The 135251-nt window shown below is 28.3% G+C and overlaps 3 protein-coding genes across 4 annotated transcripts; 1 reads left to right on the forward strand and 2 right to left on the reverse strand.

Moving 5' to 3' along the window:
- Window positions 1-4037: 4037 nt before the first annotated feature.
- LOC107439982 (glucosidase 2 subunit beta) lies at window positions 4038-30110 on the reverse strand. Its single transcript, XM_043043529.3, has 16 exons — window positions 29882-30110; window positions 28292-28408; window positions 27086-27181; window positions 25739-25796; window positions 23551-23668; window positions 19823-19886; window positions 17004-17069; window positions 16023-16134; window positions 15542-15620; window positions 11747-11836; window positions 10531-10572; window positions 10298-10361; window positions 8880-8949; window positions 8578-8742; window positions 5721-5820; window positions 4038-4340 (listed from the first exon to the last, which is right to left on the reverse strand). The coding sequence occupies exons 1-16, from the start codon at window positions 29979-29981 to the stop codon at window positions 4188-4190; spliced, it is 1494 nt and encodes a 497-aa protein (XP_042899463.1). The 5' UTR covers window positions 29982-30110; the 3' UTR covers window positions 4038-4187.
- Window positions 30111-45880: 15770 nt separating this feature from the next.
- Window positions 45881-63991, reverse strand: LOC107439984 (uncharacterized). Its single transcript, XM_043043528.3, has 4 exons — window positions 62863-63991; window positions 51998-52223; window positions 50806-50966; window positions 45881-47544 (listed from the first exon to the last, which is right to left on the reverse strand). Exons 1-3 carry the CDS (start codon window positions 63120-63122, stop codon window positions 50832-50834), a joined length of 621 nt encoding a protein of 206 aa, XP_042899462.2. The 5' UTR covers window positions 63123-63991; the 3' UTR covers window positions 45881-47544; window positions 50806-50831.
- Window positions 63915-109159, forward strand: LOC107438508 (uncharacterized). Of its 2 annotated transcripts, none has more exons than XM_071186098.2 (2): window positions 63915-64029; window positions 106610-109159. In XM_071186098.2, exon 2 carries the CDS (start codon window positions 107418-107420, stop codon window positions 108648-108650), a length of 1233 nt encoding a protein of 410 aa, XP_071042199.2. In that variant the 5' UTR covers window positions 63915-64029; window positions 106610-107417; the 3' UTR covers window positions 108651-109159. The 2 variants fall into 2 exon arrangements, with proteins under 2 accessions (XP_071042199.2, XP_015906303.3); XM_016050817.4 differs by lacking the exon at window positions 63915-64029 and adding an exon at window positions 102521-102698.
- The last annotated feature ends 26092 nt before the right edge of the window (window positions 109160-135251 follow it).

Genomic DNA, 135251 nt, shown 5'->3' on the forward strand with positions numbered 1-135251 from the left:
TTAAGTATATCATAATCCATAACTTTTGAGCAGTATATATTTATTCATTTCAGATTTCTGTTACTTCTTCGCCAACTAGCATAACCCTAATCTTGAATTCGATTGTTAGAAAAAACTACCTTAAATTGAGGAGTAATATAAGTTACTCTGTTTTAGTTTATGTTGTGGCTATAATGAATCAATGAATGTAGCTATAATGAATTTCATTTAGAAATTTCAGCTACAGCATCTTAAAATATAAAAAATTACACTTTAAAGTGGGAAAAAATCAAAATTTATAAACAAACAATTATACAGTAGAATCCTCTTTATTTGATAAGCAGGCTACAAAAAAATGTCAAGTAGATAATACAGTGAAACCTCCATTAAAGAACACCTCTAAGTAGCGACCTCCTCTATTTGCGCCATTTTCGTGGGCCACTGAATTTTTTTCATTGACTTTGTGTCAAAGAAAACCTTTAGGAGAGACCATTAAAACCTCTGCACCAAATGTGAAAAAAGTAAAAAAAGGCAACACAAAAAAATAATAAAAACAAAAAATATTAACAGAACAATTAAATAAATTAAAATGCATTCAAAATATTTATATGAGGTTTTTATTTAAGCTCTTTTTGACGATCTTTGAAAAAGATCTATAGCCTCAATTTGCAGTCAAAGTGCACTAAGGAGGAGGCTCTCAATGATTTACTTTTAAAATTTAATGTTTAAACTAGAAAAAAAAAACTTTAGAAAAAACTAAGCATCTCAAGCAAACTTCTTCTAATCTTTTAAAGCTAACAAAATTTTATGACATAAAATTAAATGAAAACTTAAACAAAAAACATAATTGTTTATTTATTCAAAATAGTACTTGCGTTCATAATTGATAAACTTGTTTTTACATATTAATATATCAGTAGTGATCATTTCTATTGGCACTAAATTTTATTCATTGATTCAATTTTCATGATGCCAACACAAATGGCATTTCCACACCAAGAAAATGACACTGAATAAAATTATAATCTTTTGCGAAAAATCATGTATTTCGATAACATTTTGAAGTCAATGGAGGTAACCTCTAATAACAACCAACGTCATTAACAACCATTTTACTGCAATACAGAGAGTAATCGCTTTTGAGAGGTTTCACTGTATATAAATAATCTTTCTTAATCTATAATAAATCAGTCATGGATAATCTTTTGAATGAAAAATTGAAGAATAAATATTTGTGTAGAAATTTCAATAAGTGCAAATTTATTTCTAAAATATGAAATTAAAAAGTTTAAACCAATTGAATTTTTCAAATATAAAAGACTGATTGAATAAATTATATTTATTCAAATGTGGCAACAGTACTTTCACTAAACTCTAGGGGCTTATTTTGCAAGATTTTTCAATATAGTAATTGAACAAGGAAACGGCAACAATATATCATCTATTTTGGATAAATATCATGTATAATTATCTATTATGAATAAAATTTAAAAATAGTAAATAAAGCCTATGGCTATCACACACTTTAAACAATAAACATTTTCATGAAAACGCATAGGCACTAAAATGGGCCAACATATGTAAAATATTTAATTGTGATATTTCAACTTCAGCTACAGAACTCTCATGGCTACCTATGCATATGAGAGAAGAGCTTCTTCCCTCTTTAGCTTATAAAAAAGGAACTAGTTATAAAGAATCTGCATATTAGACAGAGTGTTATGAAATCGCCATACTTAATACATACATTTTTAAAAGTCCTAGCCAGGAAAAAAAACACATTCACATTAGGGGTCAAAAATTAACATGCAAACAAGGAATAAAAACGCTATCGCATACATAACACAACTTTTAAATTTACATTTTCTTCCAATCAAACATATCATGTCTCAACAGTGTTTGGTTAGATTTCGACAGTATTTTTGTTCCCTGTTTATATACAAATTTGAGAATCCTACTAAGAATAGTATTTTAATAAACAAGGATTCTAAAAATACATATTAAGAGTGGCAATTATCAAACATCAAGTACATTAATTTGTACATAGATAGTATGATATTTATTAATATTATACAATTTTCATTTGGGTAGCAAATATAATTTAGAAAAACATTAACAATAAATAACATTAATATGGGGATGTAGCTAATATTTGTGTATAAAAAGACTATAAAAATGGTTAAAGAGCAAATTTTCCTCATATAATTTATAAAATTCCTTTTTAATTCTTTATAATAACAAAAAATTAAGAAATGAACAATGCATAAATAAATTATATAAATAAATTTTATATATATATATATATATATATATATATATATATATATATATATATATATATATATATATATATATATATATATATATATATATATATATAAAAGCTTTAACTAATCTCATATAAATCTTCTTTATTATTCAAAATTAAACACTTTTTCACACTTTATAATTCACCTTCTGCTTCATATTCTATTTTTGCATTCAAGTAAGCATAAATATATATTTCAGATTTTTTCCCTTTACTAACTGTGAGAATCATATTATTCCTTCAACCTATTTAATAGATCAATTGTAATTACTAAGGTTTCCCTTAGTAATTACAATTCCTTCTCAATGAGACGTAACATACCATCTGTAAGATTTTCTGTTTAGTTTAGAGTAGTTGGTTTAATTAATTTAAATTTTGCCCAGACAGAAATTTATAATCATATACAAGAATAAAATAAAAATTAATTTTTAACAACCTTTAATTTTAAATATAATCACATTTTTACAAAATAAATAAATAAATAAAAGCAAACATTAAGAACAACTTTAATAAAACCAGAAATAAAACAGTAAAACTCACAAAATGTTGAAAGAATATGCAAACATTTTGGTTATTGTCAGATCTAAGAAACAGAAAATTTAAAAACTAAAAATGAAAAATAAGTACTTTTTTAACGCATTAAAAACATTTCATGAAACAAAAACTTTTTATTCTTATGGACCACACTAGCCATAAAAATGTAAAATATATTTATAAATGAACAAATATGGTTCCTCATATACTCCACTATAAAATATTTAGATGAGTTTCCACAATATAAATATCAACTATAAATTTCAAACTGTCACAGATAATTAAACACAGGCATGATTAGAGTAAATTGCCTCAACTTGTGCCATAGAGACTGACTCAATATTTAAATTATGAATAATGTAAACAGAGGCACATAGAAGCTTAGCATTTTTGTATTAATAGTGTATTAGGAAGTACACAGAAAGGCTAAAAAACCTACAAAATTTTTACTTAAGGATTTTCAAAATAACTTTAAATAGTAGAAGAATGGTCATAATTTAATTTAACTGGAGCATAAGAATTTAATTAAAAGAATTAATAAATGAACTTTCATAAACCTTCTTCATTATTATGCAATGCAAATGGTATAAAAATATTCATGAAATTGATAAAGTTTTAGAAGATATAGAAAAGTAAGAAGATAAAGTAAACTTATGTTTCAGTGTTATAGAAATATATTTATCACAAAAATAATTAAAAATAAGTAAAATATTTTTCTTATAAAAAAGAAAGAGATTGAAACAAAAATAAAGTTTAAGCCATAAAAATTTAAAATGAGTTTGCAAAAAATGCAAGAAAACAATCATAATATATTTAAAATTTTAACAAATTGTTGAATCATTTCAGGACATTACAATTTTAATTTCACCAATAAATTGCTCATTTTTAAATATAATTAGATATTACAACGTTTTATTTATAATAAACTAATAATATATGGGCAAAATAAGGGTATTTTGCTACTGGCCATCTGTAGCATTTTTAACAGTGGCTACTTCCTTAAACAGTTTAATGATTAAAAAAAAACTTGATATTAATAACGTAAGGAATTTCTTTTGAAACATTTTTCCAAATAAGGTAAACATTACGAGTTTCATTTCCAAAATGAAGAAAAGTTTTAAGAAATAAGTGTGAAATAAAGTAATTCTCAGAATTTTATAAAATATTTATAATAATTCTACGTTTATTTTTAAAAAAAATAATAAAATGCATTGAGTGCATGAGGTGCATTTCGACAAAAAAAGTAGTGAATGGGTGGCAACTGGCAGACAATTTTTTAAACACCATTTGACACATTTAGTCGCCTTGTGGTTAGTGGCTACCCTTAATTTTGCCCTATACCTATCACTCTCTATATACAGAAACTCTATAGAAAAGATATATCATTCTTAAGAATATTTTTTATTTCTGGGGAAAGTTCTTTACAAGAGGCAGGAGTCATAAATTCAAAGGTATATGTGCAGGGAGAATTTTCGATAACAGAAGTTATTTTATTCTCAATGCCACACTTCAGAACGACCTAGAAAATAAAGAACTACAACAACAAAGATACAGCAACAACACATTCATTATAGTTGAAAATGACAACACCAAATTTGCAGAAGTTTATATTATAAAAGTTCATACAAATACTCCTAATTTTACACAATATATCTGTACATATATTGCACTTTTGGGCAGAAACTAGTTTAGACTGCAGCAGAAACCTAATGTTACATTACACTGAGTGAATTTAAATAAAAATTAAGCTTTCTTCTTAGAGAATTTTTCTCCTTTGCTTACAATGAGCACAAATTTGTTTAGGCTGCAGAAAGCTAACATTTTTGGGTCAATTTTAAAAAAAAAGTTAATTTAGGCTGGAGAAAGCCAATGTTATATTAAGTGAGTAGAAACAAAATTTAAGGTTTTTTCTTTAGGAAATTTCTCTTTATTTATTTATTTTTGTTTATATTTTTCAGAAAATAGTTCAGACTGCAAAACGCTTATGTTATATTACATTAAGTGAGTTGAAACAAAATTGAAATGTTCCTTCTTTGGGCACTTTTTTTCTGTCTGTATTGAGTGGAAATTAGCTTGGGCTGCAAAAAGCCACTATTACATCACATTGAGTGAGCTGAAATAAAAATTGAGGTTTCTTCTTTTGCCAGTTAGTTTCTATTTATTTAATAGAAATTAGCTTATAGATAGCAGAAAGCCAATGTAATGTTATAATAAGCGAGTAGAAGCAAAATTTAAAGCTTCTTCCGTTGGGCACTTTTTCTCCCTTTTGTATTGAGCAGAATTAGACTGCAAAAAGCCAATGTTATATTATATTAAGTAAGTTGAATTGAAAATGAAACTTTCTCCTTTTAGCAATTTCTTTTATTTATTCATTTGTTTGTATTAAATCCTTCCTTCTCACTCCCGTGAAAATGATGGGTTGAGGTTTTGTTCCCTAGTTCATGCTCCCGTGAAATTTCCAGGCTGGAGTGTTCAATAGTAACGTGCCAATAAGAATAAAACTAATTAATTTCTTCTGCTCGGAAAACATTTTATTTCTCATTTTACACACCAGATGGCAGTACCAGTATATTTTTAAGGTAATTGTAGATAGTTAATTTACTTTAAACTAGATGTCAGCACTAATTAAATTGTGTATTTGGCCAAATAGGCACTTTTATGACCGTTTTCCTGAAAATTAACCGATCATTAAGGGGTTAAGAAAAAATTACTTTAGTCTAGTCTACAAAAAAATAATTTTATAATACATTAAATCAGTGGAATTAAAAATTCAGGTTTCTCCTCTCAGTGTTTTTTTTTTTGTTTTGTTTGTACAGCTCGGTTAGAAGATAGAAAATTTTTACTAAAATTTTAATAAAATGAATGTTTAAAATATTTTGATAGAACATTAATAGTTTACCTCTGCTGAACGATTGGGGCCGTTCCAGCAAGATGCACCTCGAGAATATTTCATTTGTTGGTAGACATCTTCATCTGGACCACTCCATTTATCCCACAACCTAAAAAAAAGCAGATTATGAGACATCAGACAATTTTAAAAAATGAACTTTTCAGTTACATAAAACTACAGAAAAATGTTTTCCACATTATTAAACTATAATAAAAGCAGCTATTAAAAAGAATATTAAATTAAAAATAAATTAAATTCAAAAATATTTTCTTCATAACCATACACAGTAATTTCTCTCAAGTTATAATTATATCGGGTTGAGTAAAAAGTTTTCCGCCCAGGGGAGATACCTCCGTGCCAGCAGCAGCCATTCCCGTGGTAGTTAACCTTTTCTGAAATGGGCTTTTGCATTTTAAAGCTGAAAGTGGGAACTACACAACTGTGTAATTTGTTTGTCAAAACTTTATCATCTTGTGCACCAGAAAAGTGTTTGAAATGGAGCTATCACGTAAGCAGATCAGAACGATTATGTACTATGAGTTCCGAAATAAACTCAGTGTAACTGAATGCCACAAGAAAATGTGTGAAAGTTTAGGTTTCAATACTGTTTCTTATGATACAGTAAAAGTTTGGTTTAAAAAGTCTAATAGTGGAAATTTCAACATTGAAGATGAACCACGTTCTGGCCGCCCTATTGAGATTGATTGTGACCAATTAAAGCAAATTATTGATCAAGACAGAAATGTTTCAACACGAACCATTGCGTTAGAGCTTGACGTTTGCCAAAAAACAATAGTAAATGCCCTCAAACGCATAAATTTAACATTTAAGTTTAACCGCTGGGTGCCTCACGAATTGACTGCTGAAGACAAGAGCAAAAGAAAAGCGGCCTGTTTGGTTCTGCTCAAAGATCAAAGGAAAGAGAACATTCTGGACAGAATTGTGACCTGTGATGAAAAATGGGTATACTACAACAATACTAGACGTAAAGGAGGGTGGTCAGCACCCGGGGATTCAGCAGGTTCGTTTGCAAGACGAACGCTAACTAACAAGAAGGTCCTTCTCTGTATCTGGTGGGATTGTCGTGGAATTATCTACAAGGAGTACCTGAAAAGCGGGCAGGCTATCAACAGTACAATATACAGCAATATGCTAATCAAAGTTAGCGATGCCATTCGCGAAAAATGAAAAAACGAGTTCAGAAAGAAGGTGGTTCTCTTTCATCAAGATAACGTCCGGCCACATGTCAGTGCAATGACCGGCTGGACCCTCTACACACTGGAGTGGGATTTGATGCAACATCCACCATACAGTCCAGACATGTCACCTTCAGATTACTATCTGTTTTCACATTTGCAGCTGCATCTTGATGGCACAATCTTCCGTTCAAATGACGAGGTCATAAATGAGGTTGATCGCTTTCTGGACTCGCGCACCTCCCAGTTCTTCGCAGAAGGGATTGAAAAGTTGCCAAAACGTTGGCAGACTATTGTTGATTTGAATGGAGATTACTATCCTCATTAACTTTGCTGATTTTCGATCTATTTATCATTTTACAGGATTGTTTTTTTTTTGGCGGAAAACTTTTTACTCAACCTGATATTATTCTTATGTTAGTTGTTTCAAAATGTCATAATTTATTGAACTCCCCATTATTACCATTTCTTACTAAAAGCCAATCAAAAAATTTAATGTTCCTATAAAAATTTTAATTTGGTTAATTATTTTTTTTAAGCCAAAATTTCATGTTTTTAATTAAAATGCTTCACTAATTTAGAAAGTGGCTATATTTTTGGGAAAAAAATAATAATTAAACTAATTAAAATAAACTGTACTAACATTCCAAAGAATTTTGAAGCAACCAAGTGAGTAGAATAGATAATATAATCAAATCATTTTTGTACAATTTGTGTATGGTCTACAAATTTTCACACATTTAGAATGGTTAATTCTTGTCATAGAAATCAGGCAAAAAAAGTGAAACACCCAATAAAAAAGTCATAACCCAATTTTAAAAATACTGTGATTGGAGATGCAGTCATTTGAAATAAATCATACTAGTTAAAAATTAAATGAAAAAAAAATCCCCTCTGGTATCCTTGGTATCATTGAATCCATATTTATTTAAAGAAAATAAGCCCAGGAACTGTGCGATTGCAAGGAACAGAATAATTATGCAGTCATTCCACTAATATAATGTGATTACACAAATGGGACACTGGTACCCCTTTTATATAATTTTCTGATGCTCTAATTACAAATAAAAATAGATTTTAGTATTTTTTAACTATAAAAAACAGTTTAATAATTATCAAAAAAATGAGATTATCCGAATAATATTTTTATTAAAATATGAAATCTAAAAAGCAATTTGAATTTTTTTTCCATTCATATTTACAAACAATTAATTTTGTAAATTAAAACAATTTCATTGATGAATTACTATTTCTCTTAAATTTGAAAAGATGTTATTTAGAAGTGAGCTGTGTTTGAAAGAATTTGCCTTCAATACAGAAAAAGACAGCAGTATTTCATGCTGTATATCATAGCAATAAATTATTAAAATGCTAAATACAATATTTTCACTTATTTTGACCAAAATTAACACAAAATAATAAAAAAAGTATGAAAAACATATTTATTAAAAATTCTGCATTAAAGGGTTAAGAAATATTCAAGATTCCAAATTTAAATATAAAAAACCTCTCTCGAACCTAATTTTTTAGAAAAAATATAATTAATTCTTGAAATGTAAAGATTTGGAAATATGAGCTTAAAAGTTTTGTTGTTGGATCTTTCTAAAAAGCTTTTTCAATTATGAAAATTCATAATATGATTTATTAATATAAAAATTTTTTATTTTTACCCAATTAATGTTTCGTCTTTGCTGACTTTCACTATTTGAGTTGTCTTGTCAAATGGACAGAATTTGTAAATGTAACGCTTTTCAGAGAACTCGTAGCATCGATTTTCTAAAAATAGGAACTCATCACTTTCACCAAAATCAGATTGCAGTTTTCTTTTAAGGTGCCTAAAATAAAAAATTTTGGTTTTTTTCAAAGCATACTTATTTAAATAACTATAATTCCCTGTTTTATTGATTTTTTTTCAAAGTAAAACAGAAAAATAAAATATCTGAATATGTTTTAAATTGATTACTAAGATTACCAAATTTCTGCTTGAATATCTCTGAATAACTTGTCTGCATCAGCATAGTGTTTTCTAGCATCAGCAGCATCTGAAAATGAACTGAATGTTAAAACTTTTCGTTGAAAATTAATAAAATATAAGAAAATTGAAATATGAAATATTTTAGTTCATACCTGTTTTATCCACACAAAAAAAAGGGTTTAATGAGCATATCAGACATTGAAATTTGTTGATGTGTGCAATTTTATAACACATTATATATATATATATATATATATATATATATATATATATATATATATATATATATATATATATATATATATTCCAAAAAAATTAACTTTATTGATAAAATGTATGGAATTTAAATTTTTATGCTTTCATACCTGCCTGCAGAAATATGATTAGAGTGATTAATTCCATTTGGTTATTAAGTGCAGGGATTATTAGGTTATGAAATACTACACAAAAATGTACCTTAATTTTTTGAGGGAAATTAGATTCCTAACCCAAAAATATAATTAATATTGTTTTTAAATTTTACGTATTTTACCATATCTCAAGAATTTTTTAAGGGAATCCAAAAGTTTTTGTATTCAATTATAATATTTGTTCATCAAAAGATAATTCCATTCAAAATTAAAAATAATTTTTCATAATTATTCATCGTTTTTTAATATTTTTTTTAATAAGGGATTAAAAAAATTTGGATACACAAATTTTTACATCATATTAAAGAATATAATTTTATAAGTCAAAATAATAAATTTGGAAGATTTAAGTCAAATAATTTTTAAGTTTTCAAATTTTTAAAAACTTATATATTTAAAATTTGATGTAATAGAAAAGCAATGGTTATATATTTTCTGCAATGTAAGCATTCGATACCAACCATGCGATATTCTCATAAATTAGCCTATTTGAGAGTTTAAAACATTAATTGAATTTAATAGCACAAGAGTCTGATGCTGCCATGTTGCAACAAACTCAAAGTTGAAGCAAGAAATTAAAAATAACATGAACTGAAGTTAACAAACTCAAACAGCTCTAAAACTATGTTAAAAAAAATTTTAAAAAAATGGAAGCAAATAAAATCAACAAAAAGAGATACTAGAGTATCTTTAGGCTGTAAAACATGTATTAACCTAAAAAAGGTATGCTCTATAATACAAATTTAATAATAATCATAATTTTATAAAGTGACAAAAAAATCTAAGAAAATATGTAAAGTTTTAAAGTATTATGTAAACAGTTTTAAATTTTAATGCAATAATATTGAAGAAATTTAAACTAAATTAGAAAATCTTTATACAACATACATGCATATTAAATGAATTATAAGGATTTTATAAACACTAAATATACATTTTATTTATTCCTCATACATTTTATATAATCCCTATACATTATATATACATAATATACTGAAAACTAACCTCTTAAAATGTTTTCTTTGTCTTTTGTTTCGATTTCAGGAGGGGTTTCATCAATTATGCTAGACTTGAAAATCAAACTGGTTAGAGTGAATCATAAATAAAAAGAATTTTGAAAGAGAACTTATATTTAATTTTTTAAAAAATTCATATTATATTGAAACTATAATTAATATAAATATTTCATTATAATTATCCTTAAGAAAAGGGGTGGGGGAAAAAAGAAACCAATATACCTGATCAATTTCAGTAGAAGTATCTTGAATTGGAGCTTCAAGCTAAAGAATAATAAAAAATTAATGCATTTAAGTATATTCATCTCATATGTAACAATATTATTTAATATTTTTCTGAAGATAATATTACAAATTCAAAACAAGTAGCTTTATATCTAAAAACTTAATGCGTCTAAAAATGTACAGTTAAAACAAAGTAACAGTAAAAATATCAAACTTTTGTTTTGCTTAAAAAACTATTAATTAATTAACATAAAGCTTAAAACATACATTTTTAGATCAGATTTACATCATTGAAAAAATAATGATTTTTAAATGAAATTGTTCACTTTACATGATTGCCGTTAACTTAAAAATATTTAAAATTGAAATTTAGTATGAAAATGATTTAAAATTTAAGTGTATTTATAAATTACTGAATATAGTTTTAATAAAAAATGATTGATTAAAATATAATAACAAAAACAATAAATTTTGTAACAAAATTTTTATAAAAAGCAAGAGCAGCTCCGAATTATTGAAAAACAGTTAATAACTAATGTTTGAAAAAGTGTAGTTCTGAATAACTAAAAAATAGGTTATAATAACAAATGTCTATGTTTAATTCATTCTAATAACCATAACTATACAATTATTAACAAATGTTTGAAAAAATTCAATTCTGAATTATTGAAAAATAGATTAGAACAACAAACAAATGTTTAAAAAATTAAGTGCAATTCGGGATAACTGAAAAGATGTTATATTAATAAATGTTGGGTTATAATAATTACCATAACTATACAATTTTCACACAATACTTGAAAAAATACGAGCAGTTCTGATTTTTTTTCTTTTTTTACAAACAATTGCATAACAAATGCTTGATTCAATTATAATGGCAAAACTGACAGTATTTTTCTATGAATGTCAAACAATAGATTATAAATTAAAATGACAATAAGTCGTGATTAATTACAACAAATTTGTAAGCAGGATTTCTCCATATATTTTTGGTCTCTTTTATTTGTTCTGAAAAAAAATGGAATACATGAATCATGATTTGTAAAGACAAATTGTGATTCGTAGTTCAATGAGAATAAAAGTAAAATAAATAAAAAAGTCACATTTCTATAATTTAAATTTGTAGCATTATCCATATTGTTTTACACTTGCCTATTTAGAGACATTTATCAAAATTAAAGTTAGCAAATATTTAAAAAAAAAATCAACAAACTTCTTCCATTGTAAATGCAGGCTTCATAATTTTCCAGCCACTTGATAAGAAGTCTTCCAGGGTTACTTCATCTTTTTTATGCATGTAAAACTACAAAAACATGAATTTAATTATTTACAAACAATTAAACAAATGACAGACATTGAATTACCAATAGAAGTAGATTTTAGAACAACTTTTTAAAAATGTAAGTTATTATTTTGTTACGAAAAACTTCCAGTAAAGCAGACGATGTTGTTGCTGCAAGTGAAAACAAGTGACTTTTTGTTTTTTACTTAGAGGATCTCCAAACCAGTTCGCATAAGCAGGGTTCCTGCTTAATTTAAATGATAAAAACTCTGACTTTTCCAGGTTTTCTGAGAATAACCACAATTTCAGACCTCATTTTCACTACATACTAGAATATTTCTTCAGAACAAAAATTACTTTTTGATAGAAAATATGTTGCAGATTAAATTTTGTATAAAAATTTATTTATAAGGCAAAGGTGGAACTTATAGATTTTATAATCACAAGTACATAAATGATAGACGAAAGCAATATCTTAAATTAGAACCAGGAAACTGTTCAAAATCAAGGGAATTTAGTTTAATATAGTTTATAAAAATATTTCATAATATAGTTATAGTTTATAAAATAGAGTTATATAGCTATCATATATTTTACTTATAATAAGACCAAAATAGATTTATACAGGAAACTCGATTTTTTTAACAATTACTACCACCCTAGTAAACAGTATTACTGAATTTCAATTAAGATTATAAAAGAAACAATTTCAAACAAGGAATTGTATTCAAGTTGTAGATAAATCAATATTCCAATTACAATAAACTAAGAAAATTCAACCATGCTTTAATGGTATTCTTACAAAAATAATAGCAATAGATGTAAGCCTTATTTACATTGAACCTTATTGGCTATTTATTACTACTCATGTTACTATTTACTATATACTTGTTATTGTTACTATTACTTGCTATTTATTTTTACTTTCTATTGTTATTAATTGTTACAAGATCTTTGCAAGTTTTAGTGAAAAAATGCATTCTTCCCAAACTTTTTCTTAAAATTAAATTTGACTGGTTCAGGTTTCCCAGATCTCACTGAACCAGTAGGTACTCTTCATAAGTACAGACTAAGAAGACATTTTTATTCCGCTTGCTAACAGTAACAACATTAAAAATGCTTGGAACTCACAGCTGTCGTTATAAAAAGTTTTTTCACTGATACAATTTTAGGAGGCATGACTAGTTTAAAAGGCCAGGAAATTTTATATGTTTTTTTAATCACCTTTTTCTGTTTTTCCGTCAAAGTATGTCTTGCTATGTAATCTTAATTAGACCACTCAACTTACGTTTTATTTTACAAATTAATACAGGGCAACAGGCCAGATTTGATTTCAATACAAAAGTGCAAATTTAAATAGGTTGGAATGCATCCATTTATATATTGTTAACTCTGTAAATAATAACAATATTCTAAAACCAGAATGAAATAGTGAAAACTTATGATGTATTCCTTTACTTTCATTTACAAAATAATGTGTGAACAGGCTTAACCCTTTCACGACGGGAAGGACAAACCTGCGCTTATTGCTGCGGTCGGCAGTCTCTCTCACGAGTGTCTGTCCAGGGCCGGAGGTTTTTTGCTGTTAAGCCTAAATCCATGAAATTACTGAAATATCAACGCATTGTTTAACCCTCTGACTGCTCAATTTTTGGACCGAAATCGCTTTAAAAATAGCTTTACACTACGATCCTTCAAATACAGCATTTTGTGGACAACTAACGACATCTGTTGGTCAAAACGTAAATTAAACGTCTAATACTGCTAAACGGGGAATAAACGGGATGCGCTCATCAATAAAGGAAGAAAAACACATGCCCGCAAAAATCGCGGGATGATCAGATTTTGCTACAAGTGAGTTGCCCGTGGAAATCGCGGGATGAGCAGTCAGAGGGTTAATAATGTTCGGTAGAGTATTTAATGGCATATGCTTTATATTTCTATTGATACTTTATTTACTTAAGTTATTTTCTGTTTAAATATATATTTAGCACATTTTATTATTATTCATTATGTACTTACCATTTAATAACTTTTAACATTATATATCTGAAAACTAAATATATGACTCAAAATTCATTTTTCGTATGAAAAATTTGAAAACACTAACATTGCAGTAAAAACTGGACCGCAGATCAAAATACCCAAGGCTGTAGCGGAAAAAAACAACAACCTCTTCTGCTTACAGTAAACAAATACCACGTGCGAATTTAAAGAGCCGTCATAAAACATTCCTTTCTCTTCCATTCCTTCCCCTTAAAAACCACGTGTATGTGAGTCATACTACTCTCATTTTGAGTAGAAGGTCAAATCTACATGTATCTGAAACCATATGGACATACAATGTCATCTTCTGGCAGAAATTTTAGTTTTTATAATGTTCCAGGACACTGGCACAAATGAGTGACGGCCGGGGGTTAACGAGAAAACACTCTGGCACGCTGGCATGATGGCCAGGAAGTGAGTGCATTTCTTGCTGGCATGTATAGGTGACAGTTGAAGCGAAAGGGTTAATATTCTAAGAAGTTATATTTGAGATTGTAACCAAATTTATACATAATTTTATTATTCAAAAGATTTTTTCATATTTTATAAATTCTAAAAGGTTGTGAGCCTTTAATAACTGATATAAGGAAATTAATATCACAACACAGATAAAAAGCAAAGGCTGCCATAATTAAGTGTTATCTTCAGTTTTTTATGTTTTCAACTGATGTTAAGTGTGCAAAGTGAATAGTAAATGGCACAAGTCTTATTGTAAACAGTGCCAGTAGAAATAAGGATATGTAATGGAGTGATTTTTAATCTTAAGCACAATAAATAAATCAAAACTAGTATAAACAGAAGTATTTTTACAAATTTTAACCACTATTGCACTTAGCTTTATGTGGTGAACAAGATATACTATTTGAGAATAAAATTGATATTTGCAAACAATGATTTCAGTTACAATTGAAAATTTCAATAAACAAAACTCCAACAAGTTCAATACCAAACAACATGGATTGGACTGTCTTTTTCAAGTTTTCATTTAATTTTCTGAGCATTGGACTCAGAATGTTTGACAATATAATTTAGTATAAAAAAATTATTACCCCTCACTATAAGAATTAATTAGAAAGAGGTATATAGAGAAGTACATTTCAAACAAACTTGTTGAAATACTGGATTCTTGCGGGGAGGAGGATTAATGCACAAACTTTATAAGAAAAGAAATTAGCAGAAAAAATTGTTTCAATGTAAATTCAAAGTTACTATTTTAAATACAATCTTTAAATAATACTATAAACTAAAAAAAGAGAAATTTTCAAGAAAACTTAGATAATTTAATTCTGATGTTTAAATACAAAGTTGATGTGACAAAAATGTCTGTATTTCATCAAAAACTAATTTAAATGTACTTAAACATTTAACGAACACATTTTGTATGAACATTTAAAAAAAAATTTAATTTTAGTTTTCATTAGAACTAATACTAGAAAATTTGTAACTTTTTTTGTATAGGTAAAATTGCTTTAAGATTTATATTTGAATAAAGAAACATAATTAACAATAAACTACACATAAAATACCTATCCTCAAACAATGCAGAGATTTAGGGTAAAAAAAGTTTTACTTTTCACATGCAGCAACTTAATATCAATAATGTATAACAATCATTTATTGATCAAATTAATAAACATTTAAAATTTAAACAGATATTTGATTAGATTTAAACTTGTTTACCTGAGCTTCATTATCAGAAACCACTCCATCCCCATCATAATCAAATCGTTTAAAGGATTTGATTTCATCCAAAGTTAATCTGAAATTGTTTGGGGGGGAAATGAAACAAAAGAAATTTCAGCACAAAAGTAAAACAATTTTATATAAAAAACTTTTATATATTAAAACGAATATAAGTTAGATTACACATAGTTCTTTTTGTATAACAGATATTTGGTATTTACAGGAGTGAGTTATAAGATAAGAATTGCTATCATACAACTAGCTATGCAATTTGGTAAATAAAAAAAATGGTTTGTGCTTTTCACAGAGCTTTAAAAGCAACGTGTGATTTGAACTTTAACACTATAATACATTTTAAAAAGTTAAAAATAAATCCATGTTACCATTTTTGGCAGAAAAGTTGAAGACTGATATTTGCCTATGAATTTTTATGAAAATTTAGTTGAATAAAAGTTACATTTGTAAACGAAGCACATACTTGCCATCCCCATTAACATCCAGATCAGAAAAAGCTCTTTGACCCTCATTTTCTTCCTGCTGTTGATGCTGTAAAAGTAATCGCTTTTCAGCTGCAATTCTCTTTTCTTGAGCTAAAATTAAAGAAAATCATGATCCAGTCATATAATTTAAATAGACTTTATTGATTTTAGAACAGAATAAATAATAACTGGAATTTATTTAGACCATTGTTACTGGATAACACACCTAGCACTTTTACTCATTCTGAAGATGAATTATCCAATTGGTATTAAAAAAATTTTTAAATACAATTTTAGAGAAAAATATAAATATACTATGATTGAATCATACCTTAGTTTTAACAACTTGTATTTGTATAAATGATTGGATCATTTATTTGTAGTGGTGATTAAAATTATTTTAATTAAATGTAAAAAGTGAATAATTTATAAATTTTATTAACACTATCAATATAAAAATAAAACACTACGAGTGTCCATGGTAATGGGCAGCTCTGCCAGAAAATGATAGAATCAAATTGGATGAAAATTGAGAAAAGTGAGGGAATATATAAATAAATAATAAAAAAATATTATTTATAACTTACTTTGTCCAAGTACAAGCATTGAAAAAAAATTTTGAAACAGAAAAAAAATCTTTCTTTAAACAAAAAAAAAAAGATTTTTTTAAATTCTTTATTTAAAAAAAAGAAGAAAAAAAGTTAATTTTATAGCAAAACAACAGTAAATGATATAAATTATGGATTTTTTCTACATTAATTTAAAATTATAAATTATTTTGTTTAAAAATATAAGTTTTTATTTTTTAATCAAAAATCATTTCAAAAACAAATTCAAAAAATTTGTGTCTAGTTATCTGAAATAATTAAAGTTATTGAATCCAGTTATTTAACCAAAGCTCTGAACATTTCTTTTATGATCATCAAGTAATTCAATTAGTGATTAAATAAAGAATATATGAAATTAGATATATTCCTTACCTCTTCTGAATTCTCTTTCTCTACTTAGAATAAAGCCCTCCCTTGTCTCTGCATTTTCTTTTTCATCTATAAAATAGTTAAAATAAGAAAATATCATTGGATCAAATAAACTCTGATTTAAAATTTATTTCATTCTCTGATTTAAAGTTCAGTTTCTCTAAATAGAAATTGTCATTAGTTATAGAAAACTTTAAAGCAAAAATATTGCAGTTTTGGTGCACATAGTTTGTTGTAATAATCTTTTGTTTTTTCAGCCAATAAAATGATAGTTTTATAATACAGATAATATAGAGCCTTACAGAATTAACATTTCGCTTTACCTAGAATTGTAATTTAAAATGAAGATTTTTGGTAAGGATTTCTTATACAAAATATGACAATTTTTTCAGGCTACAAAATATTTTACTGTAATTGCTTGAAGTTATACAAAATATGAAAGCAAATTTTAATACACTGCTAATAATAAAGTTCAATGCAATATTTTTCTACGTGCAGAGACGCAACAAGAAATTTTCCACAGGGGGTAAACCCCTAAATTATATGTGCACAATATACTATATATTACTTTGTGTCCCTATTATAACACCAGAAGCATTTGTGAAACCGTTCTGAAATTTGGACAGCAAGTTTAAATAGTAACTTTAAGCCCTGATCCTAAAAATCATTCAAACATTTCAATTAGGTTGAGATGCTGATGAAAAAAGAATTTTTCTCATTGGTTTAGCTTTAGTTGTTATAAATTGAACTACAGGCGATTCTATTTTTCCAAACACATTAAAAGATAATATCATTATGCTAATTAGCATAGAGCTCTATTTAACCAAAAAAGAAGTTTATTTAACTTTCTTTAACACTTAATTATATTCTATTCATTATGTTGGATAAACTCAATGTGGATGGCGTATGAGGCAATTCATCATTGAATTAGTATTTCTATTAATTGAAGACATATATTTATTTTGTTTATGAAGTACTTTAAATGTGTATTTCCTTAAAATTAAATAACAGTTATTTTACAACGGTAATTAAAATAAAAAGAAATAAATTATGCACTAAAAAGCAAAGTGAAAAAGAGGATAAATACTTATTTATTTCAAAGAACAGCAAAAAATAGCCAAACTATAACTGACGACAATGATACCTTTTACATTCTGATAACAGATACTACTGGTATTATGGTAATTTAATAGGAATAAAATATACTAATAAGTTACTTAATCAGGGTGCGTACCCAGATTTTTCAACAAAAAATAAGCACCTTTTAAGTACTTTTTAAGCACTCAAGAAATATTTTAATCACTTTCCAAAAACAAATCATAATTCGGATCTGAGTGCGGTAATAAAAATTATTCTTTTCTATCTTTAAAAGTTCTTAATTTATAAGCATAAAATCAATAAAATTCAAAAACATTTTCAAAAACTATACATAATCATGATAAAAAAAACTAGTTTCCGATCAATACTGCAGAGAAAATTGTGAAAATCATGCACTTTTTGTAATTTAGAATGACAATCAACACGGCAAAGAAAAAAATCTCTTTTTAAAAGATAGAAAATTAAGCACTTTTTACAAACTCCAAATAAAAAAAGCACTTTTAAGGGCTTTTAAAAACATAAATAAAAAATAAGCACCTTTAAGCACTTTTTAAAAACGCTACGCACCCTGTTAATATAGGTAGTATGGCAATAGGTTTTTACAGTTTCCAGATGGGAAAGTTGAGTTGAAGGAAAAGATGAATCCAGAAGGGAAAGATGAGTTAAACCTCTAAAAACGTGTTTTGTTTTACTGTATAATGTAAGTCATTCAAATAACCAGTAAGTCATTCAAATAAAAATAATTTTAAAAATTTTTAATTCTTTATCTTTAAGCTTTATTAAATGTGACAGTACACACCTTTCAATTTCGTACATGATTTGGTTGTGATGATTAAGAACAACTTACCGATACTGATTATTTACTTTTTTTTTATCCTCAAGTATTCAACTTGTGTGTGTATATATATATGTCACCGGATATCATTAAAATTTTTGCAATGGCAATCAACTTTTCGGTAGCTTATATTACATTTAAAAAAAATTTAAAGAAAATTTTGATTGTTAAATTGGTTTACCTTAGAAAAATTTGAAAGTAGAATTTTATATATTAATTGCAATAAATGTTAGAATTATTTAACTCTAATCTCAATAACTGATTACTGTTACTGACAATTCTAAGAGTGGTTATTTTCCAGGTATAATATAGGAATTTTGTAAGAAATTGCAACTTTCTAAATTCTTCGACATTTCAATGTTTCCACCTGTGGGAACAATGCTTTCTTTACTTAAAAAAATTAAACAAATATAATTGATTAAGTGTGCATATTTCCTAATTTGTAGTTGCTGGGATGAGAATACGTCCATTTCCCCCTCATTTAAAAAAAGAACTCAAATTTGGGAAATAATTTTATGAGGCCTTCTTACTGATATAAGAATATAATTTTGTGATATTTTTAGGTATAAATTATGTATGAGAGAAAACACGTACACATATTTTAATACTTATAAAATTACTTTTTAAAGTTTTTTAACTGTACAGAAGAGGCCATATAGAAAAAAAGCTTTTATGGTAATTATGAAAAAAGTTAAAGTCTAGCAAAGATTTTGGAATTCTTTAAGAAGACATTTTACATTCCTCATTGAAGGAGCTTACTAGAAGAAGATAGATGTAGCAAAATAAAGTAATATTCTTTATTCATAGCAAACCAAGATTTTTTTTTTTCTTTTAAAAAAAGGGACTAATTCTGTCACTCTACAATTAAATATTGTGTTGCATACAATACCTTGCTTTTCATTTTTAACTTTTAAAGCTTCTTGTTCTTGCTTGAACAATTCTTCTAACAGAGCCTGATATTTAAATGAAAGGAAAAAGAAGAATTTGGTTAATAAGTATTAAAAGCAGTTATATTTAATTGGCAGAAAAGAATTTGAAAACAAAAAGTAAATATTTAAAAAGGAAAATATAGATAAAGCTAAAGCTTGAGTCTAGAGTACTGCATTCACAATTTATTGATATTATTCTACATTTTTTTTTCAACTAAGGAAATAGTTAAAAAAAAAAACTTACATTATTATTTTTTTAAAGGTTAATTATTTTTAGTAGATAATTTGGTATTTAAAAAAAATTTAATGCAATGACAAACTTTAACATTTACATTTAAAATTTTTGTGGAGAAACTATTACTTATTAACAGAAACTTATTTCAAAGTAATGTAAAATTAAAAAACAAATATTTTGAAAATAAGAATTATTAAATTCAACAAGAAAACATAATATTTTTACAGAACAAACAAATTTTTTTCAAAAAAGGATTAATATCACAATAAGGCAATTGTTTAGTAATTAGTATTATTACTATTAAGATAAAAAGTTTGGCATTCTCTCATTAATATAATTATTTTATTAATTTTTAAATTCTTCATATTCAGTTTCATATTTCATTAATTTCAATTCAAAAACTGATAGCTTCTTTTGAGAACAAAATATTTAGTTAAATAGATGAAAATTTAAATATATGTTTTCTTTAATATAAAAAATTGGAATGATATGGTGACACACTCTGCTATACTTCTTCCAAAGACATTTTTGCATCACACTGTTCTTCAGTATTATTTCCAGATAGTTGTTTAACAATAACTCATTAACTCACAGTGCATGTAAACATCTGACAGGGTGTGCAGCCAAATTTTTCAACAAAAAATAAGCAACTTTTAAGCACTTTAAAAAAATATCCTAATTAGGATATGTGCAATAATAAAAACTTTTTCTGCCGATTGATGAAAGTTCTTCATATATATCTTAACAAAATGCAAAATAATTTTAAAATTTTTACATGATCATGATAAAATAACAAGTTTCTGACAAAGAACTCTTTTCTTGATTATATTAACCACCATAAAAGAAATTTATGCACAATTTATTTATTATAAATATATTAAATATTGAGTGGCTAGATCTAATTTTTAAATTAATAATTAATTTACTAAATTATGTAAAAAAAATTAATTCAAAATCATAATTAATTTAACTATTATTTAAAAAAGTTACTGTGTACATTTTTTATATTTAAATAAAAGCTATTAAAAAAAGAATATTCAACAAAACAATAACAAAATTAATATTACTTATCATACCGAATTTATAAAGATATGTAAAGAATTAAGAAAACTTTAATAAATTCATATTACAAACATCAATCGGTAAATGGCCCTAATAATTTTTTATTAAAATTTGTTACTTGGTTCAGTATTTTTTTAATGAAATGATCAAAAAAAATTATATTATTTTGAAACGTAAATACAATGAGTATTGAAGCCTAACATTTTTGCCAGAAGTAAATTATTATATGGTCCTTATATTCATAATTAACAAATCTGAGATAATTAAATTTTTTATTTCATTTTTTTCAAATCAAATCATTAAGAAATGAATTAAAATTTCTTGGAAAGACAAATCTGAATAACATAAGAGTTTTTGCTGCATTTAAAAAAGTAAAAGTCCCTAACTTTAAACTTTTTTTAAATCTTGCCTCTAAATATTATTGAGTTTTTTCATGAAACTACTTAAGAGTACTGAAAGTTTTAAAAGTAATAATACAATCATAAAAAGTAATATGCAAAAAAAAAAATGAAGTACAAATATAGTTTACATTTTTTATGCCATTGATGGACGGCCCCTCAAGTAAAAATCTCAATTAATTCTTATCTTTATTAAATTAAATGAATAAAAGGAATATGGAAATTTTGAGGAGATGAAGCATTGTGATTCTTTTACTGCTCTGAAACACAGATGAAATCAAATAATTAGTCAAGGATCCCCAAATCAAGTTCAAGTACTAATCTATAATTAGGAGAGCACAAAAAGACCATAAGCTTGCCGGTGACGAAGATAACGCTTCACCACTGCCGAAATTAAAGAAGAAAAATAAAATTTTCTTTTGCTATTAGGGAAAAAAATTGGAAATATTAATTTGGTTTGCATGATCAGCAAGCATTTAAGAGATTTTTTTGGCACTATTTCAGAGGGTGAAAAATGAAGCCAGAAATTGAGAATTTCTTGCAAAATACAGGAAAGTTGCACATAAGAGAGCAAGAATCCTTCCCACCAGCTCAGCCCACCATGTGAACCTACAAGTATTTCATCGAACATTTAAAGTGATTGGCACTTGCGTATGTTACATACCTACGATACGCCGAAATGGATTGCAGTCGAATGAATTGTGAAAAGGTTTAATAGAACAATATGAAAACCACGCTTTTTGCATAATTTCAGGCAAAAATCGGCATGCTAAACAAAAATATCTTATTTTGGAAAAGGGAAAATTAAGCACTTTTTAAAAACACTCAATGAAAAAAGTACCGTTAAGGGCTTTTAAAAAATAAAATAAAAAATAAGCACCTTCAAGCACTTGTCAAAAATTATACACACCCATTCTAATCATTTATAAGTAGTTAGTGTTTTTCAACATTAAATACTCTCCTGAACAATTTGAAAATGTGGCTTATTATTATATTGCTCCCAGCTTTTCTGTCGAAACTTATGAAAATAGATTTATAACAATTTGAATTTTTGAAATATATTAAATATAACAAATTGTCCCTGAATAGTTAGATAAAATTAAAATGAACAGCAATGCAATAAAATTGGGATTAAGTCTTTATCACTAAGCAAGGTTACTACTTAATTTCAAAAAACAAAATTCCCTGACTTTTCCAGGTATTTTGGGAAAATTTCAATGTAAATCCAGACCATATTTTATCTGTACCATATCTTCATTTGAATCTCAAATATGATATTTTGCGAGCAAAATATAATGAATGAGGAAAGAAACATGGAAAGTTTCACCAAAATGTTAAATTTTTTAAACAAATAGTTGTAATAGATTTTAGAATTATTTAAATCAAATCTCAATAACTGATTACCGTTACTTAAAATTCTTAGACTAGTTATTTTCCAGGTATGATGTAAGAATTTCCCAGGTTTTTCTAAAAAAATTTAACTTTTCCTGACAATTTTCAGCTTTTCAGAGTCAAAATAAAATTCCTTCACTATTGCAGATTTCCCCTGGCCCATGGGAGCCCAGCTTTGACGATTTGGACTATGTCTTTATTCTATATCTTCCTTTTCTTACTGAAATGAATTAAATATAACTTGCCCATACATAGTTATATAAAATTAAAATGAGCCACACTGCAATAATGATTATGTTTTGATTACTGCACATTTGTAGGTTTTCTCCAGGAAGTTATTTAAAAATATTTATTACAATAGTCATTTTGAAACACAATAAATAATTATTAATGCATAAAAACTAAATCTGGTTTTAAAAAAAAATTAAACTAAGTAGTACAGCTACTGAATAATATCAATACAAACAAGAAAAAATTAATCCAACTGTATACCTACATTAGTAGGTTTTAGGTTCAGAAGATAAATTAACAAATCGATTTTGGAATGTACATTTATAAAATAAAAATACTAATAATAAATTGAATAATTCATCATATTTACCTGATACTCTTCTTTTTTCTCCTTCCCTAATTTTATGTACTGATTTCTCAGAGTTTGGCCTTTTTCAAACTCATCATATACTACTTTTGCAGCTGCATATGCTTTTTCACCAAGCTCTCTATAATAAAACAGGAATACAAAACAATTTAAGCATACTGAAAAAAGTTAAAAATCAATTACATACAATTAACATCTTATTTCAAAACTTTGAAACAAAATTAAAATCAAAAAATTTGTTTTACATTATACCAAACCTGTTTAAAAGTATTATATTTGTGATTGATTACAAGGATTTATGATAAAGCATAGCTCTTAAATTCAAAGTTTACAGGCGAACTCTTTTATAACAAGCTCTGGTTTAACAAGAGCAGTTTTAATAAATTATTATAGTTTTTGAGTTAAATAGCCTATATGAAATTGTGTCACTATATACATAACTTGGATTTAGCAAAGAATTTTCCCTAAAGTTTTTGAAAATTATTTTATTGTAGCTGTAAGATGCAAAATATTTAACTATTAATAGAATTTGCTTCCTTTCTAAGAGGTTTGAAAAATGTCCATTAGTTCAATTTGTTTAAAAATTAAATGTATATAAACAACTTCATATTTCTTAACATGAATCACATAATTCAATGACTAACAGATAACGTTGCTGTGCATACCATTGAGTAGATTCTATACCTACTGATGCTCTTGTGTCTGCATGCATGTTCCTGACCAAATGTTTTAAAACACACAATCTGACATTGGTGAAGAAAGAAACAATTAAGCCCCTGTACCTAGCCTTCCCCATCCTAAGACAAGGAGTTTTTAAAGAATCAGCAAACTATTTTTTAATCAATAGTCAAGAGTAATAATACTGCACTGTATGTGCTGTATATAAATTAACTGCAAAAGTTTAACCACAAACACGCAAAATTACATGTTAATATAATCATATAATATGTGCATATTATGTACAAATAAAAATTTATAAGAAATAGGCCAATTTTCAAAATTTTTCCAGTATATTCTTGTAAATAAGAGCTTTTATTTTTCATTACTTTAGGCTTAATGAGCACCTTGACTTAATGAACTTATTTTCTTGGTTCCAATGTTCTCCTTATAAAAAAGTGCAATTATGGGTCAATATTAAGGGGAGATCTAGGGCTATGTTGTAAAACAAAACACTGAACTTTGAATTTCCTCATTTTCACGCTATTTACTTACATAGTAGCCTATAGGGCTACATTGTGGCCTCCTTATTAGGCCTATAATTATTTCCTCTGGTAGCGTACACTAGTACTATCCGGTAATATAATACATGGTTCAGTTTGAATATTATAGGTCAATATTAAGGGGAGATATAGAGCCATGTTGTAATACAGAATATTCTGTAGTTTTAAACTAGTATCAATAAAAATATGTGTTGCATATAAAGATAAATAGGATTAAAATAAATTTTAGTCTTTTGTAAAACTAAAAACAATGGTTTTATTTTATTATATTTACAAAAGCATAGGTTATTTTAAGGAAAAAAACATGATTTATTTTCTTTTGTCTAAACAACAAAAAATTTCATTTTAAATTGCTTCAAATTTTTAGTGTTTAATTTATTTCAGAACTCATTATTACTGCTACAATTTTGCTATTTTTTAGATTAACGCTTTATGTTTGCTACTTTCTTTATGTTTGCTACTTTTACTACACGCCATGAGTGCTACTTTTTTTTTACATCATTAGTATATAAAATGCAAAAAGTTGTTCTTTTTACTCTGCAATTTATTAAAAACTTGTAAAAAAAGAAGTAAAATCCTAATACACCAAATAGCATTTTAAAAAAAAGGGGGGAACAGAAAAGAACTTGTACAGTATGAATTAAATTCTATCCTACTTCAAGAGTTATTAAAGAATACAGCAGTCAGATGTTGAAATGGTTAATAAATAATTTGAACAAATAAAGAATCATAAACTAGCTAACACACATAAAACGGACCTTTAATTACAACAATTATTGTATGTATTCTAACATAAAATAAACTGAGATACAAATAGCATAAAGTATTTGGAAATCTTAAGTAATATTTTAGTAGTATTCAATAGTTCAACAATATTCCAACATTTAAATAATATTAAATTAAAATATTTGTTTAGTATAAAATTAAATGCATTTATTATAAATAAATAGTGATAGAAAAAATGTGATTACTTGCAGTTATTGAGACAGTCAGCATCACTTCTATATTCATCGCTAGCATCACAGCAATCTGGAAAGTATTAAAATAATTAAACAGTTGTAAAAAATAACTTGCTGGATGTTTATTATCATTAATATTGTTGTTAATATGCAAATAAAATCTCATTTTTCCTCTCCTTCTCAAATAAGTTGCGCGAGTTGCGTGATGTAATACAACGACTTCCCGATAGGGGAAATTAGATATATATTTGTTGAAGAAGCTGACTAGTTGTTGGTTGATTCAGATGTGTAGCACTGTGTGTGCGAACTATTGTTTCCTCATATTATGTTTTAATAAATACTTTATTTGCCGGCATTAGCCTCTGTGTTATTCAACCAAACAACAAATATAACTCTGAGTAAAATTCTAATGAGATTTATAGGATTAATTAGATCGATAAAGGTAAACGAATAGATTCTTCTAGAATAAATATTTGATTTTGATATGTGAGTCAAAACAATAACAATAAAAAAAAAAATCAACTTTGCAAGAATCAATATTTAAATGAGACATACAAGGTGAATCAAAACTATACGATTAAAAGTATCAACACTTCAAGAACCAATCTTTAAATGTAAGATACAAAGTGAAACAAAACTATAGGAGTAAAAGTATCAACTCATCAAGAGTCAATATTTTTAAGTGATTAACAAGATAAAGCAGAACTACAGAATAAAACAAAAAAGATTTTAAAAACAAATTTCTAAATGTGATGTAGGTGATGAATCAAGACCATAAAATAAAAAGAATCAGCTTAAGAATCATTTTGTAAATCTGACATGCAAGATTAATCAAAACTATAGAATTAAAAGTATCAACTCTTCAAGAAACAACCTTCTTTTAAAACAAACCTCAGGAGATAAAAAGTTGAAATTCTTCTTTGCAACATCATATAGAGTCAGAGTCAAGGCTCAATGAAGAATAATCAATATCATTTCCTTTCCTGATTCATATTTTATATTCATTATTTAATTTCTAATGATAATTTTCTTTAACTTTTAAATAAAGATGATATGATAAAAGAGTGTAATAAATGTCGTACATCATCAATACTTATTAGAAAATATTAAAAACAACCTTTACAATAACCTCACTTAAACAATTGTAAAACTTAATTACCTTTTAAAAATCTAACTAAATTAATTTTTAACTTTCTAAAAGCAATAATAGTAAAGGTAGAATGAAATGTTTATAATTTCTAGTAAACAAGAATAAACTTTAATGAAACATTTAGTAAAAAATTTAATAAAAGTGAAAAAAATATCTTCACTTTTATTTTACATTATTTTGATATGAGTTAATAAATATCATCTCATTACCACAAATTCCATCATTTACCCTGGATGATGGGAGACTTACAGGTAAATGCCCGTGATTTAGGCAACTGAAAATTCCATTTTGACAAGCTGATGTACCTAGAATAGTGAAACAAAACCTGTAAATATAAAATAATGATAGACTAACTTATTTTACTACTATATAATTTTATTACAACAGAACCAGTTTAAAAATAATAATAGAATTTTGATAAATGAAGTTCTATTATAACAGAACTTTATTTTGTTTAAACTAAAATAAAATAATTTACTTAAAGGATAGCAACATTAAACTAAATATGAGTATATACGACTAAATATCTTTTTAAAAATCTTTTTACATTATCTTTTATCTAAAAATCTTTTTACATTTTATTAAATAAAATTTTTAGTATTTTGATAAAAATTATAATGAGAATTGTAATAATAATCAATAAAAGTGTAAAAGGTAATTTCATATTTTGTAAACCTGAGTTGTAAAATAAAATTATTTTTTTGGTGAGTAAAATAGGTACTGATGTCACAGACAATTTTTTCATTCATAGCAAAGATCTCAACTTTGCAATTAGTAACCAAAATTTTAAATATAAATACACATTTAATTATAACACCAGTAATGTAGATGTTTGATAGTGGTGTGGGGTTGATTGGTATCTTTGTTAGAGTCCCCACTTAAACTCTAAAAAGAAATATAACTCTAGGAAGGCGTTCCACATGAAAATGTTTCCGAGAACGGGTTATAGGTTTCTTCATGAATAACACTAATTTTAAATATATAACTATCTTTATTAACATTTAGGAAACTTGTAAATTTAACTAAAACATTTTAACATGTATAAAACTTAACCACTTTAACATTGAGGCAGCATAGAAAAAAACTACGAAAAGGTAACCGGCGAGAACATGCCGGATTGCTAGCTAGAACCAACGGGGGGAGAGAGCAAGCTGTGAGGATGCGGCCAAGTTATATCCAAAACATACTGTGCGCATTTTGCTGATTTCGCCCTTCACGCATATCTCCATTCAGGTATGAGGTTTACGTCAATTATCGGCTGCGAGCGACGTAGTCCAACGTCAGAGATTCGTAATTCAGACTTTGCATTTCAGACCGCAACACCACAGTGGAAATGTGATAGCTTCAACTATAAATTGATATATGAATATACTTTCAAAATTGCAAATAATGAATTAATAGGAGAGATAATAAACCTGGCTCATCAGATCCATCTTCACAATCACAGAAATCATCATTAATATAATGAAAGGAAAATATTCCAGAGCCATCCAAACAATGAAAATGTTGAGACGGATCATAAAACACTTTTCCTGAAAGATAAAAATTTTTTGATTTCAAAATATAATGAAAACTAGTTTATAATTAGGGAAAAAGAGACTTGCTCAACTCATACAAGTTAAATGGTAAATAATAATGTGACTTTGAATAACTTAATCAATGTTACTCAGTAGCTAATCTTTGCATCCATAGACTATGAATTAAAATCTTGCTGGTTTTTATATTTTCTTTCATTCATATCAATTTTTTTTTTAAATTCTTATTCAGGCTGACCACAAACATTCAAAAAAAAAAAATTCTGACTTTTCCAGATTGATTTTTTTTTATATGTTATTGTGCTTGAATAAGGGACAATAAAGAATGAAAAAAAAAAGAAAATTTCTGAGAAAAATTAAGAATTTAAGATTTATCTAGTTTTATAAACTGTGCATCAGCTACAAGAATAAAGAATGCATAATGTAAGATACAGAAATCAAGTAACGAATCAAAAAGAAAAGGAATTAAATTTAAAGGAGAAAAAATTATTAATGCAAAAATAAAAACAATTAACAATGAAATTATATAATCTCACCACCATTTCTCACAATTATATCTGCAAAAATGGTGTTTTCAAATATTGTCTAAATATAGTCAAAACAATATTACTCTGTTAATCACACTATTGTAATGATATAGCTTTTGCACTGATATATTTTGGCAATTTTAATACAATATTAGAAAGCACTATTTTTTTTTAAATAATAAAAGAAAAAAATTAGTAAACAATGGCTTTTAAATGAAAAGGACCAATCCATATCATTGGTTTGAGGAAAAAGTGGATACTAAGTTCTAACAGACTTTGGCTACAAACTGAAAATTTAAATTTTCATATGTATAATCAGCTAAAATAGAAGAATATCAAACAGCCATATGAGTAAAAGATTATTAAGTCATTGTGTTTTAAATAAAATTAAAAAATAATAATTTCATTCAACTCATGCAAGAAGTTAGAATGAAACCACAGTGAGTATCTGCATTGCAGCACTTGCATGCCTATATGAATATTTCCCAAATACTATCTCAGCCAAATTGGTCTCAAATCTTCTTTTTTAACATTTTGAAAGGCCATAATATATGTGCTGTCAGAAAAAAATGTTTTTGTTTCAATGTAACATTTGTAGACCATTAACAGAAATAGTTGAATGCACTGTACCTTATTGAACAACTGTAGTTTTAAAAATATTCAGTTTATTGAACGTTTTAACTTACTCTTCACAAAATAAAATAAATATTACGCAGATACGTGCCCATTTTCTTCGGAATTATATCAGTAAATTGGGCACAAAAAGGTATTAGTAGTACTTTAGTCATAGGACTTTATTTACACCGCACTAAAGCTGCACAAAAAGAAAATGTAATAATAAGAGCAATAGTAAAAATTATAAAAAAAATCATTCAAACAGATATCTGTAATATGAACAAAATAAATAAAGCATCAAGATCAGAAAATGAAATCAAAGTCATACTTGGTAATGAGACACCTCGGGGCCGTAAAGCAGCCAAAGAACCACAGAAGAGAAAACAGAAAAAAGAGGAAAAGATAATTAATAAACTAAAAAATTCCATGACATGTAAAAATACAGAGACCCACCATCTAAAATGAAATAGAACTCACGGAACAAAAACCAAAATGCAAGTTCAGAACAGAACTTTTAATTATTTGTTTTGATATGATATTCGCTTAGTTAGACTACCTTGAGCTACTTATTTCTGCTCTACTTAAACAGTAGCTATCAGTCGTCAAAATTCAATAATGAATGAAATTTCTTTAAAATGACAAAATGCACCACTCAACAATCAGATGCTTGTTGTTGTTGTTGTTGATTTACGTCGCACTAGAGCTGCACAATGGGGCACGGGCATTGATTGTAAACAAACAATCAATTGCGGGTGCCTGGGTGGCGAGGTTGTCATAGACTTAACATAGCGAAGTTTAAAAATAAAGTGTTTTTAACTTATATTCTGAATTTATTTAGAATATTACATACATTTTTCAAAGGATAGTGTACTAAACTTTAAATTGTGATGCCGTTTTAATTGAAAATTTCCTTTTAAATGCTGCAATTTGAGGATTTATAGTTGATCACTCTGTTTACATATTTCGTGTGATTTGTAATGTTATGACACAACTTGATGAGAAATAAATGTATAAAATATCTGCACCTTATATTCGAAGCTCTGCCACCCAGAAGCTCAACCACACAATACAAGACTTCTTTCACAAATTTTATCAAAACCTGATTAAAACATTTTAAGAAGCTTAGTACATTTAAAGAAAATAACTAAGTCCACAGTTAAAAAACAAAAGAATTAAATAATAATGTGTGTTATTAAAAATATCAAAAAAATCCATTCACTCAAAGCTGCCACCCGGTAGTTTATGTACCAAAACAAAGCAATTTAAACACTGTAGCAAATTTTTTATCCCTATTTTGCCTTATTTTTTACACAGGCATTATGCTTAATTAATATCTAATGCAAAAAACCAGAACTGTTTCTTATATGAATCAAAACGAACATCTCTAAGGAGAGAGCACACTCTCACCCGCAGAACAAAAGACTTTTTTAAACAATTATCAAAACCTAACTAAATTATTTTAATAGATTTAAGACATTTCAAAAAATAAATAAATTCTACTGTTAATAAACAAAAGAATTAAATAATAATAATATATAGTAGCAAAAATATCAGAAAAATCCATTCATTCAAAGCTCTGCCACCCAGAAGCAATTTAACAAAAACAAAGCAATTTAAACGCACTGAAACATTCTCTTTATCATTATTTGAACCTATCTATAATACAGGCATTATACTTAATTAAAATCTTACGTAAAAAACAACAACTATTCCTAATTTGATTCAAAACAAACACTATTTTTAAGGAGATAGCACTCACCCACAGAACGTACGAATTTTTTTACACAATAATCAAAACCTTACTAAAATATATTATTATTATTGGGACATACATAAAAATAAATTAATTCTACTTTTAGTAGATATAAGAATAAAATAATAACGTGTATTCCTAAAAATGTCAGCAAGATATTAAAGTTTCAATTCTGCCACCCAGAAGATAATAATCATAAAACAAAGCTATTTCATCATATTTAAAAAAAAATTGACAATTATTCTGACTTATTTATGAAGCAGACATCACAGTTAATCTAATTTACTAAGATCTAAACAAAAAACATCAACAATAATATATAGTACGTATCATAATAAACAACATCTGCAAAATGAAACAGAACTCACTCACCACCCATAAATATTTGAATTTTTTTCCTTTAAAGACTGTCACAATTTAGCCAAAACTTACTATACAGTTCATTAGAACTCTATTCTACACGAAAATCGACCTTTTATACTTCAAAAATTTAAGGAAAATATAAAATTTGCTACTTTATTACGAAATGACATCAAATTCCCATAGACTTACATTAGAGTGCTCGCCACCCAATTGATTGTAAACAAAGATCGTGACGTCAAGCGCCCGTGCCCCATGGGCTATTGGCGACGGTCTGGGAAACATCCCGGAGGATGATCCGAAGACATTCCATCACAATTTTGATCCTCTGCGGAGGGGATGGCACCCCCGCTTCGGTAGCCCGACGACCTGCGAGCGAAGTCGAGCACTTTACGGTAGCACAGTTTAACGAGGACTAATACCACGCACTCTCGGTCCCTACGCAGACTGATCCAAGTGGTCACCCAACCGCACACTGACCGTAGCCAGTGATGCTTGACTTCGGTGATCTGCTGGGAACCGTGTCTTAACGATCAGTCCACTGCGGGACTAGGTAAAATATATTTCCCCAACAAGGTTCTCGTTCGCATCTTCCAATCAGCATACGCGAATTCTTTGCTTCTAGTATGAATGATCCCTTACTTTTAACTATGCGATGGATGATAGAATCACGAGAAAGAAGGACTACTGCACTTTAAAATTAAATATATTCATAAGGAAAGAAAGTTGGTTGAATGTCGCAAAGGGACCGAAGTTGTGGGGTATTAGTTCTCATTAAACAGTTCTGCCATAAAGTTCTCGACATCGCTCGCAGGTCGTCATGCTACTGAAACAGAGGTCCCCTCTCCAGATCTGCAGGCCCCCTCTGCATCTACAGATACTCGAGAATCAAAATTGTAATAGTGTGTCTTCGGATCATCTTCAAGGATGTTTCCGTGGGTGACCACTTAGATCAGTCTGCGTAGGGACCGAGGGTGTGCGGTATTGGTCCTCGTTGAACTGTGCTACCGTAAAGTGCTCGACTTCGCGCGCAGGTCGTCGGGCTACCGAAGCGGGGGTGCCATCCCCTCCGCAGAGGATCAAAATTGTTTTGGCATGTCTTCGGATCATCCTCCGGGATGTTTCCCAGACCGTCGCCAATAGCCCATTGTGCAGCTCTAGTGCGACGTAAATTAACAACAACAACAACGATCAAGGATGTTTCCCAGACCGTCGCCAATAGCTCATTGTACAGCTCTAGTGCGACGTAAGTACAGCTACAACATAAACTGAATTAGTCAACAAATTAAGTCAAAACAAATGAAAAAAATGCTAATTAAGTCAGCTGAATGAATTAAGTCAAAACAAAGACAATAATATTAAATATAGTTTGAGGCACTTCTCTAGACAACAATGCCAAAAGCATGAATGAGCGAAGAATCAAAAATTAAATGATAATATAAGTTCTGAGCTATTGATTCAATTTGGTTTTGATTTAATTAAATAAACAATTGTTAAGGACATCGCTTCTTTATATCGAAACTTCAGACGGTAATAGGTAGTAGTACATATTTGTACTGTTTATATACTTAAAACTATGAGCCCTTTCGACCTTATTGTAGTCTCACGTAATTAAGAGCAAAAAATACGTAGGAAACAGTATTTCTCTGGCCAGGATCTCAATGCCTGATGTGCAAATAAGTATAAGTAAAAATCTGTACTATTCATACATCACAACTATCTTCTGATTTTGGTCTTGTTGGATTCAGAGCAGAAAATACATTGAAAGCATAAGCAATATTTCACTTGTCCATATAGATCCCCCTTTTACCCTCCCACTTCCCCTTCCCTCTCTTTAGTTGCAGGTTCCAGATATCCTTATTTTACAAAAAAAAAAAAAAAAAAAAAAAAAGAAAAAAGAAAAAAACGTGAGAATTCACTTTTTAACTGAACAATAAATTCTTTAGGATAATGGAAACATCCATACTTTCCAATGAAACTTATTTAAAAAATAACTGGCCTTAGAAATTTTATTTAGCTGCCTTTTGTGTCATTTGTATTCTCAAAATGGGAAATGGGGAAATTTAATGGGAAAATTTTTTTCATTTAAATTTTCTAAATTATAATTATTTAAATATTAGTTGATTGCTAGGTATCCATGCATTCAAATAAAACCGGTTTGAAAAAATATCTGTCTATTCGAAGTAGATAAAACAAAATTCATTTATCACATTATGCCTCAATTTCTTCAAAACTAAAAATTTTTCAGTTAAGCAATTTACGTGTTAATAAATTTTAAATAAATTCAGAGTTCGAACAATTGAATACTTAACATAATTCAAGCAACAGACAATTGAATAATATTTTAAAAAAATATTCAATTGTCTGTTACTTGAATTATGTGCTTGATAGAACAACGAAAGAGGTATTTTTGATATTTTAGTTTTAGCAACCCCCATTAGATGGCAGCACTAAAACATAAATAATTTCTTTGTAAAAAAAAAACTTTATTTTTCTCACAGGGAAAAAAAAAAAATTTAAGAGGAAATAAAATTGTCAATGGACATTCGGCATAATTTCTAATTATTTTCTTGGACAAATGAGTGCATAATTAATTAATAATAAGAAAAATCACTTTCATGACTGTTATGAGAAATAATTTTTGATAGACAAGTTTATTTGTAATTTTTGATTCGTTAGGGAATAGTGTTTTTCCTTTTTTTATTTTTTATCTCTTGTTTAAAATACTTGTGAGGGCACAGAAGATGAGGTATAAAAAATTATAAAAGGTAATAAACACAACTTTGTTCAGAATTAGATTTCTTAAAGCATATTGCACAAATATTTACACTCATTATTGCCTATACCAAGAATTTATAAGGAAATATTGCTTTCGTAGTGATAGAATCGCTGAGAAAAATACAATGGAACAGTAGTTTTTCGTAACATATTGGGGGGAACGGAAAGTAATGTCGTTTCGGTGCATTTGATATTGTTTATTAATATTTTATTTTAAATCAATGATGTATTCACCCTAGTTGGCAACAATCTTTCAATGCTAGATCGAAAATAAATCGAAATAGATAGAAAAAAAAAGAATTGCTTTTTAAGACTAAGAATATTTAATGCGCCGAAATGACATTACTTTCCGGTACTAAACTAATAGTCGAACTAATAGTAACAATATTATAAACCAAAAAATCATAAATTAATAGTAAAAATAAAACATTTTTCAATATTCACATTATTTTCCATTTTTCATATGTTAAAGGATATTAGACAAAACGGCAATCATAAGAATATTAAAGTATATTAGACAAATCTGCAATCATTTTATGTAAGGAATAATTACTAAAAAATATTGCTTTTAAATATTGTAATATAATTGAGACGAATATTCCTGTGAAATAATTCGTTAGTTGTTTACTTACAAGTGTTTGTTAGGACACAAAAGATGGAGTATAGAAAAACTTAAAGTAAAAAATGAGAGTATTTTCATCTGTAGATTTTTTCATGTTATCTACTAGACAAATCTTTAATCATTATTTTGTGTGAGAAAGTTTTATAAAAATATTGTTTTTGAATATTTCTATAGAATCAAAAAAAATATTGCTTTTTATTTATTAATTAATTTTATTTTATTTATTTTTGTACTTGAGGTAAATTTTAATTCATTTCCAGAAAACAGTTTTTATTCGAAAATTTGAAAACGAATGATCCAGACATTTTTCGAAGAGCATGTTCAAAAAAAAAAAATTTTTTTTTTCACAATATTTTTAATGAATAATTTAATGGTATTTTTGATAATTCATTATTTCCTATATGAATGGTTTATTTAAATTTTGTTTTAAAATATTGCTAAAAAATCGCATTATTATTTATTTTTTCTTTGTTCTTGAGAAGAATTTTAATTCATTTCAGAAATTAGTTTTCATTCAAAACTTCGAAAACGGGGGGGGATTTAGTTTTCGAAGAGTATGTTCAAAAAATTGTGTTTCTTTTTCTATTTTTCAATTATTAATTTTGCACTGATAGTAAAATTATGAACTGAAGACACTTTTAGATTTTTAAAAAAAATTTGTCACATGAAGCCTGTCTACCCTAGGGTTCCACTGGAGTTCCACAAAGGTTCCGAGAGTTAAGATTATTTTTAACCAGATATAATTTTATTTATATTCAATGAATAATTCATAATTTCTTTAACCCTTTGCTTACGCCTGGTACAATAAGCGGACCAGAATGGCGTCATCAAAGTCTTCCAATTCGCTTAAAGAATTCTCCACATATGGTGAAATACGCAAAAAGTCAAAATAAAATTAAGGCGGCAACTCTCCTGACAAAACTATGGGGACCATATATGCCAAATTTCGGCTACTTCCTATATGTTGAGGGGACAAAATTCTGAATCCCTCGAATAAAAAATATGCTTATTCAGAGATAGTACGTTTTGTGTCTGAATTCGTAACTAAAAATATCGTCAGCACAAATTAATTTGCATATTTGAGGTAATCACCTCAAACCATTAAGATTGAGTCCTAAAACACGAAGATCCGATCATTAGATCACAAGTTATTCCGGTTGGTTCGTTTATTTTCGATTTATTTATTTATTGCGCTTTCTAATATTTTTTCTTACATTTGATCAAGGCAAATCTCATGAATGGCTTATAAGATTTGTTCACGTTCATGAATATAATTCTCAGGACATCGAAATAAGTACAAAAAAAAGTTGTTTATAAAGTATAAGTGTTTTTTAATTCTAGGAAAAAAATAAGACTATTTTGTTGTTTTTTTGTTGTTGAAATAATTGATTTTTTTTTATACCATAAAGAATAATATCTCCCTTAATTCACAAAAAGAAGAAGAAGAAATAGTTTTAAGACATTGTTTTAAATTTGTTAAATCATTCATCTTTCAATTTTTTTTTTTTTTTTTTAATTTCAATTAATTAAATACCTTCAATGACTACACATCTCTTTTCGAATCGAAGAATTGCATCTACATTCTCTTGCACGCCAGTGATTCCGGCTCTTAAGTTTGGGTGATCATTACGAATTTTCAACTTGGAAGTGTTTAGAACAATTTTTTAAAAAAACAAAACAAAAAAAAAAAAAAATACATTATAATGAACAGGGTGTAAGTGACCTTCAAATTTTAACTATGCAATATTGAAGAGCACTTAATTACAATTTTGCCTTCATTTTTGGCAGATAGTCCATAAATTATATTCTTCTTACCCTTACCGTCAGCCTAACCGTGGGAGTTTTTCGTGGTTTTCCTCTCCATTTGACGCAATTGCGGGTTAGTTCCATCAAAAAGTCTTCCAAGAAGGAAATTTCTCCCAATACTTGTTCCAGGAGTTGGACATTGTGTTTACAGAGTGGAACATTGGTAGTAGTAAACTGAAAATTCGATCGGCTGTTTAACGATTGTTATGAAATATAAAATAAAATATAATAACGTAAAACCACGGCGAAATTCACCAAACTGTAATGATAAATGGAATTAGTTTTTTCCACCTTTTTAATTTTATTGGTTTAAGCCTATTCAAGTTCGTATATAATTGCGTAGCGTTAATTTATGCTGATATATAGCTTATTTAAGTATCCTTTATTTTTTTTCTAACATCCTCCGCATATTTTAACAAGTTATTATTAAAGAATAATAATCGATATCTACGTTGTTTTTTTCCCCTTTTTTTGTCTTAAAATTAATCACGAAAACAAACGTTTCGAATTCTAGCCATTACCACTGAATAAATTAACAATCGTACAATCATTTTCAAACAGAACGAATTTAAAAGGAATTTTTCTGCATGTAAAAAGACGTTCTATTTACATATTTAAATTGCAATTACACTTTTCAATCCTACGCCTTTGCATATTCTGATCCTTTTTATTTATCATAATTTAAACTAAAAAAAAAATTAAAATTTTTTTTCTTCCTCAATCTTATGACGATTTAAGAATTCAGATTCTGATTCTGAATTTTTAATATCTTCAGACTTTCCCCCTCCTCCCTATTCACGATATCGACTCTGCTGAGTATGTGGCGGCTCAATTAGATGCTATACTACCACTTCCGAGAAATCTAAACTACTATTCTCTCTGAAGAAGCATTCCAATTGCTTTAGTCATGCATTGCGGGGGCAGCAACATGGTGTCATTTTATTGAAAATACGTGCTTTCTAATTATGGCTTACTTACAATTTGTGAGAAGAACTCTCCTAAGTCACATGATGTAGGTAGACTGCTTTCGGGAAGGTAATATGTTTTATTATTTCACATTGCGTCTTCCGAATGGATCGCGTTTTATGGATGTATTGCTGAATTAAACCCTTATGACTTTAAAGAAGGGGTTATAAAAATATTTTATTTCAATTATCTTTTATTTATAATACTATTTATTTATTTTAATATTTCTTTATAATATTAATTTTTTATTTTGTTCTAATATTATAAAAAGTATTTATACTTACTGGCTTAATTTTTTTTAAATGTTTTTTCTGGTACTGTTGTGATTTTATTAAAAAAGAACTGCTTCATAAACATGAAAAAATCAGTTAACAATATTTTTTATTTATTTATTTTGGCATAGATTCAATAATTAAAAAATAACAGTGAAAGTTTATATTTCTGTCTCAGATATACTTGATTGACTCGACTCGATTCAGAAATTTTAGAACCCAAATTTAGTATGCTGTTGTGCCGTTCGAGCGTTTTCTGCTACTGTTGTGCCGTTTGAGCGATTTTATTAAAAAGCAACTGCTTTATAAACATTAAAAAATTCGGTACACTATATTTATTTATTTTGGAATTGATTCAATAATTAAAAAATAATAGCGAAAGTTTAGATTCTGTTTCAGATATACTTGATTGACGCGACTCGATTCAGAAATTTTGGAACCCAAATTTAGTATGCTGTTGTGCCGTTCGAGCGTTTTCTGCTACTGTTGTGCCGTTTGAAAGATTTTATTAAAAAGCAACTGCTTCATAAACATTAAAAAATTAGGTACACTATATTTTTTTATTTATTTTTGGCATTGATTCAATAATTAAAAAATAATACTGAAAGTTTAGATTCTGTCTCAGATATACTTGATTGACTCGACTCGATTCAAAAATTTTGGTACTCAAATTTTGTACGCTAAAACCTTAATAAGGTATGAACCGTAATAATTATTCCTAAACTTGATTACACCATACTATGGTTTAACTTGTACAGAAAAATGGTTAAATTTAAAATGTTTAGATTAGTAAAGGAGTTAAGATTCAAGATATTAAAATTGAAATAACTTTGCACAGTACTAAGATTCAAGATATTGAGATATAAATAAATTTGTAGAGTATTAAGGTTCAAGATTGAAGTAAACTTGCACACACCATACTATAGTTTAACTTGGACAGAAAAATGGTTAAATTTAAAATGTTAAGATTAGTAAAGGTGTTAAGATTCAAGATATTAAAATTGAAATAACTTTGCACAGTATTAAGATTCAAGATATTGATATATAAATAAATTTGTAGAGTATTAAGGTTCAAGATTGAAGTAAACTTGCACACACCATACTATAGTTTAACTTGGACAAAAAAATGGTTAAATTTAAAATGTTAAGATTAGTAAAGGTGTTAAGATTCAAGATATTAAAATTGAAATAACTTTGCACAGTATTAAGATTCAAGATATTGATATATAAATAAATTTGTAGAGTATTAAGGTTCAAGATATTAAGAATGAAGTAAATTTGCACACACCATACTAAGTTTAACTTGGACGGAAAAATGGTTAAATATAAAATGCTAAGATTAGTAAAGGTATTCACCTATATTAAGATTTAAGTAAATTTGAACGACATTAAGGTTCAGGATATTAAGAGTGAAGTAAATTTGCACCATACTAAGGTTTAAACAGTATAATGGATTGATGATTTTTTTTGAGGGTAATAAAACCAATGATTGTTAAAATTAATTTGATCATACCATTTGTATGTTTTGAATACGCTGAAAATATAGTTATATGAATTACGCTTCGCAATAATTTGATTGCATATTGATTCATTTAAATTCAAACCTCCTTCGATGTAAAAGTTTGGTTACTGCTCATAATTTTATAGAAATGATTCGGCATGTAACTTATAAAAAAAAAGTATTGATGAATTGACTTTTTATTTTGTCTCAAATTCAATCATTGAAAAATGCAGTGAAAGTTTAAATTTCTGCCACAAATTGGTCTTGATATAAAACTCTTAAATGGCGCATTAAAGTTGTTGTTTTTTGTTGTTGTTTTACATCCGTCGAAAGGGTAGTTATATTAATTTATAGTTCGCAATTAATTGACCCAGGCTTACTTACAGATATAAATTTAAAACCCTTTACGAAATAAAAGTTTGGATACGACTTGAGATTTCGTAGAAATGATTCTTACGATACGGTTGGGACGCGATTTTCACCAGAGGTACCCTTGCCTCGCCAAACAGGTAAAAGCCCCCTCAATGTCGGACCCCTCTGAACTTTGACCCGGGGAGCGAACAATAGGCCAGGTAGCTTTCTCCATCTATATATTTGATCTTACGTTTTACCTGTAGTGGTCATCATTACCGAGTTGGCAAGGGCACGTCTCTAGTAACCTGAAGATTCGGAGTTCGGTCCCAGAACCAAGACGTTTGTGATACTTTGGCCTGATAAGCCTGCTCTTGCCAGGTCGGGGTGATTGGCAGTATTGTATATGATGCAACTAATATTGCACTCGTCCCGGCCTAACAAGGGAGGCGCATGCGCCTTTTAAAACAATGATTCAGATGCAATGCCCCAGCGTCTTTTAAACAATGAATCGGATTTGTAAAAACCGGGACTCTTTAAACAATGAATCAGTTTTAGGAACTGCGTGTTTCTGTACTCTGCCTTGAGAATATATGGCCGTGTAGTGAAAATTATCTTGAGTTAAACAATGTCATTACAATAAATACTTTAACCTTAGTCACATAAATTATGTAATTTATTTTTTTTATGTAAAAATCATTCATTAATTTTAAGTTAATAATAAAAAATTATTTTTGCATTTCCTTTAAAAATACTACTTTATTATTAATAATATTACTATCTTTACTTATTTTTTTTTTATCTTTATTTATTTATTATTTATTCATTTATTTATTATTTATTTATTTGTTTTTCACAATGTCATTACAATAAATACTTTAACCTTAGCCACATAAATTATATAATTTGTTTTTTTTTTTATTTAAAAATCATTCATTAATTTTAAGTTAATAATAACAAATTATTTTTGCATTTCCTTTAAAAAGACTACTTTATTTATTAATAATATTACTATCTTTACTTATTTTTTTTATCTTATTTATTTTTTATTTATTCATTTATTATTTATTTATTTATTTGTTTTTATTAATTTAATTGTTATTATTAAAATTTGCTTTTTTGTCAATTGAATTTTTATGCTTTCATTGTATAAGAATAAAATTATCGCTAATTAAATTAAAGTTATCGTTACATGAGTAGTAATGAATAATTAAATTTTCTTAGTGTGGTTTTTTTTCCCTTCCTTTTTTATTTTCAGAATATCCTAATTAAAATTTTTTAACATATGAATAAAAAATATTTAATCTTGTTTTTTTTATTATTAAATATTAAGAAATTTAATGTAGTTTTCCTTTTTACTTTTATTAAAATGTTATTTCCTTTTAATATTTTTGTTTTCTGTTTAAAAAAACTGTACGTAGGGGATTTTTTATTGTGAATTTTTAGAAAAAATTTTCTACCAAATTTATTAATTCATTCTTAAAATATTTTAGTGCTTTTTAAAATATTTTAATATTTTTTAAAAATATTATAATATTTTTTAAAAAGTATTTTAATAATTTCTTTTAAAAAATATTTTTTTAAACTATTATAATATTGAAATAAATCCATAAAGAATTTTTTTAATGTCATTTTATTTTTAGGAATAGTTTATTATATTTTAAAAATATTTTATTACTATTTTAAAAGTAATAAATACGTTGCTTCCAATATTTTTGTATTAGGATGGTCTTATAATAAGTTCTCATTTGAGATGATGAACCAGCGACACCTTGTGCTATTCAGAGTAACTAAGTCGGATGAACTAGAGACATCTTGTGCGATCCAGAGTAACTAAGCGCTTCCTCATAAGAGTGTTGGTTAAGTGACCCTTGTTGGCTTCTATAATTTTTGGTATTTGGTAAGTGTCGAACAAAAAAATATGCGGTGGAATTAAATTCCTAAAATTAAAAAAAAAAAAAAAAATTAAAGGAAATTGTTTGTGTAAAAACTATTATTTTTTGTGAAAGTGAAAATTTTTTCAGAAATTTTTTTTTATCTTACTTTTCTTCTTTCATACAAGTAAATTTTTAATTTTATTAAATTTTTATTAGAGGAAGAAAAACTCTCCAAAATGTATATTTATAATTATTTTTTAACGAACGTTTAACGCATCGTTTGGCGGAACACAAAATTAATAAATAAAATTAGTAGCTGTGGATATTAACAATAATAATATTAATAAACTGTAAATCATTTTGATTATGGTTAATATGAAGAAGGAAATTTATTCATTCATTGTTTTATAAATAATAGACTGAAAATTGAAGTTTTATTTTAACAGTGCAGCATAATTCTTTATTCTATCTGAATGAGCATTTGCAATTGAATGCTTAGAAATGCTTATAGTATCTGCTTATAGTAGCAGTTGAATGACTTTAACATGAGAAATAATATACAAGGCATGTTAACTAAGCTATATTTTGAGGTATTATTTGATAGATGAAGGTTGACATGGTCGATAATTATATCTCCATGTTGGTGACCTCCGGTCGAGATATGAACTCGCCAATTTCGATGAATGGTCAACATTGAATAGTTGATTGGCTCACTAAAAATTGCGCTAAAAAATCCGGCAGAGAAAATACAATTTTCCCGGATAATAAATAGATAATGAGCGAAAATACATAAGAATTAAATTAAAGAAACTAAACTAAACTAAACTCAGTGGAAAGAAAAACAGTTCTAATTTACTAGTAGCATTCGTTCGTCGAAATCTATCAAAAATAAAATTCTAGAAAGGGGAGTAATGTGGCGTAACTACCACTATAAATATTTATTACCAATGCACTGTATATAAAACATTTATAACTCCCTGGTTAGAGGGAATAAGCCTCTTAACCCGTTGACGTAGATGAGACACCAGTGACCATTATATATATATATATTTTTTCTACTTCTCTACTTATAAGCAAAAAAATATTTTGGTATTTCTTTTAATTATGAAAAACAGTCTAATAGTTATTTAAAAAATTTGCTAGATTATCGGAATTACATTTGTACTTAAATATAAAATCAAAAAAAAAAAAAAGTTCTATGAAATAATTTTTTTTTATTCATATTCAAAAATTATCAATAATTGATTTTGTAAAAATTAACGAAATTTTAATAATGAATAATTGTTTCTTTTAGATCTAATTTAAAAAAAAAAGTTTTAAAAAAAAGTATCGTTTGGAAGTGAGTCATGTTTGGGAGACCTTTAAATAATAATAATAAAATACCGGTGTTTCATGCTGTATTTCATAACTATAATTTATTAAAATAATTGATTTTGTAAATTAACGATATTTTAATAATGAATAATTGTTTCTTTTAGATCTAAATAAGGGCAAATTTAAAAAAAAAATATCGTTTGGAAGTGAGTCATGTTTGGAAGACCTTTAAATAATAATAAATAAAAAAAATACCAGTGTTTCATGCTGCATTTCATAACCATAATTTATTAAAATGATTGATTTTGTAAATTAACGAAATTTTAATAATGAATAATTGTTTCTTTTCGATCTAATAAGGGCAAATTTAAAAAAAGAAAAATATCGTTTGGAAGTGAGTCATGTTTGGGAGACCTTTAAATAATAATAATAATAAAATACCGGTGTTTCATGCTGCATTTTATAACCATAATTTATTAAAATGATTGATTTTGTAAATTAACGAAATTTTAATAATGAATAATTGTTTCTTTTCGATCTAATAAGGGCAAATTTAAAAAAAGAAAAATATCGTTTGGAAGTGAGTCATGTTTGGGAGACCTTTAAATAATAATAATAATAAAATACCGGTGTTTCATGCTGCATTTTATAACCATAATTTATTAAAATGATTGATTTTGTAAATTAACGAAATTTTAATAATGAATAATTGTTTCTTTTAGATCTAAATAAGGGCAAATTTAAAAAAAAAATATATCGTTTGGAAGTGAGTCATGTTTGGAAGACCTTTAAATAATAATAAATAAAAAATACTGGTGTTTCATGCTGCATTTCATAACCCTAATTTATTAAAATAATTGATTTTGTAAATTAACGAAATTTTAATAATGAATAATTGTTTCTTTTAGATCTAAATAAGGGCAAATTTTAAAAAAATATATATCGTTTGGAAGTGAGTCATGTTTGGAAGACTTTTAAATAATAATATAAAAAAATACCGGTGTTTCATGCTGCATTTCTTAACCATAATTTATTAAAATGCAAAATATAATATTTTTCGTTTATTTTGATCTAAATTAATACAAAATAATGAAAAAAGTAAGAAAAATATGTTTATTTAAAATTCTACGTCAAGAGGTTAAGAGATCCTTACTCTAATAATTTTTTTTTTGCTTGTGTTTTAAAGCTTTGTTTCGTGTGATTCATTATTAATTTTTTTCTTTTCTTTTTCATCGGAGTAAAACGGTAGCGCTCTGGGGAGACGTGTCGCCACAGAAAGTGACAGTATTATTTGACCTTCTTGACTGAAGTGGAAGGGGGGTGAGGGTTCCCTCTAGGGAAAAAGATGATGAGCTGCTCGAATTCCCTCTTGGAGTGCTTTCTGAGGCAGAAAGATGAGGAAAGGGGGGAGGGAAGGCAAGAAGGAAAATAAAAGTGAAAAATAATGAGACCAAAGGAAGTGTCTTTTTTTTTTTTTAACTTCATTTAGGAATTTTTGTGGTCTACTCGAGAATGTTATCTGAAGGGTATGAGCAACCAAAAGTATATAACTTGATGAATCAAAATCGCCTTTTAATTTTATTTATTTATATTGTTCATGTACAGCATTCACCTCAGATTCTCGATTCTCAAAGAGGGCCTAATCCTGGCTCTCATACAACTGACCTTCATGCATCTGTATTGAGAAAAAATAATAAAAAAAATTATTAAATAAATAATGAAAATAGAAGTCGCGATTGTATTTGTTCTAATCTCAATGTAAGAAATTGATAAATCCAAATCATCTCACATATATTTTTATTTACAATATTTCCAAAAGGCTGAGATATCTAACTCGATTCTCTAAGAAGGTTGAACCATGTTCCTAGTACAGGTTACAATTTAGATATTTAATAATTATCCAGGTAAGTCAGGAGTGATTATCCAGTAATGTGTTTCTAATTAGATTATAAAGAAAAACTAAAATGATTTTATATTTCGTAATTATCCTAACTGACAGCAATGGACGATTTTGTAGTCCCCGATTTTGAACAACGTGTTTCTTATTAGATTATAAAGAAAAACTGAAACATTTTACAACTAAAATTTTATATTTGCACTAATTAACAGTAATGTTAACTAGAGTGTTTCCATCTAGATCGAAGTCACCAAATTTGGACTATGTGTTCCGTATTACATAGTAAAGAAAAACATTAACTTCTGCTTAATTTAGGACAATTTATTAAACATTTTATTTAGATATTTGATAATTATCTCAGTAATTAGCCAAATTCACAGTTATGCTAAATATTATTTTTGCATTAATTAAAGTTATGTGTTGGCACAGCATAGCCGATTCCGGCTTTTGTGCCATTTGGCAGCGAAGAGGTAAGCTCGTGCTCGGTTATCTGAAAACGTGAAGAGATAAGATTTTGTAAACAGACCAATTGAAATCCCTCTAAATTGCAAGCCCTCTGATTTGCACTAATACCAAGGATTTGGAACAGTATTGCCGAAGGCATAAGCAACTAATGAGGAGTCGCGATGATGTGAGTTAATGTAGGCCGAACAACTAATCGCCGCAGTCGGCTAATTCTTAAATAAAAAAGAATTCATGTATGTGCTTGTAGTCGTCAGCACGTAAGAACCTTTTAAACTGATTGGCAGTTTTAATGTAATTCTTTATTTTCTTGTTAATTATTCTCCACATTTTGTAACAGTAATGAAATAATTGACTAGCATATACAATTATTTAAAATATTACTTTATTTAAGCAACTTTACATGCAGATTCATAAGCATAAATAAAAATATAAGTATATGTATATCATAATATTGTGAAAAAATATTATTTCGTATAAAATTCGTAATTTTTACTAACTAATATATTCCAAAATAGTATAGTTTGATATTCATGTATATCATAGTATTGTGAATATGTATATGTATATCATAATATTGTGAAAAAAAATATTATTTAGTATAAAATTCATAATTTTTACTAACTAATATGTTCCAAAATTGTATAGTTTGATATTCATGTATATCATAATATTGTGAATATGTATATCATAATATTGTGAAAAAAAATATTATTTCGTATAAAATTCATAATTTTTACTAACTAATATATTCCAAAATAGTATAGTTTGATATTCATATGTTGGATACTCCAAAAATGACTGATGTGCAAAATTTAATAAAGAAAACCGGAATTCAGTAAGAAACTACGATCGTAGTTTCTTACTGTACTACGTAGTTTCTTAGTCGTACGGTCGGAAACAACAATCGTAGGAAACTTAGAAGCTTACTTAATAGCAATCAAAATTCACTTACTCAATAGAAAATTCAAAATTAGCAATCAAATTTGTCAACAGATGGCGTATTCGCCTAGTAAAAAATCAATCTTTTCGGCTGCATGGTAAGCTAGTTCAATTGACTGATTTGCATGAATGTCTGCTAAATATGCCGTCATACTGCAAACCATTGCTTTTGCAATTAGTCGTTATTTTTAGAAATTTGTTTATATAGATTATCAGTTAACAAGGCAATCTGATCACTAAATTCGATTAAAATTTAAAGTGTAATGAGTAAAATCTGGTTACCTAAGCAAATCAAACATTCTAATCAAACTAATAATCAAAATAACTAATCAAACATTTCTTATTCCACCAGTTTTTTTAAAAATGATATTTCAAATTGTAGGACAAACTCGTAAATAATGGAATAAATTATAAATAGAACTAAAGTTCTTTTATTTTAGAGACTATTTAATACTCTTATAAATAATACATTTCTTATTCTTATATACAAAAAAGAAACTTTATATAAATATTATTTTACATCTAAGCAGGCAGTACCTGTAAAAATAGTGTTAGAAAAAAATTTTTTTAGAAATTTCAAAGCATTAAAAACTTCTTCATTAAGACTATGTGTGTTTTTTTTTATATTAAAAACAAATTTTTAAAAAATAAAATTGTAAATAATTGATTTTGTTAAGAATTTGCACGTTAAAATTTTATAAAAGAGAAAAAAAAAGGTTTCTAAACAGAAAAACAAAACAATTTAGGAAAATTTAGAGATGATCCAAGTCTTTATAAAATAATATTTTCGAATTTAAGATTAAATTTAAAAAAACACTTGCACACAAACGTAAAATGCATTTCGGAGAGAATTACTAGACTGAGGAAAAAAACTATATATAAATAACATTTTGTATGTTTCTAAATATATAAATAGTACAAAAAATTCAAGTAATAATTGTAAATATTTTACAAAAATAATTTTGTCGGACATGTGTTGATTATTCATCCATTGTATATTCAAACGTCCAGCGCTGTGAGACATGGATAAGTACGTATACTGTAACATAAATGGCTTTAACATTTAACTTGGGTCCCAATTTCTAAGGAGCTGGAAAAGAAATAAATACTAAGTTTAGAAAACATTTTAAGACATTAAAATTTTTTGTCAAAAATATTGAATTTATTCTTTTGAAGAAAGAAGAAATATTTAACAAGATATCCCAAAATTCACGCAAGATAATAATTTTATGCCATTTATGCATTAAAATATTGGATTAGCTGACAATGAGTCAACTGTCAAGACAAACGTCCGCTACAAGAAAGAACAACGTGTTTTTATTGGTGAATAATGTTTAGTCAAGTAATTTCTAGTTTAAATGATCAGATTTGGTCACCGTCACCATACGCTCAAACTTCGTGTGACTTTTTTCTTTAAATTTAATCTACAAAATTTATGCCTACCAATTCTTTTTTTTTTTCTTCTTTTTTAAAAAAAAAAGAAATTACCGTATGAAGATCACCCTCTTATTCATTTAACCTCAGACAGGTTTATCTAACATGTCAGTGGGCAGGACGCCGCCTGTTTGCATACTTACGAAGTTTTCATATTAATCGGTTAATAAAAGATATTTTTTCCGAATGAATGTTATATTCTTAGAAAGAATTTTATTTATAAGCTAACAGATGGCAGCACTAACTTGGTGTCATTTTATATAATTAATAATAGACAACTCATTATGAGCAAAGCCCCTTAACCTGTTTTGTTTTCATTGTAAATATTGGCTCAACTTTTGTTGATCTTTGAAGCCAGGAAATAGGTTCTACAGATTCTGTTACATAACGAGCTCTGCTTGTTTGGGCATGTGCAAGGAACCAGCCTGCTTCAAACAATGCGGTACTTGTTTTGATATGGGACAAAGGTGAGTAAAATATTTCTATAAAGCTGTGAGCTCGGTTAACAGTTAACTTGCTACGTTGCAAAATTAAAAGATCACACGTTGTCCATTACTTTCTTAGAAATGTCTACAGAATGCTTTCCGTCGAAAAAAATGCATTTCTCCTGAAGTTCTTGAATATACTTATTGTTTTGCTCTCTGGTATTGTTATCTTTTAAATTTAAATTATTAAAAAATATTATTTTGATTTTTAATATACTAACAATATTTACGTTTTTTTTCGCTCTATTTTTTGGTTAGTGCAAATTTAGTTGTCATAATATGACGTAACAGCAGGGTTAAAATTGTGAGAAATTCTTACTCCACACCGAGAATTGACGACATTGTCTACTGTACCGCTGTGTGCAAAAAATCCCCAAATATGCTTATTTTTTTCCACGACTAGGTTGGCCTAATCTTTTATTTATTTAAATATTAGGCCTTTATACAACGTCTTAAACTATTTAAAGGAATCATTTAATTATTTAAAGAATTTAGAAGTTTTTAGTTTAAAGTATGGATTCTCAAATAGCTTTCTGGTATTTTAATACAAAAGATTTAATTAGATTATATTTCTACTTAGCTTTTCGAATTATTTTCAACAAATAAATCTCTCCAATTATTTTTGTTACGAACTGAGATAGCAATATTCAAATTTATTTTTCGAAATTACTATTAAACTTAAAAAAGATAAGACTATCTCATAAAGCTTACAAGAAACTACGAAAACACACTTAAACATTTCATGACTGCAGAAACGATGAGGAAGCTGTGAAAAGGTAGGTGGGGGAGGGATTCATCCCCATGCTCCGTGACGCGTGTCTTACGGGGGGTGGATATGGGAGGGAACAAGAAGGGATTGTTGATGGGGATGCGCAAGAGGGGATGAGAAGGACTGAAGCAGGTGCCGAGAACGGTCCTCTGTTTCCTGTGTGATTGCCGCAAAATCTTATGATCTTGCACCGTGAAACTAAGGGATGACGACGGGGATTGTGATATAAGTCCTTTTGACAGGTGCTACATTCATCTTGGCCGCTCACCTTGAAAAAAAGGGGGTCCAGCTTGACGACAAAATTCCTCAACTGATTGCTTATTCCGTCAATGTTTCTTTTTGTCTCTAAAAAAATACTTCTAATTTTTTTCTCTTTACTTTGACACACATTTATCCAACCATATCGTTGCAAACTTGAGATGAGCTCGGGCTCGCTTTTTGAGGTCCGAGCCCGAGATTACGTAGAGTTCGAGATATACCAAAAGAGCAAAGAAAAACCAAATCGGATGAAAACTAAATTTCGGGGTCTCGTCTCTTAGCCTTTAAACAAGAGAATTAGTAAATTAAAATCTTTTCTAACGCTAACTTGTAAAAGAAAACGCGGAAACTAAAATTGAACCAAATTAAATTCCAACAAAAATTAAAATAGAAAATCAAAGGCTGACGCAAAATAAAAATCAATTTGATAATATCGCTGTAAATTTTTATGCCATTTAAATTTTACATTTTTTTTTAGTATTCAATAACTGAACCAAACGTTTATTTAAAAGTAGTAAAAAAGTTCATGAAAATTTTACGATGAATTTGAGCGTAACCGAGCTCGAAATCATATTTTCAGTAAACGAGACCCAGTCCTCGTCTGGCTCGGGGTGAGCCCGTCTCATCTCTATTGCAAACATAGAGACCACAATAATTTATATTGCAGAAATAATTTGCTGCACAAAGAGGGAAAATGTCGTCTATTCAACTATCGAAATTTCTCCGTTTGGTAACAAAATTTAAATTTGATAATTTTCAAATCATCATTAAAAGATTATTTTTAGAGCAAATTTTGTATTTTTGTAATAAAATTTTTTCTACGTCCATTGCAGTAGTTGTAGTGAATAGAAAAAAAAATGGTGAATTCGTACCAAATTAAAAATCCTAACAAAAATTCCAAAATATTCTTAATTGCAGGAAAGATTATGAGCAAAAACGAAAACAGTTCAGTGGTCTGAAAATCTCCGTTATGTCACTAAATTAAATTTTGATGATTTTTGCTAATTTTTATGCTAATTTTTATGAAGGTTTTAATTTTTTCGTATATTTTAAATTTATTGAACAAAAATTTTACTGGAATCTGGAAAAATCTAGAAATATAAAATTTCCTAAATACATATAAAATATTAATTTCTAATTTTTTGTGATTAACTAAAAACAAAATGTTTACTGGCTTATATTTTTATCAATATGTACTAAGTGAGAAACTTTTTGCTTTTGCAACTAAAATGGTGGAGTAGCGCACAAACATATTAAATTTAAAAAAAAAAAAAAATTGAGAATTTGAATAAAAATGAGAAAATTCGTAGAAAGTGTATGGGAGTACAGAGATATTTTTTTTTAATATGAGTATCAGTAACTTTCGAATCCAAAATAGATAAAGTATTTATAAAAATGTTAATACCTTTTCGGTCTTTATTGGAGGTAGACTCACTGTGTTGACCAGGCTCCTTCCATTCTCCAAACAGAGAATGCGTAACTCAGCCTTTCGTGGGCCAAATAACTTCCTTTAGACAGACTTTGTTGTTGTTGAGAACTATCTTCCTCTTCGCCATAATGTAGAACCTGCACAAAAATTATACAACAATTGACAAAATTAAACATTTCAATTTTTTGCAACAATCTGAGAATATGCATTCTGATGTAAAAGGTTATAATCATGATATATATTTTAAAAAATGTTCTAGAATAATGTGTTTGTTCTTTTTTTCAATGCCCACCCGATTGACATTCGTCATTCAGGTATCAGTAGGGCAAATTTGTAGGTCATTCTTTCTGGGGTGCCATATTAGATGGGCCAGCGTTGCTCTCACTGATAGTACAGAGAATGAAAGAGCATCCCTGTCTAGTCTGGGATTCGAAGCCAGGACTTTCTGACAATAACGTAAACTATGGAATATAATAATTCAACTTATGTGGTAAAATTTGTCAAGAATACTTTACTTTCATTTTAATTTTTTTTTAATGTTCAAATAATATTTGGAAACAATGTAGAAATATATTTTCGTAGTTAAATGCGTACCCTATCCAGTCTACATTTATATTTGTAATGCAGCAGCTATTATAGATTTTTAAAAATAAATGTACTACCACTTTTTATTCTTTGGTAATATGTTGCCCATATTGTCTTGCAAGCTCGATCCAAAAGGATTATACCTCTTAAAATTAAACCTCAATACTTGGAACTATATTTCATAAATATAGGTCAAATTTATTTTTCTGTGCTTTCATTAGTTTTATATATTTTCTTAAATTAATTTTTGATCTCCCTCTCCGTTCTGCTCTTTAATAAGCCAATATTTTTTTTTTTTGGAAAGACAAAAATAGTAACCTTTTGTTCTTATAAGACATCATTGTAATTTTAAATCTATGAAAGTTTAATGTGTTCATAGTAACATTTGCAGCTTTTTAACTTAACTATTTACTATAGAACACATTTTAAAATAGCTCTACCAAACCTTTTCCTAAATTAGATATTAATGAATATCAAAATTGGAGGTAATTTTTGTTCTTTTATGCATTTGTACTTATCCAACTAAGTTTCATTAAACTAAAATTAGAAAACATAAATGTTATAAAATAATTCGATGGTATACCTGGTAGAGAAAATCTATGTAACGAGTGGCCAGCCTCAGCGTCTGGATTTTGCTCAATTTGTCAGATGGTAAAGTGGGTATGATGCGTCGCAAGGCGGAGAAAGCGTCGTTCAAACTCTGCGTCCGCTGCCGTTCTCTGACATTGGCCAGCACTCTCTGCGTTTGTAGTTCTTCCACGCTGTGGCAGACGCGTCGATTTCGGTGCCTCTGAACTTTGGAGTTAATTCTGTTAAATGATATGTCCAAATTATTAAAAACAAACTGAAATATAGATTATATGAATAAATAAAAATGAAGAAATATAATTTTCTCAGGGTTGCTAGTGCTCCGCGAAAATAACAGTGGGGAATATTTTCTCTTCTGTTGCATGATATTATTGAACAAATCTTAGATATTTATGTGTCACTTATTTCAAATCTGCAATCAATTTCTCAGTGCAAATCTTCAGTTTTAATGCAATTTAACTCTTTCAGAAATAGCAGTTTTCGATTGTAAATTTTGATCAAACTGGACATTAGCAAGTTCGACCTAAGACAGTAAATTCTAACTTGAGCGATATATTTAGTTCTTTGCACAATGAGTTCTTTGTAGTGGAACTTGGCGTCTGAGGCCATTTCGGCCCTTTTCCCATTCATCCTGAAATTAGACTAAGAAACATACATGACAAAAATAAATGTTGCTTAATGAGTTGCTGGATATCTTTTTAACTCGGCGTTTGGCGCGAAGCTCCACTGACCGATTCATCTGCACAAGTAAGAAATATGAATAGAAAGTCATTATTAAAGTCATAAACTGATTTAGGTTGGGGGAAAACCCCTAGTCTAGGAGAAGAAAAAACAAAAGGAAAAGTATAGCCGGGGTAGTAGTCAAACATACTGTAGGCACAAAAAACGAGTGTGATTAGAGTAATGTAAATATAAAATGTAAGTGACATTAAGATAACTATATACAAAAATATATACGGGATATATAATTAAGACCAGTACGTTATTTAATAAATTTATTTACACTAAAGAGTAATGTGAACCTCTGCTATACCAGTGACCCGGTAATCCACAGCTCGTACCGGGTTACTCACTGTACTAATATTAATAGTACTACGGCTTGCCCGGATCGGACCCTATAGGGTTGCTCCTTCACTGGATTCGCCGTTTTCCTAGAGTTTATCTGTGCGTGATAAAGTCAATAGTATTTTGATAGTATGCAGTCTGAGCATAGAAAAGCGGTAATTGGGCTGAAATTCAAATTATCACAGATTATATCAATATCGAACAACTTATTGATGTCGGATGTGGTTCATGTTTTTGCGTCGCCATAAAATTTTGTTGTCAATTTAGCTATAAAGCAATTGATATCACCCAATGTTTAAGTCTTTTCTAAGTAATCTATTGCTAATCGCCCTTGGGGCGCCAGTCATTGTGCGTAAATATTTACCTTCAGTTGTTGATTGCTTAATGAGTAGTGGCTGCTACATATTTAATAGCAATTCGTTTTATATTTCTAGTGGTTTGTAACATTTGCTGATTTGGAATTGCTAGACTGGGCTTCACTGCACCTGAAAGGGTTTATAATATGTCCCTAACAATTATGTTATAAAATTCACTTGAGTGAATTCTAAGTGTCCTCACTACTCTGCTACGTAGGGAGTGGTTGGAAGAAGGCAATAATACGTTTCAGTTTATGATGCGATTGATTTGATTATGATTTGATTGATTATGTTTGGTGTCCTTTCTGGAACTCTAAATTTCGATAGAAAATTATAGTCAGCAGCAGGATAATAGCAAAAGCTACCTTAAAAAATACATTCTAAGTGAAGTAACATATTTGAGTTGAAGATAGGAAGTTGAGTTGAGGATAAAGAGTTGATGATGATGAAGAAGTCATGATACAAGATGATCGTGGAGAAGAAACTTCAAACTAATTCGATGCAAAATTTGCAAGTTTTCTGAGAATTAAAAATACAAAATTTGTGGTTCCAACACTTTTGAAGAGGTTGAGTAGATGATGATGACGAAATGAAGATACAAGATGATCGTGAAGAAGGAGCATTAATCTAATTCGATGCAACTTTTGCAGAGTTCAGAGAATTCAAAAGACAAATTTGTGGTTCCAACAGTTTTGGAAAGACAGACACCGACAGGGGAAGAACCTTTAACAGGAACCCTCTTTTTCCTAAGCGATCAGGGGGGCCATTACAGACCAGATTTCAAAATTGGAAAGATTGGTCTCAAGAATAGTGGTTGCTATAAGCTTAAAAGCAATTAGTTTTACATTTCTTGTGGTTCGTAACATTTGTTGAATTGGTGTTGGCACACTGGCTGCACTACACCTAAGAGGGTTAAGGTTATGTGTTTTTTGTCTTAAATGTTATTTTCTAAAAAAGAGACAAATGTATATGCATGTATGCTAATCTATGCGTTCTTTATAAACTCCAGACAAAAAATAAACTAAACTAAAAATATCAGTTAGAAATAATATATTGCACTGCGAACAAAACTAATTTAAGATTTGAAATCCCTACACCAGAATCATCGCTGCAGTAGTCTTTTTGAAACATCTTGCCTCAGATATTCCAAATGAAAAATTTCGTTGAAGTCAGTGACATCACACTTGGATGCCTTTACAAAAAAGTTAGAATTCAATTTGGCAATCGGATCAATTTTGAAGTCTTGATGGATTTTTTCGTTACGGACAAACCATTGGCAGGGATGCCAACTACTCCGCTTTCTGTAGAAGTTTTAATAAATTGGTAACTAATTAAATAGTAAAACACGTAGAATAAGGATAAATACGCCTACTTTTTAAAAGAGTAACCACGAGTAATGTATAACAAAGTTGCATTTCATATGATATATAGAATTTTCGATATGTAGTGGTGTAAAAATTATTTAAAATGAAACTAAACCAAAAATTACTTGAATTTTGATACCACTAGAAAATACTTTTTATAAAGCGGGGCGAGTTGGCACTTTTTCATTGAGCTCTGGCGAGTTACGTAATTCAATTTTATATAAGGCTTTTTTTTAAAATTATAGTGGTAGTGAAAATGCAAAAAAATAAAAAGCTTGCCCTACGATTATTTTATCAATGCAAGTGGGGTAAGAAGGACACCATTTCTAAATTGCATGGATAAAAAGGATACCATTTCTAAAAGCTTCAATCATGATCTTTTAAACTGTGCCAACAGTTTTGCCAAGTATAATTTTTCAAAATATTTGCTGTTCAAAGAAGAATTGCTTACCTAGAGTGAGTGTAGAAGTACTTCCATATTTGTGTCCAACCCCTGTATGTTAGTATTGCGAACGGGCTTGTTTATTGGAGAGGAAAAAAAAGTTGAGGGCTCGAATTCATGATAAAATGTTCATGAACTTCTTACAACTTTTAAACAAACGTTTGGTTCCGTTATTAAATATAAAAAAGTGTAAAATTTATAAGGTATAAAAATCTCAACGATTTGCTTTTCTTGTTCAGTGCTTTTGCTTTATGAGGCGAGTACTAATTGTCAGATGACTTTTATTTGCTTAATATTTTGATTTCCTTTTTTAACTTTTGTTTTTGTCATCCTGGAGTACCAGTTGTTCTATGTACTTTGCGCTCTGGTGGGGTCGGATTAAAATGTTTCATGCTTTGGGCTGGCGCGGACCTCCAAAAGCGAGCCCGATCCTATCTCTACTGTTTACCCAAATAAGTAATGGAAAATGAAAAAGCATTGATTGATATTAATGGCAACAATTGATTTTTAAACGTTTCAAATTTCAAGATCCTGTTCTTTCAATTGGAAACCTGAGGTCCTTTGCAGGGTAAATTGCATGAAAGTAATTATGCTAAAATTAAAGTGTACTTTTCAAAAACTTTGTTTGGTAACTATTATTATAATCAATTAATTATTATTTTTTTATTATTCGTGTAATTTATTTGAATAGTAAAGATTATGAAATAATGATTGTTATTCATTGGCTTATATTATTTGTCTACAGGCTTACTAGCTTCCTGACAAATCGTAGAAAATTTTTGTTAGAAACTTCTGTTCTGAAAATTTTAAATTAACAAGGTATTATGGTGGGTTTTAGAATATCTTTTTTATAAACGCAATAGAAAATAATTTAGTTTTTCTAGATGGCTTGTAAGCCTTCTTATGGTTCACAATCCCGATATTACAGCCCCTATAATTCAAATAATATGCACGAAATTTAAAAAAAAAAAAAAAAATTTCCAGTTTTTTCGTAGGACGCAATCTAATCCAGTAAAATCATACTAAACTCACATTTTTACCCACGTAATAAAATGTTTTAAATTTAAAATATAAATGGCAGGGTTCGTGCATTCCGTACAAAAAAAAAAAAAAAAACTGGCAAATTGTTTTTTGTTTTGAGAAGTTTTTAATTTTTTTGTTTCAGCTACCACTTAAAAACTAAAGTTTGAAATACGATAGTTTCTGCATGGAAAGGTTATTACTTTGAGTAATGAAAATATCGTGGTACTTACTTACTAACACAATAGAATACAATTAAGAAATATATATTAGTTTTAAATTTCTTTTGTCAACGTACGAACCCTGCGTAGTTTTAAAATCGGTATTTTGAATGAGAAATTTATAGGCACGAGAAACAATCTACACACTAACCCTTTGACATAGATTATTTATTAAACATATTTTTTCGTACTTCTTTCAATATTTTGTGTAAATTTAGGTCAAAATAAGTGAAAAATATAATAATTATCATTTTAATAATTTAGGTTATGTAATACAGCATGAAAAACCAGTTCTTTTCTGAGTTTAAGGTAAAATCTTCTAAACGCTGCTCACTTCTAACTAATAGTTTTTCAAATTTGCACTTATTTAGATTTAAGAGAAACGTATTATTTATCTTTGAAATTTCTTTAGTTTACCAAATCAATTATTGACAAATTTTTGAATATTGAACGTTCTTTTCAAAAAAGAAAAACTTCATGTATTCTAGTCTAAATATATGTATATATAAGGGTTAATTCTCATGCATAAGCAACCTAAGCATTCAACTTCTACATCAAACGCTTATTCAAATAACGAAATTGAAAAACAACTGTTGTAAATTTGTGATAGACCAAAATTTTTAAATAATGATACAAACGTATTTGTATTTTAAGTGGTAGATTAAAAAAGTTTATTTTCTTGCTTTTTTTATTATTTATATTCAGATGAAGTTACTTAAAAAATATGAAACTGGTAGGAATACTATATCATTTTTTATTTATATCTAAAGGTCTGAATAAATCGCGTTAGGTGACAGAATTTTTTGTATTTCTCTTCTGGAGTAGCTGTAAAAAAGGATTCCATAAAATCGATACTAAAATACTATAGAAAAATTTAAGAACTGCGTTTTTCAAGTAGATCAAAAAAATGAGAAAATAACTCTGCATCTGTCAGGTAAAAAATGTAGGGCGCACAAGGCTGCCAACTTTCTGTAAAAATTTATTTTAATGGTAGCTAAGTTAACGTTTTAATGTATTAATTTTTATTCCTTTAAACTTCTTTTCCACACCATTACAGATAAATGATTTAAAACTTCACGAAGCTTTTAAAATGATGGTGAAATTGCAAAAAATTTTGAAAGCTTTATATTGTAAATGTCTACTACTCTATAAAGTATTTTCACAAAAGCGTAGTAATTGACAGGCCTAGGCACATCACTTTTGAAAGTCGTAATAAGCAAATGTATTGTTATAATCGAAGACTAATACGAAAAAGATGCTTACGTTTTCAATTTTCGGTCTAACAAAAACAGAATTAATTTCTTCTTTTTAGTCCATTTTAAAAATACAGTTTTTGAACTTGTTTTGTTTTGTTTTATTCAGTTAGTCTAATAGTTTGTTTTTGCAAAATTCTCCAGACTTTCAATGGGGCAATAAAATAACAGGCAATTTTGTTTACACCATTTAAGAAGTCATTCAACTTGTATTGCTATCTTTGTGTACAGCTGTCAGACAATCATTAAATTTTGTATTATCATCAGACACAGAAATGCAGATATAAGTTGATCACTTTAAGTGGTCTAATTTTCTATTGGAGATAATTTCTATTTGGCGATATGACTATAAATTCTGCTTGCGGCGTCCATGAAACGATCGGAATTTGTCTAGAACAGCGATCTGAACCCTTAAGCTGATGGGAGAGAAGTCATAATTTTGAATTGACGATAAATTCCATTTGGCGAAAATATGATGATAAATTCATTTTTTAACTGTCCAAGAAAGCATTGAAGCTTGCTCAGACACGGCATAGAATTCCAGTTAAATCACTTACTAGTCGAAAAGTAATCGAAATTTCTATTGATAATAATTTCTACTTAGCGATAAAATGACGATAAATTCCGCTTGCAACCTCCCAGGTAACTTTTGGAACTTGCGCTGTCTACAAACACAAAGGCACAGTTACAATTTGAGCACTTTACAGTACAATGAATTCCATTGACAATGAATTCCATTTGATGATATTATGTCGATTGGCTCATTATTTAGCTACCAGAAAACCATTGAAAATTTGTAACTCCCGTTGCTAGTCGAAAAGGGATTTCACCAGTAAAAGTAGATCAGTTGTACTAGTCAAAAAATTATTGATGTTTCTGTTGATGACAATTTTTGTACGGCGATAGTATGACTATAAATTATGAGCACCAGAATCTGCTTCTAATCACCAGAAAACTCATGACAATTACAATTGACGTAGTTACAATTTGAGTCTCATTGTAAAAAAAAAAAAAAAATAGTCTGAATTTAAACTAACGAAAAGTTCTAATTGGTTATAAAGCCATCTCTTCTTTTCATTACATTTTAACACCTCTTTGTATTTTCTTGAAAACCATTTGATTCGTATTTTCTTTAACGATTTTAAAATTCTTCAATCTCCGGTAACTAAACCTTTGCGTTACATCTCAACTCCTTTTAAGTATTTTTGGAAACTGTTTGATATTTTTTTAAAATGTCTTTGAATTTTATAAATACGTATTTCTTAAATGTATTCAAATTATTTTTAAATTTATATTAATTATTTCAAATATTTCTTCCTTGGAATTAAGCCTCTACGTTTGATCGCACCCTTTTTAAGGCATTTTCTTCTAAGCAGTCTCAAATATATTAAGTCTAAAATATAGTTAAATATTTTAAAACATTTCTTTTTCGAAACTAAGCTGCATGTTAGATCACAACTCTTTTAAATCATTTTCTTCTATATAATTTGACATTCTCTTAAGCGTATATAAATTATTTTAATTGTGTAGAAATTAAGCTAGGTTGCAACTCTTTTAATGCATTTTCTTTAAAACAGTTGGATATTTTCTCAAATATATTCAAATCTATATGCATATAATTAAATAAAGAATTTGTGTCTGTGTGTGGTCCTGCATTACGGATAGTAGAAATACCATAGACACTAAAAATACAACTTTCAACACGAAGAGTTGTATGAGTGCAATTGCAAGCAAATTACTAAGCTCGCCATTCGTTTTTTTTCTTCTTTTTTTTAAAAAAAAAAAAAACTAGATTTTGAATTCGGACAAGTTTTAAAAGTAGAATTTTCTCATTCGTTTTGTTTTAAATTAAACTATACATGATTCAGTTTTGTCAAGTGCTTTGAAGATATCATTGACGTTGGCTAGCTTACAACTTTCAATGTAAGTCGTTCTGTAGTACTTTATTCTTTTTCATTCATAGCGCCAGATATTCTGAATCATCAACATGATTGTGGGAGCATAGACAGACTACCACAATTCTACATCAAATTAGTATTTCTAAAGTAGTCTTTAATCACGCGTTTTTATAGCTCATTTTCTAGCATTCGTGCTAATACGGCAGTTTTCATTTCATCATCCGTTGTTAATTGTCGGATCGATTATTGGCATTATTTGTAATATAAATTAGCTATCATGTTTTAAAAACAAAGTTTCGCTTTTGCATGTATGTGTTATGATATTGTTTCTTGTGAAAAAAACTATTTTTTTAAACCTGTAAATATTTTGTTCTACAGAACATTTTCCTAACTATGTTTATATTATCTCGGATGTTTTAACTTAATCACATTAGTCACATTCCAAAACTTCTTACTCATTAAAACTACTTTATTTATACTAATTAAAAAGCGAGTAAAATCAAAATACAAAATCAAATATACAATATCAAAATTCCTGTAACTGTATGGTTTTTTTTGGGTGGGAGAAAAAAACTAACTCTCCATAAAGCTTCTTTTCTGTGAACTACTTTTTTTTTTTTAGTTATTGTGCATATTTTTTATTAAACTTTTTCTTAAGTAGTTTAAAAAATAAATTGTTTTATTTATTTATTTTTTACCATTTTTTTTTAAAGTAAACCTCACATGGCAAATATGCTTTTCTCTCAACAGTTGTTTTCATCTATAAACAGCGTGCAGGAATTCATTAAATGTTGTTTTTAAAGTAACGTGTGAAATTTTGTAGTTAATTTCAATACATTTTCTCGGAAACAAGGAATAAAGGAAAGGACAAAAGGGACAAGTATATAAGGACTCGTCCTAGATCCTAGAGAGTCCGAGTATTTCGAATCAAAATTTTAAAATATTGATTTTTTAATTTTTATTTTTTAAAAATTTTTCTTAAATTGTACCGTCAGGTAACAAGACTTTAATTGTTAATACAAATTGTTAATGCAAAAGTCTTCGAGATATAACTATTTTTTAATTAGCAATCTATTCCTTATTCCGTATAATCCAATTCAGCAGAGGTGGTTTTATTTTAAATAATATAAAAATCAAGTAATGTAAAAATAATTGATAAATGTAGTATAAGCTAAAAAAAAAAGGGGGGGGGCTCGACTCTGGAAAATGGACCCTGTTCTAATATGCTGTTTGATATAATGAATGAAAATGACTAAGTTGAGCGAGTTTATATAAGATATGGGGAATAACAACATTAAAAAAATACGGCAGACTTATTATTAATTTAAGTTCAATTTTATTTAGTTTGTTTGTATAACTTACTACTTATTTTATATTTCAATGTTTTTAAATTAGAAATACTGCCTTACAATTATTTAGGATTCTATTAAATTGAAGTTCATGATATGCTTACTTCATGACAAAAAATAATGAAAATAAATGACTTTAAATATATAGAGCCGTGATGGCTTCTGCGGTTAAGACACAGGGTTGGGTTATCACTGTGAAAAACTGGGGCTCGATCCTAAGCTGCAGCTTGAAGCTTACCCAGAATTAGATAGATGGGTGTAAAGGTGGTTGGTGCGCAATGTTGACCACATTGCTATCATCATGACGTTGATTACAAAATGGTTAAACCTTAATCTCCATGACCCCCTTGGACCACATTCGTCTGTTTTAGGAGTAAATGAATAAATAATAATTCAAACAGGGCAAATTTTCCTTCTTAAGAAACTGTGATTCGCTCTTGGTTAGAATTCAAATATTTAATATTAGGATGAAAATCCAGCTTCATACTGAATATGCACACCAGGCATGTTACATATTTTTCGTTAGTTTTAAATTTTATTTTTTTTAAAAATATTGTGTTATGCTATACTGATATTAAAATATTGAGTAATACTATATTTTAATAATTCAACCTGTAATAATAGGGGAAACTAACCTTACAACTATATATTAAGAAGATAATAAACAAATTGACGAAACATGATTAATACTTAACAAAAGCTCGTAGTGCAATAACATGTGGCAGATTTTTAAAATTGAGTAAATTTGCTTCACTTTGAATGTGTTATTTATCATGAAGCTTACACATTTTGTTAGTTTCAAATTTTAAAAAAAATAAATAGTGTAAGAGTTTTTATGTATTCTAATCATTCAACCTAAGAATTAAATTGATGAAATATGATTGATACTGAATAAAAGAGCTTAGTGGAATAACGTGTGAAATATTTCTGAAATTGAATAAATCAAATTCACATTGAATGTTCATGCATAAAAAGAAGTTGTTTACACAGTTTCTTAGTTTTAAATTTTTAAAAAAATAAATAATGCGAGAGTTTTTCTTTTGTTTGATAATTCAACCCTTAACAATAGATGGGAACCTAACAATTACATTTCAAGAAAAGAAAAAACAGGTTGACAAAAAACGATTGAAATAAAAAAGCTTATAAAAGAGCTTAGTGGAAGAACATGAGACAAATGATTCAAATTGAGCACACATCAGGAAATGGCTTGCACTTTTTGTTAGTAATAAAATGTTTTTAATAAACTATGTTTTTCTATGCTTTAACAATTAAAACTTTGATAATGTATAGAAATCAACTTTACATTATTAAAAAGATCCAAAAAAAAAAATTGAAGAGAAAAAATTTTTGGAGCTTAGTGAAAAAACGTGTGAAATTTTAGTGAATATGATGAAATCACCTAAATATTAAATGTGTGGTCATATAAAAAAGTTTACACACGTTTTTTATTTTTTATATTTTTGAAAAAAAATGTGAAAGGTTTACTACAATTTAACTTTTAATAATTGAGGAAAAAACACCTTAAGTTTAAAATAAATATAAAAAACTAATTAATGAAAAAATATTACTATCACAGCACTTAGTGGAAAAATATGTGATATTTTAATGAAATTGAGAAAATCATCTTTACTTTGAGGATGTATTCATATTGGGAAGCTGTTTACAAAACAAGTTTCTTTTCGTTATTTATTTTATTTTATTCATTTGTTTATTATTATTTTTGAAGACACCCGTTTTGATTGAAATAATAACTTAAATGCTGCTTGCAACCAACCGTTCAAATGCCTCTGAACCAGGAGAAAATAACATTTTCAAAATGTCAGGTATCATATTTTTCCATTAAGTAATTAAAATAATGTGATGATTTAAGGATACATAAGATATATACTTACTTTGATCGAGAAGGCCTCTTCTTTTTCTGACTAATGCTTTGATTCCCCATATTAAAAGTTAAAAGATTATGATTATCATAATCGAATGGCAAATAGCACAGAGGACTTACAAAAGGCAAAGTTCCAATTTGTGCATCAGTCAATAAATCTGGATCAGTTTTTGGAATAATATTATCACAAATATCATCAGAAGATGTTGTGTCAGTCATGAATTGACTGAGGCTGTTTTCATTGTCAGATTGTGGAGCTAAATCTTTCATTTTTAAATTCTAATTCGGTCCAGAAGGAATAGTCCTCACATATGGAATAACTAAATAACGTGGCTTTAATGATAATCTTTCTCAGTCTATTTTCAGATTACCATTATTTAAATAATCAAAAATAGCAATTAGTGCAGTTGAAAAATACATTTATTTACAGTTACAGATCTCAACTTCTTAATTTGTATGCGTTTCAATCATAAATGGATGATTTATTGAAACCGTAAATCCGTCTCTTTAATAGCGGCTTTAAGAAAAAAGTTGTCTTGTTTTCAAATATTCGAATACTTTATAATTTTATAATGAAATATAAAATAAATCAACAAATCTTTGCATTAATTTTCAGATTTGGTAAAAAAAAAACATTGTCTAATGCTAGAATTCTAAACATAAATAGACAGTAGAACGACTGTTGACATTTAAAAATAATCGTTTGCGATTTCACTCAATAATCGTTTTAGTGAATTGGAGTAAAAATCGTCTGTTTCGCCAAGCATCTGCGAGTTTTCATTGCATAAAATTTCAAAGACATAAAGTCAATATGATTCTATTAATGATGTAAATGCTTAGAATATGTATGGAAATTGAACATTCAACTGAAGAAAATATTTTAGGAGAGAATGAAATTCCAGAAAGATATCTACATTTCAGATATCAAGTTCATAATGGAAGAATGTGAATGGAAAAAACACAGCACGAATCTTGGCGATCAAAAGATGTTTGACATATCTGAAGCATTCTCATCAGAGGAATTACGGTGGAGATTTTGGAAGATGTAAGGAGCAAATCTCCAGTCCAATGAATGGGCCTCCTTGTGAGGGAGTGTTGTCTCAAGTAACCAATGCGGGCACAAGAGATTCCCAGAGTACACCTGCTCCAAACGATCTCATTTTAGAAGCATCCTCAAGTTCGTTTTTTCTTCTTTACATATATTTTTTTTAAATTTAATTTTTTTAATATAATACGAAAAGGGAGACAATTTTAAGTTTGTATTATTTTAAGTCATTTTTCTCAAAAAGAAAAAAAAAAACTTTTAAAATACCTAAACGTTGAAAATTTTTGTTTTTCATATGATTAGTTTAAAATGTATTTATGATGAAGAAGTATACATTTTTTATTTCATTAAGAGGACCCTATACCGTGGGTTAAATTATTCATGGCAAATTCTGTTTCACCTCCATTGGTATTAAAAACCCTAAAGTTTAGAGATAAGTGAGTTCAAGTAAACCTTGCGTAAACCATGAAGTTTTAAATGCTGAAAAAATGTTTTCGAAATATCAATATGCAAACGAATTATTGCACTATTGATTCACCACTGCGTAATCCTGAGTTATCCATAATTAGTTTGCATTGTGGTATTTTGAAAAAATTTTCATCGTTTGAAACTTTATGATTTACACTAGGTTTAACTGAACAAACATTTCGCCTAACTTTAAATTATTTATGTAGATGAAAGAGAATTTGCCTTGAATGGTTTCTCCCGTGGCATAGCGTCCTCATAAGAAGGAATTATACCTGATGAGAAATTTCTCATGGCAAATTTTGTTTCACTCTCATTGGTTAGATAAAATTTAAATTATACAAAAAGTGAGTTTAGATAACCCAACGGTAGAGTATGTAGCTTTAAATGCTGAAATTTTTTTCTCTCCAAAATATCAACTTGTTTAAAAACCAGAATTATTTCCTCACAGCCTAATCCAGAGTTATCCTGCCATAATTTATTTTATTTAATATTTTGAAGAAAAAAAATTTAATCATTTGGGGGGGGGGTGAGCTTCATGTTTTATTCTTTGTTGGTCTGGATGAACTTAACTGAACTTCAAATTTTAAATTACTAATATAACTGAAAGACAACTTATAATTATTGTTATCACTTAAGTCTCTGAATTATTTTTTTTACTGGAATATTTTCTTATAAATTGAGAAAACAAGTAATTGCAAGACTTAAAATTCCTCTTTAATCTAAAAAGCTAACAGCTACACACCTTTTTCATTATCTTGTTTTTTTTCTTTTTTTCATAAATGATCACATGATCTGTGCTCGCAACTTCAAAGTTCTTCTAGTCTTTTTAGTGGTAATTAAATGTTTACTTTAGTATTAATATTTTAATTTGATGAATATGAATTTGAAATATTTTGACCTTTTGAATAATTTAATCTAGCTAAATTAAGAAAAGCAATTATGGATATTTATTTCCAACTTATTTCTATTAAAAATATCAAATGAAGGGTAATAAGTCTAATATTTCTATCTAGTTCTCTCTAGGAACGGGGGGGGGGGCTCGGTTATATATTTCTCGAATTCTCTCTGTTCGGTTGAATTATTTTTCTACTTAACATCGAAGACACAATGCATCATTCATAAATGCGAAATAAGAATTTTGTGTGTTGATCATCAATGGAAAAGTTTAAAAAAAGCGGCTTTGGGGAACCCTAGAGTTCCGTAGAAGAGTTAAAGGGGTTCCGCGAAAAAGCTAGCGTAGAGATTTTAAATTATTGGCTAAGTAATCGTCTGCTTTAAGAAGCTATTTGGGTATTTTTGCTCCATGTACTAACTGGTTGGTGCTGGTAAAAGCAGCTGTTTCAAAAAGCATGTGAAGTGAATATCGGTCTATTTTTTTAAAGGGTAAAAATGCTTGTTGATTTATAATTAAGACTTCCGTTAATGGCACCCCTTTCCTGGAATGTACTCGTCCATAAGTTTGGTCTTTCTAAACAAGATCGTTTTCAATTTCGGTTTTTTTTTAAATTTTTTATTCATTAGGATTTGTTTATTCCACATTTTTTTTTCCTTTGGTTGTTTATGTTTAGTCTTTTAAAGTTTATATTTATTTATGTAGTGCACATCTTATATATGAAAGCGTAAATTTAAAATTGTTTGGGAAATACTGTTTTGAGCACTGCTCGAAAATGAAATTAGCCGACATGTCCGTGATATGAATTTTTCACCCGTATATGCACGACCAGGCATTTAAATATTTAGCGATATCGTAAAATACTGATTAATCTCCCCTCAAATTCTGAAGAAATCCTTGTAAGGGGCGAGTCAAAGACACTGAAGAAAAAGATAATAAATAAAATCGATTATATTGGATTAGAACTGAATGTAACTAAATTTAATAATCAAAATTAGAATTTAATAAGTAAATTTTTTTAAAAAAAAAGTTTATAGTTACATTATTTAAACGCATACATTTAGTGCCTTATGTTTAAGTATTTGGTACATTTTTGAATTATTTGATTTTTATGCGCGTAAATGTCAGTTATCATAATTGTCGAGAAATCAAATTAAATAATAGTCTTCTTTTTGAAGTTTATCTTTAAATAAATTCTTTCGTTTTGAAATGCCTTTATTCTTAATTTAGAATATTTTATTTTTGCATTGCATGACTTAATATCACTTACTTTTATTCATTCACTCCCTTATATTAATGAAAATTATATAAAAATTGCTGTCTTCTTTAAAAATAAAGTTTTCTTACATCTTTTGCTAGATTAAAAGAATGATAATAAGACATCAAAAATTGAGTTTCCTTCTTTTCGAAACTAAAGAAGACCATAATTTCATATAATCTGCAACAACAATGTTTTCAAATCTATTTTTCGCATCAAATCTGGACTAGCTCTAATGAATAAAGAGCAAGAATAACGAAACAATAACTGAAACCTGAAGGACTCAAAATGTTGATCTATCATTTTGACTAATCTTCAAGTCGAATGATTTTAGTCTAGGCTGTTTTCTTGTATCAAAGCATTAAATAAGGGCTGAAATGTATGTTTAGTGTTTAATATAAGCAAAATTAGCTTTATAACTCCTTCAAAATCTAGCAATCTTTTTTAGAATGTAAACTGAAATAACTCCCTTTATTTCTTTTTTGCGTACTTTATTCAAACAGTTCACTTTTTTACAGGCTTGAGAATTTTATGCATTTTGGTTTCGGTATAAATAATTGTGTTTGTATATTGACTGCAATTTTAGTTATTACTCTCGCTTGCAAAATTTTTAGTAGTTATTTTTTAACAAACTTTGCAGTAATAAATAGTTTTGTCTTAAAAGTTCAATAAATATATATTTAGATTAATTTTTTTTCATTTGATTTCGTAGATATGTTTTGAAATCGTGTCATTTCTTTCGAGTAGGTATTATAAATGTAATAATATAATGGGTATGTTACCTTCATTAAATGAAATATTTGCCTAATTATTACATTTTCTGATTCACTGTTTAATTCTTAATAAACTTTTAATAAAAAATTTTCAAATTTTATTTTGTTTTTGAAGTTTTTATTGTCAATTTATCATTGTAAAATAAAAATATTACTGAAATCAAGAGGTGACCCATTAATATAAATTTTTTTAAAAAAAAATATTGCAGATTCTTAAAGTAAATTCTTGTGCCCCCCTCCCCTAGTTTTTCTTCACGCTACGCCTATGTTCCCTAATGACTATTTTTAACGCTTATAGCAGTTTTTTAAGTTTTCAATTCGAAGTAAACCATAATTCGGCATATTTTACTCATTTTAAATTATGTATTTACACAAAAAATAAATTCATAACTAGATTAGAAGCACAAGGACTGCAAATTTAAATATCGGACATAAAACCTAATTTAAGATTATTAATGATAAAACAATGAAAAATCTTCATTCTTCTAATTATAAATTTCAAATATAGTTTTCCATAGGTATTGACGTTTACAATTACCTTAATAAATTTCATTTATGAAATCGGGATTTTGACTAAAGAACGTTGATCATTTAGGATTCTGTAGATGAAAAAAATTGGTAACCGCTGGCTAAGAACTTTAATTTTTTTCTTATGGTGGCGCCACCTATACGTTTAACTTTGTGGTTATTTGTCTAAAAATTTATTTTAATATGTACTAAAATTATTTATTTGCTAAAGACTTGTGCGTTTTCGTAAATTATGACGCCTACTCTTTCAAATGAAATCAAATTCAAATAAATATTACCGTGCAAGACATTACAAACAATTTCTGTTTTATCCTCCAGATTTTATTAAATAGTCATACACCATTAATAATATGCGTGCCTCAAACTTTCGTCTCGAGTTACAAATTACATCTAATATCTATTTATTTTTACTTTATTATGCTTGTTTTTAACTAAATTTAAAATAGTTGATGAAAAATTTTCACGGAATGAAACGCCGTTTGGTTGATGATGTCATTTTTTTATTTTTAAGAGATTATCTAATTTAACTAGTACCTGTATTTGATGCAATTTGTGTCACACGTAAGATTAATTTCTCAAATTTAACAAAATGGCGCTTAATTGAATAAAAAGTGTCCTAAAAATCAGGGTTCGACATCTGTTTGATCAAAACTCATAAACGCAAAAAAAAAGAAGAAAAAAAGAAAAGGAAATAAATAATTAAAATAAAATAAATAATTAAAATAAAATAAATAATTAAAATAAAATAAATAATTAAAATAAAATAAATAATTAAAATAAAATAAATAATTAAAATAAAATAAATTAAAAAAAAAAGTCCGCCTCAGGTGGAAACATATATTAACTCAGCAAGGAGACAGCTTTGATTTTTTCCTTCTGACATCCGTTTACTGCTAGACTATTACTACTAGGCTATTACTACTTAGAAACGTGCAGCTGAGAAAAAAGTACTATCATTGTTGAAAGTGATAAAATATTTTTTTCTTTGAAAAAGTTCAATAGGTTGAAATTAATTAACTTTTTAAAGTTATTTTTAATGATTTCATAAAAAAAAATCATAAATTTTAATTTTTTGCCTACTGTATTTTATATCGTATTTCTTCAAATTTTGGTCGTAAATCGAAATCCGTTAGACTGGTATTTATAAGAAATAAAACTATTAAAAAGTTACTTAAATGGAATTTCTTACATTTCTTATAATTTTTCGCGGATAAATCCACATTTATTTTTATATTGACAATCACTTTGTGAGGCTATGCGAATAGAAACACCGAAATCTCTGAAACTGAATTTCATGTAACTATTATTTCATTGTATTGTGTATTATTTATTTTATTCATCAGAATATTTTAATACATTCAAGTAATTATAGCATTTTTTAATTGCATTTTTTATTTTAAAGCCAAAGCTAAAACATTTTCATCTACTTTCTTACAAAATACAAGTTTTTAGTTTTCCTCCAGATGCATATGAATCATTGTTAATGATAATGCTTAAAATGATTGTGATAATTAAGCTGTAATGAGCCATGGTGACTCAGGGGATAGAGCGTTCGCCTTCGTATGAGGCGAACCGGGATCGAATCCCAAGGATGGCTAGTCGATACGAATCCCGCATCCGGCTCGCACTACCACAATACTGACGTAAAAATACGTTTTGTGGTAAACGGATCATGGGTTAGTGTCCCCTTGCCACCGGGTTAACCATAGTTTTCCTCGCTATGTAATGCAAATGAGGGTTAGTTTCTATAAAAAAAATCTTCCACGGAGACAAAATTTCCCCCAATACTTAATCCAGATGTTCCCTTGTCTTCTGGATTGGGTTCAAAATTACAAGGCTACGGAGTTGAACATTTTTGGGCGTAAATTCAAAATTAGGTCGGCTATTCAACGACGGATGTAACATTAAGAAGTCATCATAATTTAAAGTTACACGCAGCTCCTTTATTGAATGATGATATAGGCCGGGATGACCTGGTTGGTCGGGATAGGGCTGGGCCCATGTCATAGAGCTCGTGGGTTCGATTCCCGCCGGTCGAAGACTCCCCGTGTAGTAAATGGTGACTGATGCACGTTAAATCTGTCAAGTTCCCTCCATGTTCCCATGACAAATCAATACTGATCCAGTAGTTTCCTTGTCTTCTGGATTGGTTCACAATTACAAGGCTACGGAGTTGAACAGTAATAGTCATAAAACCAAAATCGGGTCGGCTGTTCAACGACGGATAAAATAAATGAATGATAACAAAAAAAGGGTTTGAACGTTAATTGCAAGAGTCGTAATCATAAATTAAAATTACTCTCAACTCTTTTAATAGACAAAGAACATTTAGGTATAAAGTTGAAATGTGAGATTATGATAATTAAGTTGGTATTCATAATTTAAAATTACCAACAGAGACTTTAATAGAGAAATGATAAAGCACAATAAGTATAAACGTCAAGATCGAGATTTAGACAATTAGATTGGTAATAATAATCAAAAAGTACACTCAGCTCCTTTAATGAATTATAATCCACAAGGGTTTAAATCATGGATGGGCAGACTACGGCCCGTGGGCCAACTGTGGCCCGCCGGAAGGTTTTATCCGGCCCGTGGATAGAATTTTAATTTGCCGATCAGTGGCAAAATTAAAATTATTTCTGTTTTTCCTTTTTTAACAAAGTACTGATGACCTTTTTACTTTTTCTATTTTTGTTCTACAAAACATAACTTGATGGAAATAGTTAGCACAGACAGCTTCAATTGGTAAGATGTTGAAAGCAGAAGTTTGTCATAGAATAGCCTTAGATTGGCTCTAACTAGCGTTTGTCTTTCTCGAGGAATCTAATATAGTTAAATTGTACTTCACATTTGGCAGACTGCGCATTTTAAGAACCAACGAGCGAACAATCTAACAATCATCTGAAGCAGTTGCTTCTAAATATGCCAAAATTTTTCAAATCATTACCAAAAGCTAGTTTCCAAAATTTAATACTTCATGCCCAGAAAATCAGCGCTATGTTTGCTTAATCTTATATATGTGAACAAGAGTTTTCAACTATGAATCTTAGAAAAAATCATTTCAGAAGTGGACTAACAGAAAACCATTTAGCCTTGTTCCTTAAAATAAGCACATCTCATTTCGAACCTTAATATAAGGAACTTTTAAAAATGAAATCGCAATTTCATTCATCTCACTAAATATTTAAATTAAAACTTGTATATCGCTTTTTTTTTTTTAAATTTTGAAAGTTTTATTTGGCCCACCAAACATTTTTTTTTCTCGATTTTTGGCCAACGACCAAAAAAGTTTACCCATCCCTGGTTTAAATGTTAAGTGCAAGAGTCGGTAATCATAATTCTTAAATTACATTCAGCATCTCAAATATATGAATGATAATCCATTATAACGTCAACGTCAAGAGCGAGATTATGACTCAGTAATCATAAATTTAAATTTAAAATTACAAGTCCTTTAATAGACGAATGATATTGCATAAAGGCACAAACTTTACCATCAAGATAATGATAATTAAGGTGATAATTCTAATTTAAAATTTCCCTCCGTTTTTAATGCATGATAATGCACAGATGTATAAATGTTAACTGCAAGATATGGTAATTTAGTTGGTCATTAAATTTCAAACTTTTTCCTCTTCAAACAGTTTTCCTCGGTAACTTATCACTCTATGGGAATAACGAATGGAGTATATTAGGATGGTGATGTAGCTTATCTCCTTTTATTTCCATGGAGATAACACTTAGTCGTAAGTCTACTAAGGGGATTAAATAACTTTGTGAAATGAATCGTCACAGATGTTGCAGACTGTATTTCCAACCAACCATGGGAAATTTTTAGATTTTTTTTAAACTGAGCACGATTAGAAATTTATTAAATTACACCAACAGTTGCAATATAATTTACTGTCTGTCAAATCTTTAGATTTTATATATTTGATAACCCTGCCGATTGCATTGTTAAATATATCTTCCTTATTATGTCGATAATATTATTATGTTAAATATATTATCGACATAGACGTAAGATATTGTTTATTACTTAGCAATGAAATTTTGAATTTTTTTTACTTTTGCTTCCCTTTTTTGTATAGGAACTATACCGAGTGTTTTTAGTTTTCATTACTTTAACACATTTTAATGAAAGTGCTGAGGGACACGAAATATCGTTGACATACTATAAAATTTAATACTTACTAAAATATCGCAACCAAACTTTCAAATAAACAAGAAAACATTACTACGTGTAAATAATTAAAATAAAAAAAAATTCAAAGAGACTACTCTCGGCCTTTATACTGAGCTGTAAGCTAGTTAAAAAAAATTTCTGTTATTAGCTGCAACTCACTTACAAAATCTTATGAGCATAAGTATCCAGAACAAACCAAACCGAGAACTCCACTGGATTCAAGTTCGGTGAATATGGTAGATACTCTTCTGTTGTTTAAAAAAAAAAAAAAAAAAAAAAAAAAAAAAAAGAGAAGAAAAAATACTTAAAGTATTCCTTGCATTATTATTAAATGCAATTCTATGAGCTGAAATAGGATCCTGTTGTAATCTTAGCTCAAGTTTGAAAAGAAGTTATTGGCACCTTAGCGAATTGGCATCAATCCTTTCCGCCACTCATCAGGTAATTTTTGAATTTTATCGTGAATCAATTTATTACGTTTTATCGAAACCATTAATTTTTTTTGATAATTACTTCTGAGCGAAAGTGTTTGATGGAAACTATAGTTATTGATATATGATGTAATGTTAATTTTTACTTTATCCACTCAAAATTTATATTTCATTATCGTTAATTAATTTAATTAACTATTATTTGTTCATGAATTCTCGTTAATTGAAATAAACATTATTGTCATAAATTAAATTAGCATTGAAATCAACATTATTATCGAAAAACGAATTTTAATTAGAATCTTGGACTAAACAGAATTTTTGTGAGTAAAAAAGCATAAAGTAGTCTCTTTTTTTACAGTGATTCAGAAGTTACAATTTTTAATTGATCTTAGCTCTTAATTAATGTTTTTTATTCATTAATATTTTTTTTTAAATAAGTGATATTTTCTTTAACGTATAAACGATATTCTGGGATTGATTTTCTGACGCTGGAGCTCTGAAGCGCCAACATTATTTTACGCTTTTTATTTTACATAATCGAACAATTTTAAAACAAGTTTTGTTTCGTAGAATTTTTATTTTTAAATAAATAAATATAATGTAACAACAGTTCACGAAACAGACATTAAACCTATAATCGTGGGAAAAAATAAATAAACAGATAAATAAATAAGTCTAATGTAATAGCAGTTTACGAAACAGTCATTGAACCTTGCCATTTGAGGAGATTTTTGAAAAACAATAAATGTAACATAAAACAGTTTACGAAATAGGCACTGAGTCTATCATCTCCAATTTTTTTTAAAAAAATAATGTATCGAAACATATATTAAAACTATCATCTGAGGATTTTTTTTTGTAAAAGAAAACTAATATGATGGAATACAAAACAGATATGGAACCTGTCATCTGATAATAAAATAAATAAGTAAATCTAATCTAATAATAGTTTACGAAACAGCCATTAGACCTGTCATTTGAGGAGTTTTTAAAAAAAATAAATGCAACATAAAACAATTTACAAAACAGACATTGAGACTGTCATCTGCAAATTTTTTAAAAATAAATAAATAAATATAATGTAGCAAAAAAGTTTAAAAACAGACAATAAACCTGTCATCTGAGAATAAACAAATATATAATGTAATAACGTTTTACACAACAGACATTGAACCTGTCATTTGAGGAGGTCTTCTTAAAAAATAAATAAATATAGCGTAATAAAACAGTTTTCGAAATAGACATTGAGCCTGTCATCTGCAAATTTTTTAAAAATAAGTAAATAAATATAATGTAGCAAAAAAGTTTAAAAACAGACAATAAACCTGTCATCTGAGAATAAACAAATATAATGTAATAACGTTTTACACAACAGACATTGAACCTGTCATTTGAGGAGGTCTTCTTAAAAAATAAATAAATATAGCGTAATAAAACAGTTTTCGAAATAGACATTGAGCCTGTCATCTGCAAATTTTTTAAAAATAAGTAAATAAATATAATGTAGCAAAAAAGTTTAAAAACAGACAATAAACCTGTCATCTGAGAATAAACAAATATAATGTAATAACGTTTTACACAACAGACATTGAACCTGTCATTTGAGGAGGTCTTCTTAAAAAATGAATAAATATAGCGTAATAAAACAGTTTTCGAAATAGACATTGAGCCTGTCATCTGCAAATTTTTTAAAAATAAGTAAATAAATATAATGTAGCAAAAAAGTTTAAAAACAGACAATAAACCTGTCATCTGAGAATAAACAAATATAATGTAATAACGTTTTACACAACAGACATTGAACCTGTCATTTGAGGAGGTCTTCTTAAAAAATAAATAAATATAGCGTAATAAAACAGTTTTCGAAATAGACATTGAGCCTGTCATCTGCAAATTTTTTAAAAATAAGTAAATAAATATAATGTAGCAAAAAAGTTTAAAAACAGACAATAAACCTGTCATCTGAGAATAAACAAATATAATGTAATAACGTTTTACACAACAGACATTGAACCTGTCATTTGAGGAGGTCTTCTTAAAAAATAAATAAATATAGCGTAATAAAACAGTTTTCGAAATAGACATTGAGCCTGTCATCTGCAAATTTTTTAAAAATAAGTAAATAAATATAATGTAGCAAAAAAGTTTAAAAACAGACAATAAACCTGTCATCTGAGAATAAACAAATATAATGTAATAACGTTTTACACAACAGACATTGAACCTGTCATTTGAGGAGGTCTTCTTAAAAAATAAATAAATATAGCGTAATAAAACAGTTTTCGAAATAGACATTGAGCCTGTCATCTGCAAATTTTTTAAAAATAAGTAAATAAATATAATGTAGCAAAAAAGTTTAAAAACAGACAATAAACCTGTCATCTGAGAATAAACAAATATAATGTAATAACGTTTTACACAACAGACATTGAACCTGTCATTTGAGGAGGTCTTCTTAAAAAATAAATAAATATAGCGTAATAAAACAGTTTTCGAAATAGACATTGAGCCTGTCATCTGCAAATTTTTTAAAAATAAGTAAATAAATATAATGTAGCAAAAAAGTTTAAAAACAGACAATAAACCTGTCATCTGAGAATAAACAAATATAATGTAATAACGTTTTACACAACAGACATTGAACCTGTCATTTGAGGAGGTCTTCTTAAAAAATAAATAAATATAGCGTAATAAAACAGTTTTCGAAATAGACATTGAGCCTGTCATCTGCAAATTTTTTAAAAATAAGTAAATAAATATAATGTAGCAAAAAAGTTTAAAAACAGACAATAAACCTGTCATTTGAGAATAAACAAATATAAAGCAATAACGTTTTACACAACAGACATTGAACCTGTCATTTGAGGAGGTCTTTTTAAAAAATAAATAAATATAGCGTAATAAAACAGTTTTCGAAATAGACATTGAGCCTGTCATCTGCAAATTTTTTAAAAATAAAGAAAGAAATATAATGTAGCAAAAAAGTTTAAAAACAGACAATAAACCTGTCATCTGAGAACAAACAAATATAAAGCAATAACGTTTTACACAACAGACATTGAACCTGTCATTTGAGGAGGTTTTTTTAAAAAATAAATAAATATAGCGTAATAAAACAGTTTTCGAAATAGACATTGAGCCTGTCATCTGCAAATTTTTTAAAAATAAATAAAGAAATATAATGTAGCAAAAAAGTTTAAAAACAGACAATAAACCTGTCATTTGAGAATAAACAAATATAAAGCAATAACGTTTTACACAACAGACATTGAACCTGTCATTTGAGGAGGTCTTTTTAAAAAATAAATAAATATAGCGTAATAAAACAGTTTTCGAAATAGACATTGAGCCTGTCATCTGCAAATTTTTTAAAAATAAATAAAGAAATATAATGTAGCAAAAAAGTTTAAAAACAGACAATAAACCTGTCATTTGAGAATAAACAAATATAAAGCAATAACGTTTTACACAACAGACATTGAACCTGTCATTTGAGGAGGTCTTTTTAAAAAATAAATAAATATAGCGTAATAAAACAGTTTTCGAAATAGACATTGAGCCTGTCATCTGCAAATTTTTTTAAAAATAAATAAATATAATGTAGCGAAACAGATATTAAAACTTTCATCTAAAGATTTTTTTAATTTTTTTTGTTAAAGAGACTAATGTAATAGAATAACAGTTTACGAAACAGACATTGAACCTGTCATCTGAAAATTTAAAAATAAATAAATATTATGTACTAAAAGAGTTTACGAAACAGACATTAAACCTTTCATTTGAGGGTATCTAATAGGTGCAGGATGTTGGGCACAAGCCGCCTCGAATGCTCTTTCTTAAATCTGTCAGTAATGAAATTTATTCTACGTTTGTGTCATAGGTTAGAAATGAATCTAAAAAGCTACTTTTAATAATAATAAAACAGCTTTTTTTGGTTTTTCATTTGATAGCTTTTTATGAGTGCTTATATGTGATTACATTAATGAGTGAGCAAATCAGTGAGTGAATGAATTAATTTGTGAGAAAATAAATGAGTGAGTGAGTTAATGTGAGAGTAAATAAGTGAGTGAATGAGGTCATGCGTGAGAAAATAAATAATTAGTTAATGTGTGAGCAAATAAGTGAGTGAATAAGTTAACGTTAAAATTAATGAGTTAGCGAGTGAATTAGTAAGCTGTTAAAAAATGCTTTTCTTTATGAGTTAAAAGACGATAGTTTAAAAGAAACGGCTGCATAAACGAACCAAATACTTCGTCGTTGAGCTGATTTTAGACGTTTTATAATTAAATGCTGCTAAAAAAAAAAATAACATAAAATAATGGGTAAACTTACTAAAAATAAAACTAAAAAAGTTAAAACTTCTTGTAATGAACAAGCTAAAAATGAATAAATAATAATCTTTGCGAAAATATTTTGCAATGACCTACTTTGTACTTTACCTAAATGCGGAAGATAAAAAAAAAGTAATAATAATAAAGAAAATAAAATGCTCGTAAACCATATCGTTTTCTTTAAAGTATAAGCTAAATAAAGAAAACGAAATCCGAAAAAATGAGAATTATGAAATATTTCCTTCATAGGTAAGAAAGCCCCTTATCTCAAAATGAAAAATAGCTTGCGGTGCACTTTAACTCTACCCCGACATGCATCTAGAAAATTTTTTTAATCACCCCACTTCCCACGGGCTTGGGGAAACCCGGTGACGTTTATCGACGACATATTTTTGACCCCCCCCCCACCTCTCATAATGTAGAAAGGGGATGTTTTCATACTTTTTTTGTTTCACTAGCTTCAAGGGGAGAGAAATTTGAGACGCTTAGCTTCCGTTATACTCTTCTAATTATAACTTTACATAAAAAGAAATGATTCTCCTTAATGAATTCTGGTGTCGCCATCTACTGGAGTAGAGGCGAACTGTGACCTTAGGGTTCATCTCCGGGAACTTTTTTTTCTTTTATGGTTTTTGCTTTTTTTTTATTTTAGTTTGTTATTTTTTCTCTTATAAGGGGCTGATGTGTATTTTTTTCTTGATCTTGATATTGAACAGTCGGTGTATAAAATGCAAAAGCAGGTATGTTTTGAGATAAAGAAAGTTGTTAAAATGAATATCGTAAAATGTTTCTGTAATTGAGTAACTTGAAACTGCAGAAAAAGAAAGCGCAAGAAAGAAAAGAAAGAGAAACGGGGCAAAAATAAAATAAAAAGATAAACCACAATCTTAAATATGAACTTGAAGACTCGAGTAGTTTTTTGGTGTTCAGATTAAATATCAAGATTTTCTTTTTACATAACTCTTGCTTTGGAAAGTGCTAAAAAATAAAAAATAAATGCAACGCTAATTATTTTTCAATTGAAATAATAGAAATTGATTAAAATTGTATCATATGAAAAAAAAAGAAAAAATAAGAATAAAAAGAGGAACTGCTATGTTAAAAATATTCTTAAAGACTTCTTAAGTCTTTTTATTCTCAAATTAAGAGTCAAATTTTTTTTTTTTTAAATTCCTTTCTTGCTTCCTCCCTAGCGAGCAAAAGATAAGCTAAGATAATGTGTTAATCATGAATTCATTAATTAAATTAATAGAAATTGATAAAATTGATATCAAATAAAGTTTAATTTGTTCGTTTTCAGATTAAAAATTTAAGCTTTCTTTTCGAAAATGTTAAAAAATAAAAGATTAATACTACCCTAACTATCTATAAATTAAGTGGAAAAAAATCATAGTAATCAAGCTCAAAATATTGAGAAAACAAGGAAAAATTACGAAATAATGATAAGAGAAGAAAAAAACTTTTAATATCAAAAAACATAATACATAAATAAGTAAAAAATAATAATAATTTTTTTGAGTGCTCCTCCCACTATTGTATTGATATTTTTTGTTTTGGCTATATTGATTAGAAAGCATTCCTTTTTGTGAATATAATCGTGCAAGCTGACTTTTTTTTTTCTTTTCTGATTTTAAAATTTTTTTTTGTTATATATACTTTTTATTTATTATGTTATTTTATTTTAATAATTTTCTTCTTCTCTTTTTATTATTCTGTAATTTTTTTCATGTTTTCTCGATATTTTGAACTTATTTCATGAGTTCTACATTTTTAGTTTTAAATTTTTTTCAGATTGATGTAATGTGATTTCGACTTTTTAAGTGCCGGTAAAATTTAAGAACGATATGTAGAACTTAAAAAATAAAGAACGTTTAAAAAGAAATTTAGAAATCATAAGACCCTGTACACGAAACTCTAAATAACTTAGGAACCTTTATGCAGAACTTCAGAAGTATTAAGAACTTGTAGAAGAAATTTGAAGAACCTGTACGAGTATTGGTGAACAGAATACTATCGCTGGTGCCATCCTTTGTAAATTGAGATGACTACCAATCTCTTCGATCTTGGCTGAACTAGATTAGTTCAATCTTTCCAGTAACTGGAAGATTAAACGAACGCTCCATATTACATGGTTCAAGACTTCTTAAGAAGATCTCAGCTAAAACGCACCCTCATTTTAAGTTTTTTTTCTTCCCCCGTTTCTTTCTTTCGCTCTAAATTTCTTACACCATCTGTGTTTAAAATAAACATTTTTTTCAATTTAATTGACTTCGCTAATTGAACGATCTCTATAAGAGCGAAGACACGCCCATCAGGAAGTTTATTTTTCGAACGAAAAAGTTGAAGTTAAAGTTTCCAAGTGTAAACTAATACACTTTATAAACCTCATAAATTCTTTTTAAATTATTTAATCCTATTTAGCTCGCAACAGATGCCGCATCATTCATGCAAGCGACCAAGTTTAAGCAATAATAACTTAACAAAAAACTCACAGCTAATATTTATATAGGATTTAAAGGTCGAACTTTCCAAACGGATTTAACTTGTTTTGACGATCTAAATGACACTATTCTTCCTTATATCTTCTATGCAAAAAATGTTCCATCTCTTAATCTATTTGCTCCGCTCTTTTTTGTCTTTGTCAGAGTGGCAGCAGTGTTCGCATTCATCATTTTCGGTATCCTTCCACCAGCTGTTGCCATTTGTTTCATTTATTTTTTATGCTCTTTTTCATCTTTGTTCTATTCACCAAAAAAAGAAAAAAAAAAAAAAAAATGGGGGAAGAAAGGAAAAATGAAAATTTCTGAAAAAAAAGTATCTCTACTGTTGATATAAACGTTCTCGTTTTAGCAGCATTGTTTTGAATTCCAAAATTGAATCATCGCTTTCGTCCATAGATTCAAAAATGACTCAATCAAATTAATTACTAGAGCTATCATAGTTTAAAAACTACTTTTTACTACTCAAAATCTTGCATTTGAAATTTATATCACTTTCTTACTTGCAAGAGCACTTGAATATCTGAAGTTTCATGCTTGGTGAAACTGCAGGTGAGCGCAATTAGCAGAATTTATCTCTAATTTGACTAGATTATTGACCGTAAAAATTCCACCCCATTTTTTTTCTAGCTAGAGAGCTTAAATTTTAACTTGAGTTGGAATTTATGTCAATACAAATTACTGTTGGTTCTTAAATGGTACAAGTATAGCTTATAGCATTTTTTTGTCAAATGAAATTTATACCACTTCCTGATATGAACAAACTGACTGACACAGAAGTAAAAGGAATAATTTAAAAACTTATAAGATTTACACACAAAATTAAAAAGAATATCAAAATTAAAAAGAATAATACAAAAATTCAGATTAATAATTGATAAATAATATTAACATTTTAAAAAAGTATGTTTTTCGAGTTAACTAAGAAAGAGAAATTAATTTTATTTTTGCCCTACAAAAAATTTCTATCATTAACAAAAATCCCCCTATGTTATTCGAAAATGGGGAGCGACCTATGTTTTTTGTTTCAGTGCTGACAGTAAGAAAATTATTTCTCCTTTTTAATTTTATTAAGAAAAACAAGGATTTTAAAATTTTTATTTTATTCCATTACAAGCTGAATACCCGTTCTCCGTACTGAGTATCAAAAAGTAAACAATAAATAAATTAGCACTGAGAAACACGACGAAATGATGCTCAAAACTGAGAAATATATACCAATACATTTACTAAAGCTGAAATTATTCCATTTTTTAAAAAAAAAATTATTATTATTATTCGTCAATGATGATGGCTTTACGTTATCAGATTAACAAAACACGTTTACAGTACTACATCCCATCAGAATAAAGATAAATTGTATTCAGTATCATTTCAGATGATGCTGTTGCACCAGGCGAACTCATGATGGTCAAAATTTATTACAATTAAGCAATTTTCTCTGGTACTTGCCACTTTCGAAGACCCATAAAATCCATTCTCCATGATAAAACTGCGCAGTTTTGACGCAGTTACAATATGTATAAAATATATTATTTGTACTTAAGAGTATTTGGTACCTATTAAAACTGCACCAATCACCATAATACCAAAAGTACCTTTTACCAAAACTGATTAAGCATCATTGACGTCAGTAATACGTAGTTAGGAGATTTTTTAAGCTCTTTTAAACGAATTAGTACCATTTTCCCATTAATTTCGATTTTTAGTACGTATCTTATTTTTTTACCTTATTACCAAAACTAATTAAGCACTCATTGACGTCAATAGCACTAAGGCGATTTTTTACGGTTCTCTCAACGAATAAGTACTTTTACTCCACTAACTTTGCTTTTTAGTACAGAGATTATTTTTTTAAAATTTCATTTAGAACTTATTATCGAAATTACACATCATTGGCGTTAATAATAGCATGGCAAATTTTTACTCTTCTCCTAAATAACTTGGTACTATTTCTTCATTAATTTTGTTTTTATTACGTAGCTTTTTTTATTTCAATAAGTACCCAGTACCTGAATAAATCAAGTATCATTAGCGTCACTAATAGTATGGCATTTTTCTTCGACATTCGTTTATTTGATATTTTTCTTCGAGATACTTTTAAAAATAACATACATATATATATGTTACTAATTTAAAATAACAAAAGCGCTGTTTTTACGAAAAAACATAATTGTTTTTAATCGAGCGTGTAATAATTTTTAATTCTAATATTATGAGTGATATTCTCGCACTTTGTTCGGGGAAGGGACTCACAAATCATTTCTTTCTTCGCATTTTGTGAATAATTAATCACAATAAAAAAAAAATTAAAAATCATCAAATCTGTAGTAGTAATTGCCGAAAAAAAGAGCGACGACGAAATCTCGCGAATCGGTTTCCTCAAATGCTTGTTTTGTTTCGAGACTAGGTTGTTCTAATAAATAATATAGTATCAAAAATATCGGATTTAAAAACTATGGAGAAACCAGTAGCAATAACTGCCGAAAATTCGATAGAATTATTGCATTAAAAAGTAAATGCTCAAAAGCACAATACGAGTTTTTCCTATCGTTTAAAATATATCGGGGATATTTAAAATCCACGTGAAAATCATCTGCCGAAAATAAAATCGAAACATTGCATCGATTTACGATACTATCGGCATAAATTGAGAGTTCCAGAAAGTGTTTATCTAAATACATGATTCAAATATTACGTGTGAATTTGTGTGGAAAAGAAAAGTAAATTTCTTGTTACTTTTCAAAAGAAAAATCTTTCTGCAAGAACTCTGTAACGCTCTGCGACGATGTTGCCGTGTCACTGCAATTCTGCCGTGGGGATCCTTTACCGCTGGGGATATTTTACGCCGGCACTGTGGTCGGTGTGAACCGGGTGCAGAATTTATATCGACCAGCCATCACTAGGATTCGAACTTGGGGCACCTCAGTGGGAGGTGAGTGCTCTATTCCCCGAGCCACTACTGCGACCCTTCCATCATAATGACCGATGCATAAAGCCTCGTTTCTTATAGGCAGTTACATAACAATACACTGGATTGTTAAGTGATAAATTAAAAGATACAAGGTTTTTAACCCCTTCCTTCTCGCTCCCATGAAAATGACGGGGTGAGGTTTCGCCCTCTATTTCTCACTCCCGTGATATTCCCGGGCTGGAGTTTTTAGTAGTAACGCACCTATAAGAATGAAACTAATTCATTTGTTTTTCCCGGAAAACCTTTTATTTCTCGTTTTACACACCAGATGGCAGTACCAGGATATTTTTAAGGTAATTGTAGATAGCTAGTTTATTTCAAACTAGATGTCAGTAGTAATCAAATACGTGTATGAAAAAATAGGCACTTTTATGACCGTTTTCTTGAAAGTTAACCGATCGTTAAGGGGTTAATGTCGAAAGGTAATTTCTTAATTTTGTATTTAATTTCCACTTATAATTTTTATTTTTTTTTGTTTATCATTTTTAAGAATAAGAAATATTATTTTAAAAATACCTGTTAAAATATATAATTGCATATTTCAAAAGACACTTATGTTTATTAATTTTTGTAAAGAATTTCATTTATTCTAAACTTTATTTATTTAATTTGATTAGTTCGAGCACAGTGGAATTGATTTAATGATTGGATCTTAATATTCCAGGACTCAATATCAATGCTTCAAGGGGGTGACCTCAAATATATATGCCAATTAGTTAGTGTAGACGATATTTAAGTTATTATTATTTTTTATTTGTTGTAATTCCTTATGGGTCTGTGCGGAGTGTTTTTACACACCAACGAATGATGTACACGTCAAATGCTGCTGCTAGAACTAAAGGGGAAAAAATATTTAAGTTACAAAAGCCGAAATAAAAGCTTACTTTTTTTATCGACGGATTCAGATTACTGATCCCCATCCCAAATATAGGGGGTAGCTGCAATATGGGAAATATGGTCTAAATACTTTGGTCAGAAGAGCGGTTTAGTAAACACTTTAATGTGATTATTTATTTATTTATTTTTGTGTCAAAAAATTTTCATTAAAATGGTGCGTTTATGCATCTTTGACAGAAAATAGGTTAAAATTTAGTTCCATTTTAATTTTTCTTTTTCTATTTGTTTTTCGAAGTAACATTTAGATAAAAGTATTTAATTTTATGAAAGAGCGCCTTCAAGTTTTATGAATGTTTCAAAAACAGGAAAAACGGTTATTTAATAATAATAAATAAAAAATACTGTGTATGTTCAAAAGTATATTTAATAATTTTTTATAAAAATATTTATAAAAACCGACCCCTTTATCTCCTAACTATTTCTTTTTTCTCCTACAAATAGCTTAAGAATGAAAATGTTGATACTGAAACGGTGAGATGAAAGATTAAAATTTTCACATCTGTCAACACAGACCAAAATTTAACAACTGACAGCCTTCGTGACGTCAGAAAGGATCCGGGATTCCAACTTATCGTCTGCTGTTGTCATTCAACGCACCCTTCTTTTGGTGAATCGTTCATCAAAAGACTTGACACGTTCTAAAAGAGTTTCATTCCATTTCTGAAGTTTTTTAATAGTGAATATTTCATGACAAATGAGAAAAAAAAAGAGAGGCAAAAAGAACATAAATAAAAATTTGGAATGGGTTTTCCAGTTATTATACTTAAACAAAAAATAATTTATAAATAAATAAATAATAGAAGCATATTTTGATTGTTCTATTATAAAATTTATTCATAAAATTTGATTGTTGCATTATGAAAATTATTTCACAGAGTGTCTAATGAATTCTTATAGAATTCATAAGAACATACATACTATAAACGTGCGTTCATAATAAATATTCTAGTGTCTATGAGTTTTAACATAACATTTTATGAAGAATCAGATGCTTATGTAAATGAAAAAAAGCTTGATAAAGTAATCCAATTAATATCTAAATCGTAACGTTATCAAATAAGCATGTATATATTTCATGACAAATGAGAAAATGAAAAGAGAGAAAAAAAGAATGTAAATAAAAATTTGGAATGGGTTTTCCATCGTATTTATCAAGCGAAAAAATAAATGAATAATATAATCATATTTTGATTGTTGTATTATAAAATTTAGTTCAAAATAAGTAAACAGAGTGTCTTATGAATTCTTATAGAATTCATGAGGCACTCGAAACGTGCTTTCATAATAAATATTCTAGTGTCTATTACTTTTAACATAACATTTTATGAAATATCAGATGCTTATGTAAATGAAAAAAAGTTTGATAAAGTAATCCAATTAATATCTAAATAGTAACGTAATCAAATAAGCATGCATATATATTTCATGACAAATGAGAAAATGAAAAGAGAGAAAAAAAGAATGTAAATAAAAATTTGGAGTGGGTTTTCCATTATACTTATCAAGCGAAAAAATAAATAAATAATATAATCATATCTTGATTGTTGTATTATAAAATTTAGTTCAAAATAAGTAAACAGAGTGTCTTATGAATTCTTATAGAATTCATAAAGCACTCGAAACGTGCGTTCATAATAAATATTCTAGTGTCTATTAGCTTTAGCATAACATTTTCTGAAGTATCAGATGCTTATGTAAAGGAAAAAAGTTTGATAAAGTAATCTAATTAATATCTAAATAGTAGCGTAATCAAATAAGCATGCATATATATTTCATAACAGATGAGAAAATGAAAAGAGAGAAAAAAAGAATATCAATAAAAATTTGGAATGAGTTTTACAGTTATCATATTTATCAAGCGAAAAAAATAAATAAATAATAGAATCTTATTTTGATTGTTGTATTATAAAATTTAGTTCAAAATAAGTAAACGTAGCGTCTTATGAATTCTTATAGAATTCATAAGACACTCGAAACGTGCGTTCATAATAAATATTCTAGTGTCTATTAGTTTTAACATAACATTTTATGATGTATCAAATGCTTATGCAAATGGAAAAAAAAATTATAAAGTAGTAAAATAAATATCTAAATCGTAACGTAATCAAATAAATATTCTTTAGTGACTATTATTTTAACACAAAACTTTAGAAAGTATTAAAAGCTTATGTTATGGAAGAAATAAATTGATGGAAAGCTGGAAACGGACGCTTAAAATAAAATTTTACTGTACATTAATCTTAACATAACATTATGAAATATCAGAAGCCTATGAAAGTTAAAGAAAACTTGATATTGTAATCAAATAAATATCTAAATCGTAACCTTATCAAATAAAATCAAATAAATATTCTATTGTGCCCATTAATTTAAACACAAAACTTTATGAAGTAGTAGAAGCTTATGAATATGAAAGAAATAACTGGAAGAAATGCTGGAAACGTACGCTTAGACTAAATATTCTAGTTCATATTAATTTAGAACAAAACTTTATAAAGTGGTAGAAGCATACTGAAATTAAAAACAAGATGGAAACGTACCCTTAAAATAAATATTCTAGTATTAATTAGTTTTAATATAAAACTTTATGAAGTAGTAAAAGCTTTCGAAAATGAAATAAAAGCTTGAAGCGTGCACTAAATATAAATATTCTTGCTTCACTTAATTTTAACGTACAATTTTAGGAAGTTTCCGTAGCACGTGGAACAAAAAGACTAAATAAACTCAAAACTGAATGTTAAATATCTAAAAAACATTAGATTCTTTTTAAAACTAAAATCCCATAATATTTGGTTAGATATCTTTCAAAAAAAAAGGATATACTTCAAAATAAAAATTATCCATCAGAAAAAGAAAGTTTCAAATGTTTGGAAGGAAGTTATTTTTCAGACTATTGGATATGAAACTGAATGCTTCATTTTCCATATTAGAGCCAATTATTCACTTAAATCTTGTCCAGTACCTGCTGAAAATATAAAATTTAGATACGCATATAAACCTCATTATGCCACGATTCCTGTTTACAACATCCTGGTATCAAAACAAGTTCATATTCCACAACAGAAATAATGAAACAAAAATAAAGACCCCTGCCATATTTTAATGACCCATAACGGTGTCCCCGAGTCTAATAGACCCTATTAGGAGCATCTCCTGACAGGACAGGGGGGTGGGGAGGCGTTGTCATTTATGTCCCAGAAGACACGTCCCTGTAGAGTTATTGACGTCCCAGGATCGTTGTGGGTCAAATGTTTCCCATCGCCGCCTCATTTATTCTGGGGAATGGGCACGCTTCTGATTGCTGGGACTAAAATTTAAATTATTTAAAAAATTGCACGTAAATAAATAATTAACGAACGAAACAGCAAATAAATAAATGAATTATTTCCACCTTACATAAAAAAGGTTACGCGTAAATTGGACAAAAAAAAAAAAAACTGACGAAATTTCTTTTTTTGAGTTAGCATCAAAGATGTTAAGAAAGAAGCGAATGAGCAGTCAGAACTAACCCGCATTTGCATTACACGAAGGGGAAAACCTCCTATGGTTAGCCTGACGGCAAAGGGACTCTAACCCATGATTCGTCTACCACTGAAGATAATTTACGTCAGTACTGTGATCGGTGCGAGCGTTGGCAAAAAACTGCGTAGTTATGAGTATTGTTTTCATTGTGTTTAATATAGCAGAATACAGTTAAAAAATATTTAAATTTAAAGCTTTTATAGCAAGGTACTATTTGAGATTATCCCACAGTATTCGCTCACTGATGTTTAAAATCTTAACATCTTTCATTCGTTGAAACTAGATGAATATAATGGGAAATGATAACTAAAAGAGCTATTGTATAATTTTATTCCTTTCTAGTTTAGTATTTTTTTAACATTTCCGAACGAATATTTATGCAACCAAGATAAAACTTTTAGATTCCATTTTCACAGTTTTGGCTGATCCATTTCACAGTTTTGGCATGATAAATTTATGATTTTTTTTAAAAAGAAAACAATTTTTTTTTAAGATATTATACTTGCTAATTAGGCAAGGCATGAAGACACTAACGTTAATGTAACCCTTTCTTATCAATTGCAGCCACAGAAAATATTTTTGCTGGACTTTTCTTCATATGGAAACAACGAATATTTTTTTTTAAATAAAAGGAAGATTAATTTTAAATCTCAATAATATATTTAAATTATATCAATCTCATTTGACTTTCTTCATCATGCTAAATCTGTGTGCTATAGGGTCTCTAAAAGATCTTCTTACGAAAGAAAAAGATTGCTAAGAAAAGATAATTTTACGAAAGATTGGAAAAACCATATTAATCTGACTTTTCTACTTTTTTTTTTGTCAATTTTTAATAATTTCTCCGATAAAGTAACGAAGCCTTTAACAACTATTTTACTTGAGCCGTTTCACGATAGTTTACAAAAATTTAATAAAAAAAAAATTTAAAAAAAATAAATAAATAAAAAAAAACACTTTAAATTGATTTCACTGGAAAGATTATCAAAAAACACTTGCATCTTTTAGTCAATTAGTTTTGCTAAGAAGTTCGAAATATGAAATATTAAATTCAGATTTGTGTTTTTACCACCAACTGTTTGAATTTTATAGTATAATATATACATTTTTCGAGAAAAGTCAAATATTTTTTTTCAAACTTTGATAATACTATTTTATTTTTTTTCTAAATACTATTTTATTGAGCCGAAACTTTCCAAATATTTGTTTTATATCGAACGGCACCTTTTTAGCGGGTGCAATGAAAGATTCAACGAAGAAAAAATTGTCCCCGTGTTAATAAAACCCACCCTAGTATACATAGGGAAATTTTATGAATTATTTGTTATGAATTCTATAACTATGAATTCCCAAGAAGCATAGGCAGATAAACCGAACCGTAACGCACTTAAATTGAATGAAATATTTATAAATGAAAGGTTTCGCAAAATGAATATGTTGCGTTCTTTCAATACTTTAAGTGAAGTACTATCATATATACAAAGCTAAGACACATAATTTTCTACTGAGTTTGCGAAGCAATCTGTAAGGAATAGAGGAAGCAATTCTAGGGGTTGACGAGCGTAGTGAGCAGAGAATGGGAGCGTAGTGAGCAGAGAAATAATTATGGTTTTTGAACTCAAAGTTAATGCTATTGAAGTCCAAATAATCGCTCTACACTGAGAAAAACTCCAGATGACGTTAAAAAGTTCCGGTACTTAGAGAGCCGGTACTTTTTTTCTGTAAAATCCATTTTTACCGGTACTTGTTAAAACAAAAAAAAAATCTGACATTCCGTAATTCTTACAGTAACAATTACTATAAATTTACTGTATCACTCTATTTAGATAAAAATTATTGTAACGTTTATAGTATTATATTTTTGGGTAAAAATGAATTTTACGAACGAAAGTACTCGTACTTTACAAAGTGCTGGTACTTTATATCGGAATTTTATTCCATCGGAATATGGTACCTATATCGGAACTTTTATTTCAATACGAGTGCAATTCAGTGTAACGGCAAACATCAAAATTTATTTTTTAATTTTACTTTCTTTAAGCTGCTTTATTCTTTTACCACAAAAATGTTTCGGCTGCAGGGCTATATTTAATATTAAAGGTGTTTTTGGTGATTAAATTAGGATCAGATCATTTAACATTAATACCGTATCCAAAACAACCTCGCGTTGCTTTATTATGGCTGTATTATTTATCGATAACTCGCATTTACTAGCAATTTGACATTTCTGCAATGAGGACTGGATGTTGTTTCGGCTTGCCATGTCTCCTCAATCCAATCGTTGGATTTTTTAAAAATACAATTATAATTGGGTACTTGCATTCGAAGAAGACAACCATGTGATCTATGACGTCAGCACCAGCTGATCTTTATCAGCAATATGACGATAGGCAAATAAAAGGGTAAAGTATCAATGTATTCACAACAAGTTTTATTTTTTACCCTTGAAGAGTGTTTAATTCAAGAGAACTAAACGTTACACCAACTAGCTCCTAAATTACTATGAATGAAAAGTAATGATTGCGTTATGCTCATAGCTATGAAGATGTAAAATTAACTAATAAAAGTAACGCCTAGTTTCCCCTAAAAGGTTATTTTTCTTTCTCGGAGAAAACATAACAGCATGTCGCTACCGGAATAAGTGTAAAATCCAAAGATCCCAATTTAGCCAAACCCTAACAGAAAGTGCAAGTTAATCTACAGCATCAAAGAATGGTATCATTTTTCTAGCTACGTAATTTCAGGTCAAGAATCTGAAATCACAACTACTTATAATTTATAATACATAAAAAGAGAACTCTCAATTCCCTAACACAGTTAATTGGTCAGAGATGCCAACTGCTCCGGTCACACCAAAATAATTAATAAAACTGTAAATAACTACAAACTAAATGTTGGAAATCTTTGACCATTTTTGCTTCTTTTTAAAAGGTATAGCACAGGATTTTCCAACATCCGGCCCGCGAAACCTTTTTTGTGGCCCGCAAACTAAAATATATTAGCTGTCATTTTTTTTTTGAGGAAAATTTTCGTAAAAAATCTAGATGAGTTTAAAATACTTTTCTCGTTAATAAAAACCTAATTTCTTCGTTTCTGTGAAATTTAACATACCAACTGTGCAAAGAAATTTATTTTTCAGGTTTTGCATCCTGGAAAATATTTATTCAAATACAAAAATAATCGTGTATGTTGCTCTTTTTAAATTTTTTTTTTCTTTTCTTTTTTTTGTGAATATAACTTAGCATGTGCGTATCAGAAATTTTCTCGAAGAAATTCTCCGATTTAACTTTTTGAAACCACTCATTTTGGACGAAAATATTTTCACACACGTTTGTACATTTTAAATTTAAATTGCAAATATCTATTCTCTGGTGGTTGCAGCAGACAAACCTCAATTTTCTCATTGAATATTTCGTGTGCTACTATGTCAGTTTTAATACCTTAACAATTAGATATCTGTTGCACATTAATTGTTTAATACATAGGTGCACATTAAGTTATTGTAGCCCGAATTTTTATTATTTGTTTAATATTTTTAAAAATGTTATTAATAACAATTAAATATTTTTAAAAATCTACTTCCTATTTCAATTTGTAAATCAATACTTTTGTTTTGTACAACTTGGTAAAACTCTGACAGTAATATTTAATGTTCTGATTTGTGTTTCGAATTGTGGCCCCCGGCCTCATGTAAGTTGGAAACCCCTGGTATAACATGACATAACTATCTTAAGGAGGTGATTTATATAAGCCTACGAATTATTTAGAAATAATGGTGGATAAAAATCTACTAAATTGAATTTATTAAACCAAGAATCACAATTGATAAACTACCACTTTAAAACATATATTTGCTCTCCGGAGCAAGTTGGCATCTCTGATTGGTTAATTAGTACTCTTTAACAAAACCATCCCAATAGTCAACAAAGCCAAATATTTTGTTTTAACTGTTAACTTAAATTCAACTGGAATGATCATGTACAGAATATTACAAACAAAGCTCAGCCTGTAACAAACTACAAAGCTTACTATACAATACAACTCTAATATGCAATTTAAACTAAAACGTTTACTATACCTGTCTATGATCAGATCAATTTTAAAATATGCATTCCCGTGCTAATGTGTCTCTATCTCTAATTAAACAAGATTAGTATATGCCAAGACAAAATCCTATGTAAAATCACTAAGGCTCAATGGTTTATCCGTAACAAAGGAATAGATCCTATCAGTCAGTATATTATCAAATTAAATTTTAACATTTTTGTTCAGGCACCCGAGTGCGAGGCCGCCAATTTCAAGGAAATTTTTCGTTTCGAAAATGAGAGAAGACTTCTCAATAAGACCCATAGCAGCTTTCTACTGCAGTGACGCCTCCTTTTCTAAGTACCAAAATATGTAAATGTGTCTGTCTATCACCTGTATTTATCACATATTATTACTTTTTCTCCTCAATTCAAACATGTGACACATTACGGACATAGAAACATTCTTCAAATATTTTGCTTTTATTACACTGTGAATTTTACAGACAAAAACAAACTTTACATCATTTATTAAACTTTATTTGAAACATTGTACGGCGATTATTGTCCCTCTTCTTTTCTTCCGTAACATTCTTTAAATTGACCAAATTGTTTTTGACACCTGCTTGTATTTTCAAGATGAATGGGAAAAGGGCTGAGTTTTCCGATTAATAAATTCAGTTCAGTTCGGTAGCATTTTAAAAAATGAAATACCTGCTATCGTTTAAGTTGAATTTAATATCAGAATTAAATTTTTCTAAAAAACCATGGGAACCATAATAACATAAGCCTGTCCACACTGTTCAAGTGTAGTGTATATTGACATATAACATGATATCGCATTGTTAAAAAAGAAAAAAACAATCTAAAGTTCAATAAAACTTTGTTTTTTTTAAATTTGCTTCTTAATAATTTAGCCCTCAAAGTATCAAGTATTAGAGTAATCGACTAGTTGATGTCTATTTACCCGAGCAACTCTGTCCCATAACTCATAAAAGAATTTACAATATAATTATGCAATGCAATCGCCTTGCCAATAATACAAGACGAGGCGTGAGCACATACTTTATTTTTCCTTATTCTCATATCAATCTAATGCAGTCGCCAAATTTTCAGCAATCGCACTTCTGATTATAAATGTTTCATGACGCTTTAGATGATGAAATGCTTGTGTTTTATGCTATAATAACTACTTTATTATTTTAAGAGTGGTAGTATATAATTTTCAACTAATTATTATAGATGTGATTAGTATCTATAGTTACGAATAAAGATTAACTGAAATGTTACGGTTTTATAATTTTTCATAAAAACACTTTTTCCTTTTAAACCAATGTATATAATTGTCGAAAAAACGAATCTCTACTAACTTTGTTCAACAATCAATGCAAAATTCAGTCACAGTAGCAGCATTGGCAGTATAATGGCGGTCTAACGCTACAACATTAATCATACAGCAAAAATGCAGTCGCCAATCATTTTAGGCGTCTGCACTTAAGCATTGATTTTTTACAGTACTAACTACATGTACTGAGTCATACTGTTATTGTGAGAAGTGCGGATACAAAGGTCATAATATCGAAAATTGCACAGAAAAAGAAGAATTCTGCATAAACTGTCACTCATCCAACCAAGACTCCAATTTAAATCTGGACTGTAATCACAGAGCCTCCTCACCAAGGCCGGATTAACCATTAAGCACACTAAGCACGTGCTTAGGGCACCAGAGGATAGGGGGGCACCACAAAGCCTAACTAAATGTTCGCAGTAATTTTTTTTTTTTTTTGAAACATTGATAATAAATTTATTATTTTGAGCTTCCATTTTAAGAGTAGATAACAACCATTTCTAAGTACGAAATTTCACATAATAAAAGAAAAAAAAAACAAAAGATGTTTGTATCAAAAATTTTCGGTCTTATAATGAAATTAGGTAGTGAATTTCTATGCGATAAAAGCTCTATTTATTTATTCATTACAATGATTCCATAAGATACTGCTACGATTCATGTTTACAGAATATTTTTCGCAGTTTGTAGAAGTTAATATTCCAGAAATTTGATATTTTTATGAAAAAAAATTTGATTTACAAAATTTTGATGCAATGGTTTGATGATGTAAAAAATGTGATTTTTGATGTGAAAAAACAATCTATGTTGTGCATGTTTGCAGTTTCTGCGCATGTTTTTGTTTATACTACATAAAATATTTGCTTATACTATATTTTTAATTATATTCTCATTGCAACTGGAAAAGAAGTCATCAAATTACGTAAAGGTTGTGTTGCAAAAATTTACGTCAAATAATTTTTTTTATTCACTAAATTAAGAAAAAGGAGCTGTGTTTAAGTATCATTTTTCGAAATTTCTTTGTGGAGGAGAGGTTAAATTTAGGAAAAATATGACCACACACTTCGCATCACTTATGATTTTTTTTATCTATATATATCGAATAACGAAATTAGATTTTAAGATTTAAAATATATACTACATAATATGAATGCAAGCAGCTAGTTTTTGAATAAGGAAATAATTATAGGTTCCTTAGTCCTTAGAGTCTTGTATAAATACAAATGTTGTAAAAGTTGAGCACAAAAAATGTGTAAATTCTCAATGTGAACCGGATGTTCGTTGACATTGAAAAATACGTTAAGAAGAGTACCCATTAAAACTAATTTAATTTTGAAAGCAAATGTAAGAAATAAGTAGCAATAAAATAAAATTTTTAATCATTGAATTTTGTTTAGTGCAAGTAAACTATATTTTGTGCATCTTATAACGAAATTTGTAAAAATTATAATTAAGAAATAAGAAAAGTACTGAAAATTTCAAATTAAAAATAAATAGCAAATTTAAGAAAGATATTTTTATTAATTGAATTTTAAAATATGTTTAATAACTAATAAGGAAAATCCTTAATGATAATGATTATATATATATACAATATATGTGTGTAATTTCACCAACTTTTATTATGATGATAATTTGAACATGTAAATATTTTGAATATAATATTATTTCCGTCACTAAAAAAAATTTTAATAGTTGTGCTTAATTTTTACTTGTAGCTCGTGTGTAAATCAGATTGAAATAAATAAATAATTAGTTAAGGTATTTCTATTATCCATTAATTTTTTCTTAAAATAAAAATTGGTCATTCTGCATAAACGAGTGGGAAAAATATTGTTGTTCCCTGTTATTTTATTATAAGTAATAGACTTCTGGGAAACGTGGTTCAATTTAACCTGATCTTGCTTTCTGCCTATAACAAACAATCCAGTAAAACAACAAAATCTGTATGTTGCCAGCATTCGATTCCATGAATTCGAAGGTTCCTGAAAAGGACCACCGTGATTGTCACCAACATATGTGTTAGAATACAAAGCTAAATTTTCTGAGAAGAAACACTTTAAGGATAAGACAAGTGTAACCAATTGATTTACTACAGACAGAGAACATCCTTTCATCTCAGATATCTTTATAGGGGACTCATTCCCCCTTCTTTTCTTTTTTTTCAAAAGAAAAAAGGGTGCATATCTCAGAAAATTCAAATTGTCTTCCTTTCGAGGGGGGGGGGGTAGATATACAAATAAATGGTGACTTATAAGATTGAAGAAAGTGGGAGGTCTAGGAAAAAAAAAGTTTCTTGATTGACATAATTTTTAACCAGTAACATTATTTATGCTACAATCAGTAACTAATTTCTCGTATTTACACCCCCCCGTGTATACGTGAATGCACAGAACGTGAGTGCACTGAATACTACATGAATGCACAGAAAAAGTTTATTCTACTAAAACATTATTCTAAACTATTGCTTTTGAAAGCATGCTGTAATAGTGTAAAACTGATGTTGCTTCAGGTAGTAGCTAAATCCTTCAAATAATTTTATCAATAATTATTATTTATCGATCAATATTGATTTTGTCTAAATCAATATAAGCGAAGAGTTTAATTTTCCTATAGTATTATACTTTAATAATAAAAAATTAAACTTAAATGTAAAAATAAAATTACAATTATTAAAAATTATATAATTTTTTTTACATTTAAGCATTCTATTACACAATAATACTCAAAAGCAATAAAAACAAATTTCAAGCTTTTGTTAAAAATACAATGTGACATGTTTTTTAAGAGGGGCTGCCGTATTATAAGTAATTAAATTTTTTAAATGAATGATCTTATCGAAATAAATTTCATTCTATGACGTTATAATTAAAATAGTTATTCGATTTAAAATAAAAATTTTAGGTAACAATACACAAATTTTATTTTGATTTATTTTACGAATTTGTCTTTAAATGTTGTAAAGAATATGTAAAATATTTAGTACATTAAATTTTAGTAGGCAAAGTAGATTTTAGTTGGTTTAAGATAAATATTGGTTTAATAAAATTACATACATATGATTATATTTTTCCAAACCTGAAATTAGTTTCTATAAAACTTATGTGGTATTATGTACGCGTATGCATACAGGAATAAAAAATATCGTAACACAAAAAAAGTGAATAAATTAAAAATGATGGTCTGTTATTTTCTACTGATTATTATTTAAGTTCAGTTTTTATATTATATTCATGGTTGCTATATTTATGTTTTTGTTTTGTATTATAAAAACACGAATGTTCTGAATTCGTAAATGAAAATCTGATCATTGAATTTATAGTTATTTAAAGTATTTTGTTTATGCATTTATTTACTTATTGAGGACAGAGTGTTTATTTACTGTAACAGCTTTTTCAGACCTAGTTTCTGCTATCACTTATGAGAATTTCAAGTACAGGTTTAATGCAGTAGTTTTAAGTGATTTCTATCATTTTTTCTAAAAGGTCATTTTTTTTAATAGTCAAATTAAGATTTAATTGATAGTAATTTATTACTCTTAAGCTCCTCTGTACCTTTGACTTTGACAGGTCAACTAACTACGAGAATGTCCAAAATATAGAACAAAATAGTAATAATTTTATTAGATAATTAGTTCTGTTTTAAACCGATGAAATCTAGAGTGAGTTGTTATTATGGAATAAGTTCATTTCAGATTTTTAATCCAGATTTTATAGGATCATTAAAGATAATTGTTGTATTTATAAAATTACTCTTCACTATTTTTCCCCTCTTCCTATCATTATTAATATATTAGGTTTAATAAGGAAAAAGGAATAATGAAAAGCATTATTATATGTAAAAGTTATGCTGTATTATATACAGTGCGTAAAATAAAATAAAATAAAAGTAAAAAACTTGAATAACTCTTGATTTAATGATCGGATTTTAACTTACTAGATCTCAAAGGGTTTGAGGGCCAAACTTAAAATATGTTAATTAGTTGGGGCAGAAGTTTTTTTTTAAGTTATGAAATCCGGCAAACGTGCTTCCTCTACCGACATATATAAATGTTATTGTTGTTGAATTTGGATATTTGCTTCTCAAAATATTGATGGTATTCACAATATGGAAATTAAGATCCCAAAAGGTTTTTTAGGTTGAAAGTTTGGACTCTTTTATTCAATTGCAGGTTTCATGCATTTCGCCATGTCCCGAGAACTTTTGAAACGAATTGAAAAAATTTTGCAACTATTAATAAAGTTCATTAACCTAAAAATAATTCCCTGTCAAAAATAGTTTTTTTTTAAAATTATTTATTATTAATGGTCGGAACAATTTTTAATTTAAAAATATGCAAATTTTTATATAATTTTAAAGAATATTTATTTAAATGGTAAAATATAAAATTTGAACGAAATCTGTCGAAAAGTTCTTGAGAAATTAAATGTTAAATGTATAACTTTTTTAAAATTGAATAATTAAGGTTTATTTGATTGATTTAGTACACATTAAATTTTGTATTTTGTCATTCAAAATGACATTTGTTCAAATTTTCAATTTAAAGTTCTTTCGACTATTCTGTTAATAAATAAAATAATATAAAATGATTAATACTTCTTAAAAATTATTTTTAGAATGAACTGTAAATGAATTTTATTATTATGAGCTAAAATGTTTTAGTTGGGTTGAAAAATTCTCGACATATGGCTATTTATTTCGAGAGTCAAGAATTCGAATCAATCGAAAAAAAAGGCATGCTTTTTTTAGAAAAAGTATTTGTCTGTTTTTTTAATTTAAAGTATTTTGAGTCTTAGTATATAAAAGTTCAAACTTTCGATCATAAGTTATTCGAAGTGTTTGCTTTTTCACACATTGTACATACACACAAACATAAGTTATTTTTTTAATATTAATTGAAAAGTTTTCAATTGATTCTATTTTAATTTTTTTATTTAATTTGAATAAACACTTTTTTTTACAAAAAATTTTGATTTTATATTTTGAATTAACTCGTGACTTAGTACTAGATATATTTGATTTGTTGAGGAGGGGGCACCAAAATATTTTCAGTGCTTAGGGCCTCAAGAGGTCTTAATCCGGCCCTGCTCCTCACCTTCCTGCCCAACTTACTTGCACGAACTAAAAGAGCTACGTCAATCCAATCAAGTCTATACACATCCCTACTAAAAAGACATATATATATATTTGTTTATTAAGATTTCTCTATATCTAGTAATACTTTCATCTCTATTAGTTTTTTTTAACGCTATTTTTTTTCTTTCTTTCTTATTAATTTATTTGATTCATTTCTTTTCAATTATTTCCTATTTCACATGTATTTTTTTTGTTCGTCTTATTTCTCTTTAAATTCCACACTTTCAGTAAAAAAAAAAAAAAAAAAAAAATTTTTTTTTTTTTTTTTTTTTTTTTTTTTTTTTTTTTTTTTTTTTTAAATATCATGTTATATAGGCTGAAGTGGAGCTGGATTAGTGGCCAAGTCTTGGGCTATATGGTTAAGGGTTTTTCATAACCTAGGTACATGCCCAGGGCTTGGAGGAAAGAAAAAAAAAAGTACTAACTACAAATCGTCTTCTGGACAGCAACATTTGATCTTTAATTATAGTTGAACTACTTTTGTTTTTTTAAAAATGGTGCAATGTTTTTCTCAATTTATTATTGTAGGTGTGATAAGGATTCTATAGCTTTTTAAAAGCATATGAGTCGATGTCTCTTGTAAATGGTAAACTTTTATCAGGCATTAGGATTAACTTAAATGTCGCGGTTTTTAAATAATTTCCATAAAAATGTACTTTTTTTTAACCCAATTTTTTGGAAGGTATTTCGAAGTACATATTTATAATGAGATGAAAAATAAATATAAAGGTAAATGATTTTAGTAAAGTTATTTCATGATTTCTTTTTCATTTAAAATGAATTAACGGTTACTTTTTTCCTCGCATCAAAATATATATTTTTAAGTATAGGTTTAGAATTGCTTTCAGGCAAGCATACATTTTGCTGAAAACGCATATTCCATTTAAATGTAAATACGTTACCAGTTTCTGCATCATTAGGTCAGTTTTAATTTAAATGAACTGGAAAAATAAAAGGTTAATTAGTAATTATAATAAAATGATTCCGCTTATTCAATGCAGAACCTGGTAAGCTACCCAACCGTTACGCCTACCAATTTTTGAATTAAAATCCTGGTATCAAAATATCAATAATTTAATACAAATATCCTGAAAATTACATTTAAATTTAAGTCGCCAAAATATGATACATATAATAAATGTATTTTATTTACTAAAAGTTTTATATTTCGCTCTCGCAAGTATGTTTATCAACGGCAATCCAAAAGTTACGCCTACTAGTCTCCTAATAACGATAATAAGTAACGCCTACTTTATATTTACTGCTAAGAAAAGACTGAAAAGTAGCACTTACTTTTTCCGCAAAGTTGCTATGAAAGTTATGAAACGATATAGATAAACAGTAGAGTGCCGATAATCCGGATAAATGGGGACTTAGGCTGATACGGATAACGAATAATCCGGATAATTGGGCAAAAATCGACTTAAAAAATGGTTTTTAATTAACTAACCTTTACATTTTTTTAAGACTTAGGATTGGCAATTGTAGTCAGTGGCGTACGCAAGGTAGGGGTTTAGGGGTTTAAACACCCCCCTTGAGCTCAGACAAAAGGACAAAAATAAAAATTTTAGTAGAAATTATGCGAGCTTTTATTATTTGAGACTATATATTTTTACCTGCCTTATGCATACTTTTTTTTACTCACGGTATTTCTCAGAATACTGAAAAAACATTTACTATAATAGGGTTGTACTTTTGAAACCAAATTCACGTGATACTGTTACGGACTGGTTCCTTTCTGTCCTGCCAGCGTAGTTTTCGAGACTATCTGTCACTCGCGAGGTTTTTACGCGATGATTCTGGAATCCTAGACGTTCTGTCGTCTTTGAGACAGTTGGAGAATTTTGGAGATGCAGTGAAAAATTATCTATCCATATATATTATATATGGATATATAATTGAATATATGGATATTTCTGTACCAATCCATATATATATTTATATATTTGCTGTTCTTGGATCTTTAGGATGTCGAAACGCAAGAATTTAACAATTTTTAATTATTTTGAGAAAAAACCGCGACCTGAAATTAGGGAGGTGACAGCATCTAGTACCAATGTAAGTTTTTCTGCTGTACAGAAATGTGATACTTCCGTTGAAGAAAACGTTTCTAGCATAAAAAAATCTGATGAATGTGAAAGTGGCCCTCAAACTGTTACTTCCCACCCATATGACATTGGATTTTTTTTAGAAGATATTACATTATGTTCTTAAACTTAAAAAATCAAATCAAAATTTAAATAAACAATGTTGTCTAAATAAAAAGTCAAAATTGTTTAGCTGTCTAAAATAGGGAAATAATAGTGCTTTATTACAGACTCGAATTTCTTTTAGTAGTTTCAGAAAATTATGAACACCCCCACTTGAAAAAATTCTGCGTACGCCACTTATTGTAGTAGTGCCTGTTAGAGCATATTATAAGTTATAAAATTTTTAATTTTTTTTTACCAGAAACCTGTTCCTTTATTTAGAAGCTATTTGCTACATACAGTGAAACTGGGCAAAATAAACATGGGGACAAAGAAGGCCATTTTTTGAGAGGAATGAAATTAAAACACTAAGTCACAATAGTTCTCTTGCATGAGAAAAACACTTCTCATATTTGTTGAAAAGATTAAATTGTTTTTCTTTCTTTCTCGTTCTTACTTTGATGAATTTAAATCTATAGTGGGTCAGGAATTTTTTGTTTATTGGTTAGGATTATTGAGGGACACATATAACCACCGTTCCCTCCACGCTTATGCATGCAACAAACTTCTTCATCCAATCAAAAAGAGAGGAGCAGTCAGTATTCTGGAATGTCAACAGATTTTTTTTTCCTTACAAAATTATACAAATATAATACTTATAGATAGGTTATAAATATGTCAGATATAATTCAGTTTCAAAAATAATTCAAATATTCTGAAGACTTCACGCAAAAAAAAATTTTTTTTTTCGGAGAAGGACCTAGTTGGTATGGCGTTGGGCCCCTGCCTGAGAGATGAGTTCGATACCCAAGACCAAAGATTCCCCGTGTAGTAAATGGTGACTGGTGCACTTTCAATCTGCCGGGTCACAGAGTCTTCCGTGTTCCCATAATTATTCATACTTCTAGGGGAACTGAATTGGAGATTGTTTTTCCAACTTCAAACGACAGTTTTTTTTTTTGCCTGAGAAATTGCTTTCGTCATTAAATATGAAATAGAAGCTATTTCATGAAATATTATTACTCTTAGAAGCAATGTTCTAAATTAAGGAGATTGCAACAAGTGGGTAAAGGAATTTGGGAAACTTACAATAGAACTTCGAAACCTCAAGGAGAAATATTTGTCTCTTGGTAAGTAACTAGTTTAGTTATTGTTAGAAAAATTTTGCATTTAATTTTTATGGGAAGAACTTTTTTGGTTAAATTTCTGATTATCGCAGGCATGAATTCTTATGAAGCTGATATCACTCAAGTTTATTGAATAACATTAAAATCGAAGTTTAATTGCCTTGTTCAATTCTTATATCTGCTATAAAAGAAAGACTCAATAGTTTTAACTTGATATATATTGAATTAATGTTTATCAAATTACATTAATATTTTATTTATTTCCTGCAGATTACTAAAATTAAATTAATAAGTTTTTATTTAACATTTTTATTAGTGGCGCTACCTATTTTTATAAAATAAAACTAAATGATCTGCATTATATCTTCTTATTTATAACTTATTTTTTATGCTTTCTTTAAATTGTTAAATGTTTTATAATACCGAAAAACTATTATTTGACATTTAAGAAATCATGCAAGCAATTGTTTTTTAAGGTGCTTATTTCATTATTTTTTTTACGCATCATTCCCATTAAAATCAAAGTGAATGAATATGAATTGTCCATTGAATTAATACCATGATTAATGAAAGAATAAATTACCAAAAAATTTTATATTTTAATTATTATACATTTCTATTGGATTGCAAATAGTTTTTTATTATTATTAAACTGCAGGTTTGCCTCTACGGTGCGTTCATGAAAGTGCAATAGGAAAAATGTGAAAGAAGTTTCTCAAAAAATTCTAATTGTCAAGCAACAATGTCTATAAGAGTGAAATTGAACAAAAAATCAACAAGGAAATCAGATTCCTTTAAAAAAAATATTTTCCTCTGAAATATAATAAAATCTTTTTTAAAAAGTCAAACATAATTTCACAAAAATATTTATATACATTTTAAAATATCATTTAATAAATACAAACTGAACTGAATGGTTTTGCAAAATATTTAATTTAGTTAATACTTGAATTAAAGTAAGAGATTTTAATTTCTATAAGTGCATAAGGAGGTTCATAATTATATTCAATTTATATATTAATCAATTTTAATATTTATCATATAAAAGCAAGCTAATAAAGCTTTAATTTATGTTAATAATTATTATTGTACTATTTGGATGTTTTACCAGAACATGGTTGTTTAATTTGCATTTGCCTATTTCACAACATTAAAATTAAAAAATATTATGCTGAAATATTTTAAACAAGTAAAGAAAAATCTGAAAATAAAATTTAAAGAAAATTATGTAAATAAATTTTAAAGCAAATTAGATTTAAATAAATGTGTTACCATTGAAAGACCCTTGATGACGCTATTTCATATTTTGAACAAACGTAAACTTTTTCAAATTAGTATGAGATATATACTGGATCTGATTAATGATTTATTTACATTTTGTGAACAAACTACGGGAAAATGATAATGGGGAGGAGCTACAAACAGACATAACAGAAGGTAATACCGAGAAATCCAATCAGAGAGCTCAAAATCTCTTGGTGATACTGTAGATGTAAAGGTAGTTTAAATGAATCGGGGCTCTCTCTTTCTCATCACTCATGGATACTTCAGACAGTCACAGACTTCAATCATTTCTGCAATTCCTAAAAGCTATCCATTTGCTATTGATGATCAAAGTAGGCTACAGGTGGCTTGGAGCAGAACTCTCTATCTATTTTAGCACTTTGCATGCTTTCACCTTTAGCGTGTGGAGAAAAACGGTAGTTTCTCTTGATTTTAAAATAGATAAGAAAAATTTAAATTTGGATACTATATGGAACTGAAAACTGCATTGAATATAGTTCCAAAAGTTGAAAAAAAATAGGAAAAATATAATAAAAATTGTTGTTGAATTGTTGAAAAATATTAGGAAAAGGGAAAATTTTCTAGCACACACATTCCAACGCAACTAAGGAAAGATCGGGTAAGACATGGAGCTGGTTTTCTCCCTAGATGGCGCATTCAAGCGTCGTGATCGCGAATAACCTTCGTTCCTCCCTCCACGTAATTGATAAGCGAGCTATAAGATAGATACTGTAAGGAGCATCAATTTTTATTTTAAAATTTCTAAATGAATTATGTGTTAAATGTGTGTATGCTGTGTTAAAAACGAATTTTCATAAATTAATAAATAATTTTATCTTCTTCGTGCAGAAAGAAAACCTTATTAATGTGTTAAGAAAAAAAGCAAATAAAATAAGAAAACAATATCGTCTACATAATAAAATTAAAGGCGAGTATTCATACCTGATAATTCAATATATTAAAAAACTCAGTTTAAGAGTTTTTTTTTAAACATTTAAGTTGTGACAAGTTATTTATGCAGTGTGTTTAAACTGTTTTAAATGCTCTCTTCTTGAAAATTAGGCGTCTGATTCTCTCTTTTCCAAGTTTGCTTGTGATTATTTAGTATTGTCTTTTGCTAGTGATATATGCACATTATGTGTCAAGTAAAAAGAAAATTTTCTGACATCAAATTTTTTTTCCAATATTTCTTAGAAATGAGGGGGATATTGCTCAACTACAATAGCCAAGGTTGTTATGGATTTTAAACTTGCAAATTTTTTGAAAAAAGAAAAATAATCAAGTAGATGTTGCCTGGGGTGGCTATGAATTATACCCATCAAGTTGATCTCCCCTTTCTGTGAGGTTTTTTTCAGTTTCTCGTGAGCCTCTGCGTGGAAGGTGCCAATTATTCTGCCACAGATCACGTTACGGAAATCTCCCCTGTTTATAATATATATATTCACTCTAAGAATTTTATTTTTATAAAGAGTCTGAATAAATAATTGCTCTTTTTCTCATAACGATATTTTAAATATTTTTCATTGTTTTGTCTTGTCTTTTAGTGTTTCCTTAATAAAAGCTTTAAATGTAACACTTCTAGATTACTTTGAGGCTAATCCTCGACACTCCCCGTCCGTAAAATTTATTTTAATTATATTCAACCAAATTTGCTTTTATTCAACTTCTCAATACCCCATTCATCAACTAAAAAGCATTATTTGCTACTGTATTTGTAAAAAATTGAAAAAAATAAGCGTATAAAAGAGATTAAACTAATTTTCCTAGTGCATTATCTCTGTCGTAAATGTGTCTTTGCTAGGGTTTCTTAAAGGAATCCTAGCAAAGGGATGCACAACCTCTAGCTCACGGGTCAAAGTTTATGTCTTGGTTCTGTACAGTTTCAATTATTTATTGGAAAATATGAAACTTTCACTAAAAAGACTTTTTTTTAGTTCTGTCTTTAAAAAAAATACAGTTGTGGAAGAAGGTTTTTTTTTTTTTTTAAATTCTCTTTTTCTAAAAGTGCAAGCCTAAACCATTGGTTTTTAGGGAAATGTAATTGCTTACAAATTAGAGCTAATGCATATCATTTTTCATTAGAATCTAAATATAAATTTTTACGATTTCAGTTTTGTGTTACTTATAGTTGCCCCAGAAATAACACCATCTATCATCAAGTTTTTAACACCATCTATGAACAACAAAAAAAAAAAGGATGTGTATCTATGCTCGAGCTAATAGAATTAATATGATGAAGAAAAGCAAATGAGATTTAAATAAATTAAATTCTTATGATTTATTAATTATCCCCTTTTTACTTCAAAAACTAATCTTAACGGTATGTTTCTTTACGAAGTCTGTAGTAATATTAATATCTATCTGTAACTTTTTTTCTTGTGTTATATTTTGAAGAATAATGTCAAAAGAGGCAAAAATTTGAATTTTTATTGAAATGATCAGCCTAAAGCGTAAAAATAAAATTTTCAAATTTAATCTTGTTTGTTTAGAGATGCTCAGATCAGAATATTTAAAAGTTGAAACTAGAAAAGAATAAAATGATATTTCTTTTTTATTCATCATTTCATATAATTTTAGTCTAAAGAAGTTAAGAGTTTAAACTTCTGTGGGCAAGTACCATAAGATAAATTCAAATTGTATATTGTTATAAACTTTCTAAATGTAGTTAGTTTATAAATTTATTTTACTCTACTAAACACATCGCTAAGATTGATAAATTCTTTGCCTTATACAAAAAAATTTCTGTTTTTAAGTTAAATAGACAAAAAAGCATAAATTATTTTTAAAAAATAAATTTTTTAGTGAGAGTTTAGATTTCTTCAGTTTCAAGTCTAAGTTATAGTTCGAAAGATAATTTTTGCTTGCATAATTGTATATATGAATATCCCCCATCAAATTACAGTTAGCAGTTAGCTTAGTGACAAGTTTTGCATAGTTTTTTCTAAATCAAGCATCAAGTAAATTTTGAAACAAGGGTTTCCAAATAAGCTCACAATCCAAAAAATGTTCATTTTTTTAGTAAAGCAAAAATTGCATTAATTTTTAGTGCTGACCTCCTGAAAATGTTTAGGGAAAACACCGAACATTGGAAACATAACTGGCACAAACCATATTATGGCGAATGCTATACTGTAAAGCAAGGGCCGGGATAGCCTGTTTGGTAGGTCACTGGGCCCATGTCCAAGAGTTTGTGGGTTTGATCCCAGGCCGGCCAAAGACTTCCCATGTAATAAATGGTGACTGATGCATGTAAAATCTGCCGAGTTGCAAAGTCCTCAATGTTCCCATAACAAATCAATACCTCTGGGGCTACTGATCCAGGAGTTTCCTTGTCTTCTGGATTGATTCAAAATCATAAGGCTACAGAGTTGAACATTAGTTGTCATAAACCCAAAATTGGATCGGCTGTTCAACGGCGGATATAAAAAATATAAAATAAAATATATTGTAAAGCTGTGTTAACTTTCACTTACTTAATGTCAGTGTTTTCATCATAGAAAAAAAATGGGTGAGAATTTCTCACCCTTTCTCAAGAACAGGGTGAGATTTCTAAAAACTAAAAAAACACAAAAACTCTTGAAAAAAAATTTCTTTAATTATAATATATTTTTAACGTCTTCTATTTTTTAAACCATTGAATATATTTGGTGCATCATCATAGAAGATTTTGCCTTTACAAGGTATTTGTCCATCTTACAGCACATAAAAAATTTTAACGTCTTACATGAAGAAACCTAACCTATGGTAAACACGTGGTTGCAGAGAAATGTGTTCTGAAAGGGGTTCTGTGGTTGTGCTCTGTTGTTCGAAAAGGTTTTGAACAATACTGGTAAATATGGAAGCTAGATAACTGGGCAGATGTTGAAAATAATGAAAGATCCTGGAAGAAAAGTGAAATGGATTTTATTCTAAATGGCGTAATTCTAAGCTTTATTCGAAAATGCGAGAAATTCGCGAATTTCGAAATTGATTTATAGAATGCACGAATTTCTCGCGGTTATAATTTTTTAATGCGAGAAAAGAAAAAAATATGCGAGATTCTCGAGTTCTCGCGCTGTGGTGAAAACACTGTTAATGTATATCGCTAATCATAAATGTAGCTGCTTTTGTGAATTCTCTTTCAAGCATCTCTGTTATTTTCATCTCTGCTTAAATTAATAGTTTTTCAATCCTAGCTAATGAGAATAGGTGCTTTGGGGTTTATTCATTTTGTGATGTAGTAAAACTGTTAACTGGCCTTATTGCTCAAATAAAAATATTTACCTCCAACTTGCTGAACTTGTAAAAATAATCTGTTTATCACATGTTATTTTGTCTATTCTTATTGTCATAATATATATATATATATATACACCATGGAAATTTGATCAGATCTATGATATCACCAGAGATCCCTCATAGTCGGAATCAGAGTAAAGGAGTGGCATGTTGCTTTTGATTTTTGCTTTTATCTGTATTTTTGTGACAAAGTAGCATACTGCAGCATAATTATAACCTTGTTCATTTTTTTTTTTTTTGTAATATAATTTTTCATTTAAATTCACTTGACATTTTTAAATCAAATCTTATAAAAACATGGGAAAAGACCAGTAAAAATGTGAATGGGCTAGTATTATATCTTTTCAGTTACTGGTCTTTCTAATTAGTGGTTTACATTTTTTAATATCTACTCCTGAATGAGCTCAAGCTATTTAATACTCTTTTGTTCATTGCAGCATAATAGTATGCTTACAGAATATTGTTGTATTTGTTGACATGATTTAAATATTTTGCTTTAATACTTATAAAAGAATATATGCAATGAAGTTAATAAAAAATATTTATATTTTTTCCCCAAAGGTTGTTATTTGAATTGGGAGGCATTGCTCTGAGTTCCATGGTCCTTGAAGATAACGAAATATATTAGCCAAGTAAAGGTGATCTTAAAATTTATTTCCACTGCCTACGTGAATGAAGACATTTTTATTATCTCATCGGTCTATAATAATTCTCCATTGTATTTTAAATGCCATTATTCCTTGATATTCTTTATTAACACCATTGTATAACTTTCATGTATTTGTAATAACTTTACTTATGTTCTTTGTTTCCACAGCCTTTTAATAGATTGGCTGGCAATATTAGAACCTAACAGTAACTCTATAACTCACTTTACAGAGAAACATTCTTGTGAAATTATAATTAATTATTACAAAAAATCAATTTTTAACTAAGCACAAGTCAGTTTGACTTTAATGTGAATATAATGTAATATAATGTGAGATTATATAGAATGAAAGCTTTTAAGTAGACAGTGACTTGCTTTGGTCTAAGATTTATGCTGTTTAGAAAGCTTACTTTTCTAGAAATAAGAGTTCTACACGAAAAGTTGAAGTTACACATTCATGTTCATACTGATAAGAGACCTTATTTTTGTAGTACTTGAATTAAAGACCTATCACGAAAGTAGCACAATCTTTTTCTTACAGGGAAAAATTCATATTTTTCTATATTATAAAAGCTTTTTCTCGTGTTCATCCTGGGGAGAAACCTTTTTATATAGTTTATGTTAAAGTTTTTCAATAAATGAAAATTTAACGGCACACTATCTTACCCATACTGTTGAAAAATTTTATTCATATAGTTAAAGCTATAAAAGTTTTTTCAAATGAGTTTTCTGACAGAACTTCATCATATTCATACTGGTGAGAAACCTTCTAGGCACAGTCGTGTTCATATGGGTGAAAAACTTTATTCCTGTGGTATATGTCAAAAGAGTTTTTCTCAGAGAAATAATCTAATTGTGCATAGTCTTATTCATACTGGCGAGAAACTTTATTCATGTAGTATATGTCGTAAGAGTTTTTCTCGGAGAAGTACTCTAAATGTGCACAGTCGCATTCATACTGGTGAGAAACCTTATTCTTGTACTATGTGTAATAGAGGTTTTTCACAGAAGACTCACCTGACACAGCACATACTAGTTCATACTAGTGAGAAACTTTATTCGTGTAGTATATGTCATAAGAATTTTTCTCAGAGAAGTACTCTATATGTGCACAGTCGTATTCATACTGGTGAGAAACATTATTCTTGTAGTATATGTAATAAAAGTTTTTCAGAGAAGAGTTATCTGACAAAACACCATCGTATTCATACTGGTGAGAAACCTTCTAGGCACAGTCGTGTTCATGTGAGTGAAAAACTTTATTCCTGTAGTATATGTCAAAAGAGTTTTTCTCAGAGATGTAATCTAATTGCGCATAGTCATATTCATACTGGCGAGAAACTTTATTCATGTAGTATATGTCAAAAGAGTTTTTCTCAGAGAAGTACTCTAAACGTGCACAGTCGTATTCATACTGGTGAGAAACCTTATTCTTGTAGTACATGTAATAAAAGTTTTTCAGAGAAGAGTCATCTGACAAAACACCATCGTATTCATACTGGTGAGAAACCTTATTCTTGTAGTATATGTTATAAAAGTTTTACAGAGAAGAGTCATCTGACAAAACACCATCGCATTCATACTGGTGAGAAACCTTATTCTTGTACTATGTGTAATGCAAGTTTTTCACAGAAGACTCACCTGACAAAGCACATAGTTGTTCATACTGGTGAGAAACCTTATTCTTGTAGTATATGTAATAAAAGTTTTTCACAGAAGAAGAATCTAACAAAACATCATCGTATTCATACTGGTGAGAAACCTTATTCTTGTAGTATATGTAATAAAAGTTTTTCACAGAAGAAGAATCTAACAAAACATCATTGTATTCATACTGGTGAGAAACCTTATTCTTGTAGTATATGTAGTAAGAGTTTTACAGGGAAGGATAAACTGACCGAGCACAGTCTTGTTCATGCTACAGAAAAACCTTTTTGTTGTAGTAATCTATGAGAATTTTTTTTAAAAAGGGACTAGTCTGACTATGCACAGTCGTGTGCATACTGATGAGTAATTTATTCTTGTAGCATTTGAAATATGAATTTTTCAACGAAGAGTCGGCTGACAGAGCAAAGTGTTCATATTGTGGAGAAATTTTATTCTTTTAATAAATGTAATAATAGTTTTTCCCTCAGATAATTAGTCTGATTGTGCCCAAGCATGTTCATATTGGTGAGAAACTATATTCTTGAATGTATAAAGAACTTTTCAAGACAAAAATCTAACTGAATAGAGTCATCATATCGGTGGGAAACTTTAATCTTGTAACTTAGGTAATAAAATATTTCCTTGAGATTTACCCTAATAACTCTACGAATTTCTGTTCATTCTTTTGAGTAACTTTATTTTTGCAATTAGTTATAATAAAATTGTTTTACAATATAATGATCCAACTGTTCAAAGTTATTTTAATTGAGAAACCTCATTCTTGTACTGCATGTAAATAAAATTTTGTGAAGTAATTTTAATGTCTATTGACTGATTTAAAAATTTTAACTTTTGATGAACCTTATTTTTGCAGTTGACTGAATGTGACTGAGATAATGCAAGGCATTACACGTTTTTCATTTGAAAGCAAAACTGACCGTCAACCTACGACTAATAATAGATTGACGGTCAGTATTCCATTTCGATTGCAAACATTAATACCTTATTGAAACAAAACTGACCATCAAACTATGACTAATAGTAGTTTGAAGGTAAGGTTAATTAGGTCCCCGACCCACCGAAATATGGGTGTGAGGGAAAAATTTCAACTTGTCGCCGTGACTGCCGGAGGTGGACAGAGAGTATCTGGCACACGCACTGACCGAGAGGCCCGGCGAAGCCCCTCCGTGGCATTTATTTAAAAACAAGAAAAAATGGGTCTGGTTCATTTCATCGACAATCACTTCATCGACAGGCCATATCATCGACACCACTTCATCGACAGGCCATTTCATCGACTAGGTCATTTCGACGACAGGGTTGTTTCGCCGACAGGTCATTTCATCGACAGGGTCATTTCGTCGACAGGGTCATTTCGTCGACAAGTCATTTCTTCGACAGGGTCATTTCTTCGACAAGTTATTTCGTCGACAATGTCATTTCGTTGATAGTGTCATGCGTAATTCTGAAACTATTTTAGAGATTTAATCGAAATATTTTTATTATTAATTAGAAAATTGCACTTATTTAATTTTATACTAAAGTAAAATTCCTTATGGCTGTTTATTGTTTCAACTGCACTAAAAGAAGTTCGCTTTTTAAATTAATTAATTGGTAGTTGAGAAGCCTTTTAAACGGTTGATGTATCGAAATCTACTTTTCTATTTCTAAATCGTAATAACTCGGCACTTATTTTCAGGATAGGTAAGGATTGTCGTCAGAACATTACCAAGCATGATATCCGAACCATGGTCAACAGTTAATATAGTGTGACGTTAACAATCAAATTGTTTTTAATATCAAATCAAATTAATAAAATATATTTTTAGAATTAAAAGTAATAAAAATATATTACATTGAAAATTTAGACACTATTTCAAGGAGGGGAAAGCTAAATTTATTGCTGTATAAATTTTCAACATTTTACATAAATTTTAACAAAAACATAGACTTCAGTCGAATTCTCACAGAAATGAAAATAATCATAGACCTAATTATAATATCTGCATAAGTAGAAAAAAAAATTCTAGGTTTTTTATGAAGGAAAAGTAAGTTCTTAATATTCACTTTAATTGCAATTTTAAACTTTTTGTTCAGCATATTTAACATTAGGACAGGAATATGCTTATTCGAACAATCAAACTGAGTCTTAGTTTCGTTACTACTATTAGAGATTTCGAAGAACAATAGAAACACAAACTTTATGTTTAGGTATTTACCGAGGCGGTTGTAGATTCCCACAATACTTAAAGTGCTACTCACCTTACCAAAAATGTTAAGAAGCACGGGCGTAACGTTGCAAGCGTGTTAGTGTTTGCTCTTCACAAAACATGTTTCTTCTTCGAATAGTGAATTTAATAATAGTATTAATTATTCAATTCTTACACATTATACTATTTTTGAATTATACTATTATTATAATTAAATAATAATAGTATAATTTAATAAGAATAATAATAGTAGTAAGTAAATGAAGAATTAATTCATTTTTTATTTGCAGGATTTAAATTAGACACATTTTGTTTAAAAGAAAATTAACAAAAAGTCTAGCCTGGAATTTAAACGTAGGAATAAATAACTCTTACTCTTTAAAAAAGAAAAAAAAATCTTGCAATAAAAATTTGACCAATTTTTTACTAGTATAATTGCTGAAATTTTTAACTGATTTTCTGCACAGGATGAAAACACAATTTTCAAACGCTTACTGACCACTATTAGCACGACTTATGGCCAATCAAAACTTTGATTATTTTCTGCCTGAACAAGCCAGGAGGCTCAAAACTAAAATGCAGAAAAAATAACAATTGCATATATATTTAAAATATCAAGTTTGTTCAGTAGACTACAAATGAGAAAAAAAAATTATAAAAATTTTCACGCACAGCAAAAACCACAAGGGCAAAATTTCACAAAATATTCTATCAACATTCAAAATTCCACTTTTTTAGTTTTGGTAACAAAAATTCACATTTCTTTTTCAAAACACATATCAAACATGATATTTAAAAACATTTCCATTTCCGATTACACTTTTTAAAGGACTTATTACTCGCCTTTAAAATATATACTCTCACTGCAAATTTTTATTAATTTAAAAAAATTTTTATTCTCTGGCAAATCGAAAAGAAAAACATTTTATTATTTGAGTAAAAAAACAAGTTTGCTAAACTTATTTTAATAAAACATCAATGAGAATAAAATCCGATGCATATGGCAGAGATGCCAACTTGCTCCGGACAGCAAATATATATTTTAAAGTGGTAGTTTATCAATTGTGATTCTTAGTTTAATAAATTCAATTTAGTAAATTTTTCCCCACCACTATTTCTAAATAATTCGTAGGCTTATATAATTCACCACTTTTTGATACTTATGTCATGCCCTTTAAGAAGGAAGCAAAAGAAGTTAAATATTCGCAAAATTTACTTTGTAGTTATTTACCGCTTTTTCAATTATTATGAACTGTCCGGAGCAGTTGGCATCTCTGATATGGATAACTCTCCTCAATTATAAACTCGAAAGTCAATTTATTTGTTATATCGTAATAAATTGCTTTTTTTCCCAAATGTTTTAGATCATAAAAACCAATTAGACAAGTTTCCTCTTTTCTTTTTTTTTTTTACATTAACGAAGTTTATTTTATAAGGTAAAAGAACTTATAAATGCTTAGGGAACATATAGGATTAGGACAATACATATTAAACTCTTAATCGCCAAAGCGTTATAAATAATTCATTAAATAAGAAATAAAATAAACTGGAAATGCGAGAACAAGATTTTTATTTTAAATAATATTTCATTTAAATTTCACAAGAATTGTCAGAAACTTCCCTCTTCAGCAGCATAGCTGACAAAGACATGAGAAAGAGGATTAGAACAAAAAATTTTATCAACATTATTTCCCAATATGTTTTCCAAATTGGATTTTCATTTTACTTTTCCCCCACATGCATTTTTTCCCCAAGATTTTTATAATACTAGGAAGTTCAGCCCAACCTTCGTAATAGCCACTCATACAACTTAGTTTGTTTTTTTCCTATATCGAACTTTTTTTTTAAGAGAAAATATATAAATATTAAAATTTTATGTAAGAAAATTTTATTAATATGTCAATAGTAACAAAATTAACTATTACTTGCATATGGAAAAAAATCAACTGAGCTTGAAAAAAATAAATATCTAAACACCGGGAATATATAAATTTTTGATAAAACAAGAAGTAATCTTGCTAGCTAACTATCTAAAAGATTTGTCTTTTTCGGATTAAATTCTTTGTAAACATCACCATTGTTATCATTGCAAAAGTTTGTTCCTTTTCTTTCTCTTTTTTTAGGACAAGATTTTAAACTGTATTAATGCGTTTTACTCATTGAGGGGGAATTATATAAGTATAATTTTCTTTTTATCGACAGAAAATTTTTGCAGCTGAAATGGCCTGTTAACGAAAAGACCTTGTCATTGAAATTACCTATCGACCACATGGTTTAATTATCTCACAGATTCATTATATACCGTCTTTCTTTCCTTCCTAATTTCACCCGTCATTCACTCCCTACATCAAGAATCATTCACAATAGTTGTTGTAATTGCTTTTGCGATGATAATCTACAATAATGTACATTAAAAATTAATTTTAGAAACAAATGTGTTAAATATGACTAGAAAAAAATTGTGTAATATACAACTTAAATGTGTAAAATGCAATTGGGCGATTCCATGAAAAAGGGGAAAAGCATCGGAAAATTCAAATAAGAATAATGTTATTATTTTGGATTTCTTCTGAATTAGAAAGGTTTGAAGTTTGATAATTTATAAAAAAAATGTTTTGAGAATTCAGTTTCTTAGTGTTGGTAGCCCATTGAACATTGGCAATTGCTTGTTCTGATTTGGGTGAAGAACATGGTCAGATTCTGAAAATCAGTAAGTTAACATTATCTTCCTTTCAAAATGTTCCAAAGAATAAATATTGTTTATTACACTCAGTAGAAATATTATGCAGTGTTAAAATAACTTTTTGTTGCTAAATTCACTTAATTATATAAATTTCAACTAAACATTAATGCATGTAACGTAAGTTACCAAAAACTAGGAAAAGTTTTTATGTGTAAAAAAAAAACATGTGATACAAAAGTAAGAATATTATTTTTTCTTTCTTAGAGGATAGCACTAAATAAGTAGCAATAGTTTTCCTTTCAAATATTATTTATTTATTGTTTTGTGAACTATTCAATATATGTAACGTAAGTTACTGACTTGCATGTAATGTAAGTTACCAATGTGAAATACGTTCATTTCGTTTGAAAATTGGCATATAAACTAAATAAGATGTATCCAGTTACAATAAAAAAGTTTAAATAAATAAACACTGCCTTAGGATATTAATTTTATTGAAAATCTTTGCATTAAGTCATTTTATTAGGTGTTGGCATTCATATGTTTTCAAAGTTGGACGAAATCTCTCTACAAGCTAATGGTGTCAAGAAGAAAGTACAAGCACATTATCTCCTTCATTCAGTTCGAGAAATGTACCAAATCTTTATGGAGAAAAAATCCTGAATGCAAAACTAAGTCCTTTGAGCTCCGTCCAAAGCATATCTTGCTTAGTAACAAACCTCCTAGAAATGTTTGTCTAAGTATCACGAAAACTTCGGATAAGCTACTGAAGCCTTCAGAAAATTCCATAATGTTCCATCTAACGCAATTCTTCAGAAAATTATTTTTATGTTCAGAAAAAACAGATGAGTGCTGGTCTGGAGAATGTGTGCCGGTGGATATCAAAAATGTTCACATCTGGTCAGATGGGCCAAGAAGTCAGTTCAAGAATCGATATATAACTCCGGTCTTACCTGTTTTTGAGATTCATCATGGAAAAATATTGATGTGGAATTATTTTGCCACGTCACACGGCAAGAGTCCTGTTGATGGGACAGGTGGATCTATTAAAGAAAGTGTAGGAAATGTCGTATTGAAAAGAAAACATATTGTCATCAATGCCTCTGAGTTTGGGGCAGCAACACAAGAGCATTGAACAAAAATAAATATGGTAGAAATCATACCAGAAGCTATTAAGAAGCGTCAGAAAAAGTTAATCTAGTCTATTCTCAAAAGCTCCACAGATTAAAAACATTAAGCAGATCCACCATTTAAAAGTTCAAGAAGGTATACCAGAAGGGTTTTTTAAGTGAAAGAAGTTGAAAAACAAAATGATGAATCCAAAATAAAAGTAGGAGATTGGTATATGGTCAGATACGAGGAAATGTTATATCCTGGTGTGGTAATGTCTGTTGAAGAGCAAGAATTTAAAGTCAATGTAATGGCTGCTGTGGGAATCTATTGGAAATTACCAGGAAAAAGAGATGAAATATTCTACCAGAAAGAAAGCATGGTGAAAAGAATTGAGTCCCTATACTAATTAATAACAGAGGACATTATAAGTGTGCATAGTAATGTCTGAATCAAGTGTGTAAATCAAAAGTTTTTTGAGTTTACTTCATGTGCACTTTTTCTCCCTTGCACTATACTGTTTAAATATGTTAATTTGCATTTGTACATTATTGGAGTAAAAGTTTGATGCAAAGGGAATTCCGTAACGTAAGTTACCCATTTAAAAAATTATATTTACTTTAACTTTTGAAGTAAAATTTTAAATCTTGGCATAATAAATATTTAAACATGTCAATAAAATGATACATATAATCTTAATCAATTAACATTTGTATAAGAACAGAATTTTGCCTTCAAGCATATCGCAAATTTATCCCATTCCTTTTTCAGTAACGTAAGTTACCACACTAGTTTTAGGTTTTTACACTGCTTAAATTGAAAAATATAAATTATTCTAATTAGGTTCCTTTTGGTTTTGATTGTAATTTTAAGAAATAGCTTTATTTTAGATTGTGTATTAGTATTATTTGTTTGCTTCTAAGTTCTCAGTGCAATAAAGTTTCTGTGAATGTAACGTAAGTTACCATGGAATAGCCCAATTACTGTTTCGTTTTTGCAACGTGATGTGAATAGAGGAACAGGCAATTTTCAAATAAAATGCTTTTTTAAGGCAACTTCAACATACTATTAATATTTTGCATCAGGCTATGTTTAAAAAATTTCATCAGAAATATACTAAATTACAAGGAAGTACAAGGGGCATAACGTCTAATGTCAAAAATCATAAGACTAGTTTCAAAATTACGCATGACTTTGCCTACAAAGTAATCTTTTCCCAATATTGTCGACGAAATGAACCCTGTTGACAAAATGACCCTGTCGACAAAACTACCCGGTCAACGAAATGACTTGTCAACGAAATAACCCTGTCGACGAAATGATTTGTCGATGAAATAACCTGTCGAGGAAACGATCATGTCGACAAAATGACTCGTCGACGAAATGACCCTGTCGACAAAATGACCATGTCGGTGAAACGATCATGTCGATGAAATGACCCTGTCGACGAAATGATTTGCCGATAAAATGACCCTGTCGATGAAACGATCATGTCGATGAAATGATCCTGTCGACGAAATGACCCTGTCGACGAAATGACCCTGTCGACGAAATGACTTGTCGACGAAATGGCCTGTCGACGACACAACCCTGTCGACGAAATGACCTTTCGATGAAGTGGTGTCGATGAAACTGCCTGTCGATGAAGTGATAGTTGATGAAATGAATGCGACCCGAAAAAATATAGTATACTATTTTGACAACAGCCCGGAGGTAATCGGGCAAACGTAAGAAATTCACCTCAAGAATTAAACGTTTAATAAGTATAATAGCTGTGATTATTCCGACTATTAACGAACAGGTGAAGTTAAACACCTAGATTAATGTTTACTAGTTTAAAGGTAGGTAGGTCGTCCATTTTTATTGAAAATAATAATTTCAAAAATTTTTAATGGAACCCATTTGCATTTCGATAGCAACTATGCTTTGCAAAAATTATTATTCAATTAAAAACAATTACTGCAATGAATATTTACGATCGAAATGGAGGGTGGTACATTACACTCTTTACTTATGGCAACCCTTGGGGCACGTTTTAGTCATTGGGTCATTGAAGAAGTAAGCAAATTGTAGGTGTAATTTTTAAACCGATTCAAAATGTATCAAAGTATATTAAATTTTTTACTGCGTCTTAAGCATCGAGAAAATTTTAAAATATATTTTTGACAATCGAAATGCGAAAAATTATTATAAAAGTGGGGGACGTAATACATTCCTAAATATCCAATCATACATAAATTATATGTTTGAGTAAACACATTTAAGAATAAGATAAATTAAGTTTCAACTCTATATTAAGAAAAGTTTTGAATAGCAGAAATCTTTCGTCTAGGCTAAAAAAAAATGAAATAAAACTGGTTTGCGTGCTGAAGTTCTTTTTAATTTTCAATTAAACGTGTCAAAAGATGTAAAGACTCATTTTTAACTTTTAAACATTCCCATATTTCTTTGGGTACACTGTCTTTCAGTTTTTCGATCCCAATAAACTAAATAAATTTTTTTTGAAATATATTTTTTGCTTAAATGCCAATTAATTTTTTGAATGAATTATAATTCATTCAAAAAATTAATTGGCTCAGAATATAAATGTTATAATTGCTCACACAGCAAATAGGTGCACACTTTGATTTTAACCAAGTTGTTAGTTTGTTTTATTATCCATCAAAAGTGGTATTGAGCCAATTAGTATACACTGTGTATATATACTGGTTTGAAATGGTAGAATATGCTGTACAGAACATTTTAATTACAAATTCACTATGATACCAATTTTAGCCAATTCTGAAAAATGCCCTAAAGTACCTAACATCTGAAAAAGCAAGTATGTAAGAGTTAAAAATTAAATCTTCTCTTACTTGTGCAGTATGAATTAGTGGCCAAGTCCTCGGCTATATGGTTATGGGTTTTTCATAACCTAGGTAAATGCTCAGGGCTTGGAGGAAGGAAAAAAAAGTATGAATTTATATTATCTTGATTTTTGAATGAATGATTTTGAATCGTGAAATACTTGACTCAAATACATACTTAACAGGAATAGATAAAAAAAACTTTTATTGAATTTTCATAAATTGTTTGATTACATATTTCGTACTATAAATATACTACGCTAGTTTAAAAATACATAACATACATACAATATAATACATACAATACATACATACAATATAATACATGTTTCATCACAGATATGCAGTTTAAACCAAAAGAAAGACACAATTTGAACAATACCGTTTTGAATAAGACTAATAGAATGCACTAACATATTTTCTTTAAAATTCTTTTGTTTTAGAATTATTTAACGTAACAAACATTTGCTAAAACAGTTTTAAAAATTTAGTACAACAAATTACATAAATTTTAAAACGCAGACAGTTTTTGAAATTTTGAGCAATTATATTAATTTAGAGCCAGATTATACCTTTCGTAGGCCCTAGGCATAGCCGTTTTCGGGCCCTCCCCTCCTTCCCCCACTCCTCCCCTCTTTTCAAAATATATGCTAAAATTTTCTTGCATATATTTTTTTTTTAAATTTTTATTAATATGGATTTTACGCACTTATGTCTATTGAATACGACATTTTGCGTAGTTTGGAATTCGACAGCATAATACAAGATTTCGTTGAATCCAAAAATCGCAAAAAAGTAATATATTAGATCATAAGATTCTGCAAAATAATTTATTACCGAAAAATATTATATTTTTTTTTGTATCTTCAAAATTTTGTGCAAAATACACTTGTTTTTAAAGCTAAATTATTTTTGTCAACAAATTTTTTTCTCCCAAGTTTTTTGTAGGCACTAGGCACGTGCCTAGTGTGCCTATAGGTTAATCCGGCCCTGTATTAATTTCATACCAGCAATGTTTACACATTTTTAAACAACCGTTTTAAAACTTAGACAATTTCAAGCAATTTGGTTTTGGAGCATTAACAGTTATAAAGATTTGAAGCAATAAATTTATTGAATTTGGAACAATGATCAGTTTTAGAAATAAGCAAACAAATTACGTTGATTTTCTAGGAACAGTTTAGAAATTTTAAGCAATTTAGAACAACTTATTATTTTTTTATTGATTTCAGGACAAAGCTGTTTATTCTTTTTAAATGAGGTCAAAATTTAATTGGTTTCAGAGCAACTTCAGTTTTAGAACTTCGGAAGTATAAATTATAATGAATTTTTGAAATTCGGGCCAATAAATTAGATTTTGAAACTTAAATGTTTACGCGTACATTTAGAATATTTGAACAGTATAGCAATTTATTTTAACTTGCGGTTTAGTATATGGATAGTCACTGCAGTAATTTTTATACGTTAGGAGCAAGCATTAAAAATCTGGAGCGACAAATTTATTAATTTTGAAGCAATTGCGCGTTTGGGGCAAGCTCTTTGAAAAATAAAGTATACTTGGAACTGCAATCAGAAATTTTTTTTTCAAGCTTTATTATGAAATATTTTAAACCTAATTTGTATTGCCTTTCCCCATAAATTTAGGGTTTAGAAAAACTTTAGAAATAAATTTATTTGTAATTTAGTAATTCACTTTTCAAATGATTGAAACAGTAATGTAAACAGTTAAATTTTGAATTCTACCATAATACTGTTATTTACTTTAAAAATTTACTTATTTAAACAAAATACCTTAAATTTAAAAAAAAAAAATTAACACGATAATTACTTGTTTTATTGAATTTTATTACATTAACAATAAATCCACATAGTTCAATCGTTACACGATTCAGATTAATTGCTATTTCATGTGTAAAGAAAATGACTTTCGGTAAATATACTTTACTCAAACCGAAGTAAATGCTTTAAAATATTTTAAAAATTATTCAAAATTACTAACTTCACTGGTCTACTATAAAAGCACTACAATATTCAATCAATCCTTTGAGTAAATTGTGTTGAGAAACACTACTATAGAACGTATAGGAAAAACTGTCTTACGAAGTCAAATAATACGTTAATTGGGATCGGGTAACTAAAGATGCTTGCAATAAAGATTGTACCAAAGACTTGTTGAATAAATGCATCTCTTCATGTATCAATTGCACATTGTCAGTTCTTAAATAAGAAATGCTTTGAAACTGGATGAATCATTTAGCCTAACCCAGTATTACTCGCATCTGTACCTATAAACATCTTATAACCTTGAACTAGGAAACTAATACAAATGATGCATTGTACATTTGCATTATAATTTTGATTAACTTCGATATACATCTGAATAGGGATTCATGAATCAAAAGATATGTAGATAAAATATATGTCATTGAAATATTTATAACTATTTGTTGAGAGATGCATGCATTAAATGATAGGCAGATCAACCATGCCAATCTTTCAATTAATCAATCAAACAAACCTTTCCAATTCCAGTAAAATTGTAACAATTCAGAAATGACATTAAATTTACTAGAATTACAAATTTCTTTAAGCTTAATTTAAAAAATAAATTACTTTATTTGGACTACCAATTAATAAGTTTGCGAAATGTACTTATTAATTTAAGTGATAAAAATGAACTATTTAGAGTAAATACAATAGAGCAAATTTAGAGTAAGGTTTTGAAAATTTCTGTCTAGGAGTGGCTTCGAGTAGATTTGGCAAAGTATGTTTACTAAAACTAGATAAAATGTTGCTTGACTAGAGTCCAGGACTGTCCCGCAGTGAACTGATCGTTAAGACACGGTTCCCAGCAGATCACCGAAGTCAAGCATCATTGGCTGCAGTCAGTGTGCGGGTGGGTGACCACTTGGATCAGTTTGCGTAGGGACCGAGGGTGTGCGGTATTGGTCCTCGTTAAACTGTTCTATCGTAAAGTGCTCGACTTTGCGTGCAGGTCGTCGGGCTACCGAAGCGAGGGTGCCATCCCCTCTGCAGAGGATCAAAATTGTGATGGCATGTCTTCGGATCATCCTCAGGGGTGTTTTCCAGACCATCGCCAATAGCCCATCGTGCAGCTCTAGTGCGACGTAAATTAACTACAACAACAACAATAGAGTCCAGGACTGTAGATAGAGTCTGTAGCAATTTTGTAAAGAAAAAAAAAATATTGATCTTGAAAAAAGGTAAAATGGATTGAATTGAAGAACTTCATCAATATAAATTCATCATTCATACTACTATGTAAATGCACAATTTCAGAATCGCGTGACATTGAATGTCAGAATTTGATATTCAACAGATAGGGGTGAATATCTACTAAAATAAAGAGGGGTCGCAAACTAACTTATATCCAAATAATATTAATTATTGACTCTAACATAGATATAAATTCATGAGATATAAATCAATAAATTCATGAGATCTTCAAGATATAAATTTATGAGAAAATTAAGAGAATTGAGAAATTTTAAATTCTACCGTTGTTGCATTTCACATAAGTACTGAGGTGGTTAATGCTTTATTCTAAATAAGTGATTTAAGAAAGTGTATAAAATAATAATATATGTAGCGGAAATTTTTTGATTGTCAATTATTTCATGAGGACGAAATATTTTATATAATCGTCCTTGAAAAGTATACCCAACTTTTTGGGTTTACGGCTACTAATGTTCACTTTCGTACTAATGTTCAATTCCTTGTAATTTTGAATCCAGTCCAGAAGACAAGGGAACGCCTGGATCAAGTATTGGGAGAAATTTGCCTTCGTTCAGAATTTTTTGATAGAGTTAACCCACATTTGTGTTTTATGGAGAGAAGAACCTCCCATGGTTAGCCTGACGGCAAGGGGACTCTAACCTATGATCATGATCAGTCCACCACTGAGGATATTCTGTGATTGGTGAGAGCCGGGTATGGAATTCATAATGACCAGCCATAGCCGGGATTCGAACCCGGTTCACCTCATTGGAAGGCGAACGCTCTATCCCCTGAGCCACCACGGCTCTGTGACAAAATATTGGCGAATATTTTATTCTTTCTTTCTTTATTACTTAATACTTTTTTCTTATTGGCACTTCAGCCCAGGGTGGTCCTTAGCCTGCCACCCAATATTTTTTCAGACTGCTCTGGTCCTAACCTTGATCCTTGACCTAGAGGAAATTTTTAAAGTTTGCTAATCATTCAGACCTCATTTATTTAATATTGAATAGATTTAATTTATAAAACTATGTTAGTTACCAGAACAATATTTATTAATTTTGAAAAAGCAGTAAATACAGAATCGAGATTAATTCATATAAATAAGTTAGACTTGATGTAAGAAATAAGTATTCATTAAATAAATATACATTCAAATCAATAAAGCATTATAAACACCAATATTAAATGTAATTATTGACTCAAGCAGAGCTTTAGAAATAAATTTCTGGAAGAATGAAAAGCGTTAATAACTACTTGAAAAATATATTAATTCTGCTCGGAAATATTCATTTTATTTTTTTGCAACATGATATAAAAGCGGTGATAGAAAAAAAAAATGGCTATCTTTTTATCAGCAATCAATTTTATAAATCTATTATCTTGAAATTATAATATTAAGAGTCAGTTGCAAGATTATAATGTAAGTTTAAAAAAAAAATTAGATTTTAATGTAAGCTTAAATATTAAACTCTATTTACTAAGATTAAAATAATATTATTTAAAAAAGTATGAAACAATGGCTTTAATCACTTTTAATCAAACGTATAACGACAAAAAACATTATGCGAAACTGTGAGTAATATATGATGTTTTATGCTAACATCTAAAACAATTAACTAATTGAATATTTTGCTATCTGGGGATTCTCGATTTATAAGAGAGTCATGCACACAAGCTTTTTATTTATAAATATCTGTATTGTTACACAAATAATGCGTAGAACAACATTTTAATGCTAGTATAACAAAACTGCTTCGTAACAAAGCAGAAAATAAGCATAATTATTTCCCCGAATTATTCTTTTACCATCCATATCTTTCTCTCACTTATTGCAAGAATAAAAGAAAAAAAAAAGATATTAACAGAAGATAAATAATTTAATGTTATCTAGCATCAAAACTAGTACTATCTTACGGCTAGCTCAAAACAGCATTATTTTGTATATATCTCGCTTTTTCCAAGTTCCTAGAAATTATCTAACATTAATTAATGCTTGGGTAATTTAACTGCAAAATTATTAACTCGTATGTTACGATGAGACCAAAAACTTGAAGAATAAATTTTGCATCGACTCTGAACAATCCAAACGGAGATATGGCGGCATCTTGACTAAATGTATCAAACGAAGATAGAATTAGTAAACGGACACTCGCTGTAGCAGCGTTCACATCACTATAAAAGTGCGTTTTTTCAAGCAGCATTTCTTTCATTTTATCGACTTCTTTGCTAGCTTTAATCGAACCCATAACGACAATAAAAAATTCACTCACCACAACTGAAACTGTAACAGCGTAACCAAATATTCGAAAAGCATTTTCTCTGTCATATCTCAAAACAACGCCTAGAGAAATGCATAAATTAATCAGCCAATATCCAAAAAGAGGCAAGATTAGTGGTGATAGAGTATTGTTAACTGTTTTTACAAAGTGTGTTAATTTTGAATAACAATCAATAATCTTCATTGCTTGCACCATCGATACATCATTGCATAGAAATGAAATAAAGTTATGTCTATAGGTATGCAACAATTGATAATTCTCCACTTGAGTCAAATATATTACGACAGTGCAGATACCTGGTACGAAAATAAGATACGCATAAGAAAAGCACATTAACATCTTCATAAAGATCGTTATTGCCTTTTTATGTGGCACCAAAGTGATTTCAGAAGAAAATGGATCCTTGTTAGAGGCATTTGTGAAATATATTACAGTTCGCATGGATTGTGATAGATAGTGTATAACCAAGATCATAAAAGTAACATAGAATATTTTCAATGAACTTGGATAAACAATTTTAATTTTGCCATTTATTTTTATCTCTCGAACTTTTTCTATAGCTTGCAACAATTTCCGCAATTTTAAACGCAAAACTATACTTATAACGATCACGAAACTATTATTTATGTTAGATGCTGAACTAATAGAGGCTAGTAAAGCGCTTTCTTTAAGAAGTGAAATGTTTATATAAACAGCGATACCGTATAATGTTACAATCGTAAAGAACACATACAGAATATTTTGAAAGTTTATGTGTGGAAATTTTCCTTGAGTTCTGTTATTTAGAGTGAACATTCCAAATATTTTTAAACTGCATGATACTATTTTCCATGCTTTGTCAAATGTGAGGAAACTAAATCGATTTGTATTTAAAATTGCCATTGATTGTTTTGAGCTTTTATCCTTATTCCTAAAGAAAGTATGTAAAGTTTAATAATATTAATAGTTATACAACGATTTTTTTAATCTCTAATACTTTTTTATAAATTTTATCGATTGGTGTCTATGTCTTGCGTCTTCATTTTATCTATTTTAACTTATATAATCATATATTTTCATTGTATTATTTTATTTTTAAAATAAAATATTAAAATCGCAAATAATTTACAGCCTGTGAACTATGTTTAATAATTTAACAATGTTTAATAATTTAACAATTTATGAGGTATGGCCGTGAGAAATAGGAATTACTTATTTTCATTTCCAAAGTACATTCAATATTTAAGCATTAATTAATGTGATAATTAGAAATAACTTATTTCATCAGCAAAGAACACTCAATATTTTAACGAGAATTTATAAGGCAGAATTGCCAGAATCAGGAATAACTTATATTCATTTACAAAGTATATTCAATATTTTAGCAATAATTAATGAGACACATCTGTAATAATTAAAAATAACTTATTTCATCTGCAACTCAATATTTTAACGATAATTTATAAGGTCAAAATCGTGAGAATCAGGAATAACTTCATGTCTTTATCTATAAAGCTGCAAAGTAAAGAACACTCAATATTTTCACTAGAATTTTTGAGGCAGATCCGTGAGAAACAAGAATAACTTACATTCATTTGACATGTATATTCACTATTTTAACAGTAATTTATGAGGCAGCATTGTGATAATTAGAAATAACTTATTTCATCTGCAAAGTACATTCAATATTTTCACAAGATTTATGAGGCAGAATCGTGAGAATCAGGAATAACTCAGTATCTTTATCTCCAAAGTGTACGTTTACATTTTAAGAATAATTTATGAGACAGAACCTTGAAAATCAGGAATTACTTATATTCATTCATTTGCAAATTATATTCAATATTTCAACAGTAATTTATGAGGCAGCATTGTGATAATTACAAATAACTTATCTCATTTGCAAAGTACACTCAATGTTTTCACAAGATTTATGAGGATTATAACTACATCAATTTTCAAATGTGTTTTTTAGCCTAATATTTCAAAACAATTTAATTTGAATAAAATAAATAGCTGTTCACGAGGAAACAATCAGGTAACTTATTGAGTTTTAAAAAGGAGCTGGTGACAAAAAATAGTAACAGTACTACTGGGGTCAAGTTTTTATAAGACCTGATATAAAATAAATATAAATACTGTGACTGCAGACAGTACTTTATTTTGTTTCTGTTGTAAATGTGATAGTGCTTAATGCATACTACTAAATAAATATTTCTTTTGGTTATTGAAATTGTTGAAAATAAAAATACTAGTTATTAACAATTTTTACTATTTTGTGATAATTTCTATTAAGAGTCAAAGTCAGTGAAATAAAACATAATACTGATATTACGTAAACATTTAAAAGAACGAAATAAGTTCAGAGCACACGTAAAAACGAAATCTGTAACCTAAGTGAAGAAAACGCCAGCTGATGCATCTCCTAGAGCCCCTGAATAATGATAGTATAGGAGCCTTGCCATCTCCTTTCCCACGCGTAGTTACGTCATTTTCGACCAATAGCGTGATTCGGCCACTTTGAAATTTAATCACTCGTTAGTGACGAAAGTAAGATAAAAAAAAATATGAGAAGTTAGAGGTGGTTGAAATAAACGTCTTTCAACTCCTGCTGCCCCCGGTACTCAAACGGGTTTTGTTGTTTTTAGTACAGACTTTCACAGTTAAAACTCGTTCGATTTCGCTATTTTTTTTTTCCTTCCTTGCATAAATATGAGTTTGCAACTTCACATGTACATTCTTTTTTAATTTTTAATAAACATTCTTAATGTACAGGAAGCTTCAGAATTATTGCTCGAAATCAAAATGTAGGTCAGGAACACGATTAACACGATTGCGGATAATGTAACACGATGCATTATGAGCTGAATATAAACGTCTTAAGTTTGCGAAATAGGTAAAAAAAAATGTTGTCACCCTTTTTATAAACGATACCACCCTTCATTTAATTACTTATTTTTTAATAAGGACAGGTCTACAAAACAAGAACTGCAGCGCCTAAAATTAAAAATACAGTACCATTGAATTTTATTAATAAAATTGTTACATTAATCGATAGCAATTGTTACATTAATCGATACTGAATTTCAATAACATGAAATGTTTTCATGATAAAGCGATAGTAGTTAAATTTAGATAATAACTTGGCTTTTGTACATCAGTATATTACAAAAGAAACTGATGGGTACTGAAGAAATAACACATTTTATTTTATTAATGCGTCATCTAGTAATTTATAAAACCTTATAATTCTTTTCATTAAAAGTTTATAATAGAACTAACATTTTACTTCGTTTCATCAATCATAGCAACATGTTTTATAGGAGGAAAATTTCAATTCGATTTTCGATAAACTATAATGATGAAAAAATAAATAAATGAAATGAAATGAAAAAAAAAAGAATATATAAATATTAAGAGTAATAAATTTTAAAACTTATACATGTTTCTTTTTCGTGTTAAGTCCCAAAAGTTTAGCACAAAAAATTATGTTGTTATAGTTACGTTATAAATTTATTAATTTTGGTTCACAAAACCAGAATTGATTTCTAATTCATCATTATTTTCCGACAGAACAAAAGTATTAACATTCTTTTTTAAAGCATCTATTTTCTGTCTAAATAATGGAAATTGTGTGTAAATTTCCCCCCCCTGTGAAATCCAGAAAAAATTCAATCATATTTGGTTCCCAAAATCAGAATTGATTTCTGATAATACAAATTAACTCAGCGGAATTGTTTAAAAAATCAGATACGTCAGTCATTTATTTCAAATAAATAAAGAAAAAAAATATGTAGCTATTCCAGAAAGAGAAGAATGTATAGATCAGCTTATTTCTTGTCTAAGTAATGGAAATTTTTTGCAAAAATTTTTTCTCAAAAATCCAGAACAAATTTAATCACATTTGGTTCACAGTATCAGAATTGATTTCTAATTCCTCATAACTTTCTGATTGAACAAAAATATCACCATTCCATTTTTACAGAGTCTATTTGCTGTCTAAATCATGGAAATTGTGTGTGAGAAATATTTTCTCAAAAATCCAGAGCAAATTTAATCAAATTTTTTTCGCAAAATCAGAATTGATTTCTGATTCATCATAACTTTCCGATTCAACAAAAATATTACCATTCCATTTTCAAAGCGTCTACTTATTGTCTAAATAATGGAAATGGCGTGTAAAAATCATTTTCTTGAAAATCCAGACCAAATTTAATCATTAGTTCCCAACATCCGAATTGATTTCTGATAATTCCACTGAACTCAATGTCGTCATTTGTCAAGTTAGATATGTCATGCATTTATTTCGAATAAATAAAGAGCGGTAGAGAAAAAAAATTGTTACCACTCTATTCCAGAAAGAGGAAATGTATCACGTTAGATTTGGTAACTAATCCCCTAAAATAAATTCTTCGCAGACTTAAGTAAAAACTTATACCAGGTTTTAATTTGGCTGTTTCTTCTTAGTTAGGTATTTAAGAAAATCAATGTCCAATAGGTTAATATTTAGAAGAAAGCACTAGATCCAAAAGAATTGGACTATATATTTTTTTAAAAAACTTAAGCAATTTCCTTTTTCATCATAAGAAACTTGAATTGGATTTCTCGTATTTTAAAGATTTTGATTCAGCAATGTAATAAAACTTAGGTTTTTGAAATTGGAACTTAGTAATTTACAATCTGAAGACAGGGGTGAAAGCGAGACGGAAAAGAGGAAAGGCTGGTACTAAAACCATTTCAGTTATAGCTAGTTTTGGGGAGGAGTTTACTTATTCTTTTTTTAAATTTTTCAACAATATCTACTTTATTTTGGAAAAGAAGCAGTTTTATATATATGCCAGAATTATAAAAGAAATCTTGATAGTTACAGATATTTCATTTTTTTCGAAAAAAATGCTGGAATGAAATGTTTTACGTACCAGGTTTTTCTCTTTTCCGTCTTGCTATATAAGGGCTTTCACCCATGTCTGAAGAAGAGTTCACGATTCATGAAAGTTTTAATAAAATCAAAAAGAAAGTTTTTAATTTTAAATAATAATGCCGATTGTTTCATTCTGAAAATTAAGATGGAAATATATGAGCAATGTGCATGACAAACGCATTATCGGCAGCTTGACAAAGCCGCGAATTAAATGTATCGGCTAAGTATATCCTTGGCAAGTGTTTCGGTCCAATATTAACTCATTTGTTACAGGCGTCCGTTCTTCAAAAAGACAGTTGTGGTGTTTTCACAAATTAAAGAACAAAAATGTTTCGTTATCGGGATTAATTTTGTTGAAACAAATTAGTTCTGTATACCATAAACCAGCGCTCAGTGTTTTATTAAAGCTAAAGTGGAATAAACAAATATGAACTATCATTTTTTTCATGAGCAGACCACCTTTTGTGACCGGGCGTTAATGGATTAACCAATTATGATGTAAACCATTTTGTGCAATGTTTACAAAAGTAAAGATTCTGTAAAGATTAAGTTCAGAAGGCATTGTAAAGCAAAGGAAAACTTTCAACTAATTAACCACATATTTGAAATAATTATTTACGTTTCTCAGAACAAGACCAATCAGTTATTCTGATAGCAAAGTGATTTGGACAAGTAAGTAACAAGTACAGAAATCATAGAAAGCAGTGAAATATTTTAATTTTGAAATAAACACTTTTTCAAAGATATTATAATTCAATTTAAAAATGCTAATTATAATTAATATTGAATTAATTAAATTCATAACAATTTCATATAGTGGCAATTAGAAGACAGGGATTTTTATTTTTAAGTATTAATCTATAAATTTGAAATAATTATTTACATTTCTTAGAACAAGACCAATTAGTTTTATTTATGGCAAAATTGGTAAAAAAAAAAGCAGAGTACGGACAGCATAGTAAACTGTGAAATATTATAAAAGAAACACTAAAATTTTTTTAAAAATATAGTGTAAATCGATTAAAAAATGTCAATTATGATTAATTCAGAACTAACAGAATTCGAAACTATTTCATATAATGGAAATTGGAAGCCAGCGATTTTTGTGGCAAAATGCTTTGGTTTTTACTGTGAAAAAGAAACAAGATGTGGATGTTCACGTGAACTCTCTAACATATGTAAGAAAATCATATATTTTATGTGGATTTCTGCAGCTGCTTTCTTAGTTATTTTAAAATTAGTTTTATCAATCCAAAGGGACATTTCGGTGAGTTTTATCCATACAATTGATCTTGTTTGGATTATGATAATGAGTATACTAGTAAAGAAAAAATTCAATCATTTGCTTTGGTTAGTTGATAAAATCATTTCTCTGATCAATGCTTTTGGTTACCAATCAAGAGTAAAACTTTTCAAGTTCCGAATATATTTTGTTTTTGCTCTTCATTTCACAGTTGTTACCATAAATTTTGGCCGATTAATCACAGATTCGAGTACGAACAATGCGACTTTAATTTATGCAACATTTGGTGCCTTGAGCTATGGGTCTTTAACAGGTATTTCGAAACTTATGATCCAAATACTGTTAACAGCTATTGGATTATTAAGTTATGCTTTTTTTGAATTAGTAGTAGCAATATCATTTGTTATTTGCTACCTGTCTCTAACGGAGAATCACAGTTTGCTTTCTGCTCAAAACCAATGGCTTAAAGTTCTTTTGAATGTGGACATGTCGTCTAAGATACAGATTCAAATCATAAAAAGGTGCGCAGAGGTCACGAAAATAATCAAAAAAATTCGAAAAGAAGTTTCTACTTTGATTGTTCTACTATTAGGGTATTGGCTTATCGAGATATGTTTTGCTTTAAGTATTGTGCTAAATCCATTTGGCGAAGAATCGCTTCGAATTATGGCATATTATTTTTCTGCAGGGTTATACTTTTATGAATTTATTTTACTGGTAAATGCTGCCGCTAATGTTGACACTAACTTATCCAAAGCCAAGAAACTTGTCATATTAAAGTTTGAAAAGGATGCCTTGTATGAGACTGAAACAAAAAAAGTATCATCATTGAACATGATGCAGTCAGCTTTTGACAGATTCAAGGAAGAAGGCAACTTTGTTGTGCTTGGGATGTTTAAATTAGACAGAAAAATCATCCCTACCTTTGTAGGGTTAATAATCAGTTATGAGATAATTATTCTTCAAATCAGCAAAGAGGAAAACTCTTAAGACTTTTAAGATGAAGTTCTTCTCTGCAATATCCTTTCTTATAAGCTGCCTCTCACTAAAAGAAATTTACAGTTTGTTTCGACTTCAAAACCATTTAAAATGTGAACATAAGTCTAAAATACAGCTTCAAATTATAATAAAATGTGCAAAAGTCACAAAAAATAATAAAAAAACATTAAAAAAAAAGTTTTTTTTTTTGTTTTATTATTGTTTGGTAGTACTATAATGCAGTGTTTCCCAAAGTGTGGTACTCGTACCCCCAGGGGTACGGGAACAGTTTAGCGGGGATACACGTTCTTATGCGTAATATCTTCCGACAAACGAAAATTTCAAAGAATTTTATTTAAAAAAAAATTTTTACGATTACATATTTTTCTATTGGCTATTTTTTGCAGAGTTAATAGTTAATAATTAGTAGTGTCAACAGCCAGTTGTGATTTTCAACTTGTGTGCAATTTTTTTATAGTAAAAGTTTGTAATAAATTCTACTTATTTTGATTATTTTTATAAAATATAATTTTTATCCTTCTTGAAAAATAAACATGAGGAGTGTTTTTTAACATCATTCTGGCTGCAAATGTAAAATATGTATCCAGTTTTAACAGAAAAAGTTGTGAAATATATTTTGCCTTTTCCAACTTCATATTTATGTGAAGTCGTTTTTTCAGCTTTCGTGGACATTAATTCAAAAAAGAAATAGATTATTGTACGTGGAATCGCATCTCAGACTTAAATTGACCACAAGAGAACCAAATTATGATGAACTGTTATCACAGCAAAAACAATATCATCTTTCTCACTGATGCAAATAAACTTATTAACAAAACTTTATACCAAAAAATAAAAATATTTTTAAAAAAATACATTCATTTTTTTATTAGTGGTACACAGCATTACGAAAAATTTAGAAGGGGTACACAAAAGTCATAAGTTTGGGAATCACTGCTATAATGGATTAATAAAGTTTAGAAATGATATCTTGTATGAGACTGAAACACAAAAAGTATCATCATTGAACATGATGCAGTCAGCTTTCAATAGGTTTAAGGAAGAAGGAAACTTTGTTGTGATTGGAATGCTTGAATTAGATCGAAAAATCATCCCTGCCTTTGTAGGGTTAATCAGTTATGAAATAATTATTCTTTAAGTTAAGTTGTTAAAACCTTTAAAATGAAGTCCTTCTCTGCAATATCATTTGTTATAAACTATGTCTCAATAAAAAAATGTACAGTTTACTTCTAGTTCAAATCCATTTAAGATGCAAGCATGTGTAAAACACAGCTTCAAATTATAACAAAATATGTACATACATTGAGATACGTGTTCCTATGTGGAAAAGTTATTGATAAGATTTTTTTGATTAAAAATATCGTTAAGTAGAAAAGGCAATTAAATTAGTGCAGGCAACTTTCTTTTACATGGCTCAAAATAGTATGAAAAATTACTGCTCTGAGGTGCAAATAAAAGATGTGCACTTTCAATGTTCTTTGACAGTTTTTTCCCCCAACACAGTGAAGAGATTCAGTTCATGTTAGAAGTTTCTTGTCGCCGGCTGGTATCAAACCAGAAACGTTTGGATCTGTCGCTAAATGTTCTAACCACAATAATAAAGTATTTGACCTTTTTCATAGTAGTTAGATCCTCTGGATGCAGAAAGTTTTCCAAATTCTACTGGTTTCTAGAACAGGGTGCGTAGCCAAATTATTCAACAAAAAATAAGCACCTTTTAAGCACTTTTCAAGCACTCAAAAGATATTTTTAAGCACTTTAAAAAAGTATCACAATTCGGCAGGGTCGGGAAGTTTTTGACAATTGACGGTTTTATCTTGTTTCAATTATCATATCAAAAAAGAAAAAAAAAAACTTTTGGCATTGTTTTTGACAATTGTTAAAAATCATGAAGTTTTGAATAATATAAAAAGAATGGCGTTTTCCTACGCTACAGACTGACAATACACCGAAATAGATTGAGGGTGAATAAATTGTGAAAATGTTGAATAGAAAAACGTGAACTGCATCTTTTTGCATAATTCGCAGCTAAAATCAACAAGGTAAAGAAAAACTCTGATTTTGAAAAAGGGAAAATTAAGCACTTTTCAAAAACAGCACCTTTAAGGACTTTTAAAAACGAAAATCGAAAATAAGCACCTTTTAAAAACGCTACGCACCCAGTTACCGCTTTCATACACTACTGTCGAACGGTACGCCGAAATGGATTGTGGTTGAATGAATTGTGAAAACGTTGAATAGAACAAAGTGAAAACCACGCTTTTGCATAATACGTGGTGAAAATCGTCATGGTATAGAAAAAAATATAATTTTCGAAAAGGAAAAATTAAGCACTTTTTAAAAACACCCCATGAAAAACGCACCTTTAAGGGCTTTTAAATAATAAAAATCGAAATAAGCACCTTTAAGTACTTTTTAAAAACGCTACGCAGAATGTAGAACTTGTTGTTTAAAGTCTTAATTATTTGTATGTTTTTTTTTAACTGTAACTAAACCTTTTATTTTTACAAATGTTTGTGCAAATATATCGAAAACTTTTATGTAATAACAATAAAAATTCTAATATACTAGAACAAATTTGTATTTTACTTGTAAACCATTATGGAATATAAAAAGCTTACAAGTGGTAATTATAAATAATAAAAAAAAATTTAATTCTGAAGTTCTTTAAATCTAAAAATTATTATAACAGCATATGAATCTCATTAAAAAGCATATCTATAACTCAAACAATTTTACACTAACTTATCCAGAATTAAAATTTCATAAACAATATCAAGATTATTTTCGTAATATTAAAACAGCTTCTTGCGAAAAAAAACTCAGAGTTTTTAGTAAATGTATAAGGGTTGTGACTTTAGTTATTTTCACACATAGTACAAAAAAAAATTTATTTTTATTTTTTGTTACTACATGACTCCATTTGAGCAGATTTTTATTCTTTAAAAATGCGAAACATTAAAAAATAAGAATGTTTTACATTTTTGAACAAGCTCTGATATTTATTTTTATTTTGACTTTAAACTTAATTTTTTTAAAAATTAATAAATTAAATTAGATTTTCAGAGCAATTGTAAACTAAAAACAAATACCTAAAGTTTATCACTAAACAATATAAAACAGTTTTAATTCGAAAAGAGCTGGTAAGAATACTGCTCTTTAGGTTTTCCTTGTCTAAAACTAATTTTTTATTTCTTCACTTAATTTTTGGATTATTCGTTTGACCATAACGTTACAATATAAGTTTTATTTATATCTATAAACATAAAGTAATTAACAGAAAAAAATGCATTTATTTATCATGTTTTTAAAGTTTTTCCCTCAAATGTTGAGGAAAATATACTAGAAGCCTTAATGAATGGAGCAAAAGTTGGGTACCAGTGTTCTAGAATATAAAAAATTTTAAAACATTGATAAAAAAATGAAAATTGACCCAAGGAAAAGTTGACTTCTTTGTGAACTTTTGTTTTAATGGATTATTCTAAATAAAATTAATTATTACATAAAATTTTAAAAAATTGTTTTAGTACATAAAAAATTTAAGTAATCAATATTATAATTTGGGAGTATGTTGACTTTTTATACTTAATCACTTAAAGAAGTCCTTAGAGATTAAGTATAAAATATACTTTTATACTTCCTCACTAAAATGCTTAGTGGAGGAGATATAAAACAGTGTTAAGTAAGATTGTTAAACAATATAACAGAACTCCTTTGAAAATGCTTAGTGAAAAATTATGTTAAATGGGATTTTCCAGTTTTAAAATGGTCCAGTGAATGGTTAGTAGTGAGTATAGATCATGAAGTAATTGTGCCAAGTTTTTAAAATAGATTTTTGAATAACTGTTCTTGATGAACTAAAAAAGATGTTTTATCAGTATATTTTTGGTGCTACAATACTTTTGACATGATATTTCAGAAGAATGTTTTAACAAAGAATTTTTCAATTAATGAATGATTTTCCAATCATTTTCCCAAAATATACGTAAGTAACATTCAGCTATGAAATTTTAAAGCAAAGAATGATATTCATAAGTTAAAAATGAAAGGTGCTTACCAGCAAACCTAAAAGCATAGTAGTTCAGTAATGTTTTAACAAAGAGTTATTCAAATAATGAATCCAAATCATTTGCTCAAAATATTAGCAAACCTAAAAGCAACAGAGAGCATAGGACAGTTTCAATAATTATATTAATACATATTAAAAATAAATACCTTTTTCTGTTTTTAATATACTTTTTTTGTCAATTATATAATCATTTTGAATATTTCAGATTCAATTATCTAAATTTGATTTGGTTGTAATTATTATGAATAGTTGGTGTTCAGAGCTAAAGTTACAGGAGTTTTAAAATTTTGTCTATCAATCAATTCAAAAAAATAAAATACTAAAATGAAAACAAAAACAAATAAATGTAATAGTCTATATATTCCTTAAATGAATGCATATTAAAATTTTTTTCATTGAATTTTTTTGTCAATTATACATTTATTTTGAACGTTTAAGATTTAAGCATCTATATTGGACCTGGTTCTGATTATTCTGAATAGCTGGTGCTCTTAGTAGCTAAAGCTACGAAAGTTTAAAATTGATATTTTTTTGATCAATCAATTAAATATTTAAACGAATAAAATATATATCTTTTTATATTTTTCTAATTATTAAGTTAATAAATACGTACATTTTTTGCCATTAATCTATCCCAGACATTTAAGATTTAGGTATCTGTATTGCACCGGGTTCTAATTATTCTGAGAACTTGCAGTCCTTTGATAGCTAAAGTTACATTAGTTTTGAAGTTAAAATTTTTTTATAAACAATTTAAATAAATGGGAATGGATAAGTGATAGGTTTTTATAAACAAATTTATCAGAAGAACTCATTACAAAAAATAGATTCACAAAACATTTAACACTGAATTATTTAAAATCAGTAGACAAAAACAGGGCTGATTGTGCTCCGGAAAAAATCCTGATTTTCGGATTTTTCGCTAACAGTGATCCGGAAGTTTCCGGAGATCGAAAGTCCAGATGTTTCAAAAAATCATTGATCACTTAAGTTTCCGGAAATCAAATTTTTAAAGGTAGAACTTAAAAACACAGTTTATTTAATCTGTTTGTAAGGGAGAGCCACAGAGATACTTTATAAGCTTATATTCATGATTAATATTCATTTTTTATCACTAAATAGTTGTTATAATCATAAACTCAAAAAAAAAAAAGACATATTTGTAAATTTTAATTACTTCTCCAGGTCATCATAGGTATGTGTAAATGGTATAGGTATGTGTAAAATTTTAAATATATTTTTAGTAAACTAAGAAATATTGAGAAAAAAAATTTTTTTAAATTTTTTTTCTCACAATCACCCCTGCAAAAACCAATAGAATTAGAGAT

The sequence above is a fragment of the Parasteatoda tepidariorum genome, chromosome 9 (genome assembly GCF_982258835.1).
Source record: "Parasteatoda tepidariorum strain Cologne lab strain chromosome 9, Ptep-v5.0, whole genome shotgun sequence".
Lineage (NCBI taxonomy): Eukaryota > Metazoa > Arthropoda > Arachnida > Araneae > Theridiidae > Parasteatoda > Parasteatoda tepidariorum.

Bases quoted from the DNA above. Each gene is read 5' to 3' on its own strand.
- LOC107438508 (XM_071186098.2), top strand. From the start codon at position 107,418: ATGAGTTTTCTGACAGAACTTCATCATATTCATACTGGTGAGAAACCT.
- LOC107439984 (XM_043043528.3), bottom strand. From the start codon at position 63,122: ATGAAAGATTTAGCTCCACAATCTGACAATGAAAACAGCCTCAGTCAA. The intron at 52,224-62,862 runs GTAAGTATATAT...ATCATTTAACAG, and splicing joins AAGAGGCCTTCTCGATCAAA to AATTAACTCCAAAGTTCAGA. The intron at 50,967-51,997 runs GTATACCATCGA...ATTTTTGTGCAG, and splicing joins ACATAGATTTTCTCTACCAG to GTTCTACATTATGGCGAAGA.
- LOC107439982 (XM_043043529.3), bottom strand. From the start codon at position 29,981: ATGGAATTTTTTAGTTTATTAATTATCTTTTCCTCTTTTTTCTGTTTT. The intron at 19,887-23,550 runs GTAAATATGATG...TTTAAATATCAG, and splicing joins AGAAAAAAGAAGAGTATCAG to GCTCTGTTAGAAGAATTGTT. The intron at 16,135-17,003 runs GTAAGGAATATA...CTTTAATTTTAG, and splicing joins AGAAAGAGAATTCAGAAGAG to CTCAAGAAAAGAGAATTGCA.